Raw genomic sequence first — 144,179 nt, forward strand, 5'->3', positions numbered from 1 at the left:
AAGCATAAATAGCAGATGCCACACAATGCTTAGAGCTCTCATGGATTCAGATTATTTAGAATCGAAGTTCAGTTTCATATTTGCCTTATTCCCTTGTTAAACTCACTTTCATATGGTTGCAGTAGTCTGAGATCCCTACCTTTAATATTCTCACAATCAGAAAGGGCTCTCAGGGCTCATTTTCTCTAAAGGAAGGGACAAAAAAGAAAAAAAAAATCATTAAAAAACATAGGGAATTGCATCTCCAAAGAAGCATATTATATTATGTGATTAGTCTTAAATGAACCAGTTAAAACCTGGGTATAATCCTGAGGCATGCTCTTAAAAATATTTCCTTACCATCATTAAAATATGATAAAAAAATTCTTCATCTATAATTATTTTGTCATTTACAATTTGTGTATCATTCAACAGGATTGAAATATGGAAATATCAGAGTTTCAGGCCTAGAGGGACTGTATGACCTTTCACTTTCTGGAAAATTTTCAAGAATTTAAAATGTTTTCACAAGACCTTTCTCGTTTTCTTTCATCTCCTTTTTAAAAGATTCTTGTTTTTTTTTGACAAATGCTTGTAAGACATCCACATTAAAAAGAAAAAGTTTTTACTGTTCTAGAACATAAAGTACATTATGAAAAATATCATCTTTGGCCCAAAATTGCTTGATCCTCAAAATTATAATATTCAGAGACTTCTGTCATCTCATGTTTTCTGATACCTCACACATATGCTCTGTTTCCTTCTTTTACTCTATAGGTAGACTGTAGGTGCTTTGGAGGAATTATTTTATTTCTGAAATCATTTTTTATGGGACATAGCACAGAGTGCTTTGACGATGGCTCTTGGGAGAGCAATAATTTTTAAAATCATTATTTCTTTTAAACTACTAAATTTAAAATTAAGTCTCAGAATGATGTGCTCTAGAGAGGACTTAGAGACTGTGTAAAATATGAATGCAAATGCTTGGGGAGTGGTTCTAACATGGACACTTGTTCATGTGTCATGACATCACTGTCTAACCATCCATGTGTGCATAACGATATCTGATCTGCACAGCTGGCTGGAAGTCTGTTTTTGCGGATCCGAAATCCAAACATTCAGCTTACCCTCTTTACACTGGCAGGTCAATATCTCTATCGCAGTAAAAAATTACCCTGCCCCATATTCTTTATTATTATAGTAACTGTAAATTGATAATTAAGAAAGCTAACTCACACCATGCTAATGGGCTGATTGGGGTTTTTAGTGTACTCTGTGGGAATAGAGGTGGTACTATCATCAGTCTTGTGCAGCACTGAGATTTACTTTGGAATATTAACACTTTGACCCTCTATTGAGAAAGGTACCTGCACTGAGAAAGGCCCTCTATTGAGAGGGCATCTGTATTTCCAAAAGTTACTGTTATATGCCAATTTTTATCAGATACTTATTTATAAATAAAGATATCATATACTTACCAGTGGGAATAACATCAAAATTTACCAGCATGTCCAAAAGGGAAAATCAGATATCTTCCCTGTTGCTAAAATCCAGACTTTAGGGCACAATCACTTTACTTTTGGGATACTAGTTTCTTTATAAAATTGCAAGTCACACATGTGCTGCAATGTACATCCTTCCTGTACACGTGCAGACAGTAACTTACCATCTTCAATCACAGAAACAAACTGCATAGCACAAAGCCCAGACAACAAAAAAACTTTCACACCTGAGCTCAGCTGGAGTCTGCCCAGTGGAGAGTGCCAGGCTGGAGCTGTCAGGGATGGTGCTGCAGGGACTCTCAGCGGGCAGAGGCAGGAGCAGGGCTGACTGTGCAGCTGTGTCTATCGCTCTGCAGCTGATGCTGGATCATAGCTCTTCAATGCTCTAATGTATTTGCAGCCTGGTGCAGCAGATAGGCCTCTGAGAAACAGAGATAAAACTCCTAAGCATTAACAGCAACAAAGGTCACTTTTTCTAGTGGTTGAACTTCAACCCCCAGATTTGGTGAGCAATGTCATAGGAGCAGAAGAACTTGATTCAGAATTTAGTTTGCTTTAGACAGTTTATATCAGTATACTCATCTCTTATCAACATACAAGAATTTCTGTAGGGCTAATTCCTATTTATCTTCAGCAAATACCTGTGTTATGTAGGACATGACTGATGTATGTTTTACTAGAATCCTTTTTTGTATTTGCTGAAGAAGTCACAGATACTTTGTAGAGCCCCAAAGCTGGCTGAGTAATTCAATAACATGGCTAACATAAAATAACAGGGTATGAAGAGAATCTTGTGAAGTGAGAAGTGAAAGTAGGGCACTACTAGTAATGCACCTTCAAGAGAAAAAAAACTAGAAAAACTACATAAAAGGATAAATTGTGACTTCTGAAATATCAGAGCAAAAATCTATTTAATGAAATTCATTGAACTTCTCAATTCTGTTCTTACTAGATTCTTTTTATTTTTGCAGTGGTTGTCAGAGGAGCCATTATTACTACAGAGAAAACTGGTTTTACTCAAATCATCCTCTTTATCTAAGAATACCAAACCGATTTTCAAATTGAACAAAGTCTCCCAAATAAATATTCCATGTCAAGATCATTATTCAGATATTGTATGAGGAAAGAGGAACATGATGATATTGGGTATTTTGCCTAAGGTAGCACACAATGCTTGTAGTAAGACAATATTAGAAGTGATATTTTCTGGCTTGCCAGCACAATTATTACGCTCACACAATCCATTTTTACAGCAGCTAAATGTTGAACTCTGTGCTTTTAAATGTTCAGTCAGCATACAGATTAGGTGAGCTATGGAAAACAGCAATGTCATTTTAAACACGGGTTATGAATTTTAACAGTAGATATTCAGATAAATGTATAAACAGAAATAGTTTTAACTATGTACTTGTATCACATTATTCTCTTTTTCTGAAACATTCAGTGACTATCAGCTGTGCCTTATACTAGACGGACTACAAGATAGTTATTGTGTATTCTGCACTTACTCATCAAAAAAGGATTATTCACTTCCAACTATGAAAAAGTTAATGTCTTATAATTTTACAAACTACCTCTAATAATGAAAGACATAACTGTGTCTTTGTTGCTGTCTCAGCCATAAGATATTGCCTTTTAAAGTGATATAGAAAGTTTTTATGCTTGTTTAATAAAAAGACAGGAAAAGCCACTGCAAAGCGTTGTGCGCTTGAAGAGTTTTTGCTTCAGAAGGACATAATAAGATAGGTTTTTTTTAAACATAGGCTTGATTTTTGCTAATTTGTTGTTAAATATATATTGACTAAAGCAATTCAGATGTTTAACTGTAAATACAGTATTGTCTCATTGGTGAAAGAAAACACCCAGGTGGAAACAAATTTATTGACAAATTCCTGGAAATCAAGTTATTTTTATGGAATATGGTCTTAGATTAAGAGATACTGGACCTTGAGATTGTGGTGGGTTGATTACTGGCTGCCAGACACATTCACAGCTGCTCTCTTACACCCCATTGAGAAAATGACAGAAGAGGTGAAAATGCTCATTGATCAAAGACAAGACAGGGAGATCATGTACCAAGGTCCATCATAGGCAAAGCAGACTTGATTTGGTGAAAATTAATTTAATTTTTTGTCAAATAATATAGATTTTTAAAATAAAAAACAAAGACCAAATCAGATTCAAAGGCTAAATATTCATCTTTGAAGACAAGAGATCTGAACTGAAAAATACATCCTTAAATTTCTTTCTGTATCTAATCATAGCTGACTTATACATGAGATACATTGAGCAAGTGCACTGGAAGAGAAGATGAACTGATGGTCACTCTGCATGGGGTCCCAGACTGGCCCAAAGATTGGCCAAAAATTATTTATGATACAGAGTGATAGTTCATCGGGTGTACTATTTATATATTACCTTAGTGGAAGATTCTCATCATAAATATTTTGTCTTTCTTCAGTAACACAGTCTGTTACATTATTCACAAGATTAAAAGTGATTTTTTGTCCTTTATATGTTTTTGTGTCTGTGGTTTGTACATTTGACATCCTTTTTCTGTACTAATATAATTGGAATATAACATACACAAACAGAAATGCTGATGTCCTGCTAAAAGTTTTATTTTTTAAGTAAAACACAAGACTTTAAAATTTTTGGCTCCTATGAAACTGACAAAGCAAATCCTTTACGTAAAAAAATGCTATTTTTTGTGAAAAAAAAATCAATATTATTTTGAAGGCAGATACCATTTGTATATAAGTACATAACAAGTTTTTTTACTTGTAGAAGGCAAAAGTCCAGAGGCTCAGTTTTGGGTACAGGCAGTGTAATAGACTGGATGGAACAGAAGGAACACTGGTGCTCTTTGCTAATGCACTTGAACACAAACATATAGTCTTTAACTGTATGTGCATTCATTAATATAATCCAATAATGTCTTGAAATAAGCTGCAGAACACTTAATAGATGCATAAATAGAGCAGGAAATGAATTTTTGAAGTAATTTATTGTTGCTCTTAGCTTGGCAAATTAATATTATGCCAGTAAATACTTTTGACTGCTACTACAACCATTTAATCTTTTATAACTTCAAGCAGAACTGTGCTAGAGTAATTAGCCTTAAAACGTGCAGCAGAATCAGGATATTTTGTTATCTTAAGATAAATGTGTATAAAAATATCTACTTATTCTGGTAGAACAGATGAAAACTGAACTGAATGAACTTAAAAGGTCACTTCAACTCAGACAATTATATGATTCTCTAACACACCTATTATAATGGAAATAATTCTAATTGATGGAATCCAAAAGGTGATAGCCAGTCAGTCTTAAGTTCATGATTGCAAACTTAGAACAAAACAATTTTCCCTAAACTTTAATAGGGAGATAAGGAGTATTATGAAACACAATGTGTTCTTAAGTTCCCTGTATGTAATTGGAGGCAATTAAAAACATATTAAAAGAATTAAAATTATATTTAAAAAAGAGACACAAGACTTTGCTAACTGCAGAAGTTTCAATGGGCAATAGAAAAAGTAAGCTGGAATTAATAACTGATATATTTTAAAGTATCTAAAAAAGTTATTTAAGAGAGTTTAAAATTGTTCGTGATCAGTCAGAATACGTATTTTACAAAAAATAAAATTAATCAAGCCACATGAAAAGTTGAAATACAAATTTCTTCAGCAATATTTCATTAAGAAAATTCCAGATGTCTTGTTCTTTTCACACCACATCTACTAAATAAACATCAGTTGTTTGTAACCCAGAGGATTTAGGAGGCACTTGTGATTACCAGGAATGAAAACTTGTTTTTAGCTCTTCACTTGTTGTATTCTTCACCTTGCAAAAACAAGGATGTGGCATGAGAAGTTAAAAAAAAAAAAAAAAAAAAAAAAAAAAAAAAAAAAGCCAATTCTCTATTTCGCTCAGGCTATTCAGGTACTATGAAAAACATGAATTTCCAGGATAACAGCTAAATGTTTCCCAGTTCCCCTTAGGTAAGACAAAGTTTAACAACAGTTTGGTTGTAGAACTCTGAAGTACAACTCTGAGAGGACTGTTTACCACCAAATGCTAGATTGAATCAGAATAGCCTCCTGGCAGACAAGAAAACAGGATTAGTTGGTCTGCCTTAGGTACAAATAGAGATGCTCAGGTTGCTAGGATATCGCTTCTGTGATGCCTGAGAGGTCTGTATTGCATGGGATGCCACAGTGCTGGTGTGCAGCAGCTTCACACAGCTTCACTGGGCCCAGGTCCCCAGAGGCTTTTATGGGGCCCCAGGTAGCAAGGCTCTCTGAAAAGGGCACCTGCTGCTCCTGCTGCTGCTCACAGCCCATGCTGCATGGAAGACAGAGAAATTGATGTGGGACCAGAGACTGGAGGTGGAAGCTGCCCCTGTATTCAGGTGTCCTGCTCTCAAGTTTTCTCTCTGGTGCCAATACATTTTGCTGGCTATCCATGTATTTGCATGTGAAGGCTGATGGGGAAACTCTCCTTGGTCATGTAATGCAAAACAGAAGAGTTAGCAAAGATCAGCACCCACAGTGTGATCTTTTATGAGAGTACATTCTTGTCCATGCCTTTATCAAATAATAACTGGCAACCAAATCATTGCTGCATAGCAATGAGACAGATCCACATTCAAGGGGCTGTTCTTCAGAATTCTTTGTAACAACTTTTTTCCATGTAATTTTTCTGCTTGCTTCCAGATGTTCTTTCTTCACTGCTCCCTTAGTCTAGACTCCTTACATGGTGACTTTTTCTTCTCACTTCAAGTAGAAAATTGTTCCACATCACAGATAATTTTTCTGAAAAATTGATTGGTGCATTTTTTTAAGTTTTGCATGGAGGCATCCCTTATTTTTCCTTGAAGCTGAAATTCTCTACCTCACCAAGTGTGACCACTGGATATTTCTTTTTTACCCTATTCTTTCTTTTGTAATTATTTTGTATTATTATTCTATCAAATGCAAATTTTCTTTCATATGTATCAAAAAGCATCGTAAATACCAACAGCACAAAATTTCTTCTCAAAACCAGTTTTTCATGCTGCATATGTAGAATTTGTTTAAAGTTTTTGGTGATCTATAAAGCAATTTTTTCAGTATGCAGCATATTTATATGTCTTTACAGACCTCAGCATGCTGCTGCCTAAACAATTTATCCCCTGCTGCAGAATAATTTGAGCCTAAGCGCTTTCCATTTATTTTTTTGTGCATTGCTTTCTTGGATGTATCTGACCTTGATGTATTGTTAACATCCTGAGGTTCATGTAGCAGCTTCATTTGATGCAGCAAACTCCTTTATTAAATCAATCCTCATGAATTTGCAGTTCAAGTCACAGATGGGAGATATGTTTCTGGTTAACAGCTTATCTCCCAAAGTAGATCAGTTACATATCTAAGGATCTCCACTGTCCAGCTGCAACTTTTTGCCTTTGTTTCACATTCACTGCAGTTTGAAGAGCAACTCCTTAAGGCAGTCCTTGCATACCTCATGTGACAAGCAAGGCACCCATGGAAGTCCTGGGACACCAGGAGGTAACTTTCACTTCATTCTCTTCTCTCTGTGATTGAGAAATCATTTGTAAATATGGCCCAGATGAGATTGATGAGAATTTCATATCCCACTTTGCAACATTTCTGCTTTTAGTTAATGGATTTACAGTGTTTTATATGGAATTGTAGCCTTGTGGATGCCTATGACTCAAAGGGCATCTGTTTCGTGGTATACACACCTCAGACTCTTGGGCCAGCTTTGAAACTAAGTGGGGAAAAAAGTGACACAAAACTTGAACTCTGGAAGGACAAACAATGTATGCACTGGATCTAGGAGATCTAAGAAGTTGTGGAACAAATGCAGTATCAAGAAAGCTATACAATACTGCAGGGAATTAAACAAGGGTGAAGTCAGGGAAAGAATTTTCTTTTCTTTCCAGTTGCAAGATTTTTTTCTGATTATGAATTTATTAATCTTCAGAAGACCATGAACTCCCTTAAAGTTAGGGCTCATCAAGTATAAGCCTAAGTATAGAACTCGTTGCTACCTACCAGTGACTACTTCTCTTGTAGCCAAGAATTTAAGGGAAAACCTGAAGGAAACAAGACATAAGTCTTTAATTGCTTCTATTTTTCCAAAGGCTACTGAAAAATATTTGTATAGCTTCCATACAGAAATTGTAAATATTTCACTTTTCCTCTTACTCCTTGCTCTTCTTTTCACAAGCTTCACAGTGTCAGAAAAATGTAAAGGAATTTGTATCAGCTGCCACAAGATCCAGTAACAGAAGGTTCAAGGGGCCCAAGTATCTTGCAGCTTTAAGCCTTCTTGTGCTGCTCCTGCAGCCGCACCATGCTGTCCATCTGAAAAATCACACAGTGCATGTGATAAACTAGGAGTTTATCTCCCACATCCTCAAGCTGCTGATCTTTCCTCTTGCTTTAGAATATGCAGCACTGCAACATCATTTAAAACTGCACCAGTCTGACTCATAACACCATTCTTACCTTGACAATCAATAGCTGGTTTCCCACCCATTCTTGATCCTACAATGTTTTTAACACATTTGGTTGATTATTTCTTTTTGCAGAATAATTCTGCAGAGAAAAGTGTAAACAGGAAAAAGCTTTAGTGCCAGATTGAAACAGCCAAGGGAATAATGTTTACTAAGAAAAGCATAGTTTATATGCTCATAAACCTACACCAATAAGGAAAAAAACCATGAAAACAGATACTTATCAGTTTCCTCTGTCCTAATCATATCTACATGGAAGACATGGACTGTCACCTGGAGTGGAGAACATAAAAGACCTGATTGATGATGTGGACATAATCTAAAGTCTTGTGTAGTGGTTTGCAATGAGGGCTGAGAGAAATGCACCTCAATAATCCCACTCAGCAGCCTGGAAAGGTCCTCTGTGCAGACTCTGTTCCTTTCCATGGAAGAGAGAATAACATTCATTGCCTTTAAATTGTTGTGACCCCACCACCAGCATGAGGCTTGCCAGCCCCAAAATAGTGACCACACACTGTTGACTTCTGCCAATCATGAAATAACATCTTGGTCAGTTGTCCTATCCAAGTGTTCTCATTTCAAGATAGTGGAGTAAGATCTTCAAGTCATCATTATTTTATAAAAATATGGTATTCAAAAAATATTCAAATTATTATTTCATGTTCATATTTTGCCTATTCCATCCATTACTGGGACATTCTAGCTGAATTGCTATTCACTGTGTTGTTCAGTACAATGGGTTTCAGGAAGTCTGTGCAAGCATATCTCACCTAAAAAACTATGGAAAGGGAGAGGTCTCTTCCATTCCTGTTCATCTGCTGAGACACATTGCTACCCACTGGGGAACTGTTGTTTCCAGGTTTCCTGGCCTCAGTGCACCTTTTAAAGCCAAACACTGGCAACGTGTCCTGGCAGGAGCTGATGCAGAGTCATGAAACACAAATTTTGCTTCCCAAAATAGCAGTAACTTTTTGCCACATTCAAGGCAAAAATGTACATGAGCTGACCTACTGCCATGAAATTAGTTTTTTGAAGCCAGTGCCCACAACTTTTCCCCCAAGGCTGGCTGAAGGAAAGCATGGTGTGACAAGGGAGTTGTGGCACTCTGGAGGTCAGACACCTGACACAGTGTGACAGTGAAGAACCAGAGTCACTGAGGGTGGTCACAGACAATACGTATTGGCAGAGCAGAGCACCAGACAATTAATTCATTAATAGTATGACCTCTAGGCAAAGCCTAACACTAAAGAATTAAATGACACACTTAAGAGAAGTGTCACTCAGAGCTTTAGCTTGGAGGATAATCCTAAACTCACTATGTCTATAATAGTAGTTTTGGAAAATATATCCTGAGTCCATTTTTGCAACACTTCTGTACCTACAAAAGGCCCTTGATACATTCCTATTGAATGTAAAAGTGATGCATTCCAATATCACTATTACTAATATCTACATGGCTTAACCAGTCTTGGGTGTTGCTGAGAGTGAAAATTAATGCAGGGAAAAAAATTATCCTCACCAAGAGAAGCATTGGCACATATCAGCAATCTCTGGGCATCTCTCATGTGGTATAATATGAAGAAAGCCTCTGAAAAACTGGTAGCTTCAGCCCTCTTTGACTACACCTCAGATATCAGGCTTTGTGATATCGCCTAAGCTGAAAAATAAAATGCTCTTTATTTCATACAAAATCATTTAACCCAGCCTCTAGTAGAGAATAAGCAGGAAGGGATACATCCTGGCCTGATTCTGACCTGTTTTATAAGCTTGACATCCAACAGAAAACTAAGTGGAATTACATGGCCAGTGATGCATAATTTGCCTTGGTAGTTTTTGAATCAATTGACCTGTGGGTAAGGATTCAGTTTATGTAAGACTCAGGGTGAACTAAACAAGATACAGTGATAAAAAAATAATGTCACTACCAGCATCTTGGTCAACTTTTTTTCTTGAGATTTCTTGAGATTTACACCTGATTTATTCAGCATAAGGCTGTAGTGCTAATCTCATTTTAAAATACATGAGAAACACCAGCAGGGAAATATCAGCCTTCATTTTAAAATATGCCATTTTGATCTCAAGGACAACTAAGTAGAGGAGACTTAAATTCAAAGAAACAGTTAGATGTTTTGCTTGGTTTAACCGACCTTTAGAGATTCTGACTGTGGAAAATGTCCCTCCAGTTTGACTCATTTTTTCCCCCCAGATGCACTCTGTCATTAAGAGCTGTTACTAAAGCAGCTCTTGAGAAAGCCTGCTGCTTTTTCCCTCAGTTACAATGAGGAGCATAGTTACAGGATAATCTGTGATGAACTTATGTCGTGTTCAGCTCAAGTCACGTGCCAGAGAACAAATTAACTGAAATGAAAAGCTAAAAAAGCTAAACCTTAACCTGTAGTGCATTCTTGAAGTATGCATTTGAATTGGATACTTTTTTCTCTGTACAGAAAGATCTTTCATTTTCCCAAACGCAGAGCTGTTTCTTCCTCTAGGTTGCAGTCTCTTGAAAATAATGGTACTGTTAATCTCTCTTGCTATGAAGACTTTATGAAGAAAGCATGTGGTTAATGTAATCAGATTTGTTGTTCAAAACACTGGGTGGTTTTTTACTATTATGGTAATTTTTTTTTCAGAGGATACATCTATGCTTCTTGTTCTAAAGTAAATTAAACTGGAGTTTGCTTCACTAAATTCTGTCCAAAGTCTCCTGAAATGGAAAGGGCTCACACTTGAATACCATGGAATTGTTATCAGGTCTAGCAGTTAGTGGGATTTTTTTAGTGTTAGAAAATTATTCCATCATTTGGTATGAGAAGTAAATACTACTTCAGAGAAACCAAGTCTAAGTAACTGCTGGTAACTTGGAGGTCAAACTTGGGTTTGGGCAACAGAGAAGCAGGAACAATGCTTCTCCCAGCCGGTTCTGTTAGATATTTAATGATCTCTGAACATTTCCTCTCACAAATCTCTTGTAAGCAGTTTCTCATAATGATGGAAAAGCAAAAAATCATGTTCTGTAATATTCCTACAAAATCTGAAAGGGCTGAAATGCTCTACTGTCAGCTTCTCTGTGTCTACCTGCCTAAACACCTCATTAACAGTGATATAGAATAACAAATTACTGAAGAGTCAAAAGTTACAACATTTTTAAATACTGCCAGAGTAAAATTAATACAATGAAAAGGCTCAAATCAGTCTTCCCATTTCAATGTCTGCTTCTTGATTTTATATCATTGTGATGAACTTTAGTGATACAGTGAAATTTTGTAATCCTTTATATTATAAAGAACCCAAACTACCACCTTAAATATCTGCTGTACACAAAAGAACTATAGAATAAACTGATAAAGTTTCAGATAATTCCAGACTGAGCACAGAGAAAAGAGCAGGAGCAGCATACTACATGACTGAAGAAAAATCACATGGTACAACAGAGAAAAGGAAGGACTCACTAAAAAAACCCTGTCCTCTTCTTCCCCATAGAAATCCCATGACTACATGTAGAGGAGAAAGTTTCACTAAAATAGGACTCTAATACAAATTAACCAGATATTTCTGACAGGGACAACATGTTGTATACTCCCTTTTTGTTTATTGAAATGTTTCAATATCAGTGATGTTATGTTTGGTAAAAAATAGAAGTTGCATCATACCACGAGTATATTTGTGAAACAGGGATCAAACTTTCAAATATGAACCCACCTAAAAACATCTTTATCCCCAGAGGGAGAGACAGGGTGTCTGGGAAAACACATTCCCTGGTTTCAGGTCAGGGCCCTCACACCATCTTTGATCTTCTGAATTTTTTTCCTGCTGTTCTCTAAAAAATGATTTTCTATTTTAATGCTATGCCTAAGCAGAAAACATAAAAGATATTTTATAGGTTTTGATGTTGAAACAAACAATTTTTCTCTTCCACCAAAAATGCTTTCTTAAATTTAATGACTTTAAATAGAAAAAAATTAGACACAAAAATATCTACAAAGTCCTCAGAGATCTAATATTTACTTTAGATATTCTTTACTCTCATCCTTACAAAAAGAAAAACATCTTGATTAAAGCAGGATCAAGCTTAGTGACCTTGTTAAGGATATAATTGGTTCACAAATGCTTGCAAAGAGAAACTGCTACTGCATACAAACTGTTTAGTATTAATCTTAAGAAAACCATCATTTCCAGATTATCAAAGCAAAAGCAAAGAGGTGATTTGACCATTGTGTGCTACAATTGCTTGTGCAGAGAAGAGGTTTGTCAGTCAGGACATTCTAAATCTTGCTGAAAAGGTCATAAAAAATTAAAGGGCAAAAAATCAAATTGGACAAACTTAATTTTCAAATACAAGGAAAATTCCTGACACTTCTTTGAGGAACAATTAGATGTGAGGAACAGTTTATAGAGAGAGATAATGAACTCATTGTAAGTGGAAGTCTTTAAAACAGAGATGTCAAATGTCAGCTCTGAAAAATGTACTTAAATATAGCTTGTACTTCTGGAAGATATTGTCTGTCTGTGTATCACTTGAATGGGAGCTAAGGGAAGAAAGCGGGTGGGGAAGAGCTAATTCATGGTGGGTTTTTTTGGGCACAAGGTCTGCAAGGCACTGAATAGCCCAGGTGGCCTGTCTGGACTTCAGGGAACAGAATTGTCTACATGGCCTTCAGTGTCCTACAGGCACTTGATGCAGGAAATAACACAAATGTCTGTGATCCAGTCCAATCATCAACCCTATCCTCATTCTTAAGTCCATGCTCCTTTCTCATTGTCTCACTGTTCCCTTAAATTTTGTTTTCTTTGCTGAAAACCAACCCACTTTCAATAGAAGAACTTGAGCCAATACCCACTGATAAAAACAGAGAGAGGAAAAAAAAATTTATTTCAGTTCCACTTAATTATGTCTGGTGAAACTGCTTATTTCTGAGGACAAACTAATGCCATATAGTTTCGAATTCTGCAATGTACTGACTGGTCTGATTTAAAACACTTAAGTATCTCTGTGTTTTAGCCAATATCAGTGAGATTACTTGTTAATTATTGGTTTGTTATTGCAAGCAGTATGCAGCACAGTGAAGAAAGAAAACCTTTAAATGAAATTGAATTTTTACTGTGGTCTAGAGCTCCTTAACATACTTGTCCAATCTCTTTTCTTCAAAACCTTAAGTAATGCTCATGAAATAAATAATTGAGAATTCACAATAAATGAACTTTTTACTCACTAGAGGCTGAAAACAGCTTTTATAACAGAAAATATATTTTGTTAGGAAATTTGCCTTGGTCAAACTTTGAAAAAAACAAGGTCTTTGTATAAAGGGGAATATACAACATTACCAGGACCACTGGGATTATGCAGACATTTACTTTCCAACTGAGTAATTCATTTTACCTGACTATTACTAGAACCAGTATGCCACACATCTCAACACTAGTTAATGTTTGCTTTTGTAGTTCTCTTAACTGAAATAAAGGCTTTCTTCAGTAATGTTTGTATTGGAATGAGGGTATATCTTGCCAACAGGAAGGTTTGAAAGCACAGTCTATTATATGCTGGTCAGGAAACTAAATATTAGTACTCCTAGAATTTATTGTCACCTGACATAAACATATTTTTTGGCCTTGAATTGATCTCCTAGACTCACAATTAATTTTTTAGATAACCTTATTTTACTTACTTTGTTGCAAGACTAACAGCTAGGTTTATTTAATACTGATTGATGGTGATACCACCATTTGCATACTAAATATATAAACATTCACTGAATGGTTTTCCAGAACTTTTTTCATTACTATAAAATGCATTAATTTGGTTGGATCCAGTATAAATTCCCAAATGACATAATATATTTCTTCTGAAAGCTCCAAAACACACCAGATACTATATCCCATATCTTACATTTCCTAACCATAACATAAATGCTTGCATTTTCCAAACTGTGTTGTGAATTATGTTTCTCTTCTCTGTTCCATTTTTTTTTTTTTTTTTTTGTGAGGGTGGATGCGTGAGCTCTCACAACAGAAAGCTATTGGGATTATATTTTTCAGTATTTTATGCTAAACCTTCCAACTATGTATTATATCAAGGCTGGCTAGATCAAGGGGGAAGTATGTAAAGACTGCTTCAGAATATATTTCCTGTCATGAAATACAAATCACTCATGGTAGCTTCTCTGCTGACAAAACCCTGTAGTCCCAATAGAACCATGTTTGCTAGAAAAGAAAGAAATAAAGATTTCTGAATCAGTCGTTATTCTATTTCTACTGCTCTAACAGCAAATATTACAACTTTGGCTCCAGCTCTTACTTGTTTTACAGTTCCAAGGGTTAGCATTCTCTTATTAACTGATATCTATATTTTAATGACTTAGTGAGGCAGCCTTTTGTTTATAAATTTGGGTCTGCATAGTGCAATCCAGTGCTCTGTCTTGGAGGTCCTAAGTCATGCATTTTCATAGTGAGACCAGTCAGTCACTATTTTCAGAGTAAACAGAGAAAAACAGGCAACAAAATTAAGCCTCTTCTTCATCTTTGTACTTAGGACCAGTTTCTTGGAATTAGATGGCACTTGCCTTTTCAGCAGCTGACACTCCTTTGTTAAGACACCCATGCCTTCCTTTCCATCTCACACCATCCCAGTGAGAAGAGGGGACAGCTGGTAATTATATCCAGTCCTGGGCACTGCCTCTGCTGCAGGTAAGCCCATGCTGTAAGATGGATCAGGTGAAGAACTGTAAACTCCTGTTCTGAAAGTTTTGCTTGTGAATGTTACCGAGATCCTCCTGGAGCAGGAGCCACAGGAGCTGTGATACCAGATAATATAAAGTAATGGCTCTTTTGACTTCATTTTTATACCCCCAATGCTGCTTTATCATGCATGGCTGATCCAGCCTGCCAATGCATTTTTAAGAGTGCAGTAAGAAGTCACATTTTGCACATACAACTATTTTTTCAGCAGTTCCAATTTGTGTTCTGGAAATTTCACAGCTGCTTCCAGTATGTGTCTGTCAGATACCAGTTATTCCTAAGACAACTCCTTACTTCTTTCACAGGTTCAGTGCAAAAGGCAAGTATCGATACTAATATTGTCCAATTTTTCCATTGTGCTTCTATCCAGCCAGCGTCAACTTGAGCCACTGGTTCACAGAGGGAGGAAGAGGAAGGAAATATGTAATTGGAGTTTCTTGTACAAAGATATCTATTGCAAGAAACTGTGGAGGACCTGGTGAATTAATATAAATCTCTGAAATAATCAAAGAATTATCATCTCATATTCTGGGAGTTCCTGGGAAAGCAACTCCAAAACTAGGCATGGCAAAAATTTCAAATCTGGCTTATGTTTACCCCAGAGATATGTCCAAGAGAAGGGACAGAGACTGAAATAATCTCCTCCCATGCAATAGTACCTAGCATGTGAATTTATTAAATTAGAATACAGCGTTCTTTTTTCCTAAAATAAAAAAATCTGTTAGAAATACGTGTTTATGTGTGCATCTGCTTGTGATACTTCTGACACACTACAATAAGCCAAGAAAAATACAACATAGAGGTCTCCACTATCCTGAAAAATATCTTGCCTTGTGGCTTCTCAATAGGTTTAAGGACTGAGGAGAACTATTCTCAAAATTAATAGTTATTTGTAATATGACCTTCATGCCTCAATATTGCAGTATATAATAGGGTAGTGATGATTCCAAGCACTCCAGCAAAACCACATGTATAAACTGAAATAACAACTTGTGTGCTTACACTCAAGGTTGTTTTCTTCATTTGTGCTACTTTTGTTTGTTGTTATAAATATCCCTTAGTATAGTCCTGTACCTTCCTGACCTTTTCTTAATGGCCTCTTGAGAAGGCACCTTTCTTACCAAAGCACTGGCTATTTACAACACATCTGAAGGGCATGGAGTCCTGGACAATGAAGTAAATTAGCCTGAATGGTGTAATATCTTACATCTTAGGCAGAAATCTGCAGCCAGTACACCAGTCTATGGTGCTTTCCTCTATACATTTATTTTAAAAACATTCACTGAATATTTGTATCATTATCATGGTGAAATAACTGCCTTTTCCAGCCATCTGTCATGTCAACAAGATAACCCAAGGAATGACATTTTTGAAAGTATCTGGAGATGCACAAAGAGATATTGGTAGAATCAGATAGAGTAGTCTCTATCCACTTCTCTCTCTCTGTCTCCACCCTCTTGGGCTGTTTCCCAGGAGAGCTGCTCAGGAGAAAAGAGGAATGTCTATTTGGTAACAAGACAAAATTACCTTCACCACTGTTTACAGAAAACAAGCTGGCTACTATAAGCAGACTGAATGAGCACAGAATCTGCTCAAAACACAGGGTACAGCATGCAACTTGTTTAATGATTCAGGCCTCCAGGGAAGACAGAGCAAGGAGCAAACAATAAAGAAACATTAGCTAAAAAACATGTGTTAAGGTCATGGCTGGAAGAATAAAACATTTTTTCATACATCTCAGGAAAGTATAGAATTACAATATGCTCTCTGCAGAACATTCACTTTTTATATTCAAATTAATCTGTGACCATGAATAATTATGAATTATATTTAGTTAATGCTGATTCTGTGCTCTCCAGAGGCTTTTTCTTTTCGTTCCATTCAGGGTTGTCCTAGAAATTGGACAAAAGAAAAGATGTAGGCAGGAACAAAAGACTTCAGCCAGCTGCCAGATTTGTGCAGAACAGTAACGAGTGTGGTCCTAGAAAGGAAGAAATTGCTACTGCTCAGTTGGAGTCAGTTCTTTCATTCGTTGTCGGAACAAGGCTTTCTAACAGAGCTTCTACACCCAGAACAACTTAAAAAATACAAGAAAGTCTGTGTTCAACCACACCACAGTCCATCTAGCTAAGTACTCTGTAGATAGGAAATCCTTTGGAAAGGCTATAGGAAAGAGACCAGAAGCCACTGATGCTTCCCAGCATTATTCTGTCAAATGCCAATCTTTTGCACCATTAGGAGAGCTACTTTGCTTTGGGCTGGTGAGCAAGCTTAACTGTGAGTGTTGTGTACATATTGCTTAACTGCATGCATGCAAACATGCCCTGAGGTATAGTTTTGGCTGAGGTTAACTCCATCTCTGTGACACAAGAACTGTGCAAAGGAACTATATTGTGCCAAGGACTGTTCCCATTGGCAAAATTAAAAGGCTTGCAGCAGGCCCGACTTCAGTATTCTGCAGCTTTACTCAATGATTAGTCCAGCAAACACAGCTGCCCTCATAATGGACTGCAGGGAATGCATTAAACCCCTTATTTTCATGCAGTAAAATCATCCCTAGAAGGACTGCAACTCTACTTATATATTGTTTATTTACAGCAACTGTCCAATACTGAACTTATTAAAATGTCTTGGAACTACAGAAAATACTGAAGAAATCTGGGACCAAGTACTGTGTAGCTTGGGCAAAGTTCCCTGCATCTGACTCACCTCAGTACACTGGCCCTGTTTCTTTTCTTAGAGGAATGGGAATATATTTTCATGTAAAAGTTCTCAGTATTAAATGTTCCGTGATTTTGTCCACTCAGTTTTTGAATACATCTAAGCTTTCCCCACCTGTGACCCCTCTGGAGTAGGGACTTCAGAATTTCATCTGTGGAGAATCACTTTGCCTTCCATTTTTTAATACTTGTACTTTTGGATTCTGTGTCTGCTCAGGTGCCATTTGCAACCCCAGAAAGAAAAAGTTAAAAAAAAATCCACAGAAACAGGACACCTCCACTGACTTCTTTACTGGGCAGAATGATAAGGAGGACTGGAGAACACAGAACATCCATCTGCAGAGCTCTCTAGTCTCTAATAGTCAACTGCCTCTTGAGCCCTTGTATGTTCATACTGCTGAGGATACCACAGATTACGATCCTGAGGGCAGTGTTCTAATGATTTTCCAGTTCTGTCATGGTGACGTTTACAGACCATTGATAAAGGGTTTCTAAGTCGACTTCAGGGATTTAAAGAGCTATTGAGTATTCAATATTCAGGGAATCATAATTTGGTTTTGTCTAAAAAGGCATTGTGTAAATAAGCCCTATCTTTGGAAGTGTATGCTATTAAATATGCAAGTATCCTATTACCTATATATATACATATATACATGTGTGTGTGTGTGAGAATGTGTGTGTGTGTATGTGTGTACATACACACAAACTTTTGCTGAGAAATCTGAATAATTATTCATCAGAAAATGGAGAAGCATTTTTTTGCTGTGAGGGTAAGAGAGCATGAAAACAGGTTATCCAGAGATGTTATGGAATCTCAACCCTTGGACATATTTAAAAGCTCTTTGCTCATGGTACTGAGCAAAGTGTTCTAGGGCACCCTGCTTGAGCAGGTGTGCTGGGCAAGATGGTCTCTAAAGGTCTGTCATTCTGTGATTCTGTTAAAATGCTAAAGAAACTTCCATGAAATTAGGGAAAAAAGAGAAAAGGAATCACTGTACACCCAAATGACTTACTGAATCCCTCAGATTTGGGAGAAAGCAAATTATAATTTGTAACTCATTATAATGAATGAACACCTTTGTCTCTTAAAATGGTCTAAGTCCCCTAGTGAAAGGGAAGCTGATTGAGTGGTGCAGAAGTGGTTTAGGCAGTGAAGTAATCTGCCAAATTCAAAGTGAAACTTCACCCTAGCCCTATTGGTTGCAGTTGCAGGGAACACAGTGCAAAGTAATAGCTGGTTCTGCTGCACCAGACATTAGAAGGGTTTACTGGAGGGCTGTCATTGCTATGAAATATTCTCATTCATACAATAGCAAGGTACACAAGAAAGATCATATGTGCCAAAAAAATACAAACCAACCAAACAAACAAAAAACTCCAATCAACACCCCCCCCCCCCAAAAAAAAAAAAAAAAAAGCAATTTGATATTTCAGTCTACTTTCCCCTCCAAAACCAAATTAAGATGCTTGTTTTCAGGGAAATGCATGCTCTCTAAATGCATTCATGTATGGCAACTCTCTCTTCACATAACAAAGGACCTGATTTACAGTTTTGTTCATGACAACCACTATGCCTCCTAAGGTTTTATATTCTGAGATAAAGTTGTAACTGAACATAGCCCTCAAGCTTCCCTGTACATGATAATCTATATATACACACACATTACTCCAGAATGTACAACCCGCAGCCTGGGGTGTTACTCTCTATTAATGTCTGTGACGCTCCAGTCAGAATCTTGTTCAGAGGTTTGTCTTCTCTATCCTTGCAAACTCTCAATTATCAGATATATAAAAATATTATAAGATTAATGAAATTAGAACTGTGATGTTCTGCGTATAATTTGTAATTTTGATAGCCTAAATAAACTAATATAAATATGGTTGCTATAGCAAACTAAAGTCATGTCAAAGAGTTGGATGTGTTAGTTGGCATGCAGTGTGAGTTGAGGCTTATATTGCTATGGAAACATAACTGTCATTTTACACTGATGGCAAAGGGTTGAGTTATGGGTGGATTGGGGATTTTTTTTCCCTCCTGTCAGCATTTAGTGTTCATTTAATTACATTTAATAAATGTATGAAAATCTCAATCTCAGGGAGTTGAAGAATTTCTTACCACATTCTATATTTATATTCCAGCAGTGTAGGATATTCCACACATTCTTTCCATGTTCTCTGTGCTTTGAAATTTGAACATATATTTGACCTCTGTGTTAATGCACTGTGTAAGATGGACCCACAAAACTGCTCAACGAGATATGTTAGAAGAACAGTATGTGTTGCAGTTGTGTTTTCAGAATATTTGTCATGATAACAGTTTTCACATCCAGTCTGTCCCAGTCTCCTCCTTATCAGAGTAGAGTAAGACCATATGATTTGACTTAAGCACTATCAGTTTCATTTGACTTGTCCACCTCCCCTGGAAATCATTCATGACACTGTTTCACTAGATCATGTTTCACAAGTGCTTCAGATCCAGGACTTATCTCCTTCTTTGCATTCCCTGCTTAGTTTCAGCTTCTTCCTAGCTTTGTTTTTCCTCTTTTACAGCTTCAAGACAACTGGCACTTGCCCCTCCCTGTACAGTTTGCACTGTTCTCCCACACCTGCCTCTTGTATTTTCTTCCTGAGTCTGGGGCTTTGCTTCTCCTTCTCATTGCCTGCACAAAACAAAGAGGTCAGAGAAAACTAGCAATACAAGGTCCCTGTTTATGCTCTAGTTCCTGAATCAGTAGTGTCTACCACCCATGGTGTCATGCAGTTACAGTTTGCAGAATTGTCTCAGATATTTCTGAATGAGCTATATGCAGGTATAGTCTCTAGTATACTTTCCTACAACACAAGGCATGTTCTTAGTATAAATGCAACAGATTGCCAGATTTTAAATAGAAATCATAAGATGTTTTCAAAAATTTCAGTATTTTCTGGCATGGGGAAGACTATCTTTTCTCTGTATTTTTTGTCAGAACATTTTTGTGTGTGTTTCTCATGCACATTGAAAATTTCAGATCAGATTAACTAAATTTAATAAAGCTACAGCTTTTAAAGTAAAACATTCTGTTTAGGTAATTCTAAACACTGCTGAAACACATCAAACTTATAAAAATGGAGAGGTCTTGTTTGGAAGAAGTTAGTTGTTTAATGCTTTGTGCAGCCCTAATATCTGTCATTAAGGTTTAGTTTCTGATGTTGGTTATGTAGGGATAAGCTGTAGCAATATGAGTCACATTCCAGTGCTGCTCCTACATCTCTTACATGGACTAGGATTACAAAAGACCAGTACACTAAGAACCCACTTCTGCTTGCAACTTCTTGGACAGAGCTGTCAGCAGGCTGACCACAGTGTATTTCCATTAGTGACTGTCTGCTTGCCTGAATTCTCGCTTAATCACACTGTGTTAATAAGACTGGCTTCAATGTCTTTTATTCGGTGTAATATTTTATTTAATATAAAAATATATATTTCTCAAAGGCAAAAAGAGAGAATTTTCCTGTCAGTGGAATCATCCCACAGCATAATTTATATAATTGGTGTGTTTCTTTGTTGTTTTGATTTGGTTTTTTTCTTCCTATTTCAAAGAATTTTGGCATGTGAACTCTTAGTAAAGAAAGCTGTTAGATGAGGATCAGAAAGCTGAAGAAGACAAATTCCATCCTAGGTATTCAAAACAGAAATTATTTGTGTAAATCCAGTTTACACTTTGGTGCATTTAAAAAAAAATTGGGGTTCCTTCTAGAATCTAAACTTTATTCTGAGAATTTTTAAATAGTGAAGAAACACATGATTCTGATTGCTTGCGTTTTGCTGTAATGTCAAATATTAATGAGAAAAAACTATCTTCTTTGGATCATTTGTAACAGTGGTATCATTTAGTTAATATTTGTCTTTGTATTGTTAATTGTATATTGCAAAGAGATCTTCCATAGCTCAGTTAATATCATCATAGATTAGTATTACAGCCATAAAGATTTCTAAACCCATTTCTGTTTGGAGAATGAAAAAATACAATTCTATTCACAACAGATGTGTGAAAAACAGTAGAAGGGCTAAACTAGTTAAAGGAATGACACACAGATCTAAACTAAAATTTTTCATTTAATAAACTCTTCCCCATTTTTTCAGTGAAATCAAGACACAGCCATGAATTTATTAAAACAAATGTCTTCTCATTTAAGGGGTGGTGTTATTCACGTAGATTTTTAAAATTATTTTAGCATCTTCCAGTATAAATTCTACATCTATATAATCCTCCCTCTACCATTAAGTCTGATTGTAAGTTATCTTACCCCATTGCTTACTTATATTTCCCTATAAGCATTGAAAAAAACACTAAAGACAGTATTTCAAATGTCGTACAATTCTACAGTTTTTCCAAGCAAATAATTCACTTTAAAGCTGTATGAAAACTGACACACTTCCAGTGAGAACATATTTTCTGTATTTTGCATTGAGGCATTATTCACAAACAGATTCAGTGTCTGCTTTAATCACTTTATTCTTCAAACTCTTCCCTATGAACAATGCCCACATCAGAGAGATCACTCCACAGGCATTTTCTCCAGAAATCCTGCTTGGTTAAGCTTTCTCATTACCTTTTTTCCCAAATTATTTGTTTCCACTATCAGGATGCTATTGACTCCATTTATCAGAATGACAAGTGTAATCATGGAACCCTTTCAATCTATGAAATGATTATTTTCAAAAAATTAAATTAAAAAGAAAAATGTGGTTTGGATGGCTTAATTTAATCCATATTCTTTCACAGAGTGAGTTAATGTGGATGAATGTGAGGATGAATGTGAAAGTGGAGGAAGAGAAACATCATAAAACAGTTCTGCCAAAGGAGAAGCTGTAAGGTTGAATCAGAGCCACAGTGAGATTCTGTCAATCCCCAGGGGATGCTCCTCTTTTCATCAACCCTGTACATTGAAGTGATGGGTAGATATGTCCAAGGTAGCTCCACCAAAAATTCTCAGCAGGATATCTTCTTTTCCTACTATTTCAGGTAGGCTGCTATGGCCCTTCCACCTAGTTCAGCCGGAACCTTTGGAGCTAACTGTCATCTGTGCACTGGAGCACTATGTGGCAATCTATAGTCCAGCTAAAGTGTAATCATGCCATTTAAGACATTACCCTCATGATTATGTCATTGTAAGTAATGCTTGAAATTAATCTGGGTTGCAAAAAATTCTCAGAGTGAAATTCTAAGTGATGTCACCATCAAAGTTTTCTTTATCGTCTGAGTGGCAATAGTTTTATCTTTTGCATCTACTTATTGTGTGTTCTGTTTCTATTATTTGTATTATATAATTGTAATGTATTAAGTTTCCAAGGAAAATGACCTATCAGCCCTGTACAAACAGATACAATACAAACATTTTCAATTACAATTCAAACACTTTCAGTGTACATTCTCACAAACAATTTTTACTTGAGTAGTTCTTTTAAAAGCAGCATTACTCATTCTAAGGATCCTTCACCTCCTTTTCTTGGTATCAAATTCAAAGCTGAAAAGCATTGCATCAGAGAAAGAGACTACTGTTTTCATTCAGCTGATAATAAATATTGCTGAAACATGCATTTGGGTCACTCAGAACTTCAATCCTTCAAAGACTATTTTATCACTATATAGTCATATCTGATCCAGCAGGAAAAAAGTGCCTAAAGACCATTTAAAAACCTTCAGAGCAGATTCATTCAAAACACTCAATTTAGAATGCTCCAGTGAGACAAAAGTAGGTGAAATGAAAAGGATAGTAAATCCGTTGCAAGTTTAAAAATGGATTTTAGAGCAGTTCAGGATGCTGAATTAGAAAAAAGGATTTTATTGCAGAATGATACTTAAATGATGCCGTAGATTAGAGTTCCAACATCAGAGACTTATTTTATATTGAGAGGCTTGACAGGTGGTTTTAGTGATGTCCACTGGCTGGCTGATTCTCTGTACAAGAAGAAGAGAAGCTGAGGTGCAATTACAGCTTTATTATAAATGGAGACTGGAACAATTTGAGCAAGTGGGAAGTTTCCTGATCATTTAATGAGACCTGGTCTGCATCCTACACAGCTGCTTTCACCTAAGGTCAAAACCTTCATGCATGAAATGTACATCAAATATCTAATTCTATGTCACTGATGTGACACTGAGAAATCTTCCTCAAAAAGAATCTACCAACACAGTTGCACCTAAGGTGTTCACTGCAAGCAATTAGGTGGCACAGGACAAATGAAAATCTAAAGGACTCTTTCATCGCCAGGAGTTACTGAGTAGTACAATACTCTATTCAAATACTTTTAAAAACAACATGTTCTAAAAATTCAGGTACTTAATGTCATTTGACTAAACATTTTCATAATCAGGTTATGAAATTGGCTTTTTAGGTCAACTTCAAAATTATTTAGCCAATGTTCATTACATAACCTCAAAAAATGTAATGTTTACTGGGTGAGCACTACAAGTAAAAATATAGTAACAAACTTGCCTGACTTATATTGCCAGACTGTCAGGTAGAAATATCACAGTTAGATATGAGAAATCTCAGAGCCAGATTCACTAGGCTACTGCAAAGTACTACATTAGAAAACTTAGCCCAGATAACAAACTGCAGAGAAATATATTCTATGTAGAATAGCCCAATGCTGGGTTAGCATCCAAAATGGATGAGCAAAATGCAAGTATAGAGTAAGAGAGTTTATGCATTAAGCCATCATTCTAGTATCATTGTGCGAAGAATACAGACATGACTGCTGTGACTCTAAATAGGTGCTGTTAATTACTTCATTCACTTACTTATATTTTAATGGTGAAAGTATACTCTTCAAACTCAAGAAGGCAACTGTAATGGTTTGTCATCTCTGCTGTATTTTGTCTATGGTTTTCCTCAGGCTGTAAGTTTTGCAGGCCAAGAACTCTTTTTCTGTTAGTGAAAATAGAATGATAGCTACCAAAAATCAAGGCATGAAAAATTACAATGTTCAGCTCTTCAGGAAAGGTTATATTCATGCTGTTTTCTATGGAGTATGGCTTCTGTTACACATAGCTGGATAATAACTGCTGATTGTGGAGAAAAATAGACACTATTCTCAAACATTTTGTGTCACAAAACTTTCTTTTTCATTGTGCACAAAAATGGATCTAAGTTGTTATAGGAAAATGTGTCATGCTATTTTCACCTATTCATAAATGAAAAGGCATTCCAAAGTTTGAAAGTTTCTTGCTCTTTCATACAGTAAATGTTCAGTCTTTTCAGGCTGTGGCTACCAGTTGTTTATTTGAACTTCTGTAAGATTCTACAAAAGTAGTTTTTGATGGCAGCTTTACTTGCTGTAGCCATCACTGTGTGTCAGATGCCTTTCAGTTTTAGAGATATGTTGGGTCCACTAAAACAATTACTCACTCTGGTGATTGTTACTTAGGGTAGTACTGAAGTAATAGAAAAGTACTGAGATCACAGCAATCGTGACACAAAGAGTGCCTCATGTTAAAAATAAATACCTTGCTCCCCTTGCACAGCAGGAAGCAGAATTACACGCTTCATTTGGCAAATGCTGCTTTAAAAAAATCGGAGGGGACATCTGGGTGGCACTTAGTGCAGCCCACTGATCAGAGAAAGGTTAATTAATTGCAAAGTCAACTTGGGTTGTCCCGAGTCTTATCCTGTAAATTTGTAAGGATGCAGATCCACAGACTCTCTGAACATATAGTTCCATTCTCATTGTGAAAATTTTATTTTGCTTTATAGCAGCTTGAAGTGGGAAATTCCTCTGTTGATGAGAGCAGTAATATATCGTGTAAATGAATTAGCAGCAGCAGAATCAAACACATCTTAAGGCATTTCTAGGGACACCAGTAGTGCCAGAGAAAGACCTCTTCTCTTTCATTCTGCATTTGCAGGGCATGGGAAAAAGAGGCAGTAGAGAGGTGAGACCATCCATGAGACTTTTATGATGAGCTAATACACAGTGTTGTGTAGTAGATTTCTAGGACAGGAAAATTAAGCCAAAAGTCATCCTTAAGGCATTAATAAAAAACATTTACCCATATTCAATTCTGTACTGTGTCCAGAGCGAAGGCCCTAAAAATATGTGTTTACTCCTTCTGCTGAAGTTTCTATGATTGAGACCATGCAATGACTACATACACGCAGAATGTTTTAATGTACTGGCAGGTATTTAGGCCTCTGGTCACCTGATAAACTGAGGTGAGACTTTTGGCAGACAAAGAATAGACTGTATTACCAAGGGAACACAAGCTACACTTTCCTTTTATTTCAATGCAGTTCTTCATTGGGAGTGTGACAGTGAGTAATGGCTTTTGCAACTCATCTTTGATGTCAGATCAAACTGCAATACATAAACCATTCTAGTGAAGCACAGAAGTCAAGGCACTGGCATTACTTGATTTTCTTTCAGTTATAAGATTTCCCTAAGGGAATCTTAAATTAAGGGAATCTTAAAACAGGAAATGAAGGGAGCCTTTCATCCCTGTGATTGTATATCATCCCAAAAGTCTGTGCTCAGTGCTGCCCAGAAGCTATATGAAAAGTCAAATGAATCAAATATGCTGTACACACAAAATCACACATCTTTTTGAAGGTTTGTTTCTGAAGTGCAATCAAGTTTCTACACATGAGGTAAAAACGGTTTACAGGATTAAGACTCCACAAAATCTCATTGCCCGAAAGCCTTCAAAATTGATGACATGCATGAAGTTACAGGCTCAGTACAGAGTTAGGGAAGGTCCCTCCAGCACCCTTGTTATGATATTTTTCCAAATATTCAGCTTAATCCAGACAATTCCAAAGTCTCAAACTCCTATTGCTGATATACCCTGCATATTCTAATCATTATGTTGTGCTTGCACATGATAATGTGATAGGATCACTGCTGAGGTTGAACTTTTTTTCGGAGAACACTGAAGTTTCTCAGCAATTCCAAAATGGATAAACATACTCAGAGTCACTTTTCAGCTTGGTAGACAGTTTCATTTGTAAGAGAAAAGCTGTTATTCTTCCAAAAATAAGAGTCTTCAGTGCTCCTGTATGTCTCAATTTACCACATCCTGGGTGGAGCAGCTTAAAAGTAATATAAGAAATATTTGTGGCTTTAATATATGGAGACAAAGTAGAAGAAGAATGAATGAATGTACCCAGCACACCTCTATAGGGCTAAAAGCAACAGGAACATTGCAGTGGGCCATTAGCAATAAAGGGAATGGCCTAAATAGTTCAAGAATTTTACCCACTGATAATTGATAGAAGTATTCTTCTTGCTGGAATATCCATATACATCTGTTCTCATGTCCGATCTTATCAGAGAGCTGCTACTTCTCTTTGTTTTACACTTTCTGTCAAATATATATTTAGGGTTGGGATTTAAACAAAAAATAATTTAGAGACTCAGTTGGTATGACTCTTCTATTTTGAAAACAGGTAAAACACTTTTTGTGCAAGCTTTTCATTTATTTGATGTAATACCAAAGTTATTCTGTAATTTACCAAACTGTCTGAGTTCTTTATAGGCATGTCTGCAGTGAAAGAGCAGATACGGTTCATTACAATCTCTTCCTCTTCCACGATTTTGTATGTGAGGAAAACTCCTGATTTCATTCAGATTCATCTGTTTTTCTTTACTTTATGGTTAGGAATAAAAAAAAAAAAAACAACACTCTTAAACTGGAGGGTTAAGGTCTCATTTTTTTGCATTGGTTTGAGTTTTTTTTTGTTTTGTCTTGTTTTAAACAAAAGTTATATTGAAAAACTTTTTTCAGGTGCTCAGTGCGTATCTCTGATTCTGTGTTTTTCAGAAAGTTGGGGTTTTGTTTTGGTATATAAAAGAAATCAATGTGAGACATGATGATGTCCTTTGAAATTCCAGTGTTATTGTGTATATATATTCTTTTTCTTTAGTCTATTGTGCTATAGAAGGGCTAGGTCATATGAAAATACTTCCTTTTTGACATTTGATGCTTCTGTAGGGTTTGATATCACCATGCAGGGCTAAATGATCATCTTAACTTTTATTTAAACTCTCTCAGATAAGTTTTCTGTGATTCTCATCTGTGGTGTAATAAGCTTAGGTTTGTTTTTTTACTCAGGAAGATATTCTTGCTAAAATATTTAAGTGTTCATTTTATTATATCTTTCCTTCCACTTTTTAAGGTGTTGGTTATTTTTGTTTGGTAAGTACTGTTTGGATTGTTTGGTTAGGTTTTTCTCCTTATTTTCAAAATATTGAGTTTCATTTATTAATTATATACATTTTATTCACAGGTAGCAATGGCTGAAATTTCCCTCTCTAAGTGAAAAAGTGAATTTTTTTTTTTATGCTAATGACAGATATTTAACTATGTTTTGTAATTATATTTTCTAGGCTGTTTTCTTTCTTTCTCTATTAACAAAGTCCTAAGAGTGATGAGCTTTGCAATGAGTAAGTTCCTCCTGTCTGATAGCAGGAAGCAATCTAAATTCACATATGTCCTAATTACAACCTTCGTAGTGTTTTACTGTATCACTATGGTTTTGTAATGGCTCTTTTATGAGGAAATTATTGCAGACAAGAAGTGACATGGTTGTGAGAGGTAAAGATTTTAGGGAGCAACAAGGTAGCAGCCTTAGTGCAAAGTGTTGGACTATTTGGTTGGATAAGAAATTCAGGTGAAGCAAGATCTAAAATTATATTGTTGTTCAGCCATTTGATTTTGAGCCTGTAATTCAGAGATGTAGCTGGAGTAGGAGAAGGTCTGATGCTGCAGAATCAGTAAGTGTCTGTACAAGCAGAACTCCCTTCAACAAGATGTACATCATGCACCTGAAGGTCAAATCAGTGGTTGCTTGCTAAGAAGACAGTGGGGAGCTGTCCCATGCCTCTGTGTGCTACACACATACCCATGCCTATGCGTCCTATGTAGATACCTGTGCCTGAAAAGAAAAAATAATAAGCCACTGTGGCCATATTGTTCACATTTTATTTGTATGAATGTATGTTCACAGTAGTTTCTTCGAGTAAAATCCTTTGTGATGCCAGATTCCCTATTACATGTACTAAAAAATGTGGCAGGTATTAGACAGTGAGAGTTATTAGCTTTTTAAGTGTTTGTAAAATGAAAGGTCATGACAAAATCAAGATGTGATCTAGGCCTTTCAGTGTCTATCTTTTCTTTGTTCCATTTTTTTCCCTGTATTTTATAGAACATTTTCAGAACTACTGCCATTTGTAACTACACAAAAGAGTACACTCATGTCCAAGTCCTATTATTTATTCTTTATTATCTGTTTAATGTTAATGTGAATACTACTAATGACTCGTATGAAATTGTCTTCAATGGGAGAGTTGTGCACATGCAAAAGTGACAGCAGAATTCAAGTCTAAGATTATGAATAATCTGTTAATATAATAAGATTAACTCTTATTACAGTTAGGCCTTGACTGCTGACTAAAGCTTCTAAGCATAATCACAATAAAAAAGAGAGTATTAGACCTCGTTTCATACCCTCCAGTTTCTCTCACTCACCTAAGTGGTAGCTATTCTTGTACCCCATACAAAGCAGAATCACCTTCTTCATTTCTGCTGAATTGGCGGTAGAAGAAATAGGTTGTGTCCTATCAGACCTAAATGCTGTGAACAAAAATATTTCTTTTGGTGCTAATTATTGCTATTTAGTTTAAAAACAAACAAACAAACAAAAAACCAACCTCAAAACACATAAACCAAAAAAAACCCAAAAAACCCTAAATAAGCTCCCAAACCCTCTCAAACAAACAATAAAAAATGCCAAGCCCAACAACAAACCAAAAACCAACCAGAAAAACAAGCAAAAAATTCCCAGAGTGGAGAAGCTGCCATTTCTCTACCAGATTTATGCTAATGCATTAATTAATCTCTAGCAGATTAATGCTAATGCTGGGGCTTTGTGACATTTCACAGCACCTTCAAAGCAGCATGATTTAGCAGACTGTGTTATCTGCTGTTTTGGTTTAGGGAGAACATCTGTATATCTGGTATTCTTGAGGGATGCCCTTGTTTCTCTATCCATGTCTTTCTTGTTCCAGTGGCTTTCCCTCCTCTAGCACCTAGGCTTACAAACTTTGAATATGTATGTTGTATGTAAATGCTCATGGTATAATTTCATCTGGCCACAGACATTTCTCTTCAGTCAAGCAATTTCATCTTCATGGAACATACAGAAAGAATCTCTATATAACAGTGCTTGTTAGATCCCTTTGTTTTTGGACTTCATTAATTCATATAAATATTTCAATTTCACATAGTACATTTTAATATTATTGCAAAATAGCTTGTAGAAAAAGTCAACTCCCTTTATAGTTCCATTCTGATATTTATTTTATTAACCATGTTGAACCAATATTTCTCTGTTATCCTTTCCACTCATGAAAGAATAGTTCTCAAATATGATTTCTTCTTATCATCATGAAAGGCTATAAGAAGATTCTTTCATATTATATGATATTTTAAGGAAGGCCACCTGACCAAAAATTTATTTGCTTAGACATAATGAACTCTTAAGCTAAGAAGAGTAATTCATCTTAACTGTATTAGTTTGATCACCTACATTATGAGGCTGATTTTGCCAACCTTTTAAGAAGCATGAAGTTTTGGCCATAAATCAGGTCTGAGAGATGCATAGGTTTAATCCACAATTTGGGAAGATGACAATGTCAACCTCCTACAGCCATTTAAAAAAAATAAATGTAGAAAATAGTAGTCTTTACAAATTAACTAGCTTTATTGTGTTATGAGTCTTCAGCTTTAATTAAAGTAGAACTAACTGAAGAATACTGGAGGTGAAAAGGTAATTAGCAGTGCACTCGGAATCTACCTTCCAAATGGCATTCAGCAATGATCATCAAGTTAAAATGTGGCTTTGTCCCTGTTTTGAGGGATTTTTGTGTCAAATATTGAAATTCAAACGCAGTATCTCCATGTTAATGTGTCTACTGTTTGGCAAACACAGACACCTCATTCTTCTACCTTGTCTTTCCTTGAGATCACTGTCAGGGTTTGTCAGCTCTTTGGTTATATGTTTAGTAGAAAATGTTCTGACTGCTAGCTCCTGTTGTTAGTTCTCTGCAACAGAACACTAATGCTTTTTCTACACTAGAAAAGTGATAAAATCTTTGGCTTTTGAGAACTGCCTTTGTTCTGAAAACTGATGTTTATATGAGGTAATCACAACAGGTATCTTTAAAATTAATCTGTATTCCAGACCTTGGCAATGTAGCTTTCCTTGCAATTAAGAACTGGGTAAATAACCTTTTCCCAGCTCTACCTGATATCACCATCTCTTGTAATTTTTCCAGATATTTTCCCAGAAATTTTCTGTTGAAACCTGCCACACAGAGCTAAGGTGAATAAGCAGACAATGGCAAACCTTTTTAAGTAGTGCATGAATCCCTCAGTTAGAAGAATTTTTACAGCCACTGATCTTTTTATAGTTATGTAAGATCAGTAATATTATGTAATTGAGTTATGTAAGCCTATAATTTCCTTTATTCTCTTAGGTGTTTCAGAGGGGTTTTTTGCCATTTTCTTTATGTCCTCAGAATTGGATCCATAATTTAAGAAGATTAGAAAACAGTCTAATTTAATTGAAGAAGTTTAGTAAACAGGAGTTTCTATATTTATCATAGAATGTTTCAAATAACCTAGTAAAAATTACGTATGAATAATTCAAGTAAACAAGTAATAATGATGACCATAAACAGAAAAATAAGTCCTCACGAAAATAATTATAAAGGAAGAAATGTACTGGAAAGGCTACGGATGGCACTGGAACAGATTATAAAAAGGAGAATATATTTTTTTTTCTCTTAAGGGAATCTTCAATTAATTTTTGCAGCTTTTACCATGTTGATACTGAGTGCACTGCTGCACTCTATTTTGCCATATTGATACTGATTGCTTGCATAGACAGTGCAAGTAATGGCCCTGGACCAGTTGAATGCATCAAGTTTTGTCTTATCCTTGTAATCAGAACTCACTTGGAGCTAGTATTTAATTAAACGTGTGAATGGCATGATGATATGTAGTGGGAAGGGAGCCATGACAACAGTAAAAGCAGCACTTACTGCCAAGTTGTAATCAATATAGATATTTTACCAGGACTGGGTGGTGAGCAGGTCTTCAAAACTGCAGTTAAATTACAGAGGCGGGCACTTCTGTTAGGAGTTTGGCAAAACTATTTTGCACATATCTTTAATTTCAGGGTTACTGTCTTGGACCAGAATTTTCTGTTGCCTCTAGGGAATGTTTGGAATACTTTAAGGACTGATGGACTGATAGCAGGCTAGTAGTTCCATCTAGCTCACTTACTTTACTCATCCAGGCTTCCCATTCATTTCAGTTTCAAATCTACATTTTTTAAGGGACTACTCTGTGTAACATTATTATCACTATTATTGTTGTTATTATTTTTGTTATTATTATTGTAATTATTATTAATTAGCATCAGCTAATACTGACAGTTTGCAAAAACATATGCTGTTCCATGTTTTATATATTTTCTTTCCAGTTCCATCCTACAACTCCTTGGTTTTGTCACCTTGAGTAAGCACTATACCTAGTGCCTGACAGTCTTCATAAGACTAACAGCACAAGACAAAGCCTTTAGAGCAGTGTTCCTGTGCTTAGAGGGTGCTCCGAGACTTTAAAAAAGGCATCTATTCAGAGGTGAAACATCCCCCAAATCTTTTATGTGGCCTGCTTTGTAGCATCTGAATTTCTTCTGCCTGAGTCTATAACATGCAAATGTCTGTCTGGAGTCAGCTTGTAAACAGCATAAAGACAGGCAGTAGAGTTGCTATATATTGTTGATTTTTTTTTTTTTTTTTAATGTGTGTGTGTTTTGCTGAAATTTCTGGCATTTGTGAGAGGATAGCAAATACTATGAATGGTATTGTGTTTATGGTAGGAAGTATTTATCAAGTAGGAAGACTTTATATCATTTCCTAGCTATGGTCAGAATTTCATTCCAATCTCTTCAGGATTGTTTTGCGCACATTCAGATCCTCTCAAAACAAACCCTAAAGGCACTAGTCTCCACAGATCAGAGACATTTTCCAGGCATTCACAGTTCTGTTTTGTTTCAAATTCTAAACAACTCTAATCTTACGAGTGTATCTATTTTCAGTGCATAAAAAGATATAATTGAGGGGAGTTCTTGTAGTCAAAGGAGAGAAATGGGTGCCAGGGAAGGTCAGTTTAAAATGCCTAAATCCAAAGGCTAAAACTAGACTGTAGAAATATCTCAGTAAGTATTCTTTGCCTAATTTTTGAGTAATCTGGATGATCACAGGTGTTTGGGGGATACTGCACATTAAAAGCAGCATTTTTCCAGTAAAATAGCATTTTCACTGTTTTTAATTATCAAGTATTACCCTACATTTCTTACAGAAGTCCAGTAATTATTGTGGAAATTTATCTGACAAGTGAGAGATTTGGATGTAATTTATGGTTGTCAAATCTATTTTTTTAATGCAAAAAACAAAGGCGGGGTTGACTGTGTGTGAGTAAAAGGGTCAGGGGTGTATCACCCTCTGCCCATGCTGAGCCCTGATGAACTCAGAAGCTGCTAAAGAGCCTCTCAGCCCCAAACTGCAAGGGCAAATCCAGATTGCAGGCAATTTTGGTGATTTGAAGAGAACACCAACAATTTTAAAATTCTCTCTGGAAAACTTTCTGGGTATACTTAACATCATGGGAAAGGTGGAGGAAGTTTCTTGTTGATGCAGCCCTGTGTCTGGGGTCAGAGCCAGAGACATGCAAAACATCTCACTCTCTTTGGTAATCGGTGTGATTTTGACCAGAAAATACATTTTCCTGGAAATTTCGCCAATAAGCAAGGGAAAGTACAGTGGAAATTGCTTTAAGATTAAAGAATTAGGTTTTTGAAAAGAAAATCACTTAGAAAAAAAAGAAGCTTTTCTTTTTTTCTTTCTAAACAGAACTCTGAGCCTTTCAACAGATTCTCCTTCACAGCAATCTAGCTGTATCTTGTGTGATTATGGTAGAATATAAAAGACAAAAAATAAAATGAAACAAACAGGGAAAAAAAAAACACCAAAAAAAAACAACTGTGCAGGAAAGAAGGAAATTGAAGCCTAGCTCATATTTTTGAGGCATCCCTGATGGCAAAGATAATTATTTGAATCCTTTCACTGTTTGGTCAACCAAAACTGGCTTAGAAAATAGCATGGGAGGACTTATTCCTAGATGCATTCCTACTTCAAGGTAAATAGATTAAACATTGCTGATAAAATCTTTCCAATAAACTAACAGTAAAGAAACCACTACAAAAGGAATCAAGAGCCATGGACTATGTTGAGGAAGCAACACAGACTTTATGTACTCTTCCAGGAGAGTCTGCTTGCTTAGACACAAATCCTCACAGTTTGCATTCATGACATACTTCATGGACAATGGGGAGATAACAAAACCTGCTTGAGATATCAGAAGTTAATACAAAAGCACTAACATCATTGTTAAATTTGCAGTTCCACATATTTAAGTCATTAATTCTATATAGCTTAAGTCGTAAATTAGTCTACATAGCACTTAGATTGCATTATACATGTAAGGAAAACAAGAAAAACTATACAAAAACTTCCAATGCAGATTTAATTACATTGGCTGGGCTTTGTAAAAGCTTCTAATGCCAAACCTCTTTTTTCCTGGGGTAGCTACCATTAAAAAAAGCATAGCTTTGTCCCATTCCTCCCCTAAAACCAGCCCAAATTGGTTTTGCATCACTCATATTTGTGGCATTTTTCATAAAATGAATATAAAAACAATTTATATGATTGATAAGGGTAGACATTATTAGAATCCTCCATTTCTCATTAACTTGCTGTACTTCATGGCACAACAGTTATGTTTTCTATGAACTTTTACTTTAATCTAAACCTGCTGGGGTTTTTCTTAAGTTTGTGTCTTAATTCTTTGAAACCATTCTGAAGTTTCTTCAGAGACTAATTCTTACTTTGTAAATCACATATGACTCTGATCCTGTCTCGCACTTAAACAACCTTCATTTTCCTCAGTTCAGGAATGGATGGGTAGTCAAGAAAACACAAATAGCTATCTGTGACAACATTTCTCAAAAAAGGGAGAGCAGTAGCTGTACTTTTGAACTGACACAAAATTTCAAAGGAATAATTCTAAAATATTCTGCCCATCTGTATTATTCACAAAGAGCATCATATAAGTGTGCATCCACCAGTATTCTGTAAGCACTTAGGGTTTAAAAATTTTCTTGTTAATCAATGACACCTGAACATGGTAATTTGAACCTCTTGAAAATGTTTTCATTAAACACATGGAAATCTTAGGGTGTTCATAGATAGGGCAGAGAAACACATTGTTCCTTTTAAAGATAATGGGAGTTGAAAGCATTTAGATTCTCAAATGCCACGTCCAGTGGCATCCCACACCAAATCAGAACCTCATGCACTTTGAAAATATTATTAATTAATAAGCGTTAGGAATCTGACATAAAGATTCATCTTTATTTCAGGGTTCCAATGGTGAATTTTTAAAATGCCCTGACAGGTCATTTTTGATCTGTAATTCTCTAAAATTATACCTTGTTTTGTCTAGCAGCCTTTAGCAGAATACATTAGACTGATAGCCACCCTTGGACACAAAAATGGACCTGGAGATGACACTACAATGTAATTTTTCAATTTTCCTCCTATTTTCTCCTTTGATTTCTTTGTGCTAACACTACAGAAATTAGTCTATCTTGCTACATTCTATCATCTCATCTTCTGGTTCTGGCATGAAAAAGCAGTTTAGAAAAATGGGAGAGAATAATTCCATAAAAATGCACTGCACTGTTTCAGAACCTCTACAAGGTGCTATTTTGTTTAACCATGGACTATGGTTTTATATTGATTTTTTCCCCCATCAATACAGAAGTCTCTAAGGCCTCTCTAAATATCTCTAAATGTTTATTCATCTACTACTCGGTTGCAGAGAATACAGACAAGCAATGGAAGCAGAAAAGGTATAGCTTGATATACACTTTTTAAGTATTCCTTTAAATTTATGTTAATGTGTCAGAGTATTGCCCCCAAAGGAGAATCATTATGATAATCTTAGAGACAGCTGGATACTCCACTCAGATTCAGATCTTGTTATGAGTAATCTTCACTTAAATTAGTGCATTTATAGGTACATTACAGACAATTTATCATCTCAGAAATCAATGAAGGAAACTACAAAAGAAGCTAAAGCAATTTTTTCCTGCCCATTCCCATAATATATTTTTACTAAAATAAATCAATTAAAAATTGTCAGTTATGGTCAGCAGGAACTTGTTAAAGGCTTAAGCATTTTTGAAACTGAATTGGTCTTCATTCAATGAAACTGAATTTAAGAGATTAGTAAATGGTTTATATACAAATTTAGGGGGGAAAAAAGTGTTCTTTTCAAAATTATTAAAGGCTGGTTGCTTTCCTAGAACACTTCCTGGAACAACAAAAGGTCACTTAAGGTGATGGTTTATTCTCATCTCTTTGCAGCTGCATGAGATTGGTAACATTAGAATACCTCCTACTTCTTCATTCCCAAAATCTCAGAGGAAAGACCTATGCCCTTCAGATTTAACCGAACCGACTTTCCTAGAGAAGTCTGGAAGGATAAGGAGGATTAAGAAAGAAAATGGGATTAGGTTTAGTGGCTGGACATATGGGTAGTGGAAACTGCTCTAATGCAGCAGTCTGAGAGCTCCCTGACAGCCTGCTGCACTGTACCTCCTGGTCAGCCAGCTGGGCCAGCGTGCTGCTGTCTGCCTGATGGGGCTCAGAGTGCTGGGGATATCATTGCATTCAAACATGCCTCGAGATTAAATATATTGTTTAAAATATTCCTTAAATTTCTACACATGTGTGGGGGTTTTGGTTTGTTTTGTTTGCTTTTTTTTTTTTTTTTTTTTTTTGGTTATTCAAAATTCTTAAAACTATTTTGTTGGCAAGACTGATAACTCTAATTTCTCAGTGCACATACTGAATGGATACTGCATCTCCTTTCCTTCTCCTGTGTAATGGAGACATTGGAGAGAATACTGACCCCGTGATAAATTTAATCTCATAAATTCAATTTTTAATAGGTGTACTGTATCCAGCTGGTTGTCCAAGCCAATTCATGTAAGCAGTGTTTGAGTCAAATGCAGTTAGAACACACTGATAGTATTCAGAAAAGTCAGGTGAGGCTTCGTAGAATCAAACCCACTAGGCTGTAATACACTCTCATAACCAGCTCTTTGTGAGCTCTTAGTTCTGAATGCATGGTTATCAGCTTCCAGCTTGCAGCTCATCCTTCTATGTGCCCTTAACAAGTACTATAAAATACTCCAGCACAAAGGGAGAAAAGTTTTTCTTGACTTGTGGATAGCACAAGGTTAGAAACCACCTTTACCTAACACTGTGGAGAGCATTGCTTTCAATTATGCCTCACATGAGACTGCAATGGAGCTGTTGTGTACAGAGACCAGGTTATGCAAGAGCACCCCCTGGATAAAGCAAAAAGTTAAATAATTTCCTCCTCGTCATCTGTACAGATTATTTTGGCAAATTCATTGCATTACTTTGAATTGGCTTCTTTCACAGGATTGTTTTGTTTTTCCTGAGAAACAAGTTTCAGTGTGTGTACGTGTGTTGAGGGGCAGATGGGAAAAGAGGAAAGGTGCTTTGCTGTTCATGTTCACTGCACACAGAGACATGATAGCCATTGTACAGAGTTTAGCAGAAAATAGTCTGGGTGTGGTGCTACACACAGAGAACAAAGACGATAAACCTACCCCCACGTGGGGAAGTTTCCCAGCCTTATTTTTCTCAAATAATGATGTCTTTGAAGGCTTCTGGCTGCTGTAATTGGAAACATCCACAATAGCATATTAAATACAGACATGGAATAATCATTGTTTAGTTCTTTGCATGCACCACAACCCAGTTTTGACCCACACCAGCTTGTGTCCTCACAGACACCAGGCACAGTTCAAGGGTTGGCAAGGACCACAGATGATTCCCACTGAGTTGCAGGACACAGCTGCTCTTTTTAAGGAAAGAAAATTTAATTATCACAACCTGGGCCATACTTCTTACTCTCAGGCTGGAGAAAGACTTCCAAGATATTCTAGATAATCATCATTTTACAGAATAAAGTAACATACCCCATTGGTAAAGTACTAATCTATTCAGATAAGAGGTTTGAGTTCATAACTCTGCATTGCAAAGAACTGCTAAGTTCTCAAATAAGTAGCAAGAAAATTAAGGTATTTAGTTATATTTTCATCTCTCTATATATCCATCCATGGAAAGCAAAGTGGGGACAATAGTGATTTCATATGCCAATGAGCAGAAACATTAAACAGTGCAATGTACCAAAATCCTGTGGTCATGGAGACCATAATACTTCAAAAGGCAGAAGTAATGTTCAGGAAGAAGATTATTCTTTAACCTTGTTTCCCATCTCTTCATATCCTAATTACATTTATCTGCCTATTCCTTTGAGAATTAATTAAACATATATATCTGAGGATGCAGAACATGCATCCAATGCAGCATGAAAAGCATAGAACACTAATCTTGTTTAAATACATATCTTGTCAGGTATTCAAAAGTTTTACTGATTGCATTGATTGAAATATCAATTGCACTGATTGAAATATCACTGTGTGAAAAGTACAATTTTAGAGGAGAAAAGAAGAAAATTACTGTATATGTTTTTAACATTTTTAGTTATTACATGCCTTAATTTAAATGGGAAGGTGAGGACTTTCTTCCCTGGCATGTATATTAAACACTAGCAAGTAAAGAGTTTAAACTAAACTCATCTGGATTATTTACAAAGTTGCTTCAGTATCTTTATGTATCTCTGTCTTTGGCAGCTCAGCATTGCATAGACATTGAACTACACAGGACCAGCACTTCATTGTAGTCCACATAATTGGTTTGTTTGCTTCTGCTTTGTATGTTTCATCAACTTATATATATAAATAAATATAAAGGTATCAGTTACCTTTTGAACATGTTTATCTTGCAACTGTGAAGTATAACCTTAGAGGTAGTTTCTCATTTCTCAGATATGAGGGATATGACCACACTTGCAACTTTTAAATCCTTGCATAATGTATGTTCTTGACATCTCAATAAAGTCACCAAAAAATGTATTTGTCTTGTAAGGCATAGATGGAATCACCAGATACCAACACACATTTCTTAATTAGGGATGCTGTATGATTAAAACAGAATAATATAGAAATAGACTTAAAATAAAATAAAATTTGAAAGAACAGTTGAAAACAGTCTGTTGAAAACTGAGATTTGCATTTGAAAGTTATCTAGTATCATATCAAATAACCATATCTCTGTAGGCCCACAATGGAGATGCATATAGTGGAAGTATAAGACTTTACAACCACCATTTCTAAGTGAAAATAAGGCTGATTCTGAGCTAGGCATTATTGGAAATGTAGCAATTGTGGTTACCAGGTGCTACTCTGGTACTCAGATAAAGTTCATTGCCATTCTGTTCCCATGTTTTTATTTTCTAGGTCCTTAATTATCCTTTCTCTTTCTTGGCTTAGCTATGGTGCCTCAGAGAGGACTCCATGTGCACTAGCAGTAAAACTAGTGATTGCACACTTATTAATGACTTTCAAACAATACAGAGATCAGAATTCTCTCAAAATCTTGAAATGCATTCTAAGTACCTCCAATACTATTTTTAAGAATTGTCTATAATAAGCATAAGTTCAAGAGCTTTTTAACTCTTTTAGATGTCTTTGATTTAATAAATCACAACAGACCTGTTTTATATAATACATAAAATACTACATGAGATGTAACTTCAGAATTTAGTATTTGCCTTGTTTTACTTATACACAGTCCTCACATACAGGATCTACCTTTCTGTCTCAGTATGCTCTTCTTTAAAATGCATGGTTAATGTAGAGATTAAGGTCACATCCAGATTTTTCTTTCTCCGTACTGGCATTCCCAAGCATCTATTATTTCACTTTCCAACATCTCTGGCATTTGCTCCTGCATATAACAGTCCCACTACAGGTTTTTTTTCTGTCAGTGCATCTCTCTTTCCAGAGCAAAATTTCCTGCTGATTCCTGCTTACTGGTAGTCTGAATAAAAAAACTATTTTTTTGTTTGTTTGTTTAAAAGTTACAGAGGTGAAATAATTTTTAGGGTGGCGAGTATGTAAGAGGTTGTTTTTTATAGCATACCACAGAGGGGATAATATATTTGACTGCAGATGCTGTAAATCATAGACATAGAGTTACAAATGCTTACATTTTTATTTGACAGCAGTTGGCAAAAGTGTCTAACACAGACAGATCTTCTAGTCCAGCCCACAAATTTTCCTTTGAATACTGTCACACTGTAGAAATTTTTGCTATATTGCCACGCATGCATGCTGACAATCATAGACACATTAAGACCTGTTGTGTGGGCAATGGACAGATCACAGCTCACTTGCTGTGGATAATTTGGATGAAATTTCTTGCTTGACAGTAAGCCAATTACATAGCCAGGCTGCTTACCAAAAAGAAATAATATGTTCTTATTTTTCTTTGGATAAACAGACCTACTGGTTCCCAAATCAATGTGAACCAATTTAATCACAGTAATGCTAGGAGAAATCTCTGTAAGTTTAGATCTCCACTGCTGCAGGTGTATGGGGACATGTCACAGTAACCTGAATTTTCTCAAGGACATTCACACTGCCTGTCATGTTTGCTCTCACAAAATTCTGAAGAGGTATTATGCTCTCTCAGAATAACTCAAAGATGTAATGTCTGTGCTTGTCTTTGGCTTCACTATCACAGTACGTGTATTTATTCACTTAGCATTCTGCTAAAACTTCCTCATACAAAAATAATTCACAACTGAAATGCCTCTTTCTGGTCAAGGTTTCCTCATCCTGAATGCATGCTTAGTCTCTCCACTCCACATTCATAAATAGTTTGAGAAACTTCAAGCATCTGAGGTCATTGTGCTTCACACAATTGTTCTTTGTTGCACCCTGTGAAGGAGATTACATGAGGGCAAGCTGGAATTCCTGGATACCATATTTCTCACTATTGAAGGGCTATCTCCTTGAATAAAAAAAGCAATAAGGCTATCTGAAGTGACCTTGGCAATTGTTCATGTAATTTATGACATAGTACAACTAGATGTGAGTTCAAATCAAGCATAGGGATCACTTTCAAGTCTGATAATGTCTCTGAACTGAGAAAAAATTGCTAGAATACATTTTCTGAAATATAGCTCTATGCATCAAACAATGTATTTGATTAATATTTTCCTACAATTAACCCTGTCTGTTATAGCACTGCATTGTTATCAATTGCTGAGTTGTTAATCCCTGTGAGTATATTAAAATTAAACATATGTAATGGAAGAATGTTGCTGCTCATAAGGGTAATTCTTAGTAAGTAAAGCCAAAAAGTAAGTGCAAAAAATCTCATTATTGCTAAATGAATATTGCTAATGCTGCTACTTGCTAGTACATAATGGATAAAGTATTTAACAACATTAATATTATTATTATTATTAATAATAATAATAATAATAATAATAACAAAAGTAACAATAATAATAATAATTAATTTATTAAATTTCTTTTCATGTATTTTAGGATGATAAAAAGAGGACATGCAATGGGGTGCAAGGAAAAACCTCTGTCTCCCTCTTTTAAAAACCTTTTGATGCCATTCCTTAGTGAGAGAAGTAGGAGCTCTTCAAGCTTCTGGGCTGTTAGATTTTGGAAAATAAGGTGATGATTAGTAGAAGGAAACTATAAAAGCAGTGGAGAGGGCAAACTGTCACAGAGACTCTACTTCATCCTGCATTTCAAAGAATTCTATGGGAATAAGTGTGTGTTGTGGTTGCCACTGGAAGACTTTCAGTTCAGCCTTTGCTTTATTATTAACCCAAAATTCTAAAGACTCAAAGCCAGAGCACACCACATTCTGTGTGCAGAGTAGCCTGAGATTTGGACCTAAGCTAGTTTTAAATATGATTTTACTCTGTATTTTATATTATAGTGAAGAGTATGTCTGCTTTAAGACAAAAATATATTAATGTGGACCAACAAATGCATAAAAGATGAAAATCTTCATTCCCCAATATAATTTTTTAAGGAATTGAGCAGCTTCCTAGTGCCATGGTATCTTAGGTCTGGCAGGCACCACCTAGTCATTCTCAGCAGACAAGGTCCTCACTCAAGACCAAAACAATAAATCTTCACTGAATGTGGAAGTCATAGTTTGCATTATCTTATTTATGTTGGTACCCATAAGATATGATGGGATCTGTAGTGAAACTTGGTTTCTAGCACTTGGTGTTTTACTGACAATGGATGGTACTTTGGATAAAGCCTCAAGAGAATTCTGCATTTATATCAAAACTTAGAAAAATGAATGAGAAACAAAACTAGGCAAAAGGCTGCTTTTGTATATGTGAAGTATATTTTTGCAGAGCTGAAATTTGTAATAAAGACTTTTGGCAAATGTTTACAGGGAATTGGCCATAGTTTATACAGAAAGAGTACAGGATCTTTTTTCTGTGAATTATATCTTTGTTTCTGTTGTAAATAGTAATTATTTTAAATATACATTATATGTTTAGCACACAACTTAGGCTGCATGCTGTTCTAAGAAACAGGAGGCGCTTTCTTCTGGTCTGAACTGAACCTGGTCTATCCCACTGAGTTCATGACAATGGAGTCAGAAAAATGCTATAACTTGTTACCTCAGCTTACCATACCTTTTCTATGACCCTAAATTACAACTGAAAAATATTTTTTTCAGCAGCTTTCAAATAAAATATTAAAAGCCTATTCATTTCATATAAATGTTTTCAAAGTGACCTTTTTTTAATGCAAAAAACTACAATGTCAACAAATATAACTTAAAATTAGATTTTTTTTTAACTTTAATTGTATTTTGAAGCTATTACTTTTCTTTTATAACAAAATGTAAAACATGTAAAAAGGTTCATCTATCAAAATGCATTATTTAAACTGAATAGAAATTGTCATATTTCTTTATTTAGGTAGTTCACGGTGACGTTCAAATATTGGAAACTTTTGTAAAATATAATTCTTTAGCTAAAGAATTTGCCATGAGCACTGTGTTCCACAAGTGCTTGAAATTTTACTAGTTTCAGCTGCAGTTAAGAGGAAAGAGAGGTACAACTATTGTCTTTTTTAATGAAGGTATATTTCTTTATGATTAGCAATATATAAAAAACATTATGTGGATTTACTGTGTTTCACAAGGTAACAGCTAGCTGTAGTGCTTCAGTAATGCATCTGCAGAGACCACGAGACGTGCTGCCACTGGGTTAATGAGATCTCCCATGGATGCGTGGCCTGCAATCCAGCATCCACAGGAAGTGTAATGAAATCCGAATACATTGTAATTTACTGTATTTTCATCTCTTTCTATGCTTTAAACAAAGTATTTCCACAGTCACTATAATTTTGCATCCTTCTAAGCCAAATAAGAGGCAGAAGGAAGCAGCACCTCAAATCATCTGCTGTGAACCTAAGCACAATCAGCATATATGTGAAAGTGCACAAAATACAAAGCCCAAAAAGGTCTCAAGCCTTAAGCTTGAAGAGCTTTCAATAACCAGTGTAAACACAGACATCTAAAATACAATAAAGCATTCACTGGAGTCAGCATCAACAAGAATTTGGTACAAATTACCTGCAAACTGATGGAGAGATAAGTATCACCTGCTGGTGATGCAGAGGTACTTAAAGAGTTCAGAAAGGTAATGGATTTCAGTCTATTTTGATATTCACTTACAAGGAATTTACCTCCCTGTTGTTTTTGGATTTCTGCCCAAGGAAGTGGGGGAGGAGTTTAATGTGGCCAGAAAACTCAAAGACCTAAGAAGGTCTATTGTGTAAGACCTCCTTATTAGTTATGAAGTTCTATTGTCAAACATTTTTCTAGGTTTTCCAGTTTTCAACAACTATTCTCTTTTCCCTCTCCTTTGAAGAAAGATAACATCCTGTCCAGCCACAAGCAGGGAACTCTCCTCCATGTGTGCGTGCATTTGAGCATGAATGCAGTCCTATTCTCAACCTTTGGCAAATAATAATGTGGATTTTTAAGCAATTGTAATTGAATTTGAATTTAAGTCTTTGACTCAGGTGGTAGTATTACCCAGCAATCTATCATGCACCCTTTTAGCAGAGGAGAAAACAGAGTAAAACACAACACACCCTAGTTAGAAAGAGGATAGAAGTGAAGTTCTATGTACATATAAAGATCATATCTGCAATCACAGAGCACATCAGTTTTTCTGTTGAAGTAGGCTCAAGTATTAAGAGGAAAGAAGTCCTAAGAATAATAAATCTACCTTCTTTCCAAATGAGACACTGATTTCCTCTCTGTTTTTTTCCTCTGTTTATTTTTTTTTTTCTGATTTTTCTTCCCTCCTATCATAGGTGATGCATCTTCTAAGGAAAATACTAAAATTGGTTTCACTACAGATTCAGTGTCTTGATATTAGATGACTTGCTCATATTTTATCAGATGTCAGTGTTTCAAATGTCCAGAGGCTGGAAGAATTCTGACAAAGTGTTTTGACTGTCCTGAGTTTAATGAAAGTCTGTTGGGGATTTTCATGGTAGAGGATTCAAAACTATTCTGTTGCCATTCGGTTTTACAACTCTCTGCTGTATGGAAGTCATGGTGGTGATTAGAAAAGCCATATAAATTCATCTATAATATTTCTGAGTAATTAGGAATCCCTTAGAGGTTTAATCCCCACATTCTGAGTATTCATATGACAACTAGAATTTACCTCCTCTTAGTTTCTGAATAATAATCACACTATTATAGATTGTTAATCACAGGAGCAAGGGCTAAGTCACCATTACATTTACTTGACAATGTTGAAAATGAGGGCTCAGATTTAACCTATATAATATGAGGTACCTAGCTGAAATATATATCTTGTGATTGTATCAATCCTATGCTATTTACAGGCAGCAAAAGATGGGTTCCAAGCCCAGAACGGGTTTTGGTTAGATAGAATATTTACCCATGTAATCTCTAATTTTAGACTGGATAGGTCTCAGCCAATGTCCTTTTTCCTTGAAGATTAAAGTTCTACCATGTGATGAAGTGAAATTAATTTTATGATTTTATTTCTGACATGTCAGAATAAATTACAGCAGTCTTCACCTGCCTGCAGTGTAGGCAGTCTGAATACACATGGAAATAGTGTGCAGAAGATGATGTGAGCAGCCCTGAGAAGATTAGCTGGCTTTCTCCAGCAGTAGTGAGGCTTATGTCTCTCTGTATCATGTAAGGCAGCTTCCCTCAGGTAACAGTGCTTATCAATCATGTATAGCATTCTATCATGGTCTCAGGACTGGGAATTTTTTATTGGTTTTTAATGTGCACCAGGGAATTTAATTAGATGTGAAGACACTTAGCAATCTGGATTATTAATTTGAGGAGCTTGAGGGAGAGGAATGAAAGAACCAGACATACAAAAAAGCACAATGCACAAGTTATGAAATATAATTAAGTATAAATAGCAGTTTATGTCAGTAAATGAAAAACAGCTTTTCCTGACAGACCTGTTCAGCTCTTTAACCTCACAACACATAAAATAACCCATATTTTTCCTTCCTAATATTACTTTGAAAATAGAAAAAGTCAAATTAAATGCAAAAAATATATCATTGCAACCATACACAATTTACAGACCTTTCAACCAGTAAAACATATATTTATACATTGTGAAAATATTTTATTATCTTTAATTTGTTTTGGATAGCAGCTCCTAGTGATCAACAGCAACTGAACCCCAAAACTGAATAAGCAAAGGAAGACAAAATACAGCCATGAAATCTGAGATAGTAAAGCAAAGGTGAAATTTGTATAAACTCTGGAGAATAGGATCAGGATTTCAATGTGGTATTGAAAAAAATGGAAAGTAATTCCTAAATCTTACAGTATGGCATTTTCCAAGTCAATAACAAAATATTATCAATAGAAAGAAGTAGCCCATAAATGACTGCAAAAGGTAAAGACTTGGGTAGTCAAATATGCCACACAAAAGGATCTGAAAATGCAGTGATCACAAATGTTGGACAAATCAATTTTATTCTTCAGGTAAGGGTACTTGAAAGGCTTGAATTTAGTCTAGGGTGCATACAAGCCAAGAGAGGCAACTATGGCAATGCTGATGGAGTCTTTGCTTCAGGGGAGATTTCTGTGAGCAGTTCAGATTTCAAATGCACAAACTACCTTAGAGGAAAATATAGATGCAAGAGTATTGATGTAATCTCATTCTTTTCTTCCTGTACTAGAGAATGGGAGAAAGTACATGTCTGCCTTAGAACACTTCTGAGTCCAAATTAGTAAATTTTACTGTGTCTAATTTTAGATTCTGCTTTTCTGACATGCTCAAATGAACTTTTAAAGTGGTTCGTATTTTAGTATCTTTTTTAATTTTGGGGCAGAAGACAAGTAGAGGAAAGTTTATCTGTCTATAATGTGCCTATGCAACAAAAATCAGAAAGAAATGAAATATGAAATATGAAATATGACAGGCCACAGGTGGATCACTGCACAGGTTGAACAGGCAATGGCAAGACCCAGCAGACTGAGGTAAATAACATGCCAGTTAGCAGAGGGTAAGGCTGGTAAAAATCACTAGGAAAGGAGAGTAGAATACTAATAAAATGAGGGTAGTAGAGAAAATGGGTGCCTTTAAGTCTTTAGTCATGGCTGTCTTACTTGTCACTAAGAGAAGGAAGCAGTGAGGTGTAACAAATCAGCCACATGGACACTAACTCTGCAGAAAAGGGAAACGATGAAAAAATGCCAGCCTCTTCCAGATGAAGCTGTATATATTTCTGTACACATAATGAATATTCCCAAAGGAGACTTTGACTAGGATGCTAGCTGAATATATTTCCCTCGTAAACTCTCAGCTTTTTTAAATAACACCAGCATATTCTCTTTGTGTCATATCCCAAGGGCCGCTTGATTTTAAACAGCAGAAGCTCTCATAACCACCTCCATTTAGCACTCATTTAGGAATATCTCTGAGGGAGAACCTTGTTTTTGTTATTTAACTTTTCCCTCTCTGCACTTGTGGGCAGCCCAGGACAGCCCATTAATATTATATTTGGGTCACACACACGTGTCCTGGACTCTTCCCTGCTGCTAGATGCTTAATGTTAATGATTGTAGGATGAATGACTCCAGAGACTGTCAAAGTTAAGCAGATAGAAAGTAAATTAATCTGACAGGTGACAGGCTGTCCTTTCTGTAGTTTGCCAGCTCAGACAGAGAGAGAACTGCCAGTTCCAGCTAAAGGGAGTGTGTGGCTGCGGGTGATGGAGGGGGACTCATGCCTCAGCTGTCCCTCATCTCATTCCCAGCAGCATATCTGGGTGATTTCAGTGGGGAATACTTGCAAGTCAGAGGCTTGGTCCTCTCCTTGAAGTGTAACAGAATTGCTAAAACCAATATGTCTGGATGAGGAGCTTGTTACTTATTGTATGGGGTTTTTTTCCCTTTCCTGCTTTTCTCAGCAATTATACTGTATGTTCTATTCTTCCTTGGGGGAAGTGGATAGTGTTCATGTTATTTTGGGGTTTTGTAAGCAAAAAAACCCTTTGGTTCTCTCTTTTTTCAGGGGAGAAATGCTGCAATTAATGCTGTACTACTTCTTACAAATTATTTCATGATCCATAATTCTCTATGTGCTACATAATATTCTAATTTAATTTTGCATGTGGGTTTGGTTTTGGGTTTTTTTTACATGAAAGGCTGATATTCAAAGGAGCATGTAAAAAATTGCTGCAGAAGCTTCTTTTTACATACACAGCGACAAAGAGTAGTGCAAACTGCAGGTTCTAGCTAGATTCCTTTATGTTTTGCTGAATAATAAGGAAGAAAAGGAAGGAGCTCTTTATGTATAAAACCTGCTCAAAGCCAAGTACCTTAAAATGGAGTCTGTTGTAAGGTTTGAGTTTTCAACATGTAAGTTTCCTGCATCACTGAAACTTGTAGCAAACAAGCTAATTGTAATTGCAGCTCTGCCCCCAGTGGGAAGGATTTTACACTGAAAGAATTAGCCTTACGACAGAGGTACTGACTGCAATTACATTCTTGATGGGACTGCAGGCATGACAATTTAAACTAGAGAGAATACTTGACAGAATTACTTCAGGAAAATACACTTTTTATTGAAGCTAAAATATATTAAGGAGACCTACTGATTAGGCGGGAGGTTTCAGCTTTCTTTTTGTTCAATGAGGCATTCTTTTTCTTCCGAAGTCACAACCAGCCTTGAATGTAAGGATTCCTTTCCTTGCTGCACCAGATCAAGCAGTCTGCTCTGCTCTCAATTGCCCTCACTGCAAACAAATGCCATCACATCTCCAGACTCTTTGTGAGGATTTAACTGTTATATGGTTCTGACATAGGTTCTCTGGGTTAGAGATCTCGGTGGCCCTTTACTTCTTAGTTTCACCACTTGGTTCCAGTGAAAAATGCCACCTTTCCCACTGAATCTTTTCTCTCATACATGTACTGAAAAACTGATCAAAATCTGTACATCTCCATCTTCACATAACTGAAGAGGACAGCAATTCTTCTTACTGTGGAACAAAAAAAAAGAACACGGAAAGTGAGAAGCCTGCTGCAGAAGGGTGTGCTCCACATCAGACTTTCTTTCATGGTGTCCTGATGCAGCCCTGTTCTTTTAAAAGTTTTAAAGTTCTTTTAAAAGTTTTCTATACCTTCTGATGTTTGCATATTTCTACTAGAGTTCTCACAGACTGTTCATGCAAATAATAATTGTTTTGCATTCTTCTTTGTAAGAAGAGAGAATTAATAGACTGTTAATTTAACCAGGGTAGTTGAAGAGGTGGCAATTTCTTTCTCCAATCCACTGTCACTTTTAAAATTATATATATTGCCAAGTCAAAAACAAAACTTACTCTTTTCCTCTTTTAAATCTTAGAGTGTGTGTGTGAGTTCTTTCATGTCATAGTACAACATCCTGGTATGACTAGGATAGAGTTAATTTTCTTCCTAGTAGCTGTGTTTCAGATTTAGGATAAGAATAAGAATAATGTTAGAGATGCACAGATCTTTTCACTGTTGATGAACAGCACTTAGCCAAAGTCAAGGACTTCTCAGCCTCTCATGTTGCCATGTCAGAGAGGAGGCCAGAGGGTAAAAAAAGCTGGGATGGGATGCAGGCAGGACAGCTGACCCTAATGGGCCAAAAGCATATTCCATATCACAGGGTGTCATGTTCAACATATTAACTAGGAGGAAAGCTTACCAGGAGGGCCACTGCTCAGGAGATGGTGGGTACCAAGCACTAGGGGTTGAGCAATTGTTCTCATCACCATTCATTGTTTTTCCCATTTTAAATTTTTTCTTTCATTGCAATTTATTTGTATTATAACTATTATTATTGGGTTTGTTATTATTAAGGTTTTTTTCAATTTTTAAACTCTTCTTATCTCAGCCCATAAGTTTTCTTTCACTCTGTCAATTCTGTCCTCCATCCCAACAAAGTGGAAGGGAGCTGCTGTGTGGGGCTGGGATTAAACCATGAAACATGCAAAGCCAGCAAGCTACACCCCTCTAAACTCACTGCTGGGGCCAGGAAAAGCGGTCACTTTTATAATATATCCTGTATGTTTTCTTTTGCAAAATCAGAAGATTTCAGTGACTAGAATGTGAGGTTGAAAACTCTTACAAGTACTCAAACAAACAAACAAACAAACAAACAAACAAAAACATTATAAAGGAACTGACTATGATAAATACCAGGTGCCCATGAAGCTGCTCCATCACTCCTTCTCAACTGGATGGGAGAAAAAACTAAATTCTTGTAGGTTACAAATAAGTAAAGCATGGACAAATCAATCTGTTTGGGGAAATTATTTTCACCTAATATCATTCAAATCAGAGCAGAATCATGAGAAGAAGCACCTTTTCCCACACCTCTCCCTTCTTCCAGGGCTCAACTTCAGTCTCACATTCTGTCCTCGGGGTACAAGTGGACAGGAACTGGGCTCTGCAATCAGTTTATTACACAGTCAGGCCATCCCACATTGTCCCTGCTCAGCTCTCGTCCATGGGAACATTCCTCTTCCTCTTCCATTGCATAGGTGTGGGGTCCCTCCCACAGGAGACAATTCTTCACAATCTTCTCCAAAGTGAGTCCTTCTCATGGGCTCCAGTTCTTCATTAACTCTCCAGCACGGGTCCCCTGTGGTGTCACAGGTCCAGCCAGCAAACTCCTGCATGGGCTCCTCTCCCCTTTGACACATAATTCCTGCCAGGACCCTGCTTCAGCACAGGCTCTCCAGAGGGTTGCAGCCTTCTTCAGGCATCCACCTTCCCTGGTGTGGGGCTCTCCATGGGCTGTAGGTGGTTTCTGCTCCACCACCTTTCTGCTCCTGACCTTTACAGGCTCAGGAGCACAGCTGCCTCACCATAGTCTTCTCCATAGCCTGCAGGGGAACCTCAGCTTAGAGAACCTCCTGTCCCTCCTCCTTCATTGGCTTTGATTTCTGCATAATTGTTTCTTTTACTCTTCTCTCACAGCTGTGGTTGTACAACAGGGGTTTTTTTCTCCTTTTAAATACACTGCCCCAGAGGTGTCACCACCAGTGTTGATGGACTTGGTTTACTGACTTATTTGGCTTAAAAGTAATTTTGACCTGGGGTTTTTCTGAAATATTAATTGTGGCACAACAAGATAAAAATGTATGTGAGCTGGTCCAGTATATTTCTTTGGACTGCCAATTTTGTTTCCTGCAATAGAGGCAGATCAATAGCACTAAACCGCAAATGTGATGCAAGGGTTTTGATGGTACTGTTTTGTGCTAATAATTTAAAGCCAGTCATAAAAAAATAATATTAATAATAATAATTAAAAAAAAGCTGGATTCCATTCACACTTGCTGAATATGTGAAACTGAAAATGTCAGAAGAGATGGTGTTTCTCTGGATTCTGCAGGAATCCTTTTTAGGTTTCTGCTGTGTCATCTATCACTGAGCCCATCAAGGAGGTTATATGGGATCTGCACTGCCAGGAAGCTCCAGAATGGATCTGGAGCATCCCCAGTCAATTGCTACCCTGCAGTCAGCAGTTTCAGCACTTACATTTGCAGGTCTGTTGAATGGATCTCCTGAATCTCCTGGATGAGAACCACTGGAATTTCAACATGCCAGGCAGAGAAGCAGACAGTTTTGTATTCCACCATTGGGCTGGCTGCTTGGCAAGGTTTCTGAGGAATTTAGGCTGCCATGCATATTTGGTGAGTTTGGGCTGTTCAGTATTTGCACAGCAAACAGGTTTTGTTAATGCTCTTGAACAGGAGCAACAGTCTAAGGTTTGACCTTAACAAGAGTGAAAGGGAAAGAAACAATTTTTAGTGAAGCTGGTTTCAAAATCAGCTTCTGAAGTATCCATGCAATGGAATTTACTTGCCCAGACTAGTTCTTACAGCTATTCACCACGGTATTTCCAGGTGCAGAGAGCCTCACACTTCAGCCTCTTGCTGACATAAATGCCTTGCTGTTCCAAACAATGGCTCATTTGTATGAAGAGGAACTGGCAGACATAAATCCAGTGTGACTTAGAACAGGACTTTCTGTACATTAAAACAGGACTTTCTATACATGAGCTGATAAACCTAACCACTAGGTAATGGGAGAAAGGAGTTAATGTTTTTTTGTGAAACAGATTATCAACTTTTAATTAAGGCCTAGTGATACTTTATCACTTAATTGAGAAATTTTGGAACACTGTTATATATAGGATGAAACACTCAACTCTTAGAAGTCAGGAAGCTGATTAGAAAATTTATCTTTTAGCCGCCTTACTCTTTGGTTGTTAAACCAAACACTTGCAGCTATGCATACTAACAGGAGGAGGATTTCCCATCTGTGGTGTAGTTGCTTTTGTCAGTTTGTTTCAATGCAAAAAGGTGCTGCTGTTTCACAGTGAATTTGTTCAGGGAGGTTCCTGGCACACCAACTGCTAAGCACTGATGTCCTGCAAAAGGAACAGAAAACACTGCCTCTTTACTCTGCAATAAACTCACTGGGATTGTGCACCTGTAAAGGAAGGGAAGAGAGGAAGTAGGGGAAAACCTACAACAAATCATTTGCTACCAAAATTGTTTTGCTGTAAGGTAAAAAGTTGTGTTTTATTCTAGATTTTTGATAAGTGAAAAAAACTTCCACACACTTAAATTCAGTTAATTCATCCTCTTTGTGTTTTTAGCTCTACTTAAGTTTGTTTAATCTCATAATACTATTTTTAAACAGAACCATTAGAATGGTCTATGTCTGCTTTTCAATTCAGAATAATGAACTAGAACTTGAAACTAATAATGAAATTTGGTGGTACTTTCTTTTTTTCTCAGAAGTGATTTTTAGCAATCTAAATCCTTTCTTAAATACTTAGGTATATTAAGTAAGAGTCTGAGGATTGACCAAAGAGGACAGTAGGTTTGACTTCTCTGGATCCCAGATAAAAATATTACACTGCAAGAAACTGCAGTCTTGAGCCCTTAGTTCTTGCAAATACTCACCCCAAAGTCTCGACGAGCAATAGTCTCCTTACATATTTTTGAATAAAGGCTTAGATTTTCAGTTAACAGTGATATCACTGCTTTCACTCCTGCTACCTTCTTAGGACTGTCCTGTCCAACAACAGCTGTTCCATGAGAAATTAAGGAGAAAGGACTAAGACTAGACTTTGGAGGTACATGTTCTGCAGGGAGAGAAGAGTTCTCAACATAGTTATCAAAACTGTACTGTGGCGATGTTTATTTGAAAATAAGAAAATTTACTTAAGGGAACCTATAATTTTGGGTAGTTTATGCAGTGATATGTTGGCACTTTGTGTTCAGCTCCTGCTATCTCTATCCAGAACTGACTGTGATATTTTCTTGCAAGTGGTGAGAGTTTGATATTACTAAGATCTGCTGCAGAAATAGTATGAAAGACCTAACTAGATGGAAATTCTTACTTATGTAGTGGTATTAATAGCATGGTGTTCTGGCTATGATATTTGGAGGAAGTGAGAAATTGCAAACATTTGGTGAAATTTTTAAGCCATTGTGGTACTTCCAAGTTCAGTTTGATCCGCTGCTGGAGGAAGTTCAAACCAACATCTCTCGTGTTGCTCTGGGTATCAGGGTATGGGCTACTCCACGTGTTCCTGTAGCTTGTTCAAAGATCAGTGATAAAATGCCTAAAACATTCTTACAAGTAAGGACACTTCCCTCTGGAAAGTATGATCATTACCTGGCTATTGAAACAAACTGACACTCATTTTCTATTTTTTGCCAAATGAATCCTGAATTCTTTTGCTGTGCAGCAGAGCAGCTTAAACAGGGTGAGGCAGAATGACTTCCAAAGCAGAATATCCAGTAATAAAGAGAAGAATGGAGCTCACTCAGTGCTTTGAGGGGATGGAGAAAGGTTCTGGACTGAAAGTTCATGACCTGGCAGAAGTACTTACTGCCTTACAGACTCACAGATGTGAGAATTTTTTTACAAATTTTCCTGCTGACTAACCCTAGTAATGAAAAGTTTTTTATAAGGATTCTGACACCTTCTATTCAAGCAATGTGCCTAACTCACAGGCTTTCAAGACTGACCCAAAGTATTTCATACAACATGTTAGACCATAACCCCTCCTTTCCTGCCCCCTCCAGCCCCCAAAATCAAAAGGCTCTATGCACAGAGAATAAATTTTTTTCACCAAGTGCTGCTGATGATTTCATAAGCATATCTTTTGTTTGTTTGTAAAACTGATGTAGCCTCAAGGTACTTTGGATATTAAAGCAAGGGAAAAAAGTTGGAAAAATTCTCACTGAATTTAGAAGTTCTGCACTAATAGGTTCAGTTTGACAATCCTGAGGATTGCATTTGCTTGATCTAATATATTCTGACAAATATGACTAAACCTGATTTTTTGCAAATTTTTTGTTTTGTTTTCCTCTGGTGATTCATAGCTGAGAGTCTATTGTTAACATTGGATACATGCCACTTTCATTGCTGAACATATTGCAGAAATCTAAAAACATTTCTGAAATATCTAGATGACAAAATTACTAAAAGCTCTTGATGATATGCAGTACTTATGTAGCTCATGAGTGGGAGAATCCATTGCATGCTAACCATTATTCACAACTCATCATTTATAAGCCCACTTGCTTACTGAGAAAAAGCTTTTCACTTTTGCTGCATGGTTTTTTTTGGATATTTGAAGTTAACAAGGTAAGTCTCTTGCTTCACGTGGGAAACAGATGTGTACACTTCTCTTAATAAGCAAAGGATGTCAATAAGGCATTGTTGTTATAGTAAGTGTATCTGATGTTCAGAAATGCCTATTGTCCTAAGACAGTAGAATATTTCCCCCACTGGATTTCTCTGTCTGCCCCAGATTTAGTTCTTACCCTGATAACTGAGGTCAGTCAAGTTTCCCAGAGAATGCCCATGATGAAGGAGTGTCTGCTTCCTCCCTTTGCTTTTTTAATCCTTTACAAAGTAAGGAGGCTTCACTTTGTATAGAAAAACAATAGCAATCCCTCCTTCTCTGTGACTAAATCCTCCTACCAACCTATTTCCATCCAAATACTCTTAAATGTTAACTTGCACCAGTCATATTTTCTCCCACACAAGAGTGTGTGACATGACAAACTATTGTATTAATCTGATTTGAATGGTTTTGTATTCTGGACACTGTAGAATCTGAGTGGCTTCTACATCCTTCAGTGTCAAGAAATTAAAGTCACTCTGTATTTCATGGTTTAAAGATGGTCATTTTAGTTGGAACTGTAAGGGAATGATAATTTCATTATAATGTTGGCTTGGTTTAGAAGTAAAAATAAGGGGCTGAAAGGCCTGAGGTGCTCTTAAAATCCAGAAAGATTTTCCATGCTTCTGGTTTGTGTTCTGGTTAAAAATTACTCATCTTGAAAGTTAGGATCAGAGTCTCTTTGCAGAAGTGTGTGTGTATTCAGCAGCCTCTGGATGGATGAGAGGCACTGCTGTGCTGTGTGTGCACCTCTCACCCTATGGGTACTGGCTTTTTCTGTGCATGAGAAAAGTCTTTTGGCTGCACTTTTGCCAAGGTGTACAATGACCCTGAGACCAACTCAGTTGGTAAGAGCTTGGTGCTAATAACACTGAACCTTATGGGTTCAGTCCTTATGGGGACTATTCACTGGACTTGATCCTGGTGGGGCCCTTCCAAATTGAAATATTCTGTGGTGTTTCTGTAATTGCAGTCATCTAGACATGGCCTTGGTGTGTGAAGTCTGGAGAAGTCCCAGTACGTGCTTAATCCTATCTGAGAACCTGGTGTATATTTGATTGATGAAACCTATGTGTAACTGTTTTGTTTTATCATTTCCTTCGCTAGGCAAATCAAAGTTCTTAAGCAGGAATTTCTGGTGCAGAGGTGTCTTGTAAAAGGTCTCAATTTCCCTGTCTTGATTTAGTCTTTCATATCTAGTTTCTAAGGGTCTGACTATTTTCTTAAAAGTACCCCGGGATATGATGTCATTGTTCATTACTGAGAAAAGGCTCATGAGAAAAGATGGGTCTTGCATTATGCTCTAAAAATAGTAAAGGTCACTCCCATCAACAAAAGATAACATTTTCCAAGTTAAGGGAAACCCCATGTAATCTTACACAGACAGAGAACACAAAACCAAGGCAAGTGCAGGAAATACACTAACAAAGTCCAATTGTGGGAAAAGACATTCAAAGTACTTAACACTATGTTAATGAGAATATCTTTTCCATAAAACATTTACTAAAATACAAAGATTTCTGATAGAAACTATACAATAACGCTGAAAACTTTTGGCTCTGGGAAAGGTTGAATTCAACTAGAGCCAAGGACCATTTTTGAAAGTAAGATCAGAGTAGCATTTCAAAGTACTCCAAACAAAATTATTGGAGTTCCTTCTCTCCTATGAACAGGATGTATAAGTGTTTCAGTTTTATTTCTAAGGAAACAAAATATCTGTCAAGTTTTGCTATCAAAAATTTCCCAGTATGAAGCAGTATACAAAATTCATGTGATTAGGAAAAAAAATTAAATATTCTTATTCTGATACCAAAACACTCCTTGAGCAGCTCTGCAGTTTCTGGAGCAGTATAAATAAATTAATTTTAGATGAGGCAAGAGAGAGACATCAAGTATGTCAAAAAACCCCATCAAAGGTAGAACAATCATAATTTTAATTTTGAGCATTAAATTTGGGCTTAATAAACTCAGCAGGATGCAGTTGAACTACTCTTCATAGCAAGACATGTGGAGACAAGTAAGGACAAGACCATGCTCACTGGAACACTGTAATAGCGTGGCACAGAAGAAGGTAAAGTGTCTGCAACACTCTGTGTATGGAGGGTTCTCTGAAGAGCAGAGACAGTGGGAATGAAGAGGAGAGAACACAATGGGAACTTGTAAAACTGTCATCAGAATCCAGGTCTCTGTAGACTACAATTTAGCAAAGGTAGGATTCTGCAAAGCAGAGGTCCGTAACAAGGTCTTGAAAGCAGGTCACATGCCAGCACTAATATGGCCCATGTTAGTACCTGAAGACCTGAAGTGCTTGGATATTTGGAGGGATGGGAGGGAGGGAAAGTTGTCTGCTTATGTTAGTGCAGTGAACCATGTGCTACATGCCTTATGCAAAAACTCCTTTTCTAGGCTTGTTTGACCTTCACAGTATGCAAACTTATTTTGATTACAATAACCTTCTGATAAATATTTATTCTTATTCTATATCAGGTAAACAATTGTAGGGGGTAAAAAAGAAAATATTTTACACATATTTTAGTGTCTTTTAAAGTAAACATGCTTTTTGTTTAAGCAAAACAAAAGCAAGTTTCCTATAATTTTAGTATTTTGTATGACTGAGAAATCAGTAGAAGTAGAGAATATTTTTCTGAATTTCAAAAAGTGACTGAAATTTTTAATAGAATTATCTGGGTATAAAATTGAAGGCAATTTTCAAATCTAGCCCCTCTCTAATGATACTTAAAGATATTAAGTGCTGCTACTGATTTCTGTGGATACTGCTCTTCTAGAATTCGCAAGATATTTCAATATGAAAGATGATGAAATTTTTCTTTTCCTTCTAGAAATCTGGTTATAAATTTGAGATCAGTTAGGTATTATGCTTTCTTCTTTCTTTCTTATTCATTTTGGCTTTAGTATCTCTTCACAAGCTAAATACACTATGCTGTTTTATGAGATCATAGGAACTGTTTATAAAAATGAAGAAAAGCAATGAAGTTACTGAAATGTGAATGGATCTTTTCCTGATGGCAGTGCTCTGGACTAACTGCTATAATTTTAAGTAGGTATTTCAATGATCATTTAAAAAATTAGTGAGCCAATGCACATCTATACGAGCTTTTTCAAAATATATTAGCAGCTGAAAAGTGAAATAATTTTCCTGGGATTTTAAGCAAGCTAAAACAAAAGGGGAAGTTCAAGAATATCTTTCCATGGGTCACAGGAAGTTTATCTATAAATAGAGCATGCATTTGTTCCACAGCTAGCAGACTGCAGAAAACAACTCTTGGTGCAGAACTGCTGTAGAGAAAAGGCAGAGGGAACTGCACTGGTGCAAGCTGTACATCTACACCAAACTGCAGTTCCTAGGGCTGGAAAAGTCAAATAAGAAAAGACATTATGTCTTGAGATTTTTCTTAGCAACTATTGAGAATTTTACAAATAAAATCTCAATCTGCAAGCAGCCTGAAAAAATTAGTCAGAAGTCTGAAGTTTCAATAAGTTGCTTGAAAACAATGTCAAGATCTTGTATGAACTAAATATCTTCACGCTTACTTCCAAGATAATGACAGTGGCAGTTCAACCCAGATGTAAAAATTCTTATTTTATTCCCATTCTATGTATGAAAATAATTAGAAGACAAATAGCTAATCTACTGAACATTAAAAAGGAATAATAAATAAGTACCATAACAAGTATGAAATGTTTTCATATTATTCATGAGCATAATTCATTTAAGAAATGAAATTGTAGCTACAGAAATTCAAAATGTGTGGACTTTAGTCACTTTCTGGTAACTAAACTTAATTTCGTGTATTGAAACTTGCTTATTAATCTGCTGGGGTTTTTTTGTCAATTACTCTACAGCTTTTATACAGAACAAAGGGGCTGCTGCTAAAGATACATAATGGCCCTTGCACCATTTGTTGTTTATGATTCTTCCAGTCATACTACTTACAACATTGTAGGGAAGAATATGCACATGATGATTTGCTTCCTTTAATGGGGTAGTAGACTAACTTTTTCCTATTGACTCAATTTTTCAAAATTGAGCTAAAATTTTGTCAAAATTTGGGCTAAAAAATACATAAATCTGTCCATGCACATTCACATTTCTCAAACTGATTCCACAGAAGTAGTAATTTCAAATTTCCATGTTTCTAACCCCTAGACTTGATGGGACTTGCCAAGCAAGTGTCCATCACCCTACTCCCAGAATGCCACACCGTGATCTCTCCAGAACTGTGTAAAGGAATCTGTTTGCTGTTGCGCTGGGTTATGTGGCACCCAGAGAGTGTACTGTGCAAGAGTGTATTTTCAACTGTTTTACTGTTTTTCATGGAATTTTCCATACCTAAGTTACCTTGAAATTATCACTTCTTTTTTTTTTTTTTTTTTTTTTTTGTGGTTTAAACAGCATCACTTAATACAGGCAATTAGGTCTCTCAGCTTACCTTGATTGACCTTTGTGAGGAAGAATTTGCTTCATAAAGACACACCCCATTTTAGATTCATCTGAGAATAAAAATATCTTCCAGTCTCCCCTGTAGCCTATGAGCAAAGAACGTAATAACTTAAAATGACCTTACTTGCACTGCTACATTCACAGGCACCTCAAGAAAATGTTCTTCTTGCATGGCAAGTTTTTGCAAATAGCAATCACACTGTAGGTGCTTTATAATTAGTAATGACTAACAAACATAACCCTTTGGCTCTGATTTCAGTTCATTCTATCATTTTTATTCACCAAGAAACACATGGATGGTCATATCTCAAATCTTGGCTCTTAATAAAATACAAGGAGGGAAGATCAGAGATTAAGCTGGGAGGAATGCAAATGTTTTCTCTGTCCAGCTCTGTACTCCAAAGACTGCATCTGGGAAGATCAGTCAGAAATATATTAGCAGCAATGCTGACTGCTGTACTGGGTATCTGGTAGTCACCAAATTATTTATCGTTACCATTCAGAACCCCTATTTGGGAACTGTGCAAGATACAGAAAAGCCTGGAAGCTGGTAACATGCAACTGTATCATGATTACATGCATCCCGATAGCTTGTTTGTCCAGGTGGAAACTGCCTTTATGTGTTAAGTGGCCTCTCATCATGCTTCAAATTAGTAATATTTATGGCAGCCTGTCTTGCTGCAAAAAGACATCACAATTTTGGCTTAAAACAATATTATACAGATGTATCCTGGGACTCCTAACTCTTTTGCAAAATAAATAATTACGTAAATTGTATCAAGGTTTCAACTGCTTTGAGGCTTTTGTTACCTTGTTACATCTTATTGTCTTGATTTCTGTGTCGGCTGAAGTGATTAAAATCTTACTCTGTTGCTAAGACAGGCAAGAATCAGTCAATTGAAGCAATGTACAATTCGTGTCTGACAGATGTCTTAAGTGTCATTAGCATATAAATCAATACAAATCATAGAAAAAATTTCTTTGTTGGACGGGTAGAAAAATCTTCAGCTGGAAATCTAAAGGCAAACAGGGAAATAAAGCATGTCTTCAGATTGCTGATATTGTCCAGATTTTATGTGAGAGACAGGTATTGCTATTCTGTCCTCTCTTTGTTCTTTCGGGACTATTTGTAGCTTTTACAGTTGGAAGTCCTTCATCATATGAAGCAGGTTCTCAATTTGTCTGGCATGTGCTTGGTGTATCTTGGGCACATATCTTAAGTTTTCTTTGTTACGCTCCATCTCTCTTGGGGGAAGTACTACCTTTACCTCCCAGGACCAGAGAAGTAGTCTGCTATTGGGACCCTCCATCCATGGGCTGATAGAGGATACCATTTGGCTGACCTTGTTCTACTTAGTTTAATTTTTCAGAGAAGCCTCATTTTTAACACTGAGGTCCAACATGTTATACAAAACTTATACAAACTTTATGCCAGCTGCCACTTATTTTCATGAGCTTTCTGTTGCCTGCCTACAGATGCACAGATGCACAGATTCCTTGAGGACAGAGTTTTCTGGAATTATATCTCATCTGATGTGCTAGGCTTCCCTACCTCTTTGATCTACTCTGGTGCAACACAGAAGTAAATAGCCATGGTTAATCATGGCAGACAGATGAACCACAGAGCCTGGAAATGAAAATCAGAACTTAAGGCATTTTTATTCAGTGACTTAATACTGAATGAATAACTAGTGTTTTGATAGAAAATGTTGTCAAACTTTCATTTTCTTCTTTTTTTTTCTTTAATGATTACTGCAAAAAGCTCCATGTACTGCATTTACTTTCACCACCAAGGAAGGGAAGGAGTGTCAGTATCAGTGGTTCCTTGCTTATTTTGTTCTCTTGGATTTCTTTCATCATCTTTTGGAAGAATTTCTAGCTCAGTGTGTCTATTAGTACATATTTCTTCCCAGCTTTTTAATTTATGCCTCTCCTAATGAAGCTCTTGAGAGTCTTCAGCTGCATGTGACAAGTTTCCTGAATGCTAACCTGGGGCTGTGTCCTTTTGTGGATCATAGTAATTGTGAGATTACTTAAAAGAATGTTAAGTAGCTGCATTTTTCTTTAGGAAGCATACCAGACTGTCATTTCAAATCTGTGAGGAAACACAGGTATGTTACCATTCATCTGTGCTTTATTTCAGTATTTCCTACCAAGAGGAATTAATCTGGATTCTTTACCGAATGAGATTATCCCTCTTCTATGGTAAGAAATGGAACAAGAACACTTCTGGTGCTTCCCTGATTTTAAAAGAAAATGTATGGCCACAAAACCTGCATATTGAAAAGGGTCACATTTTGACAACAATATCCAACCTCATATTTTGATGCTCTTTCCAGTGATGAGTTTGTGGCAGTAGATCTGATCTTAATTTATGTTATTACGTTAGTTTACTATACAAGCTGAGGGATGAAGAGGGAAAAATCAGTATGGTCATCATAGTACAAAGGCAAAATCTTCCATATCAAACTGCTTATCCAAGCAAACATCTCTAAGCACTTTTGTCTATTTTTGTGGTATTAAACTGCATATGACTCATAATCTAGCTCTTCTAAATCACTATTTCGTATTCTGAATGCAATAAAAAAATCTGTAAAACGTAAGTAATTGTATTAGCTCCTTAAATATACTGGGGAAAAAAAGTCTATTTATATTGTAGTGTCCTTTCAATGGTTGTTTGAAGAAGTCATAAAAGCACATGAAAGACACACTGTTAGCAGTATAAAGGAGTCCTCCCTTCTTGAGATCAATTGAAATGTAAAGAAAATGTGACTGGCAATAACTATTCCAGAGACAATAAAAAGAAACAGGCTCACTAGCCTTGATTGCTCAAGGAACTTCAGAGGACAGAAATAGCAGAAGTTATGGCACATGCCTTTCCACAAAATGCCCAAAATGCCTGTAAAAAAACTCTGTGACACATCAGTGGATAGAAAACATGGTCAAGGTTGCCTTGCCACTCAGGGCCCCATGAAGGTCTGCTAGTTCAGTAACGAGTCCAGATATTTACCAGTATCAGACTATCCTGATTTTTAAATCATATCTTACAAGCTGTCTTTACATGTAATGACATTGCTTTACAGGCTCATGACCCTCTGAGTGTCTGCTGTAATTTAATTGATCAGGTCAGCAGGGAAGCACTGAGGCAAGCCATGCTTTGGCCACCAGATTCTTTAAGTGTAGATCACTCTGCAATATCTTTTCATCTTCTCCAAGGAAAGTTGTATCAGCTGTTTGAATCCATACAATTGTCTCCTTTTAAATCAAGATCCAGTTGAATTCATACAGATGAGATATCTGTATATATTTATAATATTTTATCGAGTCTCATTCCCAACACCCAAACAAGTGAGTTTGGTAAAGAGGCTCTATTCCCATGTGCAGAAAACAGGGAAATGTATTAGTCACAGCATCACAAGACTGGTGAGATCAGATCCAACTCTTATGCAGTCCCACTCCACTGCTCCAAGCAGGACCAGCTATGTCACATTGCTCAGGACCACTTCCAGTCAGCTTTTGAGCATCTCCAAGGAAGATTAAAGACCCATGGGACATTGTTCCAAAGTTTGGTCACCTCTTCATGGATGCATCTTCATGGATTTTATTTTGTGCCCACTGCCTCCTGTCCTGTTTCCACTCCCCTGAGAACAGATTCCCTTCCCCTTCAGTCTGTCTCTTCCATCCTACTAGAATTCTATATACACTGATAAGGTATCTTGAGCCTTATCTTCTGCTGGCTGAACAGTCTCAGAGGTCTCTGTCCCTGTATGGCAGATACTCCAAGCTTCAAGCTCTGAATCTCTTTCCTGGCCCTCCACTGGACTCACCTCAGCAGACCAATGTGTCTTTTGTATTGGTAAGCACAGAACTGGACACAGTATTCCAGGTGTGCCTTGCCAATGCTGAGTATAGGGATGCTGATCACATCCCTCAATTTGCAACAGCCTTCCCAAAGCAGCCCATGGTGCTGTTGGCTGTATTTGCCCAAAGGGCTCATGCTCACCTTCAGATCTACCAAGAACAGCAAGTCCTTCTCTGCAGAGCTGATTTTCAGCTTGTTGAGATCAAATTACTACATTAAAGTAGAAGTGGTTCTTCCCACCTCTATAAGACACATATAACCCTACATAAAATTGATCATTGCTGCAAATACTGAAATAAATGTGTATAAACAATATAAAATTGCTATTTAGCAAACTGTAAACTGAAGTGTTTATGCTCAGTGTTACACTTTCAGGTTTAACAAGTGCCAAAATAACCATTTCCAGGTGTATAAGGTACACAATAGTTTTAACTAGGGCACTGGGATGCAGAATAATCTAAATTGTTTAACATGTTTTTCCACAAACACTGTACTTTATCTTATGAGTTTACCTACAGCTATGCCAAAACACTTTTTCAGTGGAATCTTCCTTTATTCTCTTAATGTTATGTATTTCCTACATGTCTATTGGTGGTGACTTTCCAGACTGATTTTTACTGAGACATCATGTAGGCATTTAATATAAAAATAAGGATAGCAAATGTGGGAAAAAATATCTTCAGGACATATCAACATTATGTGTTATGCTATTTAAAGCAAATTTTAAAAGTGGAAACCAAAAGCCATTTGCAACCACCCCGGATACACTTTAAAAAAGGATAGAAAGACTACTAAAATGCATTTACTTTTTAAAGAAAAAAACTATATGAGTCTACTGCTTTGGTGTGATAGGGCAGAGATAGGAGGTCCTGAGCTTTTCCTCCCCTCCAGAGATGGCACCAGCAACCAGGTGAGGACCCCCAGCCCCCAACACAAGTGAACCTTAGCATATACTCATGCTGCTGATGAGAGTTTCAGGTGTCAAGAAACCTCCACCTACTTCTTGTTCTCAGTTGTCTTGGTATCTTTCAAACAAAAAATAGAAAGGGCAAACCCACATGATTTGTGTAGGGAACATAGGCAGAAGGATAAGGGTTGAACTGCACCCTCCTAAGCTTGGTAGCTTGAGCTTGTGGTGCAATCTGTTCTGTGAAACATCCTTTCTCATGTTATTTCTGGCTGTTTCTGCAATGCGTCATCAAATGCTATTCATACTATGAAACACAATGATTGCATTGCTCTTTAATTCCCCTCAAGCTCACCCTGACTGTTGATTAAACAGTATGTGGGCTATGATTAGATTCAATGTAGCTACAAAATTGACTCCTACCTGCTCAGGAGGATCACCATAGCAGACAATGCTTTGTTTTTTGTTCTCTTGAACCATGCTATCAGTTCTAGAACCACTAATGTCATATTCATGCAAATGTAAACCTTAACCACTGAGAACATAGAATTTGTCTTTTCTTTGGTCAGAAAAATGAAAGTGTTTTGGACTTTACCTCCAATTTCAAAGTCATTTAGTCTTTACAACTGTTGCTATTACAGTGAGAGTTGTGTTCTCCTTTCAGCATTTCCCCATTTTCCTCCTTTCTCCCCAGAGAAGTACCAGATTGATACAGCTCAACAAGCTCTGTTGTGACTTTCTGGCTTCCAATAGCTTTGACCTATGAATATCCTTGGTATCTACTGGAAGTTCAGTTTATTCTGGCTGCTTTTCTCTTAGTGTCTATCTCATGCTTGGTATCTAGTTCTCATGATATCTGTAAGAGCTTTCAACAAGATTTTATTTATAAAGTCTCACCAAAATTTACATTTTGTTAAGATTGAGTAGTCTGTTCGATGGTTAAGAAAGTGATTGGGTAGTCATATCCAGAGTGCAGTGTGGGGGCAACTAACTCAGTGTTTTGATAGATATTGCCAACAAGTGATATCCCTCAGGGGTTCACATTGGAACTGATGTCATTTAGTGTCATCATCAATGGTATAGACAAAGAGATTGAGGGCAGCCTCAGCAAGTTTGCCAATGACACTGGGCTGAGTGGTGCTGTTAACACTCCTAAGAAGATGCTCTCCAGAGGGACCTGGACCAGCTCAAGAATTGAGCCCATGAGGTTTAATAAGACCAATAGCAAGGTGGTGCAAGTGGGTGAGGACAAAAAAAGGTGTTATCAATATAGCCTGGGTAATGAAGGGATAGGGAATAGCCAAGAAGAACCTGGTGGTTCTGGTGGGTAAAAATCTCAACATGACCTAGTCATGAGCACTCACAGCCCAGAGAGCCAAACGTGTCCTGGGCTGCATCCAGAGCAGTGTGGGCAGCAGGGCCAGGGAGGGGATTCTACCCCTCTGCTCTGCTCTGCTGAGAACCCACCTGCAGGGCTGCATCAGCTCTGAGTCACAGCACAGGAAGGACAGGCACCTGTTGGAATGAGTCCAGAAGAGGGCCATCACAATGATTATTATCTCCTATGATGACAGACTGAGAAATTTGGGATTGCTTAATCTGGAGAACAGAAGTCTTCAGGGACATCTTAAGGCAGCTTTCCAGTACCTAAAGGGAGCCTACAAGAAGATTGCAGAGGAACTTTTTTTGAAGTTATCTAGAAATAAGAAAAGGCAAAATGGCCTTAAACTGAAAGAAAGCAGTTTAAATTTAGATTTAGATTAGACAGTAGGAAGAAATTCTTTACTGTAAGGCTGCTGAGGCACTGTAACATATTCCCTAGAGAAGCTGTGGATGTCCCACCCCTGAAAGTGTTCAAAGCCAGGTTGGATGGGGCCTTGAGCTATCTGGTCTAGTGGAAATTGCCCCTGTCCCCTGCATCAATCACCAACAGGAGAACAACATAAAAGAAAACAGTGGCTGGAAGTGAACCTGCATAAACTGAAGACAAACACATTTTTAAACATTAAACTCATGTTTTAAACAGTGAGAATGCTTAATCATTGGAGCGAAATTTCAAGTGAAGGGATAAATGCTTCAATTTGTGTTATCTTCAAACACAGACTGCTTTTCTGGCATGTATTTTAACAAGTACAAACTATATGTCAGAGAAGGGCAAGTTATCCTTTTGCTCTGAGCAGGGACAAGGGAGAGAAATTTAATATTTGTGATATAGGGACATTATGGAAAATTATGCTCATTCTTCTTTAATCCCATCTGTGGATTAATATGAGTGTGATTGCATAAAAATGAGCACAAAATGTCTGACTTGGTCATTTTTATGTTGCCAGTATAATTTGTGGGTACATATTCTGAATATCTGTATTCTTTCATTGTTTTACTGGGGTGACAAAGTCATCTTACAGTGATACCCCTCCTCCCCAACCTTAGACCAAATAGAAGAACTTCAGAACAAAGCACCTGTCTTCAAGAGATCACTAAGAATTTCTGTCTCTTTTTAGAAAATATCTTTTTCATCATAAGCTCATCCCAGTTGTGGAAATTCATTAGTGATTATTTATTTAGTATAATATCTTAACTCCTTTCTCATTATTGAAAAGTTCCTTCTAAAGTCATATCATTTTTCTGTTTGCACAATGTGGGATCTCTCATGTTTCTGTTATGTTTGATGTGCCAATTTTTAAACATAACAGAAACATGAGCTACTGCGCATGTGCCACCATATAAAAATCAGCACAGTGATGATTATTGGCAACTTTCACTGGTATTGTAAAGTGCAGTAGTGATTCTTATTATTTTCTGTAACACTTCCCACACTAGAATCCTAAATTTTCTCGACAGAATAATAACAGGCATAGAATGGAAAGATTTCTTTAAGGATCTACTTTCCATTAACAGCCAGTCTTGCTATTATCTTGCTTTTCATATCTCCTTTTAGGGTGAAACAAAACAAGACCCAAGAAACAGCAATTTTATTTTTTAGGACAGGGCCTTGTTTTCTGAAAAATGAAGTCAAATAACTAAACAAAATTTTAAAAGACATGCACTGAGACCAAAGTCACAGCTGTTGTTACATTGTAACACTAATGAAATCAGAGAGTAAAGCTCTGAAAAATCTTAAACTTAATGAGAAATTGACTTTTTGAAGTTCTTTTATGAAGATATTAGCCAGGTTTGCATCGTTCTCTTATGGCAATTTTGCTAAAAATCAACTAGTTTCCTTCAGGTAAAATTACTTTTGTTCTGACAAAATAGAAAAACTATCAATAAACTAGATTGTAAACCAGTGCAAATGGATTTAATTGTTTTAAAGTCAATAGCTTTATCGCAATTTCTATTAGCTAAGGATGGAGTGAAATTGCCCACTACTAAAAGATGCCTACTTTACCTCTTTTAAGTTACTGGATCTACTCAGAAAACATTATATTCTGTTACTTTTCAGGACTGTGTTTATTACTGCGTTTTTCCTCATTAGGATGTTCTAACAATATCTGTATGTACAGTGATATTGGCTGTGTGTCCAGCATCCAATTGTGCTGCCTGCTTTTGATTATTTTTAACATTCACTCTTTACTATCCCCCCTCTTAGCCTTTCAAGGAGATGTTTGGACAAAAAAAATACTAGTTATCTTCAAAAACTCCCTGTGAGCAATGAAAGCAGTCCTTAAGTCTTGGTAGCGGAGGGAATCTACAAAGGAGGTAGAGTATTTCTCTGAATCCTGAGCAATGTTTTATCTCATGATGTGTGTATGCAGTGGTTACAATACGAGGGCTGAGCATTCTGTGTGGTTTCTCATGATTTAATGTTTTCTTAGCTTTCACTTCTTTTAATGTTTCTGTGAACTTCATGAAGTTCCCATTTCCAAAGTTTTTTATGTCCTAGAGCCATATTAGCCATTCAGTAGCAACAGCTTGGAGAGCCACAGGGAGAATTACATTTCATCAGGAATTGAACTAGACTCTCCATTGACAGGAGCTAATAGCAGGGAGCAGTTGAGTTGAAGGGATTAATTCTCCATGTATTCTAGTTATCAAAAATATACAGTGGTTTCTTGGATAAAGTCTTGTCAAATAGGTGTGAGTTTTCAATGCAGACAAAAGTGGACAAAGCAACAAAAAAAGTAGATTGGGAATTTCTTTATGATGAGTTTAGTGCAACTTCTTAGTGATGAGTTCTTTCACCATGTGTGTCAAATCCTGTGTTCATTTTTGGGTCTTTCAATCCAAGAAAGACACTGAGGTGCTGGAGCAATTCTGGAGAAAGCCAACCAAGCTGGTGAAGAGTCTTGAGCACAAATCCTGTGAGGAACAGTTGAGGGAGCTGGAGGTGTTTATCCTGAAGAAAAGAAGGCTCAGTCTCTACATCTGTCTGAAAGGTGACTGTAGGCATGTGAGACTCAGTCTCTTCTCCCAAGTAACAGCTGAAAAAAAAAAAAAAAAAAAGAAAATTGCCTTATGATGCAAAAGGGAAGCATTAAATTAGATATCAGGGGGAAAAAATTCACAGTAAGTTTTGCAAAGCATTAGAAAAGACTTCTCAAGGAAAAGGTGGATTCATCATCCCTGGAAGTGTTCGTAAACCTTGTGGATATGATACTTGAGCACATGGTGTAATGGTGAACATGGTAGTGGTACTAGGTTGACATTTGTATTTGATGACTTTAAAGGTCTTTACCAACCTTTATGATTCTGTGATTCTTCTGTTTATGAAGCAGACAACAGCTCTGCCATCTTAGGAGACCAGTTCATGACAAACTTTTCCCATGGCATGAGCAAAAAAAAGATACAGACAACAAAATTCTGTTTTGACATGGATAACAAATCTCATCCTGCCAGTTATTTCAGTCAGTAGGTATTGTCTATGTGTAACATACACAGTGTGCAAGGGTTCTCATAAATAAATTAGATATTCATGTTCCAATACTACTCATCCATGTATTGACTTGTATTCATACTTCTTCTGTAATCAACCTGCATAAAAATTAAACTCACTGTTTCTTTGCTTCTTCTGCAAAGAACACTTTAAATATACGAAGGAAGAAAAGCAGAAGGAATTTGAACATGCTCTTCAGATCAAATTTGGTAGTTAGCTAAATTCAAAACACATCTTTATATTTAGGTGCTTTAGGAGAGGATGATATAACTGTAGACTTAGGACACAATAAATACTCATTACTATCTTGATGATAGTCATAAGTGCCATCCGTATACTTCCTATATTTCTACTGATGCAGTGTGAGCTCTCAGCCTCCCCACCTGCCAAATGCTGCAGGATGTCACATGCAGAGAGTCTGCTTCCTGCCAGGCAATGCCCTGTGACCCTTGGCAGCAGGAGCCTCTTTCCCTTCAGTTTTACTGTGTTGCTTTGTGTCCTCTCTGGGTGAGAGTTGAGAATGTTTCTCCTTTCGAAGGTCTTGGACTAAAGCCCCAGGTAGGAAGGATGTGATGTGCAGCATCTTTTGTCAGAGATAAAATGCAATTAGCCTGGAGGATGTGTGAGTAAAGGAAGCTTACAGGAAAATACAATCACGTGGCTCTGATGAAGCATTTAAAAGCACTTGTCTCAAAAATAGAATAAAGTGAATTAGAGTGCAGGAAAGCTGGAATTCTTGGGCATAGCCTTTCTGTATAGCCCAGGTCTCATTACCTATCAAAATGTACCTTTAGCCTCTGTGAATTCTCACAGATAGGGTACTTGTGATGTCTTTTCTGTCTTTTCATGTGAAGTCGTAGCAACTTCAGATCTAAACAGCACTAATTTTGAAGATGTAGAATCAAAAATTATGTTTATAATAACACATGCCTATATAGTGCACCATGTCTCTATAAAATTTTCAATAAGAGTAAAGGAAGGTTTCAATCTGTCTGCAATTTGTATTTGGTTTTGGCATCAGTGATTTTCAGTATCACATCTGGATTTTTCATTTTCAAATGCAGTATAATTTTTTTAATGATTTAATGAAGTCAAATTTCTCTTACTTATATGGTCCTTCCATAACTGAAGAATATATTGATAAGAATTAATTAGAGAAGTTTTGTCTTACCAGATTTACATGTCTTTGGTGGCTTTATGCATTTGGTCAAGACATTTTATGACTGAAACTCACATTATAGGTAGACAAGACACAGTACGTTTGAATAAAAACATAATCAAAAGTCAGTCAAGAAAATTAATGGAATAAATTCAAAATTATTTCGAGCAGAATTATTTTCCCAGAAGGTTAGCTCACAAAAATTCATTTCACAAGGGTTATTTTTAGCAATTTTGAAATTTTTGAACAGCCAGCTTAGATGTAATGCTAAAATTGAAAGTAATGGCCACAGTTTTGTAAACAGGAAGAGTCTGGTGTAGCATCACATTATAACACTATTTGAATTAATTATGCCACAAGCAGAACAGAATTTTGGCCATACAAATTGATAGCAATTAAAGATACAAAAGTGTTTTCAAAACGTGTTATTTTTATCCACTAATATTTATGTTTGTTTACACCAGTGCATAATCATTTTATTTCTGCTTTCCCTCTTCTGGACTTTTGTTGTGACATTAAAGAGAAATTAAATTGATAAAAATACCTCTCAGCAATGGGTTCAATTGACATTTCAGGGATTTTCTTATACCACTATTCAGATAGCTGTGTGTCACATTTCCTTGAGCAGAAGAGAGAAATGAAATTTCTGCAGGATTATTTACAAGTAGAGTTGTTCCCTGTGGACCCCCACTTCCTCTGCGTGTTCAAGCTATGATTAGTGCAAGGTTGGAAGGGAGCCATCCTCACTTGAGGAAGCCGAGGTGAGTAGGCACTGACCGCGGTGTGCTCTCTCCCTCACAGCAGATCAAGAGCCATTCTGGTTTGCTCCTAGCTTCCTCGTCAGGATGTAATGATACATCCAAGCCATGAGCCATTTCCTTTGATTGCACCTCCTCTGCTAGTGGTCAGCTAGATAAGGGATATTATATAGCTTCACAATCTCTTTGATGGACACAATTTATCAAAGGGACATCCTACCCTTCCTTGTGCAAGTAGGACTACATGGGGCTGTGTACGTGCTCCCAGTCAGGGGACATTGAACTGTCCAGGCAGTTCTGTTTCTGCTCAAGACATGCCTGGTGGTGGTACAGCACTGGCACAGGTCCCAGGCTTGGCACCAGCAAGAATTTTTTTAGAATCACATAGTACTTGATCCCTTAGAATTTTGTCATATGTCACCTAGATAGCTTAGGCATGTGGTTGCTTATTTTCAGCAGTTACAAAATTATCCTCATTAGTGATAATAGTCACTCATTTTAAAAAATGGCACTGAAATTAAGATGGCAAATAGGCACAGATACCACACTGTATGATAATGTACATAGAACATAAATTGTCCACAAAATTTACAATTTAAAATCCTTGCCTCCCAAGTTTATTTTTGCAGCCTGCTTCTTTCTGTTCCCATTGATAGTATAGGGATTACAGCCTCTGTTCAGGTCATGCAACAGGTATGTATGATACCCATTTGAGAAGTGTATGAGACAGCATGTAGGTCCAGGCAAGGGAGGAGATGCTGACAAAATGCTGGTTAGCAGAAAAGGCAGTCTTCAGGACATCAGAACATTTTTGAGATCCTAACTGTATATTTTGGCAAAGGAGTATTTAAGGAGGAAGCATAAAACAAATGTTGTTTTGTGTGCATTTTTTTGTAGCTGTTTTTTTCAATAAGATTATTTTGTGTATTGGGGGCAGTATTAAAAAACAAGGAAATGCTGACTGAAAAATGAGAAAGCAGGGAGTGGCTGGTACCACAGTTGCGTTGGAAGTAGAAGGAAATGAGAAGAGGAAATCTCACCTCAAGATTCACCATTTAAAAAAAAAAAAAGCCTTTTAGAGTAAAGTGACAAAGTTCTCATCTTCACATTTCTCTTCCTTTTCATATGGGAGGGAAATGATGTTTCATAAAGGCAGTCAGTACTGTATGCAGATGTGGATCAGTGAAATCAAAAGAGAAAACAGCCTTTCTGTTGCAGCCAAATGATACAAAGAAGGAAAAGGGTGGAGAAACTGAGGAGCAAATAATAATTAATAGTTAAACAACTAAGTTAATTAATTTATAATCCAGGGTATAGCAAATGGATGTACTCAACAACCAGACTAAATCAAATAGCTATATTCCATTTAAATATTCTTACCAGTTTGCCCTTGTTATGAAGGAAAAGAAAGAAGTAGGAGCTGTCAAGGTTTTGCCAGTACCATCTAGAAAACTAAAACCATCAAACCCTGTATGTGTTACTGTTGAAGAACACCATGCATTTACTTTACATTTAACTATTCAATACATTCTGGATGTATCAAGCAAATAACAGCATTAAAGCAGAGAATAAAAATTAGTGTATTCCAGCACTTAAAAAACTGTTAATGATAGACATTTAATACTCAAAATAAAAGTAGGAAGGATATCAGCCATGTAATTAATAAAACATTTTTGATACTTTAAGAAAAATATATATGATGCAAATTCTATTCCATGAAAAAGAAAGAGATGTGTTCTTTTTCTAAATTAAATGCAAACTTCATCAGATAATAAGACACACTGTGTTTACTAGCATATTACAAGACTTCTATCACAATCATATGCTCATCTCTTTTTACTAAGTAGATGTATTATTGAATTTCATTATTCTCAATACTCAAAAGTAGTTTCTGGCATTTTGTGCTCACATTTTATTCTTTTTCTTTTCTCTTTGTTTCTGAAGTTTATAGTATTCACAAAAAGAGCACATCTTACCACATTGTGTCAATATTAAAATGGAACAGGGCAAGTTAGATTACTTTAGATTGAATGACAGCTTAGCTTACTTTGATTTTAGTAATCTGAATTTTTCTCTATATCTGAAAATTCTCCAAATATTGTTATAAAAGTTTTAATGGTAAAATGTATGCGAAGATCTACATGTGTAAGGAAGATCACACAAGTTACAGCTGAGATTTGTTTCCTCTTCCTTTTCAAATAGAAGATGTTCAGAAGGAGTTTCATTTGACGTGGTAAAAACAGCGAGATTCTGAATATTTGTGTCCTAACGCCATGAAGCCCCAGGAGATGTACCTAATGTTAAGTTCTGGGATCACATCAGAGCCATTTGAACCATTAAATTAGCAAATATAAGTCTGCTCAAGTGATCTGCTGGACTAGAGTCAATATTTTCTGCAGAGAAGTTGCAGATGCTCATCCCTGGAAGTGCTCAAGGCCAGGCTGAATGAGGTTTTGAGTAACCTGGTCAGGTGGAAGCTGTCCCTGTCCATGGCAGGGGATTTGAAAATACAGGATCTTAAAGATCTCTTCCAATACAAATGATTCTATGATTCTGTGATACTATGGTTTTTGCATCTTACACAATGGAGATCCTTAGGTCAGAATTTAAAAGTAAATTCAAATAAAACAGGAAATTTCTATCCTAATGCAACTACACCTTTCACACAATTTAATTTTAATTTTCAGTACCAGAGATTAAAAAAACATTTTTATTGGTATTCAACGTTTTTAACTGCATATGGCTGCACAAAATCGTGAAAAATTGCTGTCTTAAAACCTAAGGAACACACAAACTGGGTCCAGAAATCTCATACTGTCAAATCCCAGCCTTCAGGAAGATGCAGATATGTGCTCTATAAGTGCAGCAGGTTTTGGCACTGCATTAATCATACAGAAAGAGTGATTTGAATTGCTTTGTAGACTTCAAGGTGCTAAGCTAGGGCTCTTCAAGGATATGGCAGAGCTGAAACTGAGGTATACGAGATTACCCTTCAGTCCCCATTTTGTGGGGACTGAAATGGTCCCCATTTCTGTGTGTACTCTGAGAAGATATCCTGTGGGCTGGATAAAGATTAATACTAATCAGACATAATGATTAGGGTGGCAAATATCTAATTATTTTATCCTCCACTAAAAAGTTTGAGCAGGCTGATGTTGAACTGCTATGAACTCAAGATTGCTGTGATTATTACTTAGTACGTGCATTTCCTCATATTCCAGTTTGTTACAGTAACAATGGAAAGAGACATGAAAAGATACTTCCTGTGCCCTAAATTTAACTTACATATGTTTCCTTTTTTCCTATATTTCAAGATCCCTCTTTTTTTGCTTATATTGTTCCTGAGGTGAAGTTTGATTTTTTTACATTGTTGACAACATCCAAATTTGAAAGAAACACAGTCTGACTTTTTCTCCCAATTCCAAACCTGATTTTTATTTTGAGAAAAGTATTGAATTAATTTTGGCTTGTATATAATTTTCATTCAGTTCCAGTACCATTATTACATGTATTTTGGTTATGTCAACTCATCTTCTTAGTGTCTTCTTTTCTATAAAGATACAGAGAATGTGGGTGTCTTCTCTGGTTATGCAAGGATAAGAAATATATTGAGAATACTAAAGGGTTTGGGCATTATCCATTCTGTGTTGGACAGCTGGAGGTTTATGTTTAATAATAGATAAAGGTTTTTCACTCAGGAGGTGGTTGAGCACAGGATCAGGTTCCCCAGGGAAGTGGCCATGGTGCCAAGCCTGACAGAGCTCAAGAAGCATTTGGGCAATGCTCTCAGGTACATGGTGAGATTCTTGGGGTGTCCTGCACAAGACCAGCTGTTGGACTTAATGATCCTTATGGGTTTCTTCCAGTTTATTCTAGGATTCTGTGACTAATCCTTGGTTCATCCTGGCAAAGTAATGCTTCTTTCCCTGGCAAAGCAATTGCATGGTACATGCTGAATAAATACTGACTTGCTTGTTCATGGGGTTTGATTGATGTCTAGGAGTCTGAAAGGTGCTAACACACTACTATCAGTAGTCTGTTGTGATAAATTGTCAGTCTGCATGAGCTGTTGTTTAACATCCCACCTGACTAAATTCTTATGCACATAAAGATGTTCCACTTCAAGCAGATTGAAGGGCAGTAAGCTTGTTTAGGAGTAAAGACTCAGGTTCACATTCCTGTGGCACATGTCTGTTCACCTGTTGGCTATTCAGCAGTGAGCCACTCTTAGATTCTCCTTGGACACAAACCATTGCACAAAGCCATCTATCCCAGTAGTTTGTTTAACCTCCACCAGGCAAACCCAAAACTATCATCTTTCTAGCCAAATAATGTCTGCATATTTCCATGTAGCATAACAATTCCAGAGAAGACCCATAAAAGAACTTATTTATCTCTGTAGGAAATATGTTTGAATATTCCATGTGTCACATGGATGTACTAATCTGTGGGCTGTTGATTATTTGCAGAGGGAGTTTCTTTCCATTTTCCAATCAGTAAAAAGAGTGCCTCTCTTGGGAAAAGAAACTCAAACATTAGCAACCTGGATATGGCTTTTTTTGTTGAATTTTTGCAGTGTCTATCTATTTCCCTGCAAAGAGGTAGGATATACAGCATTACATATCTCCAATTCCAGCTGGAAAACACAGGCCTATGGACAAATATTTTTAATATTCATTGAAATCTTCCTGTGAGCTGACTAATTTTATGTGTTCAGTAAGATTTTCTGAAAAGTTCAAGGAAGAAATTCCAAGCATCCCAAGGGAAACCAATAGAAAGTACAAGGGTAAAATTACCTCACATCCCACACCAGGTTTGAAGTTCAGTCTCTGGCTTATTTGGCCTTGGCAGCAATACAGATACATTTTGGCAATGTAAATTTTAGCTTTACTGTGCAGGCAGGAACTCAAAACTGGCTGTTTTGATTTGCAACAGTGGGACTGTACCTGTCTTGTTTTGAACCATCACCGGCACTGGTGGGGGTTTTTTTCGCTATCCAAAAACAAATAAACCTAGGAAAATACTCTTTACAGCTTCTTCAGTTCTCCACTACAGCTGACAACCATGACCTGTGCACTTTTCCTGAATTCTGGCTCAGGGTGGGTGTAAAGACAAGAGTGTGTGCAGTGGATGTTTAGCTCAAAATTTGTGTAATTTGTATTTGTTCTACTATGTCACAAATGCCACCTGTTTTCCCCCTTGGAATCAAGACCAGATGGACAGTGGCTTCTACTGAACAGAGTTAATCCTTTATGTAGTTAATCAATTCCTGAACTTTGGCTGCCTGAGGAAAAAAAAAAAAAAATAGAGAAAAGGAAATGTCTAGTTAGGCCTCATCAAACAGTTGCTGTCAAGCACTGTAAGATCAAGGATAATGAGGACTTTACTATTTAAGGAGTTGAGTGTTTAATTCTTTCTGCCTTTCTGGTCCAAGGATTGGTGCGAATATAAGAATATAACTCATCTGGAGTTTTTCTACTGGCTACAACAAAAGTGTGTATCTGATTTTACCTTCAGACTGGTTTATGACCCTTTTCCTAATGATATTCTTGTCAATAGAATCATCTTTCTTGGCTGTTTTTTGTCCAAACTGCTGGCCTGTGCTTTTTCTTTCTAGCATATATCTCACATTGATGTGAAAAGATCTGGAAACTGCTACAATACACTGCTTTTGCTTACCCAAGGTTGGATTTATCTCTTTAATTATTATTTTCAACCTCTATCAGCTCATCTTTCTGAATCACTTGAAAAGTAGAGGTAATTCTTCTCTGCTTTTTTTCTCCTTTATTTAGCAAGACTTTTCAGTCTTTAAAAATATGTGTGTTTCTCTCCTTTTGCTCCTTGAATGAAAAAGAGCTACAAAGAAGTGCTGAGATAGGCATTCAAGGAAAAGATTAAATAAATATTTCTAAAGCAAATAGAAGAACATGTTGACATGAACTCTTCAAAATCTAGAAGTATTTATCATCAGAAGAATGAACTCTTTAGAAGAAAATACTTATTGGCATCAGGTGGTGGTAGATGCATTAAGTTTTAATGCCTATTTTTAAATGTGGGTTTATCAATAAACAAAATATCACCTGTCAATCTACCATCCTCAAAATTAACACTGGATGCCTTTTCAAATCTTATGGCTTGGAGAAGGAACCAGAAGTGTTTTTTCTTTACATTATCAATTACTTATTGAATTGATCAATAGTTATTATCTTCACATTAGTGTCATTGGTCTTGTTTCCTTTGGATAATTCAGAATTTGAACAATGTGTTTCTCTGTTTTCAGTCTTTCTAGATGACCAAAATGTGATAATCTCTGTACTACCACTTATAGGCTTTTAAATACACTCTTGTGTTTCAGAGTTTTTTCAGAGTTGTTGAAGTTTTTGAACTATGTTAGTCAAAAAAGAGTTACCTACTATCTACTGCTGGAAGGACAGTACGGTGGTGGGTTGACCCTGCTTGGAATTCTCTCTCCCATCTTCCTTCCTTTGAGCTTTTTCCTCTGACCAGACACAGAATGTTATATTCCTTTGGTCAGCCTGGATCAGCTGTCCCAGGTGTGTCCCTTCCCAAGACCTTGCCCACCCCCAGCCTACTGGTGGTGGGGGAAATGATGGAGAGGCAGCTCTGATGCTGTGTCAGTGCTGCTCAGCACCTGCCAAAACATGGGTGTGTTGCCAACACCCTTCTGCCCACCAAAACAAAGCACAGAACTTGAAGGGGTGTTGTGAAGAAAATGAACTCTGTCTTACCCAGACCCAACACAAGTTTTTGAGGTATGCCATTTCTGTTCTCACTGTGTACATTCTGGATTTCTTAATGTTGACTTGTAATCCTGAAAATAAGCACTTTCTCTTGAGAAGTCCAGATACTTGATTATTTGACAGACAGATGGAAAGAATTTGATGGGAAAATGTCTCGAAGGAATAATTCATCAGGAAAGACTGAAGTACTAAATGACAGTTTAAAGGGAAGAAGATGAGCCCTTTTTCTACTTGAAAATCTGTGAGCAGGAAGCTACTGCAATAGGTACAGACTTAAATAAAAATGAAAGGTTCTCTTAGTCACCATGTCTATTTCCTTATTTTAATTAACTATGATACATGAGATAAGTAGCTTAAATGGTTTGGGAAGGATCATGCTGAAGATCAGAGAAACAGTGCCTATACCAAATGCTAGCATGTGTCTCTGTGGGTTTAGCACGTCTATTTCTGTTAGGTTCTGTTGCTTCATATTTTGGTCATATTCCCATTTAAGACCACAGCTAAATACACTGCATTGAAGCAATCCACAGTAATGTTAATTATAGACTCTGGTACTGCAATGTTTATTTCTAAAATCAACAGAGATGTCAGCATGATAATTTTATATTATTTCAATTGCAAGTCTAATCAGAATTAGCCTGTTTTCTTTCAAATTCTCTCATTTTTCCTCCCTGTCCTCCTCCCCAGTCACCGATATTCACTTCTGATCATCATGCAACAGAAAGAAAACTGCAGAATTTCCTTCAAGAGAGCTTTTGTTTTCTTGATGTGTCTCTGTTTTACTAAAATACAGTGTTCTCAGGATCCACTAATAGGTGGTCACAATTAAGCAAAAGCTAAATCCACTCACAGAACATTTCAAGATTATGCAATCCCAATAGTCTTTTTGAAAAACTCTTGAAAATATTAATTTAGGATTATCATAGGCATGCATACTATGTTATGGTTCAAGAAGCATGCAGCAAAAAACTGGTTTTTCAAAGACTAATTTCAGGGAAAACATGCTGGAAAATCAAAGTGAACGAGAGACAAAGACAGACAGAAGAACTCATACTCATTTTAGAAAACTATTATGCAAATCTAGAAACAAAGACTAAATCAAGACTAGGACTAGTGTAGAGAAGGCAGAACCAGGTTCTTTTGAGTCGCATTCAGGGATGCGACAACAGACAATGGGCATGAACTGAAGCACAAGACATTTCCTCTGAACATCAGGAAACACTTTTTACTTTGAGGGTGACCAAGAACAGACACAAGTTGTCCAGGGAGGATATGGAGTCTCTGTCCTTAGGGACATCCAAGAGCCATCTGAATATGGCCCTAGGCAATCTTCTTTAGGCAGTCTTCTTAGCAAGAGGCTCTACAAGGTGACCTCCAAAGGTCCCTTCCAGCCTCTGCCTCCCTGTGATTCTTAGATGCTACAATAGATTGAACAGGATGAAATTAATGCAAGATTTCTGATGTACAATTTTTTAGTTTTTGTTTACTCTTCCAGGTTTGTGAGTAAAGTTTTCACTTAGAAAATGTTATTTAGTTTAAGATAATTTTTATACTGTGTATTGGCATGAAGAACAGTGTTTAGCTGTCTAGATTTGAAAGTAGCACCGTAAGTTTATAATACAAAATAGGCTATTTATTATGGTAATGTTAATATTTGCTAGTTTTGTGTTTGTTTTGTCCCGCTACAACATTGTAATTGTGTTCATTCAGTCTGTTTGTCAACAATTTTTATTTTGAATTGGTCCTATATGCTCAGCTCTTCACAGGTCATTTTGGGAAGGTGAACCATATTATTCTAAGTGTTGTACCTATTTATATGCAACATGATCCTGCAAAGATCTGAATTTCCAATATTCCCTTTTTATTCATTTTAGTCTAATTCTTTCTTCTCATATGTTTGGGTTTTTTTATCCCCAAAAGCTTTCTGTCCAATACACAGAATATTAATGCAAAATATCTTCTGTGTAAAGAAGTTTCTTTGGGCTCCAGCACTCCTGGAATGTCAGCAAGCAATTGGGCATACAGGCAAACTATTTTGCCACTAGAGAAGTAATTTCTTTACATGTTGTCTCTTTCTTTCAGTTTTTTATCCATTTTATTTTCAAAGATCTCTAAGCCTGCACACTTTCCTGCATTTATTTTCAAAATAAATCACTGGTAAATTTTCCTTCTGTCATTTCAGCAGTAAGAGAAGGAAACACATGAAACCAATTTCCATTTCTTCCTGATATCATCTTCTAACCAGTATTTCTTAGTGATTAACTGTTTTTTTCTTCAAATTCATTATGACTTTCCTCAGCTTCCTTGTGTTGTGAAGGTCTTTTCTCTCCTCAATTTATTTTTGTCTTCTCCTTAGGCTAAGGATTCCTACAACATGAGTCCTACTGAAAACTGATTTTCCAAAGGAAAAAGATAATAAGAGTATTGGACTGCCTTTTTCTGTTGGCCTGACTTTGGCCCTACTGTCCCTTGAGTTCACACGTGACAGCACAAGAATCAGATGTTCAGCAATTTCTGCATTGAAAGTTTTAGGGAGCCATAGCCACAATAACGCAGATATTACGGTAATGTTTTTTGCTGATTGTTTTATGTTTAGAGCAATGATTATATTTTATTTTAAGGGAAACATTTCAGCAAAACAAGTTTTTGAGCTGGCTTTGCTATAAATGGAATCTCTGTTTAGCTTAAAAGAAATTAAGGAAACGAGCAAATGGTACCAAAGTTCAGGTGTAACCAGCTTACAGGTTTCACATAATATATTAATTTAATTAAACGAATTTCTAGTTGTAGTGGACTATTTTCATAGACATACTGTGAAGACCTACTCAGAAAATTTTCACCTAAATGTTTTTGTTGAAAGGTGTTATTTCACTCAAGCCTTTTTTTTTTTTTCTTACTCATATTGATTTACAAGGTTTTGTCTGAAAATGACATTCTGGATGTTTCAGGAAAGGGAGTATATTTTCAGATTTCAAAATGTATGGAAAAGGGTAATGTTTTCAACAGTCTTTGATCTGAAGCATAAGTTTCAAAGACAGTCCTGCTTAAAGAACAGAAAAAGTATTGGTTTTACTTGGAAACTCTGCATGTAATATTTCGAATGTGCTGTTTTCTTCAGCTACTAGGGTCATTACGACAGCCTAATGTGACTGTAGAGAAGTGTATGCCCTCTTCTCTGAGAGGAGAATCAAGATTTTTATATACCCTAAATTTGACTAAAAGTTCTTCAAATCCTTTTAAGGTTACTGAAAGTTGACAAGTAAAGAAACCAGTTTACTTTCTACCTTAATTTTTACATAAAAGTTTTTAAAATTTAGATTAGATTAATAACAAAGAAAATGTATTTCTTTGCATTGTTTCTCTTACTCCTGAACATCAGTTTTGTAGGGCTTAAATGACCTGTTAAATAGTGAAGGATTGCAGTTTCATAAAACATCAGCAATTAATCCAATCACATACATTACTCAATCATTGCAGCAGATTCTTCTAAAACATGCTTTGTGATCAAGGGGTAATAATTTCTTCAAAAAAAACCTGGACAGGAAATCAGACCATTCAATGGAGTATCCTCGCTATAAAATCTGACCTATATTTTAAAGGAAAATCTAAACAGAGTGTTAATAAGATATACAGATAGGGATTTAAAGATTTCTTTCTGAACATAAGGCTTTGGAATGCTGTCAAACACTTGAAAGCACAGGAATAAATATAGTCCTTCTTTATTATTTTTAGACACTTCTCAGATTCTTAAGTAATAAAAAGTACATGCCACAGTATGTGCTCAAATTGTGCCAAGTACCATACCAAGCAATGTCAGAGTAAGTTCCTGCATAGTAGTTGGGCCAGTCATTTCAAATAATTTCAACATTAACTGACAGAATGTAGATTAACTACAAAAAACTCTCAAACACATTATTAATTCCTTGAATCGCTGGAATGTGAGAAATTCTTCACATAGCTTTCACACCCAGTCACTGTAAGAAAAGTTGCAGTGCAATCAGCAGTAGGTGCCTGATTCAAAATGTTTATGGATATTCATCCAAATAAAGTAATTCAGTAATATCTGCTTTCGATAAATACACTATTGAGTTAGTTAACTGGCAGAAGCATTTGCAAAAGCTAGCAGTTTAAGTCAATTAAGTCTATTTTCAATATAATGTTGATTTTAGAATGACTTAGAATTGGGGTTTTAGAATATATTCTCTTCTAATCCATTCAGTGAACAGAAAACAAAGTCCTTATTTCCAAGAAAGATTCAAGTTTTCAAAATTAATTATTTGTATGAAAATTGTTTATTAATTTTTACATAAATTATTCAATAAAAAAATTTTAAGTCTTGAAATAATTACAAAATTCTCCAAGCCAGCTAATACATTCAGTGACTGGCAGCAGGTGCTATCCTAAATTCCCAAAACAATGTCATAAATTCCCAATAATCTCTTCTGGTTATTAAATCAAGTTACATTTCATGGGATTAAAATTAAAGTCTATTTTATTAACTGCCAGGTTTACCTGTCTCCTGATCTGTCATTGAAAGAAGCAAAGGGCAGCTGCTGTTGTGTGGGAACAGAGGATATGGTTTGGAAAACCAAACAGAAATGGGGTGAAATAGAGGTTTATCATCTTCTCCACAGACACAGGAGTATAACAATACATTCATTCTGGTTTTTTGCACTTACTCCTCCTTTGTTCAATATTTCCTCATACCCTGAGAGGAGAGTGGGCTGTGGCACTGAAACACTGTGAGGATGCTTCTGTGTGTCGGAAAAGCATTCCAGCAGCTGTCCTGTAACCCTGCAGCAGAGTTTCTTCTCCCCCATGGTGCCCACAAGTCAGGAGCATTTTTGATGCTGGTTCCATGCAGGGATAGGTAACATTTTAAAGCTTTTTTTATACCCTCAGAGTCACAGAAATGAAGATAAACAGGTCAATCTTTAGTCCAGTCTCCTCTGCCTAACAAGCACACAACCTCTCCAAAGAGTGGTGTTACTGCTGAACATGCATGCAAAATTACTCAGCCACAGCTGAGTAAAGCTGAGAACAGGACGGGTTAGTACAGTAAAAATTCTACCTATGTTCATCATTTATAAATTTATTTTGGAACAGTAGTGTACAAGGAAGGTGACATACAATTTTGATTATTTATCAAAGGCAGATTTGTGGTTTCTCTTTGTCCCTGAGTTATCACAGTATTGAGGTATCCTGTACAAACAAATTCCAAATCAGATATTTGATTTTATAAAGGCTGAAAATTAAAGGCAGCTGTTCTCTACATCATAAAGGACAGGCTGATGGAAAATCATTAAGTCACCATGAAATGCTGATAAAAGTAGTCACTGATGATTGAACTATGAAATCAAGAACACTACTGGATAATTGTTACATAATTTATGTAGTTAAAATCACAAAATGTTGCTGATACTCCCAAAAAAATCAAGCAAATTCTATTATTGTTAATCACTCAGTTTATTAATGATAAGCATATAATTAACAAGCTAACATGAGTTTCAACAGCCTCAATGAAAGGTTGTGCTGTGTTTGAAGTTTCATTAAATTTGTCATTATTTATTTAGCATAGGTGAAATTCTGGCCACCAATATTTGCACTTCACAGTGAACTTCTAATTCAGATTTTTTGTTTGAACTCACTTTCATTTTTTTTAGCACCTGTCAAAATGCTGGAGGCTGACTTCAAGCTATGTTACTTTTCTGTGTTTGTTTCTGGCCCCTTAACAGAGTATTTTTGCTGCTTGCCTAACTCACCTGCAGGCAATGTACTCTACTGTCCCTTCTCCTTCTCCTTTTCTTGCTAATCAGTATACTTACAGAATTTAGCTGCTTCAGTTCCCATTGCAACTTCATTTCTCCTCTTTGCCATGACAAATAAAACTGAAATCTGATTTTACCTATTAAAAAATTATAACTACAAATCTACATTTTTTTCTGCAATTTAAACCCGTCCATTAAACAAATTGGAAGGGAAAAAAATCTAGTATTCTTGAGATCTTACATCTATTATTGAGATCTTATGTCTCTTGTACAATGTCTGAAGAATCATATCCTTTTGGTAGCAATTGTTTTTGCACAGAGAAGTGAGTGAAGAGAAAATGTCCAAGTACCAATGTTGAATTGCATTTATCTGTATATTCTTCACTATTTTTTTTCTCTCACCTAATTTTCATGCTGATTATAGGGATCTCTACTCCAACTGTTTTGATTACGGGCAGTTGAGTTATATAGAACTGTGAAGTCAAAGTCTACAGCTCCTCCAAATCCCTGAGAAAAATAAATGGCCTAAAAGAGGAGTAGCAGGGAACTCATGTTATGGATTAGAAAAACCAAATTCCTTCATCCTTGCATTCACTCATATTAATTCATGGCCTGTAATTACATCCTGCTCCTACCTAGTTTCCATTACTCATTTATATCTAGTCTGCTCAGAATCAATTTCTAATGATGATGCTCATCATCTAATGATGCTCTTTGGATGGTAGCATATTAAGAGACAAAGCAAAGAGACATTTCCTATTGTAATCAGTTAATACAAAAACCCAGAAAAAAAAATTAAATCTCAGAAAATCTATTACGTAGCCCAAAAATTATTTGTCTGTTGTTTCACCGTGATAAAAATCACAACTGTTAGGTCTAGTCTGGGAAGCAACAGTCATAAGGAACTCAAAAAAATAAATTGCAAAGCTAAAATTCTTTTGTGATTTTCTTATTCTCCCTAGAAATCAAATGCTGTCTCTGAAGCCTCTTTTGACTTTTTAAGAGAATAATTACAATTAGCAGGTTTATTAATTGTTATCCATATGGTTGTAGGTACTAAAGCAAGGAAAAAGGTCAATAAATGTAATTTTCATGAATAATGTTAATTTAATTTTCTGTAAGAACTGTAAGAAAGAGATACCAAAAGGATGAACACCTGAAAAAATTATCCTTGAAGGAGCTAGTTAACTCTGCTGCTTTAGGGTGCTTTTGTTTAAGCCTTTATCTTACTTGGACATTGTCATACCCTGTGAATGCACCATGCTGCTCTTTTTAGCTTTTCCTGGAGCAGCCTCTTGTACAGTTTCATTTCCATCTAACATACTTCACAGAAAAAGGCAATGTTACAAGAAATACCCGACTTTGTTCTGCTTCAGATAGAATTAGGTAAAATGAAGCAATGAAGATAATGCAACTAGGTTGAATTTATATCAGTCACACAAAATAGAGGTGAGTGCCTTACCAGCCGGATCAGTCCTCTAGTCTAATATGATCTATTGAGTTGATTCAATGATGATCAAATTCATTTTACTTCCAACAGAATATACATGTCCAGGAAAAAAAAAATTTAAAAAATAAAATAAAATATAAAATAAAATAGAAATTATGTTAACAAGGACAGAAAGTTAACTTGTTATACTTATCCAGCTACTTTGGGTCTGTTTTGAAATTCAGTCAAATACAGATAAGAGAAGTTGTTGAAACAGAGATGTCCTACATGCCAGAATCCTGACTGCGAATATATACATATGGGGCCTGCATTCAGGTTTCCAAGTCAGACACATTTCTGATATAGTGCACACACTTTCCAAATATCAAGTACTGACTAAAATAGGAAAATAATATTTTTAAATATTTCATTGCTCAGACTACTTGAGGAGAGTATAGAGAGCAAGTAATCATGGAGGAAAAAACGCATATATACCAAAGGTGTTGGAAGAATTGCAGTGATGAAGGGAATATAAATTCAGATGAATATGAAATACTTAAAATGGAAGAACCTCTTGTTTTTTGTTTTCTTTTTTCTTTAAGAAAGAGGCTGAATTTCATTGTCCTATTTTAAAATATGTCATCCAAACTCTCGTTCAGCTTCCTGTCATTGAATAATTTTTGATTTATACATGCACACACCAGATTCATATTCCATGGTCCACAACAGCCATTAGAGTAAAGTGCTTATAGGACAAATTTATAGGGAATTATTAAAAAGTCTTTTCATAGAAGTGGAGAGAAGGTGAAGTACAGCAGTGACTGATGGCAAGTTGAAAACTCTGTAGACCTGTGTATTCCTTCCATGAATGTTGCACAGCAGTTTAGTGTATTGCATGGTTTCAAGTCTTCAAGAGGCATGGAAGGATGAAGGGATATGACATTAAAGTGAAACTGTCCTTGTTGACCTACTGTCTTTAAGTTTGAAGCTACTCCCCCTTGTTCAATATCTAAATCATCTCATAAAAAAAGTACCTCTCCATCTTTCTTTTAGACTACTTTCAGGTACTCAAAGGCCTCAATTAGGTCTCTCTGAAGACTTCTCTTTTCCACGCTGAACAACCCCAAATTTCTTAGTCTTTCCTCATAGTTCCACCCCTCTACTAATTTTGGTGGCCTCCTCTGGACTTCCTTGAGCAGTTCCATGTCCTTCCTGTGCTGGGACCCCAGAGCTGATGCAGCCCTGCAGGTGGGGTCTCACCAGAGCAGAGCAGAGGGGCAGAATCCCCTCTCTGGCCCTGCTGCCCACGATGCTTTGGATGCAGCTCAGGACATAGCTGTTTTTCTGGGCTGTGATTGTTCATGGTGAGTTTTTCATCCCCCATAACTCACAGTCCTTCCAAGTAGGGCCTCTCTTGATCTGTTCATCGCCCACCCTGGGTTAATAGCACCCTGGCCCAGGTGCAGCACTTTGTACTTGGTCTCATAAAACCTCATAAAATTCCCTGGGCCCACTTCTCCAGCTTGTCCAGGTCCCTCTGGATGACATCCCATCCTTCAGGTGTGTCAACAGTGCCATTCAGCTTGGGGTCATCTGCAAATCTGCTGAGTGCACTCAATCCCTTTGTTTTATGTCACTGATGAAGATATTAAATAACTCTGGTCCTAGTATAGACCCCTTAAGGGCACCACTTGTCACTGATGTGCATTGAGACTCTCAGTCCTTGACCACCACCCTGTGGATGAGACCATCCAACCAATTTCTTATCCATACAGCATCAAACCCCCTTTTCCCAATTTAGAAAGTAGGATGTTGTGGAGGACAATATCAAAGGTTTTACAGAAATCCAGGATATCCACAGCCTTCTTTTATTCACTGATGGTGTCACTTCATTAAAAAAGGCCACTGAGTTGGTCAGGCAAGATTTACCCTTAGTGAAGTTGTGCTGGCTGTTCCAAATCATCTTCCTGTCTCCCACACGCCTTAGCACAGCTTCTAGGAGGATTTTCCCAGGCACAGACATAAGGCTGACTGGTTGATTGTTCCCAGTTCTTCTTTGTACCTTTTAAAATATGGGTACAATATTTTTCCTTTTCCAGTCTCCTGGACCTTCACTGGACTGCCATGACTTTTCAAACATCATAGAGAGCAGCTTGGCACACACAGCTGCCCTTTCCCTCAGGACTCTGGGATGCATCTCACCAGGTCCATTGACTTATGTACATTCAGGTTCTTCAGGTGGTCACCAATCTGATCTTTACTTACAGTGGGAAAGACTTTGCCCCCACAGTCCCCATCCTATTCCATCCACTTGAGAAGTGTGGGAAGAGAAGCTATCACTGAAGCCCGAGGCAAAAATATTGTTGAGTAGCTCAGCGTTTTCCTCATCCTTGTTACCAGTTTTACAGCCTTGTTCAACAGGGGCCATTACTCCTTCTTTGACCTTCCTTTTCTGTTTAACATACCCATAGGAGCTCTTCTTGGTGTTCTTTGTGTTCCTTGCCAAGTTCAGCTCCAGTTTTACCTTGGTCTTTCTGACCCCATCCCTACACAACTATTTCACATCTATACTTTTCCCAGGACATTTGTCCTATGTTCAATGCCTGTGCATTTGCTTCTTTCCTTTCCGTTTCTCCAGCAGGTCCCTACTCAGCCATGCTCTCTTTCTTTCCTTGCTCAGTTTGTTCTTGGGGATTGTTAACTCTTGTATTCTGTGGAAGATTTCCTTAAGGACTTGTCAGCTCTGTTCCACTCCCTTGTATCTGAGGGCAATGTCCCAAGAGATCCCACTGACTATCTCCCTGGAAAGCTGGAAACCTGCTTTCCTAAGGTTCAAGGACCTAATTTTACACCTCACCTGACCCATATCCCTCAGGACTGCAGACTCCACCAGTGCATGATCGCTGCAGCCCAGGCTGCCTCCAGTCTTGATGTCCCCAGCTCACTCACTGGCACTGGTGACCCTCAGGTCCAGTAATGCAACCCCTCCAGCAGAGCTGTCTATTACCTGGGTTAGGAAGTTGTGCTCCAAGCATTCCAGCCATCCCCTGGGCTGTCTGCAGCTCACAATGCTTCATTTTTAGCAGATGTTGGGGTAGTTGAAGTCCCCCAGCAGGACAAGGGCCTGTGAACAGGATCCCCCTGTCACTGGAGCAGGAATGATCCATCCATAGGCTCTCCTTGGGCAGGCAGGCCATAGGGGGTGCTGACCACAAGGTTCCCTTTTTTACCTTGGTCTCTGATTCTTTCAATCTGCTCATGGCTGTTCTTCAGACACAATTTTCCACACTCAATCCTACTCTTGATGTAGAGGGCAACCCTTCTGCCTCTCCTTCATCTGTCCCTTCTGAACAGCCTGTACTCATTGATAGTCACACTCCAGCCATGGCACTCATCCCACCAAGTTTCAGTCATGGCAAAAAAGGTCACAGCTTTCTAGCAACACAGTGGCTTCCAAGTGATTGTTTTTTACCCATGTGCATTGGTATAGAGACACCTCAGCTGGGCTGTCAATCATGTCACCTTCCTATAAGAACACACCTTAATTCCTCTGAAATAATTCTCTGGTGTTTCCCTGTAGGTGTCTATTACTTCATGAGTCCCTGGGTCATGTCCATAAGATTGCAAGTGTGTTCCAGCATGGCCTGCACAGTTCAGAGTAAGCAGGGTGTAGCTGCATTTTGCTGGATGGCAGTTTCACTCCCAACACTGGTATGCCACCCATAAATTTATCTCTGCCAAGGCTGATGTTATCTGCTTCCCCTTCAAACCTACTTTAAAGCCCTCTCAATCAACCCAGCAACTCACAAGCTAGAATTCTTTCCCCTCTTTTAGACAGGTGAACTTCATCTCTCTCCAGTGTCCCTGGTAATGTATGAACCACTACATGATCAAAAAAACCAATATTCAACTATGGCACCAGTTTTTAGGCCATGTGTTTATCAGATAGACTCTCCTATTTCTTTTGGCATTCTTGCCTGATATGAAAGGAGTTAAGAAAAACACCACCCGTGCTCCTGTCCCTTCAACCAGCTGCTCCAGTGCTTGAAGTCCTTTTTGGTTATCCTAGACCTCCTCTCATCTAGTTTATCACAGCTGACCTGGAGAACCAGCAGTGTGTAAAATTCAGAGGCTGAATTAATCCAAGTCTCCTGGTGATGTTTCTAGCATATTTCTGCCTTAGTCAAATCATGTGATCCTCCACAAGTCTATTCAGCCAGTATAACCAACTCATCTTGTCAACATATCGGTGAAGTTGCCCCGGGTTTAAAGACTGGGGTCTTCTTTAATATTCTAAGTAAGTGTTAAGCAGAAAGTAGTTTCTCTGTATATACATATAGTTTGATCAGAAAGTCATCTGCTATGATGCAGAAAAGTTTTTATAATGGCTCAATAAATCATGTCTACCATTTTTGCAAAGGAAAAAAAAATAGACAATTATTATAATTTGAATTATGTTATAAGAATGAAATTTCAATCAACCTCCTCTCTTTTATTTTCTATTCCTATCTCATATGAGCCTCATAATATTTTCAGGGTCATAAGCATGAAATTCAACACTAAATCTTACCATTTGCTCAGACTTTCTCTTCTATTGCTTCTCCCATTTTTGTCTCTTTCTTTTACTTTCACCCTTCCAGATCCATGTTTCTGTTTTATTTTTTTTCTCCCCAACGCTCCCTTTAAATGTCAGGAGCAGACTGTAAGCACTGCTGAGATGAACATTCCCACTGCTGTTTGAAATACTTAATGTGACTTCCCATTAGTGGTAGCTGTTTTCACAATCTGGCCAGTGTGGTTTACCTTCGTTTCTTTCATAAGAAAAGCTACTGATTTTATCTCTAGAGCCCACATCAGTTCTCATATTTCTTCAGTGAGGAGGAGGGCAAGAGAAAGACCCTGAGTGTCTCTTCCATTCCCTCTTAAATAAAACCTTTAGGCTTCTGACATAATAGTGGGATTCAGTTGATAAAATACAGAGGCTTACATATGAAATAGTTGTACTTTTTTGCCCAGTATAAAAAGATAAACATTTACAGGGCACAACTCATCTCATCAAAGTAGACTTCTAAAATGGGTCAGATGAATCTTATTTTAGCATCAGCAGTTATCCACTATTTTGAATAAGTGGCCTCAATCATTAACATTTTTTCCCTGATATTTCTTACTTTAAACATTCTCACTAATAAGTAAACAAGAAGTGCTAAACAAGTTACTCCATATCAGAGAAAGTCTCCTTATTTCTATACAGGAACTTTATATCCTCTTTAACACTCAAATTTTCACAGGGAGTCACAATAGAAAGTAAAAGTTGCATATGCTGTGTAATCAGATCAGCCTCATATCCTTTTAAAGGCTGAAGAGCAGAGTAGTAAAAAAAGTATACACACCAGCTATGGAAATTGCCTTTTTCACTGATCTACCAGCCTGGATCACAGCAAGCTGCTGTGATATAAAAGGAAAATAAGAGATTGCATTTGAGTGACCAGTATTCCTTTATTTGTCTTGACATCCTACACTTTTACATAATGTCTCAAAAGCTGAAACACTTCAGCTAAAATACAAATATTTTTGTTTGGAAAAATTCTTGGGTGCTTCATATGAGTTATATTACATAAGCTTCATATGACATCTCATATTCCATATCCTATGACAACTGACAAGATTTCCTGTGATTAATATTTAGAAATATGTAGAAATCTTTCAGCTTTGGAAGTTAAAGTCCCACTGGAGAATCCAGAATCCATGAGAGAAGAAGGACATGATATAAGTGAACAGTAGCTCTGGTGAGTCACCACTGAAGCATATCCAGCTATATTATTTCACTGGGGAGAGATTATCCTTTTTTAACTTAAAAAAGTATTGAAATTTTAAAAGAAAAACACTTCATTAAAAAATATACATTAAAACATGGAGCCTGGTGCTCCATTATAAACAATTCTGATTGATTGCTATAAATGCACAAGATTATCTTCTGCTAACACTTTAGAAAAGTCTGAACATACATTAGAGAGTGAAGTTAAGCATTAAAATGTTATATGAAGTTGGCTTTAAATTCAATTTTGTCATCATATATTTGCTACCTGTTCATCAGGAAGTTTTTACTGGCTTTTTCCTTTTTTGTTTTGGTATTTTGGTGGGTACTGTTGTTGGAGGAGATGTCACAGAGTAGAAAATGTAGTAGTATTACAAAAAAGAACATTAAGGACAAGGCGTACACTAAACACAACTGACTTTTGATCCCCAGGCTGTCAACATAACATACCCTCACAGAACTTCCATTATAGATCTAGTAATACCACCAAAATATTTAAGCTCCCTATGTACTCCTCAATCCACAATTCAAATTGAAAACTAACCATAAACCATCATGTTCAAGAAAAAGAGCGACTGAAAAATGTTATCCAAAGTTTGTTGCAATGATTTTTTACCAACAGGACCTTATTTTATTGAAACACTTCTATAAACACATTTTGCTGAGAAGCTGTTAGAACTGACAGGTAGTATCATCCAATGTTGCTTGACCACAGTCCAGTACGTTCCCATTGATCTGGCTGTAAACATCAGTGTCTGCTCAGTGGGAAACCAGAATAAAAACTCTCTGGACATAATAGGAAGCCTTTCTACTTTTCCTAGCTTCAGAACCACATCCACAATCAATGAATATTTAGAAATTGCTGAAGAAAAAAATCCATTTCGTTGAAGTTCTGGTTTTTTGAAAGACAGTAAGGCAAACGGTATGAACTATGCATCCTCCCTTTGCTCCCATATGTAAGGCTGACCACAAAGCCTATCTTCATAAAGATTTTTATGTTTCACAAGAAAGATTTTCTGAAATGAAGAAACAAGAACAGGAAGCAAACAGTATTAGAAATATTTTCAGAAATAAGACTTACAAGGAAAGGGTGAACAACAACCAAGTCATTATATATAACTAGAACAGAAATTATAATTCCGTTGTTCCACAGATGCCACTTTCATCTCTTGCTGTGTTGTCAGACTTTTCAGTTCAAGTGAGTAATCAAAAGCCAGGTAAACAGCTAGCATAAGCAGTATTCCTATGAAAGAGACAGATGTGTTTTATAGTGCTTGACATATCATGAATTGTCAGCAGCTCAGTAAGGACACCTCACCTGTAAAGGGTCAAAGGAGCTGTCTCTTCTGTGAGATCAGTTTCAAAGTGCAAATTCATATATAATTGTCTCTCTCCCAGTGGAGAGAGACAATGAGAACTGAAAATGAATGTTTAACCTATATTCAATCAAGGTACCCAAGGGAATTTTTCATATTTTTTTAATTAGGTCAGCATCCCATTAAGAATTATTTCTACCTTCTCATTAATGTACATTAAAAGACTTTCAGCCTGCACTTTGGGTAAACAAACAGGCTGCCTATTTTGGACAATCTAGTTTGGAGGGAAGATGAAATATTTTGTTTGTTTTGGATTCAGGAAGGATAAAGACTGGGACTTTGCTGTACTGAAGACAAGTGCTTCCATGATCTTCTCTGTCTCCAAAATAGGCTGTTGCCATAAATAAAATTCTATATAAATAGATTTGCATCATCTCTTGAGTTGAATTAACTGGCTAACTATCTTGGTTTAGGTTCTGTTTTGTCAGCAAATAAGCACTGAAATCCTGGGGACTGCATAGGGGTTTTTTGTATCTGTTTAACGGCCTTAAGCTAGGCATCAAATTTTGCCCTCCCAGAAATCTAACACTGGTGATAAATAGGGAGAAGAAAAGAAACAGGAAGCATACATCTAAATTAATGTTCAAAGACAGGAGAAGTTTCCACAATTCAAACCTGTACAGATAAGCCTAGAAATACTTTACAGACAGTCAGACCAACCCTCTACATTGCCCATTGCCTGCTATAATTTTTGATTTCTCTTATTGCCAAGATTGTTAAAATATAAAATCTTCACAAAGGATGGGAATAGGATTGCAAAGTCATTTCACAGAGGTTAATAGAACTGCTTAATATTAAAGTTTGTATCCATTTACATCACTAAAAAACTGAGGCTTTTATTTCCAAGAAAAATGAAGACAAGAAAAACAAAGAAATTTGTGTTTATTCTCTCTGTGACAGGAATGTGCATTAAGATACAGTCTGAAGTTGCATTCATCACTCTGCATTCATAGCACACTGTCATGCCAATCCTCCCCTCTAGCACTAAGAATAAAAATGATAATGCTTAAGAATTAATCACTCAAATTACTTACTCAGAAGAAGTACTGTCAACCAAAACCATCTCTCTTCCATCAGGTTTGCCTATGTTTTGAGTGACCTAACAGGGACTCTCATATGAACTTGATTCCAGAACAGTCCAAAAGTCTAATACGAAAAATGACACTTTGTGCTTCAAAGGGAAATGGCTGCAGAGAGAAACCAAGACAAATAGCCCAGGGAGTGTTACAACATTTCAAACAGTTCCAATTCACTCCGTGAATATTTACCCTTCTTTTTTTTTTTTTCCTAATAAATATTCCTTCCCACGCTTGTCATTATGCCACGTGAGATCTCACAGTTTTGGTTTTTTTAAGAACATATGGTCTTTTTGCTACCTACTCTTTCTCTAGAACTGCATTTGGAAATTATGCATAAATACATCCTGTTTTTCTCAGCTAGAACAGTCACCAAGCTCAATACTCTCCCTTATTAACACTTTTTCATTTGTTGTTGCAGTTGAATGCATGAGAGGAGATATAAAATTTCATTTCATATCAGCAAGTGAGAGGTTGAGGTTTTTTTTAATTTCCTCACCAAATGCCAAAATGTCATGATGCTCTTAAAATCAGCATCCTAAGATTTCAGCTCTAGATCTCATTAATACATCTCAGTCCCATCTCTATTTAAATACTTTCTTAACATTTTAGAAACTAGCACAATTACAATTTAAAATGAGACCAAGCAAATCAAAGCTTTATTACCACAATGTATGGTTGCACAATAACAGAGTAGTTTTAAAAAAAATGCTGGAATAATAAAAACAAAGAAAGGGGAAAGGAGTCTTTGCACCATCAGGATTTAGACATTTTAACTATTCCAGTTCTTATTAACAACTATGATAAATAATGATTCACCATATTTTTAAAAATAAATAGCTTCTTTGATGAAATGCAAATGAACAAGCTTTTGACAAAACTATTTGACAAAATCTTGTTTAGGATCTGGCTTTAAAAGTGTGCCCCTCAAAAAAACCAAGAATAGCTCAACATTAAAAATACATATTAAAAATATGTAACATTCAACAGAGGAAGATCACTTCTTTAATGAACAAGCACTAGTACCTTCCCAAGCTAAGGAGTTTCTTCATGGTTAAATTTTGTGTCACCACATACCAAGTTCTGAATCTAACTAGTGGTTTGAGCTCTATGATCAATAAGAGCTCTTTTGTCATCATTGTCTTTGTTTAATCTTAGGGGTCAACTGGAGAAGTTCCTGGTCAGCAGCTAAGATACATTCATTTCAGATTATTTCAGATTTATGTCTCAGCATTTTCATGAGATGATGTTTTTAAACTGCTGTTGTAAACACAAGACCTTCCACTGACTGATCATATTTCTGTAGAAGGACAAGTCAGAAGCTCTATGAGACTTCATTGTTGCAGTCCTGCCCTTGTAGCATGGGGATAACACAGACCTTTCCTCTCCACCCAAAACTACACCAGAATATGCTCGCTTCAGAAAAGCATTTAAGCTTGCACTTGTTAGGGCTTGTAAGAGCCATGCATTTCTCTGGAAATGTTCTGAGCAGATGTGTCTCACAAAATGTTGATATTTTATTTTTAATTTGCAGAAACTTTAAAAAATGTGTCATAACCTCTCCACTATAAACTTAGAGATAGAAAGACTTTTTATTATTTTGTGTATTATCAGGCACTTTCACATCTCCATTTAAATACAAAGGCTACTATGCATGATTCTTCTATATCCACATGCCTTTGTGTTACTGTACAAAAACTACTTATCTGAACCTTCTGTAAAATAGTTAATCCTCTGTGTGGGGCTTTTTCCTCTCAAAGTCAATGCAAAATTTATGGTCAGTGTCAGCCCCCAAGCCCTCAATATCTTTTTCCAGAGTAAGACATCAGCCCAGACATCACCATTGTTTTAAGAACTGATGCCTCAGAGCCTGCAGATTTGGTAAGTAATAGATAGGAGGCACTAAGAGAGGCTCTTACCAGAGGACTGATATATTTCTGGAACCATAAAAGCCACTATTGCCCTGATAGTGGAACTGTTCAGCAAGCTAGCAGATCATATGCTTTTTTAGTTATTTAATATTTCTCTTACACTTTTACATCTAGAGTTTCACATGTATTTTTCTGTTAGCATGTAGGAGATGTAGAATAGTGAATCCTTCTGAAGAAAATATTGTCTGATTTATGTACCTGGTCCAACAGCTGAAATTACAAAATATTTGCTGACAACTCTGTATTCTTTAAGGCATTAATGTATCCTTGTCTTGTACTTGTGGTTTGTGTACATATGTCTCTCAAGAGCCAGTGAGGGACAGCCACCTTTTTCAAGTCTGAATAAATAATTGATGTATATCTAAAAGAAAACCAGTTGCACTTCACATTTATATGTATGAGCTCTACATTCTTAAAAATGTCTTTACGTTCATAAAGTTCAAGACTCCTAAGAATTATATCAAGGACATTTTGATAAGTTATTTTCCAGAGCTGCTAACCATTATTTACAGTTTCAGTTGCTCCACTTTGTCAAGAAAATAAAGGATTTATTTTAGAATGTACTGGGAAAAATATATAATTTAAAATATATTATGGTCCTGGCATGATTAACAAAATGTCATACTGAAAACTGAATGGCCATCTAGCAACCTGTGCTAATGAGGCAGAGTTAGTATTTTTCCACAGTATACTGCATTAGCAGGGTGCTGAAGGGTCATGTAGAGTTCACATGGTCTACACAAATTGTGGAAAATTAATACATTTTTGGAAAAATACAAGCAATTTTATAAGTGATATTTAGCCTTTGGCATTTATTTTCTATTTCTGCATTATATTTTTGAAGAAAGAAGCAAGTGTAAATGATGTTTGCTAGATTCTCTCTTATAGTCTCACTGAAAGCCATTGTATTATACACAACTATAAATAAATAAAGATGACTTTTCACAATACTAATATAAAACAGACTGGAAACTGCTGTGGACATGTTCAGTGTATTGAGAAAAATGATAGCTCATTTCATGCAAATAATCTAGTTGAAACAAATACAGATATAACAGCATCACTGCAGGAGAAAGCAGAGGTAACACACTGCCTTATTTCTTCAGGGATTATGGCTAAATATCATTAGCAGGCAAACTTGTTCACACAGAATAATTGCCCACAGTTTTTTTTCTACTGTAGTACCTGAAGCTGAAGTTGGCAACGCCTATCTATAAAAGCAAATGTCTCCTCTTGTTGCAAGATACATCAAAGAAAACATTGGTACTTTTTTTTTTTTTTTTTTGTTAAGTAACCACCATTCTTTCAGGTATTTCTAAGAAAAAGCAAATTAAATATATGTTTTGTTTTCCAGTAATAGAAGTTGGATAGAAGGTTAAAAACCTTGTCCCAAATTATCATCAAATTGTTCCTTTTTTTAATGCATTGCTGCTACACATCCAAACTGCCTGTTCAGACTCTGTCCTTCTTGCACTGGGAACACACAGTGTCCACATTCACTCACTTTCCAATCAAGTGCACATATCCTTGCTGTCTCTGTGCTACCTATACCACCTCACAATCAAGAGGTCTTCATCTGGTTTAAGCAGGAGAGTCTAGGACTTTCCTGAAGGACTCTGCTGGGATTCTTGGTTGAGATCCTGTCATACCCATTACCTGCTCCTGCTTTGGAGGGTCTGTTGAACTGCTGCATTACAAAAGCCTACATCTCACAAACTATTCTACAGGGAGCTCCTGATGTTAGGGTTATTTCCCTGGCATACACCACTGTTGCAGTTACAAGTGCAGATGTTCTGATTCGATACAGATAACGCTTTTCTCAATAGATTGTGAAAACATCAGGTCTTGAAGTCCGGCCATCAGAGAAGTGGGAGATGCTCACAGAGATGACTGCAGCCTTTTAATTTAGAACTGAAATATGGTGTTTTTGAGAGTCACCCAAGGAAATAGAAGACTTTGCTCAAACATCATACAAGGTGAAAAAAATGAAAGGCCAATCAATGTTGGAACACAAAATATGAGTTTTCTATGTGTGAACGAACAGACGGACTAAGACAAATTAACCCTTTTCTTTCTCAGCTTCTGCTCCTCAGTCTTTCACACCAGTGTGTTCCAGCATGAATGCAAAAGATACTGCTGGGAAGAGTTTCTTGAGAGAGATGCTGTGAATAAGTCAGTGCTTAAGGAGTCCCTTCCTGCACACAACTCCCTACATGCAATCAGCTACAGAGTCCAGTTTACTTCAGGTACCATGAATGGAAAAAAAGCACATCAAATGAAAGAAATGAAAGAAACTGGACCTCATGGTCAGACTCACAGCAGGCAGAAATTAATGTGCAAAATTTTTATCTGTGCATCAACATGCATAAGGGCAAGCTGACTCAGACCAGTGTCACACAATTCGTAAGTGTCTTTGCTACATTGCAAACACCAAATGCCTTATGGGAAGTGTTACTCTGAACCACTGTATGCTGAGATTAACTAGTGGTGGACTAACCCAAAACAAATCTCTTACACCCAGATAGCAGAGATAGAACTCCTCCTGTCATTTTTCTCCCTCCTATTTGCTACTAGCTGCTATTTTCTCTGCTTACCTTTGACTTCTAGTGTGCATTTCTGAGTGCTGAAACACAAGCCAAATTCTCTCTTCTTTCTTTCTTTCTTTCTTGGCAAGCTACTTTTCCTTTCATTACTACATGGTATGTTCTCATAACTATCTGAATAGTCTGTAACTGATAAAACATTTGTCAGATGGAAATTAATTCTCCTTCATTTAATCTTGTTTTCTTCTTTGGTGCATTTTATTTTTAAGAGAGAAAAAAAAGATAATGATAAATGAAAACCCACCATTGATAAAGGCACACATAGAGAACTATTTATTCTGTCACTATCCTTTTTTATGTGCTACAAAATTCTAGGAAAATAATCTCATGTTCCACTTTTTGTTGATGAATGAAAGGCTTAATTTGCAACAACCCCCTACTTGCATTCCATTCTGAACCCCGGTTTTATTTCCAGAAGCAAGATAGGCATAGTGACAAGTAAATTATACTGAATCAGAAGTAAATAGTTTTCATCCCACTCAGACGTGGGGATGTGAAAATGTACTTTTAAGGTTTTCACAGAACAGCAGGAATATTTGTTGAGCTATTTTGAACAGCTGAATTGCTGCAATTATCTAAAACAGCACAGAAAAGTTCTGCTCCTGCTCCATAGGTTTAATAGGCTGCTGTGCTCACGGCATGTAAATAAGCATCTGTTTAAATAGCCACGCTGCAGCACTGTCACCAGGGGCTGCCAGCAGCTATGCCTCGTGTAGAGTAAGAGAAAACACAGATGACATTGAGCACCAAGGAGCAAAGACCTCACAACAAACACGAAGCTGGGAGCAATGAGCTGTGCCAAGAGCTGCCACACTTCTGTTAGGCAGCAGGCAGGTGTGCACCAGCATCCCCAAAGCCGCACAGGGGTGGGAACGCTGTTCTGTGCTGGACACTGAGAAAGGGATTGTCTCTCCACCCAGGCATGGCATCTTAGGCCACTGTCAGCACCAACATGCAGCATTCCTGCTGAAAGATGAATTATGCCAAAAGACCACAGAAACAGTTCTGTTCCAAATGTTATTCAAAAGAATATTGTTCCCAAATTAGATTGATGTAACCCACTACCTCACCTCTGCACTCAAGCTCCAGAGCTGCCAGGAGGAACCAAGGAGCCTGGGGCTGTTGTCTGTAATTGAAGACCCTTGAATGTTTGGCTGTAAAATACTCAAAGGAACAGTTATTATATCAGCATAGTACAAAGCAGGTTTATTAATTGTGGTGGAATTTCTAAACTCATAAACAATTCCTTCTTAAAACAATGTATCCATATAAGCACTTTAACATTTGGCTTTGCACCACTAAAAACCTAAAAAATGTGACAAAAGAGAAATTCTGCAAAACTTGGTTTTCAAAGTGTAAGAACTTCAACCATCTTTAATCCAATAATCCAGTTATGTAATTTTTCATTCTTGATTTTCAGTTTACTGAACTGTTCAAGTTAATTCAACATAATTTTCTTGTACCAGTAGCTCAAATTTTCCTCTAGTTTTCTTCATTCACTGTATAACTACACAGTTCAGAAAGGTTTGCAATATGGAAAAGAGAGGAGGAGAGGCCATTGAACCATGTATGATGATAAAAAGCTATGCAAACAGTTTTCTAAAGTGGATAGCAGAAATCCCTTGTCTTTGAAAATTGAATTAGTTGATTTGAATATTATTTTCCTGGAGAAATCTTTAATTTTACAAGAAAAGCATTTTGTCCTCTCTCAAACACTGCTAAAAATTTCTCCTCTGTTCTATTTTCAGCATGAGTTGTATCAGCTCATGCCCAGACAGAATATGCCCCTGATCCAGCACCCCACCCTGTGGTGACAATGGCATGGGGAGGAGCACAAATGTCCAGCCAGACAGTTTCTGTGGTCTGGCAGGACTGAGGCTCTCCCATACTAGCCTCAGACCATGGCAGCCCATTCAGCCCATCTCTGTCAAGCCCAGAGCATCTGTCACTTGATCTTTGAGAATAATACAAAGATTCATCTCAATCATCCAGTCCTATTATTACTTCAGCAAAACTTCTGACAGCTCCAGAAGCACTAAATTCCTCACTATAAAAAGACAATATCTTAGGGTCACACAAGTGCTTAATAGTTTTTAATTAACATTCTCAGTCCTTTTGCAGGTTAGATTGGGATATGAGTCATTCAGATAGACTTCTTCCCAAAAGATTACTTCACTGACTAAGAAAAACAATAAACTATTATAGATTATATAAGTGAGACAAGAAACCAATTAGATTTTTGACAACCAAGAATCTAATTTTCATTGGCATGACAAGGCAATTGGCTTCCCACTAGGCATAAGCTTTTAAATCTAGAGTCCTATTTCTCAGTTGTGTGCTTGGGGAACAGTTCCTCCTTCAGGATAAAGATTACAGAAGATGTTGTTATATCTTCTGAAACCGTAATTATTTTAGCGCCAAAATCTGAAGTTTATTCTAGTGAAAATTTTGTAATAGTGAATGTGGTAATCAGGCCTTGGAACTTTGAACACATCAGCAAATCATTCACAAATTACCTCCCAAAATACATAAGATAGGTTAAAGAAAATTGTGGTAGGGGACTTGGGGAAAGCCCCCCCGAATATGCCTTGGGAGGAGGCTGTTGTGTAGATCCCCGCCTCCGAGCTGCCCATCAAACCTACCACTCCCCTCTTGTTATGTAACCTTCAGTTATGCCCACCCTTATGTCAATCACTTTTGTACTTGCCCTCAGTTCTGGAATGTTCTTAAGTTCTTTGTCTACAATTGGTTCTTCCCCTGTTACCGCCCCCTTCCCTTATTCCCATTTGTTGTATCCCTATTATCTCATCCCAACTCCTCCTCCTAGCCCTATTCCTATTGGACCCTTTGTACCATGTCCCTCCTACTTGCTCCCTAATATAATCTCTACCCCGCCCCCTGTTCGGGGCTCTTGAAGCCAGCTCCCTTTCTGTGAGGCTGTCTACCTGTACCCCGTCGCTCAGTCCCTGACACTTAGCCCTCAGAGATTAAAGCTGCTTCGAAGCCAACCCGCCTTCGGCTGGAGAATTCTTTATTCCATCGTCCCTGCTCCCCGGGATCTCCACCACTGGAGAGCTGCCCGACAGGGGACCCCAGGGACACTTGGCGCCCGAACTGGCTGACACCTCTGGAGTGCCAGCCCTGAGCGACTCCTCCAAGCAGACAGGATCTGTGATCCACTCCTTGAGGATTTAAAGCGCCGCTCGGGTCCAACATCACCGGCGACCACTCTTCGTTGAAGGAGAACGGCTGCCCGGTGACCTGCAGACACCCCGTCGTGTCGAAATTGCAGCTTCGGGAGAAGCCTTCGCCCCGACGGGACCTGCAGTGCTCCTGCCGCCCCACGGAGGCTCCTTTCTTTTCGGCTGGCGTCCTTTCGGTGAGTTTCGTGCCCTTCTTTCCTGGCGCTGACCCAGCCCCTTCTATTTTATTTTCTCATTTGCTTCCTGGGGATTTCTTTCACTTTTGGAGAATGGGCAACCGCCTTTCTCCACCCAGGCGGGATTTTTATTCCCAAGTTAAAGCCTCCCTTGTTTTGGGGAACATTTCTTTTCGGAAAAGGGATCTGAAATCTTTTATTAACTTCATTTTTGATCATTACCCTGATACTACCAGGGATGATTTCTGTTCTGTTATTTTTTGGGGAAGAGTTGGGAGACTGTTGTATGACCAGCAGGTCAAGGGGAATTTTAGGGTGGGTCGTTATTTTCCTTTATTTCATTCTATTTTTACGTTATTTAAACAAAAAGGGGAGAATTCGGGTCCTGGTTCACCTACCCCTCTTTCCAGCCCCCCCAATCCTTTTCCCACTTCCCCCAAGGATGGATCGGGCAGCAGACCCTGCCAAACCCCGGCACAGGGTTGCCACCGTCTCCCTGCTGCTCCCCGTTCCACCCTGTCCCTCTCTTGTGCTGGGACCGGCCATCCCAGTTCAAGCCACTCCGACCCCCATGTCCCACACCCCGAATCTCCTGGTTTTAGACCCTGCTGTTCAATCCCCGACTTATGTAAGCATGACAATCAAAATGGCGCCGGCCACATGGCCGAGCAGCCTTCTCTGGACTCACAAAATGGCTCCTTTCCCGCCATTCCCCTACCTGCTCCACCACCTCTATCTGCCCCTTCTCCGTCGGGCGCCACCCCTGCGTCGGGTTCCACCCCTCCACCTGCGTCGACTATGATGGCGTCGGGACCCGCCCCCTCACTCCCCAAGGCCACACCCCCGGTGGGAGGGAGCAGCCCTCAAGGAAACCACGCCCCGGTGGGTGGATGCGGCCACGCCTCCCCTTCTCCAGCCACTTCCGTTTCCCACGCCACCGGAACCGGAAGTAGGCCTGACCGGAAGCAGGCCATCTTGGGCTGCCGGGCCTCTCGCCATCGAGGCCCCTCGGTCAGGGAGAAGATCCGGGCCCTGACCTGTCCTGCCTCATCCTCTTCTGAGGATGAGGACAGCGACAGCCCCCGGCCTACACCTCGGTCGGGAGGCGGATGGGCACGGATAAGGGAAAAGGCCATTGAGGAGGGGGACTTAGAGTTTGCGAAAGATCTTGGATCATTTGTGGCACCCGTGGTAAAGGGTAGAGGGAACACGGTCAAATGGGAACAGCTGCCTTATGCCGAGGTAAAAGAACTCCGTAAAGCAGCAAAAGACTATGGCAGAGACTCACCATTTTTTAAAAACATACTAGACCTCACCTTTTCTGGCCACACCCTCGTGCAGCATGACCTGAGATATATAGCTAGGTCTTTATTCACTCCCACCGAACTCCTCTTATGGGAGATTCATTGGAAAAAGCTGCTCAAGCCTCTCCTAAAGAAATATGATCTGAGACAAACTCTGGGAGAGGGCGAGGAGGCATTGGAAGCACTGGCGGGGGAGGGTGATTTTAGTCGGCCAGAGGATCAGATACTGCTACCCACGAACATTCTCAATGATGTCCGTGAGGCCGGCCGAGTCGCCCTCCTCAAAATCCCGGATGGTAAAACCCCCCTCCAGAGCTTCTCTACCATCATGCAAGGGCCAGAAGAGACTTTCATAAAATTTGTGGATCGCCTGAAGGAAGCCATCGACAGGCAGATTGATAATCCAGAGGCGAGGGAAGAGTTGCTGAGAAAAATGGCTTTCACAAACGCCACCGCAGAGACCAAAAAGGTACTACGCACACTACCCCAAGACCCTGAACCCACAATAGCCAAGATGGTGGAAGCCTGCACAAAGGCAACATCTACTGAAGCCACAGTCGCATTAGCCGTGAGTAAGGGAATTGGGGAGGCCATGTTGAATTTAAACACCGTGCGGTGCTTCGGGTGTGGCCAGATTGGACATATCCAAGTTAATTGTCCTTACTGGCCCCCCGAACGCGCTCACCAACCTTATGCTTCCTCCCCAAGGCCAGGTTACAGGAACCCTCAGCTGCAGCATAATCAGCCGGCGGGAAACGGGCCGCGGAGCGCGAGGAGGGGCCGCGCGAGGACAACAAGTGGCCCCTCTCAGCGCCCTGCCCTCCCTACCATCCGGGAGGACCAGTGGCCCAGCGGCCAATTTCGGAGGTTTGGCGGAGCCCCGAGGACGGACTCCGCCTCTTCCGAAGAACACGCAATTTAGACATTGGCCGCCGCCGGGTCCTCGTCAGTTCCATCACGGTTACCTTCCGAGACGAGGACCTAGTGCGTGTTCCCGCAGGGTTCCTGGAGCCCCCTTACTCCGGCCTTGAAACTGCCGTCTTGATTCTTAGCGACAGCAGGCACACCCCTCACGAACTGGACATTGTCCCAGAGGTCGTAAGCTTTCCACCAGGGTCAGAAATCACCGTGTCGGTAGTGTGCCATCATCCACCATTTACCCTTGATAAGGGATCCCCCCTTGCCCTGATGTATCTTCTAGACTCTACAGACTCAAATGAGGAAAACAAACACGTTTTCCTCACACAGAATGTGTCAAAAGACAGGCCGATCATCAACACCACTTTTTCTCAACAGGGAAAATCGATCCACCTCAAGCTTATGGCGGACACTGGAGCAGATGTGACCATCCTTCCCCGAGCAAAGTGGCCCCGCGACTGGGAGTTGGTGCCCCCTTGCGGCACAATCTCTGGAGTGGGAGGAGCTGTCAACTCCCTCAAGAGTCGTCATCTGGTAAGCGTGGAGGGTCCTGAGGGACAGATTGCCACAATTAGGCCATTTGTTGTTTCATCTGACATTATGTTATTGGGCAGGGACGTTTTGTCCCAGTGGGGTGCCCGTTTAGATATTCCTTGCCCTGCGTGGGATTTTTAGTGTGGGCCACTGCGGAGCGCACCTCCCCACCGTTGAATTGGAAAACAGATAATCCGGTGTGGGTGGACCAGTGGCCCCTTCCGGAGGAAAAATTGATTGCGCTCAACCACCTAGTGGAAGAGCAGGTGCGCCAGGGACATTTAATACCCTCCACCAGTCCCTGGAACACGCCTGTCTTTGTGATTAAAAAACCCGGCAAAGACAGGTGGCGCCTGCTCCAAGACCTACGCAGGGTCAATGAAGTCATTGAAGACATGGGCCCCCTTCAGCCTGGCCTTCCCTCCCCCTCCATGCTTCCCCGGGATTGGCAGCTCGCAGTCATCGACATAAAGGACTGTTTTTTCAACATCCCGCTTTTTCCCGGAGATGCTCCCAGGTTCGCCTTTTCAGTACCATCTATCAATCGGGCAGAACCTTACAAGAGGTATCAATGGACCACTTTGCCCCAGGGAATGAAAAATTCTCCGGTGCTCTGCCAAACTTTCGTAGCACAGGTGTTGTCCCCTGTTCGAAAGATTTTCCCTGAGGCAATCATCCTTCATTATATGGATGATGTTCTGATTTGTGCTAAAACTGAAACGTATCTGAAAACCACACTTGCTAAGACTATTGCTGCCATTGAGGCTGCGGGATTCGAGATTGCAAAGGACAAAATACAGCTAGCAGCCCCATGGAAATATTTGGGATTTGTCATCGCCGGGAGGACCATCGTGCCCCAGTCGTTAACCATCAACGACAAGCCGCGGACACTGCGGGACCTGCAACAAATTTGTGGAACCATCACCTGGATCCGGCCTCTCCTGGGACTCACCACGGAGGAGCTGGCGCCGCTCTTCAATCTCCTGCGAGGAGATGGCGACCTGGCTTCTCCACGCGAGCTGACACCTGCCGCGAAAGGAGCCCTGGAGAGCGTCGCGGATGCCGTCAAGTCCCGCCAGGCACACCGGGTCGATCGGTCCCTCCCTTTAGAGCTTGCCATCCTTGGTAAGTGTCCCAATTTCCATGGATTGCTGTTTCAGTGGGATGCTGGGCAGAGGGACCCACTCCTTGTCATCGAGTGGCTGTTCCTCCCACACCAGCCTGTAAAAACGATCTCGACCCCCGTAGAATTGATGGCAAAGATAATCATTAAGGCTAGGCAACGCCTCCGAACTCTCGCGGGCTGTGATCCGGCGTGCATTTACATGCCTTTAAATTTGGAACAATTGGAGTCACTATTGCAAACAAATGAAAACCTACAAATTGCTATTGACAGCTATCCCGGCCAGATTTCTATTCATTACCCAAAACACAAATTGTTCAAGGATACACTCTACTTGGCCCCAAAGTCTTTCAAAAGTAAAATACCTATTAAAGGAGCTCTCACGGTGTTCACCGATGGGTCAGGAAAGTCCCACAAGTCGGTGATCACTTGGAAGGACCCGGATAGTCAGAAGTGGGAGTCTGACATCCAGATAGTTGAAGGTTCCCCCCAGATTGCTGAACTTGCAGCAGTCGTGAGAGCGTTCAAAAAATTTCAACAACCACTTAACTTGGTAACAGATTCAGCATATGTAGCTGGGATAGTAGAAAGGGCGGAACATGCCCTACTCAAAGATATCTCAAATAAGAAATTATTCCACTTGCTCTTGGATTTAATTTGGCTAATCTCCCACCGAGAGCAACTGTATCATGTAATGCACGTCAGAGCCCACACAGACCTGCCAGGGCCTGTCGCTGAGGGTAACCGGAGAGCAGACCAACTTGCCATGCCTCTTACTTTGACTGCACCGGCACTTTCCACAAACTTACCTGACACTTTTGCTCAAGCGAGGCTCAGCCACGCGTTTTTCCATCAGAACGCGCCGGCCCTCGCTCGCCAATTTAAAATATCACATGCACAGGCAAGATCAATTGTCACCACATGCTCCAGTTGCCAGACATTTGCCCTGCCGTCTATGGCAACAGGCGTCAATCCCCGAGGACTCGGGGCTCTGGAACTGTGGCAAACGGATATCACTCATTACAGCCCTTTTGGTAGGCTGAAATATATGCACGTGTCAGTAGACACCTTCTCAGGTGCTGTTTTTGCTTCTCTCCATACGGGAGAGAAGACAAAAGATTCAATCAAACATCTATATATGGCATTCGCGACTCTAGGGGTTCCAAAAGCTATTAAGACAGATAATGGGCCTGGGTTCACATCTGCCCGTTTTGAACAATTCCTACAACAATGGGGGATTGCCCATACTACCGGCATTCCTCACAATCCCACGGGCCAAGCTATTATCGAGAGGACTCACAAAAATATAAAACAGTTGCTAGAACAGCAACAAGACTCAGCACTCGCAATGACCCCAATAGAGAGGGTCTGTAAAGCACTTTATGTTTTAAACTTTCTAAATTGCTCAGAAAAAGAACCAAATCCACCAGTCCTCCGACATTTCTACAATAACACGAGAGCCCAGCTGAAAGAACGCCCACCGGTACTCATAAGAGATCCGGAGTCCAAGCAGGTGAGCGGCCCATACCCGCTCATCACTTGGGGGCGAGGGTATGCTTGTATTTCCACAGGACAGGGCCCGAAATGGATTCCAGCGAGATATGTAAAACCATTCCTAGAAAGCTCCAACGATCTGGACCCCACACCAATGCACACTTCAACAGCACCCACTCCGGTGCCGCCAGACACCGCGGCCGCTTGGAAGAGGAGGAAACGAAAGACGACAAAACAGTACCCTAACATCGTTCGCAGAACACTCATCACCCGGCTTTATGCACCACCTTCAGCTGACGACCTCCCTAACACCCCGTCTCCCTCTATCCCTTTTCCTCTTCCCTCTTACCTCACCCGTCGCTCCTACCCCACTTAAATATCTAATTTTTTACTTAAAAATGAAAAGGGGGAGTTAGGGGAGTTGGGGAAGAATACCATATTTTTCCTGAATATCTTCTCTTTGCACTTTAGTTCGCTAGAGATGGCTGCCCAAAAAACATCCACCAACGACCTACGAGAGTGGACGCCCCAACGCATCTGGCTGGCCGCAAGCCTCACACTTCTGACCATCATGTGGCTGCAGGCGGCGGACAGCTGGATTGTACCACAGCCGAAGGAGAACGTCTGGGTAACGCTGGCAAAGTCCCTCCAGCAAGAGAACTTTTGTTTGGCCATGGGCAATGTGGACAACCCGTTGTCCACATGCCTGGTGGGGGTCCCTCTGGTAGCCGACGATTGGCCGGTTTCCAACTCTGACCTGCTCCGAACCACGGGCAGGAGACCTAACCCGGTCGACACTTGGGACGCGTGGACGAAAATATTGCCAAATTCGAAAGAGGAGCCCCAAGAATTGGATCTGTTGGGGTCCTCTCCTGCTACATACTGTGTAAAGTTTTATTTTAAGAGGCCAAGTCAAAATTGGCATGGGATTGACTTGGCCAAAAACACCTACAGAAAAGATGTTACACCATTGAACAAAAAATATAATTCGGCTACTTGGTGTAACTACACAAGTCCAATTATTTCTGTTTCCTCCATTCGTCCCAAGTCGTTGCCCCGGGGGATGTTTCTTGTCTGTGGGGACAGAGTGTGGTCAGGCATCCCATCTCGGCTCCAGGGAGGACCGTGTAGCCTTGGCAGGCTTACTACCCTCACTCCAAATAAAACCCAAATTATGGATTGGAAGAAAGAGAGACAATTGGCCAGACAAAAAAGATCATACGACCAATTCGACCAAAATTGCGATGACAAAATTTATAATTGGGGAAAAACAAAGAGGGTTGCCGCTTCCATCTTTCTCCCATGGTATGCGGTCGCTAAAGCCCTCGGTGAGCTTTCTCACCTGGAGTGCTGGATAGCAAAGCATGCCAACGCATCGTCCGCCGCCCTCTCCGATCTTTTGGCGGACGAACAGACCACCAGGCAAGCCACCCTCCAAAATCGGGCGGCGATAGACTTTCTGCTACTAGCCCATGGCCACAGCTGCGAGGACTTTGAAGGACTGTGCTGCTTCAACCTAACATCGAGAAGCAAATCCATCCAAGCCAGCATCCAGCGTATCCAGACACAAGTCCAACATCTACAAACTGAAACCTCGGCTGTGGACCCTGCCACCAAGTTGCTTTCTCAATGGGGCGTCCCGGGATGGGCAGCCTCTATCCTCAGAGGACTTTTATGGATTTTAGTTATTATTCTTATCATTTTCGTTGCCCTAGCAATTTTTAAGAGGATGTTAATTAAGACCTTAGGGAATGTTTATTTAATTAATAAAGAAGGGGGAGATGTGGTAGGGGACTTGGGGAAAGCCCCCCCGAATATGCCTTGGGAGGAGGCTGTTGTGTAGATCCCCGCCTCCGAGCTGCCCATCAAACCTACCACTCCCCTCTTGTTATGTAACCTTCAGTTATGCCCACCCTTATGTCAATCACTTTTGTACTTGCCCTCAGTTCTGGAATGTTCTTAAGTTCTTTGTCTACAATTGGTTCTTCCCCTGTTACCGCCCCCTTCCCTTATTCCCATTTGTTGTATCCCTATTATCTCATCCCAACTCCTCCTCCTAGCCCTATTCCTATTGGACCCTTTGTACCATGTCCCTCCTACTTGCTCCCTAATATAATCTCTACCCCGCCCCCTGTTCGGGGCTCTTGAAGCCAGCTCCCTTTCTGTGAGGCTGTCTACCTGTACCCCGTCGCTCAGTCCCTGACACTTAGCCCTCAGAGATTAAAGCTGCTTCGAAGCCAACCCGCCTTCGGCTGGAGAATTCTTTATTCCATCGTCCCTGCTCCCCGGGATCTCCACCACTGGAGAGCTGCCCGACAGGGGACCCCAGGGACAGAAAATAGTTATTTTACCCTCTGAAAGTTCCCTTTTCTAATATGTCCTCTTTTTTGTTTTGATGTAATTTATGGCTTTCCAATTCTATTACACTGATAGAGACATGAAGTGACAAAAACTCCTGACAGTGATCTTTCAAAGAACAGCATTAAATCTTCATGGAAATTTATGCTTCTCTGCTTCTTTTTCTGCAGCATTTACAGTTCATAGGAATAATTGGGTATTGAAGCCCAAAGGAGTAGTCTACCTGGAAGACTCATTCTCTGATTAATAATTCTGTTTTGGAAGATGAATGGGATTTTATCTTAAAACAAGTTTAGACAAAACTGGCTTCTTTTCTAGGAAAAGCTGTGGCAAACAAATGCAAAACCTGCTCTCAGCTCTGAATTACTTTTTGTATTTCCAGATAAACTATATATTTAATAAAATGTTCCTGATTTGTTTTAAATATCAAATCTGCTAAAATGTTAGTGATAATCAATCCAAGCCAGTCTATGATTCTAAGATAAAAAAGGACAGGGAAAAAAATAACCAACTTCCTTGTCCTTGAGTCAATGGAAAAGCGAGAAATAGAACTGAGCAGGGCCCAGCCTATGAGTGGCATCTCAAATACCAGAATGAAAAATGGTTGGAATGACTGGTATCGAAAGCCAGCCCTCATGGGTAGTTCCCACACAATGGCATCCCCTGGCAAGCAGGAAATATCTCCATTATCTAAGATCCTGTTGCATGGCAACAGCCGGTGAGTGTTGACTTGTTAGCAGTACCCACTGTACACCAGAGTGACATCACCAACACAATAAGTGTTCATGAGGCAGCAGAAGTACAAAATTACTTTTAGTCTACAAATTAGATTTTGACAGTTTAGCAAACAGATCTAAAATAATAGGGGGCAAGGCTCAATTATTAATCACAGAAGCACTTTAATCCATGAGAAAACATGCAATAAAAATGGAAAATGTTTCAGGGTAGATAAACCATGAGATATTTTATCATTATAAAGATTCAGGTTGATGTGAGACATGCTATAAAGACATTATTTGAGCTTGTATAAACAAGAAAAAATTTTTTTTTGGTAATGCTAAGATCTAGATTTTGATCTGATAGGCTGAGAATAGGCAGATATAGGCACCCCACATGATGCAGCAGAGGTCAGTTACACATGTGTCTATTCACTGCATTGACAATAGAAACTTTTGAGTTGACTCAAAGTTTTAAAATTCTACGTAGATGTGAGAGAATGAGCTGAAAACATATTTCAAGCTAAATTCTCAAGTCACCTAAGTCCTTAATATCTTAAGCAGGCAAAAATTTATAAGATTTAAGTGCCTGTTGTAAATGTGTTTGTCTTTCAGACCTTTACATGTATCTATGCACTCTCAGAAAGCTGAAAATTTTATTCAGTGGAAGTGGTTATGTAAAAATAGCAGTTCTGGCAACATACTTCCCACCTGTATATCATCCCTGTGCGTTACAGAAACAAGAAATATATTCTCAAAAAAAGCTAAAATTCTTCCAGAAGTTTGGACTATTATCCTCTGTTTCACATATTGTATTACATGAATAAGAGAGAATTGTACATGCAAGTACTGACTGCAAAGTACTGACTTCATTACTAAGGTAGAAAAGACATCCATTGGGATTTCAGATCCTTGTTTTTCAGCACTAACAGGTAATAAAATTCTTTCTACTCACAAGTTAGGCCAATTTACTATGAAATTAATAAAATAATCAGCAAATCATCTTTCAGTTTCACATAGCATTATAAACCTACATTTAAAAACAGTTATACTTCAAAGACCACACCTCATCTCTAAAGCAGGGTTTGGTATCCTGATACAGAGATGAATGAATGCATATTAAAGAGATGTTTATAATTCAATTCAAAAATCCTCTTTGTGGTTCAGTATAGAAGACTGTAAGCAAAAGGACAGAAAATATAAGGAGTTTATTTAAATGGTGTCTGAACCACCTCTTTGCTTCCCTATGTGTTGCTGCAAGTTTCTGAGTGAAAGGAAGAACACAAGAGAGCAGGAATCTGTCAAGTTGTGTGTGATGTTTGGCTGAAGGATATCTACAGAGACCAGTAGTAAAGCTGAGTGGAGAAGGCCTCTGTCTGGGACCCAGTTCACCACAGCTGCTCCAGGCTTCACCATGGTCAACCCTGCCATCAGATCAACCCAAGGACAGGTCCAGGAATGTTCCCAAGGGTGCTGACTGGCATTGCTGAATGTATGCATTCACATCAAAACCAGAGAGTGTGAGGGGCAGAGGGTGCCTGCAGAGATCTCTGGGGATGGGCTCAAATTACCCCCACAGAGAGTACAAGCACATAACCCCTTTGTTTTGGGCCTTGTCTTGGTAAAACAGCTCAGATGGATGTATCTGCAGTCCACCTACCTTCACTGTTTAATTTGAAGTGAATTTTCTCATCTGAGTGGAGGAGACCTTAGGCCCAAATGGCTTAGATAGCTGCAGGGAATTAACAGCTCTGCAAAACAAATGAACAGTCTAAATTAGGGTTTTCCACAGTTGGAATTGTTCTCTTTTGCCATAAAATATATAAATATTAATTGGACTTGAGGTTTCAACTCTGTTTTTTAATTTTCTTTGTGAATCTCCTAGTCAATGGGCCCCACAATGCTTCCCTCTCTCCAATGAATCTTTAATTATTCTACAGGAAATAGAAGAGCTTCATTACCTTTCTTATTCTTAATATTAAAATACATTCATTAACAGGAAGAATTGGAGAGGAATTATTATTTCTCAAAGGGAAAATGTGAAAAGAGTGTAATATGAAACATATCAGATATTAAACATGAGCATTTATAGCAATTTTCAAGTAAAAAAGTGTCTATTGATTTCATCAGAGTACATCTGTGTTCAGACTTTTAGGAATGAGACTAAAATTCATATTTAAGGAGATGGTACCAGAATTTGGATTGAACCATGAAGTCAAGTGAGAAGCTCTTGCCTTAGGCATGGTGGAAATCTGTCTCCACCAGAATTTTACTTCTTCAAGGGTTTTCTTTTTCTTCTGTCCTAAGTGATATGAATTGTCTGCACAAGAGATGTTTAAGAGACCAAAACAAGGATAGTATAGGTAATTCACTATCAAAATTCTGCTAATAAGATAAGGCTACTGGTTTCATCTTGAGGGAAAATCACCATGGCCTGGCAAAGACTTTGTAACTTTTTCCTGTCTTTGCCTCTCTCATGCTAAGCCACCTTGCTACACACCCACCACTGCAAAGCCACGGATGGTCAGTGAAAACTCCAAATGAAACCTGTTCCCACAGATCCTGATTGAAACTGGTAATTAAAAATGCTTTGTTTGTGTGCTCAAGAAGAAACCCACAACACAGAGTTTGTGATTATTACTCAGCTCACAGAGACAGGCATGTAAAGGTGCCTTTTCTCCATTTTTCAAATATTTTTTTCAAATATTACGAAATATTACTAGTGGGTGTTCTCATATTGCTAACATTTTCTTCTTGATGACTAATTAATAAAGATAATAGATCATTATAATGGTAATCAATTATGATTCTGTTTTGTATTACATTTTCACTTTAAACCCCCTTTGTATGCATATACTCATATTAATGTCATCTTCAAAATTTTGTGCAAGGATTCCATCCTTGTGCAACGATTCCTCAAAAGCTTTGAGTCACCTGGTTCATGTTCCATTATTCTACAGAGCTTAGCTTTCACAAGCCCAAATCTCAAATTGCTCAGATCTCACTTGACTTTTTAATATCAAGTCATTCTTCTTCCTTTGCTTGATCAGGCATTTTTCATTAATGAGAATTCTTGAGAACACAGTAGAATAAAGTTGAAAAAAATAACTTTGAAGAAAAGGAACACTACAAGAATATATGAATCTGATGATTCAACTAGCTCATGCTATTGTTCAAGTCCCCCACCTATAAAAGCTTGTCAATGCATCCTTTCTCTAGTAAAACTCAGTGCAACCAAGAGTGTCACGAGTCAACATGAGAACCTGAGGAGGCTGGGAGCCTGATTTTCTTGAAGCATGAATTGGAAAATAGATCTATATATACTCACTGTTACAACAGATGGTATGTTTTCTAATTTGGGTTAATCCACTACATGTTTATCTTTCTTATAAAAACCAGATTCCACAATCTTAATAAATATCTTAATGAATGTGTGTTATTTTTATATTGCAAATGGAAGAATTCATCTGCTTTAAACTTCCCTGAATGCAGAATTTAGTACAGAATGTGCCATTCTTTCACATAGGCAAAAAGAAATACTCGGTGACAATGTTTATTGTCTATTGTACATCATGAAAGACAGCAGGAAAACTCTTGTCACTGGAGCACTTGTTGCACAGACACATAAAATGTATGTATTAATTTCACTATTGCTCCGCTTAAATCTACACAGCAATTCTTTTATCTTTACAGGGGATCACCTCATACCAAAATCATCAAGGTTTCTGCTAAGTTTGAGGAAAGGTAGGTGGAAGGAAGGCAGGGAGGGAGGGAGGGAAGTAGATATGGAGGGAGGGATGGAGGAAGGGAGGAAGGAAGGAATAAAAATATTCATATGTGAAGGAGATCAGGGACCACACTGAGACTGATTAGCTGAAAGATAAAGAAAGATGTTTTACCTGAAAAGCTGAAAGAAATCTTGTCAATATTTGTTAACTTTGATGGTACCTAAATTTAGTTTTCCCCACTTGAGAAAACAGCAGCAAGGTTAGAAGCAAAGCTCAGTATTCTCAGAAAGATCCACAAACTTTGATGATTGTCCACGGAAGGTGAACCAGGAGATGAGGGCAAGGACAAGGTGATAAGGAAACAAAGCAAATCTGCTACCAGTCCTGGAGATTCCAACATTAGTTTGAGAACAGCTGGGATCAAGGCTGTGAGCACTCACATCTACGTTATAACTTAGGGCTGGGCTGGAGACCCTAGGCTATGGATGCCTCAGCAGCACTGAGCTGCCTGTCCAGAGCCACTGTTGTCAGCTATAGTAATACTACCAAAAGGCAAAGAATACCAGAAAATATTAGCAAACCAAACCCTACTTAGAATCCATAAAATTTTCATTTTTCCTCTTAGATGTCTTCATCTTGAAAAGAGAAGGTCTTAAAAAAAAATACAAAGGCAGCTGTGCAGCATATTAGGGTCAGATACACAGATTCAAATGACCACTTGAAAGCCAATACCTTTTCTGAGATTTAATAGAGTCAAATTCAGTATTTTGACATTCTTTTTTTTTTTTTTTTTTTTTTTTTTTTTTTTTTTTTTTAACAAATATTTCAGCACTTTCTGTTCCCTGAGAAGCTGAGAAGAGAGTATGTATAAAATCTCAGGAGGAAAATAAAGCCTACTTTCTTTTCCCATTCAACTTCGGGCCAGCTCAGAGAAGATCTAATTAAACCTTTGTATTTTCAACACTTGTCTGAACTGAACTCAAATTTTGAAGTTTGCTCCTTATTTTTTCAAACTGAAATCTAATTTATGTTTTATACTCATATACTGTATAAAAACTTCAGGGGACTCAAAAAAGTTATGAAAGTCTGTTTCCTTCAAACATACTCCTAATGGATCTTGCTGAGTTCATCAAGGGGCTACACAACAAACTGTTAGTCTGAATATGGCAAGCTCGTTCTCCACCAAAGTGGTGAAGGTAGAAATACACATCTATTTTGAAATTTCCTTCTAAATAATCAGTAATAATCATCAGCAAAGACCCAACATTCATTGTATCACACTGAGTGCATTTAATGCACTTAAATTTGCTCAGTTTCTCCACTATTTATGCAATTGCACTTAGCAAATTCAAATTGAGAGGGTTTCCGAATTTCTTACTTTCCTAGATGGCTTTATGAAAATGCTCAATTGCTGCTGCACAATAAAAATCACTCTGAGCACATATTACAGGACAAAATCTAGGGAAACTGCACTATGAAGCAACAAGAAAACTGTTTAAAATTATACTATTTTGAAAATCTTCTCCAGATGATAAAAAAATAATGGTATAGACTGGTTTTCATTTTAGTTTTATATAACCTTGTATGATGTTATAAGCTGTAGGCCAAGAAGCACATCCCCATGTGCAGACTCCTTGCTTCAAGAACTGCTGTGGGTCACCTTTCAGACAGATAAATTTCTCTGAACCTGAAAGCTCCTTTTCTTCCTAAAATGTCCCATTCACTCTTCTACTGCGAAATCACATCTAATCATCTGACAAACTGAGAGCTGGAGGAGAAATGAGAGATTTTCAGCAATTCCTCAGGCAGCAGATCACTCCAGGTCCCTTCCTCCAGAGAAAGGCTGCACAGCACCTCATCCACAGACCTGGACACTTCTGCATAAACCAGACACTGCTGGGAAGCACTAAAATGGGTGAGGGTACTGGGTGCTGCTGGTACAGGCAGGGTCTCCCACTGGCCCATCTGTTGGCACCATCCTTTTTTTCTGCTATTCAAGACCAGAAGGGAGAGAAACCTCTTCAAGAATGGTGGTCAAATTTTGTTGTCCTCTCCTCTATGGCTATTAATCCAAGGAAAAAAGAGATTATTTTCACTGCAGCATTGCCAGGCACTTCATGTACTATTTCTCCTAAAAGCCTGTTTTTCACTAGTCCTATAAAGAAGCTTATGACATCTTCTTAGATTTTCCTTCCCGTCTCTTCCTTCTGCTGCCTGCTGCCTTTTGTTCTTATTCTATTTTCTGTCTTCATACCAGCTTAAACCCACTTTATGCTACTTCCCAACATCAACACATGATTAAGTATTTCTAATGTTCTTTGTGACTGTAAAGAAACATCTAAATATAGCCACACTGAAATCCGATTCTCAAGGAGATTGTTGGTTAAATATTGTCCCAGGGCATGTTATATTCCAATACCTATTCACACTTACTGAAATCAATACCATATGTCATATTTCTAGTACTGCACCAGAATTCTGGGTAGAAAGAAATACCTGTGGTCACCCATGGTTTGATGAAATCAAGAGTTTAATTTTTTTATATTAATTTCCATTACAACATCTTTACAAACACTGAAAGGATAGGCATGTGTGGACCTCCATGTGGGTTTGTACACAACAGAGTCCGTCTGACAATGAACAAGGATGGGGATTGCAGGGGTGGAGGAGACTGGGTGAAATAGTTCATCTACGTCTTTTCCCAATGCCAAAACAAATCTCTATGGCTTTCTGCCAGAGCAGTGCTTTCACATTCAATAAGAAATGCAAAGGGAGGAGGCTTTAAGCACTCTTCTAACAATGAAGTATGCGCATTCAGGCACTGGAGCAGAAAGCATCCTGAAAAAGGCCAATGTGATATGACGGGGTCTGTAAAACTTTTTTGTACAAATATTTAAGCTGATGGGGAGAAAAAAAATAATTGGAGCAAAATAAAACCTGTGTGTATTCTTTTCCAAGACTCAAATTTCCCTTGCATGAAAGGAAACTTGTCTCTTGCTTCAAATATATTGCTATAAAACTAAGACCATATAATTTTTTTTCTGAAAAGACAGGAAAAATTCTAATTTTTATTGTTAAGAATGTGACAATGTGAAAAGGATATTCCACAGGTAGGTAGAAATTTACAAAAAGCTTTGTTAGAGTAAAAGCAAAGAAATATATGGAACTTTTCAAATGTTAAAATATTTCAACTCAGTTTCTTCAAAAACACATTAGCAAACAATGCTGAGCAATTTGACAACAAAACTAGCAACTCACTTCTGTGAGTTCTATGACTTCCCTTGTTTATATTCTGAGGCTCTCCAACACCACTCAGGCATCCCACTTGGTTCTGGGAAGGCCTGTCTGCTCATATCAATGCTACAGAACTATTACTGGTAAGCCACACCTGCAGAAGGATGTAATCTGAGACCGTGCTGTTTCTCCTGCACTATTCTGCTGTTCACATGCTTGTAGTAACATATATACACCATCTGAATATACCAAAATTCTTTAATTTTCATTTTTCATGAATATTGTAGAGTTGAAGGATATTCCAGAGTCTCTGTGGATATAATTGCCAGGGTTATGCAGTCCTGAGCCACTCCTATTTTCTGGCTGTGAGGGATACACAGAGGTGAGCAGTGTGCTGACACACCTGCAGCCTCAGACATGTGAGTGCCATCAGGCCTGCTCTTGGAGTAGGAAGCTCTGCTTCTGCTGTGCATTGTGGTCAGCAGGTTGGGATGAGTTCCCAGTCCCAAAGCCAGAATTTCTGCATACTCAAGGTAACCATTTCATGACGACATGGGAGTTGAAAAAGAGACACTTTCATGGCTGAACTCACATGTTGCTCTTAGATTGGCAAGAGCCAGTCTGAATTTGTCTGAATTTTTCTGTCTGAATTAATCTCTGGAGATTTATAAATGATTGGAAATACCTAAATGAAATGAATGCACAAACTCCCATCCAACTCAATAAGTCTTGGATTTTAATTCTTAAACATTTATCAAAGAAATTTCTTGAGCCATAGATAGCTCAAGTGTCACCCATGATGGAGGCAGAGAGATAAAGTAAAATTGATCAGTATCTTTTATGGTTGCTTCAAAATTTCTAAAAGTGTACTTTTTTGATCCATGGTAGATCTTTTATGAAAGAAAAGGAACCTTTTAAGAGAATGAAGAAAGAATCCTTTATGAAAGAAAAGGATTAAAGCCAAGAATCCTTGATTTTATAATGTACTTTGTTTTCCAAAATCCTTCTCACACTAAGTTCTGCAGACAGTTCACTTCAAAACAAGATGCTCCTCACTCTAGAGAAGAGCAAGGAGTTTCTCCCAGGGAGTAATCTGTTACACTCTGAAAACTCAGAGGCATGCAGAGGTAGCACTGGAGTAAGACAAATGCACAAAGCCCATACCAGGTTATCCTCAGATAAATTGTCAGTAGATACCACTCAGATACAAACCTCAATTAAGACATGACTGGTACAACTGACCTTAAGGGTGCTCTTGTTCATAAAATGGTCATTTTCAGACATGTATTTTGGAAAAACTTCAGCAAATTTCCTCATGAGAAAAGAAAATGTCTTAATTAATCAAAAATTAGTATCTGAGTTGTCATAAAATCTTCAGGTGTCGTTATAGGGCAAAATGGAGAAAAAAATACCCCATAATACTCAGTTTAGACTTAGAGCAAAAAAAAAAATCACAATATTTTTGAGTATTTATTTCACAGTAATAAAGGAAATAACTCAATATTTCTGAGTAGATCTAGACTACTTATTTTAACTTTTACAATTAAAAATGCTAAATAAATGAGTTAGAAAGTAATTTTCCTCATTTCATTCTACCTATTCATTTATTCTGATGAAAATAAGTATTCAAATGGAGCAGTTAAGCAAAATATATTTACTTTCTGATTTTCCACTTGTCCAGCTCTCCAGAGTGACAATTTTGGGAGATCTTCCAGCAGCAAATGAATAAATAGGTAGTGTGTTTCTATCAGAAATTCCTGCATATGAAAGGGGTAATTTTTAGTAATAGAATTTCTACAAAATTATTTCTTAGAGTTTTAGTCTGAAAGGAAAAATATCATGGCACAGGAAAAAGCTAGTATCAGAAACCAAATTTTGTCACAATGGTAGATTGTGACAGAAAGTGCTTAAAATCTGCCATTTCACAGCACATAAAAAATCTGCTGAAAATAAAGATGCACTTTTTCTTTTGACGAATAAACTATTTAGACATGACCTGTCCATCTTTTAAAGTTTTTCTTGCTTGTGCTACTGAAACACTTAAAGGACTTAACCCTTCCAAAACTATGTAATTTCTTCTGCAAATAGTACATTTTTCTTCTGGATAGAAACATACCCTTTTTGAATTCACATTTTAAAAAATTAGTCAAAATATAAAGTCAAACATATGGACAAGAATAAATCTGACAGGTTCAATCAACAGTCACATCATTTTTTTAAAATAATGCATGGCCACATTACATAAACTATCTTTCTTCAAAGCTTAGAAAAAGCCCCTATTACTAAAATCTATCCTTTAAATGCATGTTGAAAAATACAGAAAGATTAATGGAATGTAATAATTTTTAATAACATAGCCTTAAGCTGTGATAAAAGAACCCATATTTCTTGTTCTGATCATTTGCATTTTCATTTAAAGTATTAAATTGTGTTCCACTAACACCTGTGCAAAGAAGCAATCTAATTTTCATGTTAGAAAACATTAATTACTGAATAAAATTCAGGGCTCAGTGTAGAAACTTTAGCATTGTAAAGAAATTTAGTTGTCATATCTGCAACAAATGTAGGATTTATTAGAAGGAGTGGGATATTGTGATAGCTTGGGATAACCTAAGAACATGATTTTCAGAAAATATTTCTGTAGCTAACACAGATTAGCATACCACATGCCTTTTATGGGCCATCAAGTTACAATATTACCATAAACATGTAATGACTGAAAAACAAAATCATATTCAAGTAAATATAAAAAGATATTTAGAGGGAAAGCAAAAAGTTTAAGAACTTTCCATAGGGAGGGCTATAAAGACCTGATTTTAAAAATTCAAGGCCATTGAAATTATTCTTTTCACAGAGCAGAATACCAGCAGGCATTCAAAAGAAAACTAAAGAAAATGAGTTGGGTTTTTGACTCTTAATGTCACTGAGCAGAAGAGAGTCAGGAATGCATATCTGCAGTACAACAAAAATGTCTACCCCACATGAGGTCTTTGGAGAAGTCAAATCAATAATTTAATTGTTTTCTTGTCTGAAAAGACTGAGATACTAGAGGTGGTTAAACCACCTGCTAATAGTATAGGTTAGGAAAGTAACTTCCACAGAAGTACAATTAATCAGTGCCCAGAATGCATCTCAGGTGACATGCTTAATTCATTTCCCCCAAGCTGGCCTTCCAGAAGAGGCTTGCTCTTGCTGCTCATTGCCTGCAGCCTTTAGGCACCTGCACCCAGCTGAAGGCCCAAGGGGTAGGTGGTGTGACTCTTCTCACCTGCTTAGTAACTCATCTGAGAAACTTAATGCTTAGTTTAGACTGTCAGCTAGGAGAAAGGTAGGTGCTTACTAATGTTCTGCAATGTCCAGTTCTGTACAAAATAATTTTAACCTTTAGCCCTAACACTGTGCTCATACTTGCTGTCAGACCAGGGATCATGCTAGAGAGGGTGTTGTACCCAAAACTCTCCCAAGAGCTCATAATGCACTGGTACATTCACTCAGTCAGGAGCTCCAGAAGCAGCCCAGGGCCTCAGCTGTGGTAAACACCAGACCCAAAGAAAAAGTTTGAAAAGGACATTTGCATAGCTGTCAATTGATATCTCAGATGTTAAAATGGTGCTGCTGTGCCAGACATCATGTGGACTAACAAAAACCACTGTACTGCCTCAGAATTTATTTCATTTGCATGCCCATCAGGAGTGGGTCTGCCAGAAAATATAGCCACATTTTATAGGATTAGATCTCATGCAATACATACTCTTCTAGCACTTCCACTGCTTCTTCAAGCTCTGCATATGCTTTTGAAATTGCTTGGTTACCTAAGTGCATTCGCCAGTTCTAAAAAAAACAACGTCTATTTTACATGCAGCCTGCTGAAGTAATTTTTCCAGCTCAACCTCTCTCCCTAAGACAAAGGCCACTTTCCTGGCTGCCTGCCCACCTGCCTTGGTGGGCAGGGCTTCCTGCAGTGCTGTGTGAACTGGTGGCAATGCTGGCACCCTCTGCAGCTTCTGGGCCAAGATGAATGGGGGTGATAGTCTACAGTAAACATCCTTTTTCCTATTATTATCACAGGCTGTATCACTGAGCACAAGCTTAGCTGCAGATTTCAAAATAACTTGAAGTAAATGTCTTCTGTCACTACTATGAGCATATAAGAGAGCAACATTTCAAGCAATATGAAGTGTGCTGCTTAAACTAGCAAACCTAAAAGGACATGATATTGGTACCTGCCTTATGTAATTGCACTACAGTAATTAGGCAATTTCTGAGACTTCCACACAAAATAGCATAAAAGAAAGGAGAAGAAAGGTGAGAGTCTCCTTTGCCTTCTTTTTAGTGGTTATCTCAGTCAGGTCTACACACGTTATATTCATGCATACTTAGTTCAGTAAGTACTCAAAGTATTTACTAAAGCTTTTGAGCAAGAGCTGATACTTTCAAGGGCTTTTGTCACCCATGCTCTTGGCCATCACTCCTGTATCACTGTTAGTGAGACTTCCTGAGATTTTCTTTCTTTCTACAGAACTTCTGCCATGATTCATGGGGTTAATATTCATCTCTCCCAAGGACTAGATGTAGATGTTCAGAATAATTTGATTTGCAATTTAAAGTTTATACCAATGGTATACCTTTGTTGTATTTCTGCTGCTGTGTGAATCTCTCCTAAAGTCAGCATCCATTCCCAAAGCAAAGGAATGTTGGACTCTGCAATCAACAGCCTCACAGAGGTGATAAAGCTCTCCTTGGCACACAATGATTACCTCCATCTCCCACAAAAATCAGTGCTAAGCAAACTGATGCATTTTCTGTCGATTTCAGGCATTCTTGAAAGATAATGTGAACATCAGGGCCTTTATATAGCACTCAAGGACTGAAGGAGAAGTGATGGCAGGACAGTGCTAGACCATGCATCTCAGTTCTCAACATTGGAGGTACATGCTTATTAATTAAAATGTGCAGACTTTCTGGATTCCCTATATTTAAATATCCTGTTTAAAACAGCCTCAATAAAAGTTTTAGTTCCTGTCAAGAGAAGGCAAGATATCCTTGACAAGGAGCCCACCAAATTATTTCCTCAGGCTACTATTTGTCTTTTAAGTGAGACTTCTTTTGCAATCCAGTTTGAGAGCAACCAACGTTAACAAGTTGTATGGAAACCTGCATACTCATTCCCTCAGAAGACATTGCAGAGATTAAGAGACCACCCTCCTTTAAAGCAAAACATGGCAAAAAATTTGGGCTTCAACCAAAACATCCTGATTTCTCACATTTGCTATCACTCAAAATCTAGATTATGGACACATCTGAGAATAAATCATGTAACATTCTAGTAGTTTTTGAAACAAGAAATGTACTTTACAGGATTTTTACCAGTTGCTTTCTCACTTAGGTACAAGCCTAGCACATCTGGCTAACGGATGTCATCATCCTCCACATGTTTAAAATTGCTTGAAAGAGCCTCCCCTGAAAATCAGTGCTGTGCTTTCAAACATTATTTTGCTTGTTGCCATAGGCAAAAAAATATTTTTTCAATTCACCTAAGAGTGATCTTTACCTGATAAGTTCACTAGCACACTAAAAAAATAATTACTGATTAATAAGGCATGAAAAAATTTTAAAGAATATAGACAATATAGACAGCTGCCTAATAGAAGGCAGTATTATAACCTATGAATTTGAAGAAGTTTCTGTTCCAACATCTCACTGAAATCATGTTTTTTCTGTGCTGAAGCACATTTGACTGTCATCAGGGAGACAGTACCAAAGAGCACAGTTAAACAAATGACATGCATAAAATATAAATACAAACACTCCCTTCAACTCCCTTCACCCTTATATAATATTCAGTATAATGCAGGTAGTTAACACTGTACTACAGCAGTCAAAAATAGACAAATAGAATTTTGAGGATTTGTTTCTCAGAACAGCGCTGCACATTATCAGAAAAAGCTGTATGAAACAGAAGTCCCTGTAAAGTAGCCCAAATATTCATTTTGCAGCAAGGTCTACCTGGAACAAGAAGAGTATATATTTTCCAGAAACACAGAGAACAAAATCAATGAGTTTAGCTATAGTTTGCCAACTTAACTACATTTTAACCTCCTAGGAGAATAAATATATAATGGTTTCAAGCTAGCAGAAACCCAGTTGCAAGGATAGAAGCTGAGAATCCAACTGATGTAGCAGTGAATCTTTAACAACTTTATAGGGTTATCTTAATACATTTTAGGTACTTTTGTCTTCCTAGCTACTTTCACTCCAGAAAATTAAGGATCATAAAAGATAACTGCTGTTTTGTTTCACTACAACACATTTAAAGGTAGTGGTAACACTGTTGAGAATGTCACAAAACTAATTTCAATCACAGGAAGTGTTGGTGTTGATAATAGGGCGGATGAAATTCATGCCAAAATAAAGGCACAAAGCTATTCTAACTGTTCAAGTGTGTGCCCAAGAAACTAAGAGCTTAAACTCAAGGGATAAATCACTTGCAAAAACCTGAACTAAAAATCTTACTGAGCCATAACAGCTCTTGCAGGTTTGGCTGGTTTAATTCATTAGAGGAAGCAGTGACTTTGGCCCTGAAGTCAAACAAGAAGGCCAGCAAAACAAACCAAGAAGTCCAGGCTTCTCCTGCTCTGACCTCAGCTGCTGGAAGCCACCCTCCCCCTGTTATTGCTGTGATTCTTATAAACTGGGAGCCTTATTTCCAGATTCTTCAGTTTACAGGAATTGAACATGTTTGCACTTAATCTCATCAGTGTAAGATGGCTGGATGCACACAGGCTGGATTTTTTTCAGAAGGAAGCTTTCTTTCAAGTTCTCCAAGAGCACATTATGAAAATGTAGGTATACTTTAGGTTATATCTTTCTTGCCATCTCTGTGCAATTGCTTCAAGGCATAAAAATTCCTTCCTCTTCAGATTCTCACAACACACCTGCTTGGATAAACCTCAATTTCTCTGAGGAAAAAAAATGTTCACAGAAACATTTTTCCTTTGACCTGGGACTCCACCTTTTCCCTGAGGCCAACTGGCAAGGCCATGTCCTCCTCAGCTGTTCAAGCAACGCCCAGTAATCATAGCTACAAAACAACTGGTTATTTGGGCTGATGGAGGTCTCTAGTGGAAAATCAGCAGAAACACAAGTTCATCTCCAAAATTCAAGATATGATCAGTTTAATAGAAAAAAGAAAGGCACTTCCGCCTCACCTATTAGGGCAGACAGCAGAAATTTTTGCTAAACAATTTTCTTCTCAAAAAAAAAAAAAAAAAAAAAAAAAAAACAAAAACAGAACTTGGAGAATCATCTTCCTGGGCAGGGTGAAGCTTTGTGGACATCAGAGCAGAGGCATGATTGGGAAGAAGAAACACCCATTGTTATCTTAATCTTAGCTAGAAGTGGTCAAAGAAATATTTCTTTGAAAAAAAGCCAAGAATTTCTGGATCTTTTTTAAATGCTGTAACTTGTGACCAGTAGCTCTCCATTGCCAACTTCAGCTGATGTAAAATAATTTCCCTCACTGGAAAAGGTAATATTATATTTTTAAAAAAGGTGAATTACATTATGTTGATGAGAAATATTATGCAACTATATAAATTATTGAGAGCTTGCTAGTAATTTTCTTAATGACCAAATTGCTTAGAAGCAACATATATACATAAGCATAATCATGATTGACAAACTCACCAACAGAGTGTGGCTAAGCATAGCAGACCTGCTTGGGAATTGCTCTGTCAGCAGGTGCAGGTGGATGTTCTACCTTGAGGTCCGGGTAGACATCCCAGCAACACAGAAAGTCAGTCAGCTGCCACATGCTGAACAAGCCTCCAGGAGGAAAAGAAACCCCAAGCCACACAAGTTTCTGGCCTTGACTTCTTTTTTGGAAAGTAATCTTATTTGCAAAAACTTGCTGATTGATAAGAAAGAATTACACTGCAATTTAGAACGATAAACCATATACATTCACCTGGGAAATAACTGCTCACTGAAGATAATTCTACTAGCCCAGCATACTTCACCCTAACCTAGGCAGAAACTTAAATCTCACAAAGAGTGATGTTCAGAGTATTCAGCAGGTCCGAGAACTCTTCAACCAAAATTTGTGCAACCCACCAGCCTAGGGAACACACAGAAGAATGTGACACTTTCTATAGGGACCATGGCATGATTATCTTCTATCAGATACAGCATCACATTCCAAACATCTTGACACTGAAAATCAAATCACTTTTTAGTTAACCAAATATTCACTCTGGGCCAGTATTACTGTTTTAGAATAGTATTGTTTAGCACCAAAATCCACATTAATCTGTTTTGTATTAAAAAGGATATACATGCACATGATTGCATCAATATAATGCAAGTGTTTCATTAAAATAGCCTGAAGAAGGTGAGAAACATTTCTGTGTTACACCTATAGTAAATTATGCACAGACAAATGGAGGTTGAGAAGTTGGATACTTCTTCATTCTCTAGTGCACAGTATGGTTCTTAAGCAAACCAAAGTAATCCAGCACTGGGCATTTCATTCATGCTCTGTAGCAGGAGCTAGTGGAATTGTATAGAGCAACAATGATGAGAGAGTTCATCACTCTGATATAGCAAATTTTTCTTAAAGTGCTCTCCTTTTGCCAACTTCCTTTCAGTCATATAGGCTTTTGCCAGTAACAGAAATTGATTGCAGATGAAAGTATTAGTTTCCTCACTTCCTATGATCCCAAATTCCACACTGGCATAAAATCTTATAAAGAATCAAAAAATAATTCACAATTAACAATTTCTCTCCCTAAATATCTTCCAAGAGGATATGCTTTCCTCCTTGTTATTCAAGCACAGAGCTAAAATATTTCTAATTGTATTAGGTCATCTTTTAATCAGTAACTGGAACTTGAGAGTTGCGTACTGTTGGTACATGGCCACTGGTCTCTTTTAGGTTACATTTCCCAACCAGAAAGGTAAGCAAAAAAATACACCAGGTAGGAGGTGTGTTTATTTGTTTAATAAACACAGAAAGCACAACAATATAAAAAACTATTCCCCTCTCTATTCAGTAACCCCTGCACAGCCCAGCTCTCCAGCTTCCCCCAGCTCTTCCCAGCTGGCTATCACCCCCAAATGTGCTCCATGGGCAATGCCTCCTATTGCCCCAGTCACCTGCACCCCAGGGAGGAGGCTCAGCTGCATCTGCCCTGGCAGAAACTGCCAACAACCAGTCATGAGTTCCCTCCAGGATTTGGAGTTACTTCCTACTGCTTCAGTGAAGGCTTATGCAATACACTCAGGGGTCCTCACATTCCTTGAAAATTAATGTGAAGGAGGTGTGAATGCAGTTCAGAAAAATGTATTATTATTCTGTCTAGACTTTGTAGCAGTACTTTTCCAATTTTCCCATTACTTCAAATGAAAGATTATTGGAAAATTATTGACTTCATAAAAAAAAATAGCATCTTTAGCTACATATGCATTTATAATAAAACTCACAAAAAATGTTTTACTCCAGAATTCCCTTCAGGATAGAAACTTGGTTTTAATTTTCTCTACTCTTCAGGAGCTTCAGTAGTATAGAAGTTCTGAGGGCCCTCTATGCAGAGATGAAGTGTTACTTTATCTGTCCTCATATCACCCTACAGACTTCATTCAAAACACAATGAAGTGTTACTGTACCAACAAAATCACTGTTTTGCAAAATGCAATACTTAGCTATTACAAGAGCTGCTAAAATCTGATTTGCACTGTTCTGTTTTGCTGCAAGTACAGATTAGTAGAATGCCCCACTTTCAGTCTGCTGGACCAAATCCTCTTATTTAGGAACAGAAATCTGTCAATACCCTTCAAAAGGGAAAATAAAATAGCTAAAGTATTGTTTGCTATTTGCAGGTACCTGGAGTAAGAAGCAATTACTTTTCCAGATATTAAGGAAAAAAAAAAAAAAAAGACATAAAAAATTATTTCATTGCTTTTCTCAAAGGATTGTTTTCTTCTAAATTTCTTCTAAATTGAAATAGCTAGTGGTCACTTCTAGAGCAGAACAAACCATATCTCTTGGTAATCTCTGGTTCTCAAAGATAAAATATGAGAAAACATGAAAATTCAGTGTTCATCTAAGGTTTGCAAAATAAAAAAGTGCTGAAATGTGATTGCCCTCAGTCACAAGACACATTAGAAGCAACCCATTGACCCTAACTCAACTACAGGCCCACACCGATTTTCTTCTCTCGGTGTTGGAATTTATGCAGAGAACTGGTTTTTAAGGAGCACCAATTAAGAAGATTTTTTGGGCCATCACTCATGCTGCCAGAATCTGGTGTACCCGTGAGACATGACTGCCTCCTGAGGCTCATAACCACCCTGCCAGTGTTCCTCCCTCCAGTCTTCTGCTGGTTGAGGGATTTGCATACAGGTAGATAGGTCTGGCAGTAAAGTCTGCTGCTCCTAATATCCCATCCAGTTTTCCTGGACACTGTGGGAGGCAGCAGGCCACTGTGCTGTGTGGCCACACAGGACAGAAGAGCAGTGGTGAGCCACTGGCAGCAGTGACTCTTCTGTGGCCAGAGCATCCATCTGTGATCCCAGACTATGTGTGCAACTGCCTCCAATATCTCGCTGCCTGATGCTCAGATACTTTCAGTGCAAAAAATCCACTTCACTTTGTTGTTAGGCAGATTTTGCCCCAGCTGCTAAATCCCTGACTCTGAAGACATGAGCACTGCTTTGCATACTTGTGGAGATGAAGGAAGGGTGGTAAGGAAATTTATCCTGTTGCAAGAGCTTCAGGAGCAATCAACCTGGCAGACCCAGGTGCATGGCAATGTATCTTCAGAAGAGCTGAATATCTGCCCTAGACTGATTTTAGCTGTGCTGATAAATATCAGGCGAAAATGTGGGTGCAGGAGTTAAGAAACAAAGGTATGTGTTTTGCAGCATATGTTGCAATTTTGAGCTTCATGCAGCAGGAAGAGGGTTGAAACATCTGATAGTAGCAAATACCCTGAGGACAAAGACACTATACATTAATATTATGGGAACTGTTCAAGACAATGTTCAGTGTGTGCTAAAAACTGGCCAACTGGCATACTGTTTCCTTTAATTAGTCTGACTTAATTAAGTGCTCTGCTGAAAAAAATAGTTAAACAGAGTATGACAAACAACTGTGGGACATGTATTTCAGCACCAGAGGCTGCAAGGTGGTGAGCAGGAATGGTGACAGGGACACAGGCTCAGGGGCCAGGGGTCAGCATGACGAGGGCCTGTCTGCTCCCAAGGGATGGTTTGAACAGCACAAACTGGTTTGTGCACTCTGCAGAGGAACCCAGCTCCAGGCCAAATTGGCTTGGGAAACAGGTCAGTGCATTTCCACTCAAGTCAGATGACTTCCATCCCGACAGCAGTGCCAGCATTTTGTCACTGTCACTGAGGTTACTGTGGGACTGCACAACACCACAGCTCACAAACTCTGTATACCTGCACTAATTGGGTCTCTAACTTCTGCACATTAACATGAGATTATACATATGCATATCTGAATCAAGTCCATAAGATCTTCAGAAACTGGGGATTTGCTATGCTCCATGTCCTGTGGAGATCATTATTATAAAAGAAAATTTATTAAACCTCTCCTATCTTCTCGCCCTTTTTCTGCTCTTTAATATCTTACCTGGAGATAAGTGCAAAAGACTTCTTTGTACAATGTCTCTGTATGTTTTAATGAGTGAAGATTCACTTTGTGCACAGTCAGGTTCTTTTGCCAGGTTCCCAGGGAGGCAAGCATGGTGGTGTCATCATTTCTGTGAAACTGGAGGAGCAGATGTCAGGCAGAGCTTGTCAGGACATCTTCTGAGGTTTTACTGGGAAGCCTTCAGGGTGAAGAAAATTGGAAGTGACCTTTATACAGAATTACTACAAACACAAGTAGGCTTAGATGGAGAAAAAAAGGTTCAGGGAAAGGTTTCTGTTAGGTTTTGCTCGTATTTCAAGCCAAGTAAAGCAACTTCATTTCCCTAAGAAAGTGCTGCCATATGGATCAAGATGAAAATCTAATCTAGTCAGCAAGAATTATTGGATGTTATAGTAGAAAACATTAGTAGGAGTTTGCAATGTTAATATAGGGTTTTGATTCGTTGCAAATAAGACTAGTTCCCATTTTATTCTACTGTTACAAATTAATAGCTCACTATAAGAAAATAAAGGAAGGGTGGACCTAAAGAGCAGGAAAGACCCAATGAGCACTAATTAGGTTCAGGACTGTCTCATCAGGAAAGCTGTAGAAACTTTTTCCCTTGAACTTTTAAATAGTTTCTAGCCATATCCCAGAGGAAATCTCTTTATCCTTGCCTTGCAAGGGTTTAAAGAATGTTTCTTTTTCTGAAGAGAAAAATCGGGCATAAAAGAAAAGTTGTCTATGTTGCTAGTAAAAATTAGGCTTATATTTGAATTTTATTTACATTTTTTGACCTTATTTTATTCATTTCATAACTAGTGTAAAAAAAATTGAAAAGGTGTATAGATAAATTCTAATATCACACTCCATTTTTTCTTTGTCTCCCTTCTTTATATACAAGCACCAAATAAAATGAAAGCAATAAAATAAGTGCAATAAATTAAAATCTGAAGCCTGACTGTGGTTTCTTATATTTTGAAAAGCAGTCTGTGGATCACCTTTTCGTATTTTTTGTATCACAGGTGCAGAAACAGTGAAACAGAGGATGACATTCTCTGGAGGTTTGCTCTGGCCTTTTCATAATAAAGTAAGTGCCACTGCAGAATTCCTTAGATTGATTACATTCAAGGGAAAAGGCCAGGCAGATACTACTGTGCTGTGCAGGGCCAGTGTAAATCACAACACCTTGCCTAGAAGTGTTTTTTTGCAGGAGCGCTGTTCTATATCTTTGCATGTAGGTTTTCTGCATGGCTGCTCTTGCCATCAAGCGCCTCTGCAGGAAAGGAACACTGTCATCTGCTCAGTATAGCTGACTCTGGGGCCTCTTGCATGTGTCCCATTCCCCCAGTGCAGCCAAGGGCACTGCTCCTCTGCCTGCTCTAGCTGCCTGTCCTCCCAAAAACCAATACTGCTGACAACCCAGTCCAAGATGCCCTCTGCTACACAATCCTTAGCTGGTCCTTCTTTTAAATGGCAGCATAGGCCCAGGTCCTGCTGTCAGGGAAAATGGGAAAGCTGTTTAGGACCCGGAAGGGCATGCTTCCTCTGGACAGCAGCAAGGGCAGAGAAGGACCAAAGAGATGCATTCCATAGGGCCAAGAGAGAGGAGGCACAGGTGCCATTAGGGGAGGACAAAGTTTCCCCTCATTATGCACAGCACAGACTGCTCATCACAAAGTGAGAGGGTGAACCTTGATTATGGCTAGCAAATTATTCCAGTGTCACTGGATTAAGTACAAAAATCCAAAATTTATGCAATTCCTTACATATGCCATGTTTTGTCTGGGTTCAAAAAGCTTCCAGATGACTCTTGTTCTTCAAGCTGCAGTCAGATACCCATCTCTGATTTTTCAGGTTCAAGAGGATTTTTGCTTTTCCAATCAGATTTTTGAAAATATTCATTCTCCTACATGGGATCCAGATCCAACAGCATGAAAAAACCACCTCACCTGCCAGTCTGAAGAGAACATCACACACCAACTGGCCACAAACAAATCCTGACACTCAGACTTCAACAAGAGGCTGAATGGCATGTTCACAGTTAATACATTTTTAATGTACTCTTCCTTCCTTCTCTTTGTAAACTGTTTTTAAATACAAGGATGTTAAGTATTTGAATTATGAACCTCCCTGCTGGCAGTTGCAGTTGACCCAATGTAGTTTCTCTGTCACATTTGGTCTGACTATGGCATAAAGCAAGCTCTACAATGCTGAAAAAAGGCAGCTGAGAGCTGAACAGGAGGTCTCAGTACCACCTAAACTGAAGTTCCACAGTACTGGAATGCGGGAGTGAGTTAAATTTGATGAGAGAACATAGTACTGATATTTGTTTTTTGTGTAATACTTACAATCATTCTGTATTAATTCAATGGCCTTTTTTTCTTTTCCTTTCTACACTAGTTCACATAACAAAACTCTGTATGTCTTCGATTAATGGCATTAATTTCTCTTCTGTTTAGATAAACAGGATTCTTTTGACCAGAATTAAGAGGATTATGTGTCTGGGGATGTGAATCCAAACCTAGACACATTTAACCAAAAATATTTATTAATACTCTGTACTCACACACTACTGTTCTTCTGCATGGTCATTTCCCTCCTTACTTCCATCAATTATATACCAAAAGTTCTAATCATAAAATAATGTTCAATAACCAATAAAATAATTACTTTTTTCTTTTTTTTTAATGTGGAAAAGGCCAGGTTTAACAAAGTCTAAAGCAATTTGACTTACTAACAGTTCCTCAATAGACTGGATGTTTCTTTCTTAGCTCAAACATTGAAACAAATTCTGACAAACAAATTACAGTTTTCCAATCTGGCAATTTCATCCAGACAAACTAAAAGAAAATCCACTCTTAAATTCCTTGTGCAACATTACCAGGTCAATAAATGCCCCAAAAATCCTATTGCTATAGGGAACACTGCAGAACATCCTTTTTACTTGGCCTTAAATTTGGATACGATAAGTAAAATGGTCAAACTACTGGAGGTTGCCTTCCAGGTATTTGGAAATGAAAGGTGATGCATCTGAGAACTTTCTTACAATCAAGGACGAACACCCACTCAGTGGATTAAAGGCAGGTGAGATGGAGGTAGAAAGATATCTGCAACAGGTTTTGCTATGCTGTTCCCTGATGACAGGTTCAAAATGCAAAATAGAGACAGGTGATTAATTCTACAATCCAAGTGGAAGAGCAGAGTTTTAGAAAAGTGTAGACAAATGTGCTCTACACCAAAACAATTCTCATCATATCACAGAGTAATCTATATCAAGGTTTTTATGAATAAATAAAGTACATGTCTGTATGGTATCATTGTTATTCAGGTTTATGACAAAGGTCATGGAAGTTCTACCATGAAATAAATTGTTGTTCTATTGTACTGTGGTGCTACAGGAAAGGGAAGGTGAGGGTTCAAGAAGATCAGTAACAAACTGATGTGAATTCAAATTTCCATTTTGTTCCCCTGCCTCAAACAAGACCAGAATAGAAGAGGTCTCAGAGGAGAGTGGTTCCCTTTACACCCAGCAAAGTGAAAGGCAGTTAAATGGAAATGGAAGAAGATCTAACTGATACACACAGAATAGTTGCACATTTATATGTTTTTGTTATTATATTAAGGACATCTTTCTGATAAGGAAAAAAAGAATTATTCTTGCAATAAAACATTTTCATATATATACACAACTTCTACTAAACCAGTAACAAATATGTCACCTCTACCAGTGCTGCTAATAGTTGTCAACAGACCAAATTTGACTTTGTCCGCTTACTGTCAACTAGTAACTAATTTTCATAGCTTATTCCTTTAAGTTTCTTCCAGAAATGTGCAGATACAGAAATTTATCCCTACAGGTTTACCATTCTTGCAAGCATAACTGCTGGGCAAAACCAAAAAGCCTTGGTATGATCAGAGCGCTAGTCAAAGGCAACAGGCACAAAACAAATCATACTTATCTCTGTTCAAATTACCTTTTCATTGTGTCTATGCTGTTCAGCCTTCATGCTGACTCATGCCATTACCTCATGGGAAACTCTTCTAAAAAGTGATGAGCAGTATTTCTGTAATGTAAATACATGGTGTCATTAGCTACATCTGACTTTGCCACTGCTATTGTCCTAATGAGATAGCTAGAACTAAATTTTCTGAGATATACTGAAATAGCTACCATTACAGAGAAAGCATCAAAGAAATTTTGGAGGGAAAGAATAAAAATACAACTGTGGCCTTATTTTTATATTGTGTGATTATGAGAAAGAGGAACTGGCAAATTATTTTACATTGTCTTTCTTTGCAACTCTTCTGTTGACATGCTGTGTGTTTATTTTCAGTATCTAAAACCCAGCATTTCTCTGGTTTCCATTATTTAAGGACAGCTAAACAAAATGTGTGCAGAAATCCCTTGTGATCTTCCTGAGGTTAGAGATTTTCTTTGCTTGGTTTTCGTCTAAATTCCTGTTCTTTCTCTTTCCCCCACAGAGTAATCTTTTCTCTCCTGGAACAAACCTTGTGAGATCCTTCTATCTTTACTTCCAGCACAGGTCAGCAGGAGCCACCTTTTCCCCACCCCTGATAACTTCATTTTCAGCCTTCCTTGTGATAGTGACACAGCCAAAGGAGACTCTGAGGCTGCAGCTTTGCACCACCGTGAACACTTCGTTTCAGCACTCAGTTTTCCCTTCCACAGAAGTATGCTACTTGCAGCATGAGATCAGTTAGCTGTTCATGACAGAGCATGTTACAGTAAACAGGCTCTGCTTTCATCATGCAGGCTTCCCAGCATTTTTTCAGCTGGGAAACAACTGTGAGAACAATGGAGGATATGCTGCTGACAATAGGTGCAATATCATTTACATTTCTGACAAGCTCTCAGCATTGCTTTATTTCAGTTGAGTTCCTGCCTCCATTATGTGACTGCAATGTGCCTGCTGAGAGATGAAATGCTGGCTCCTTGACAATAGCCAAAGAGGGATACACCCAGTATTGGTTGAACGCAAGGTGACTTTCCCAGCTTATAGAGGCCTGGGAAAAGACATGAATAATGCTGGTGTAAACCACAATATCCAGAAGGTATTGAGCTTTTCCTCACACATATGAAACAAAAATAAATAATGGCCAGGTGGCTACTGCTGGTGCACATAATTACACATAAGCTTTTAGACCAAGTCTTTGAATCTTGCTGGAGAAGCTTCCTCAGGATGCTTGGGACTTTTCTGCTTTTCTGAGCAATCTCTTCACACTTCTCAGGCAATGGTTTACAGAATGCAGTCTGCTTTACTACTGTCCAGATTATTTTTGCCCTGTTCTGGGAACTCATGTGTTTGCAAGACAAAACAATGCCATATAAACTGTCAAGGAAGTTAGAACAGGTGCAGAGAACATACAGAGCAAGTGTGGTTGTGGGCAATAACTGTGGGAGTAGTGTGTTGAAGACCCATTCACCAAACACTTCTGTCAGGACAATGGTATTGCTCATCTCTCTTTTCACAGTGCCACTATGCACACTCCTAATAAATTTCAGTCAAGGATTGTGAGTAACCAATCACAGGAAAAAGTCTAAGCAGATGTCACAACTCCAGTGCCTCAGCATAACTTCTCTCTCACTTATATTTATGAATTTACATTGTCTTTTCAAGGTCTGAATGGCTATTTTTTAGGGTTGGATATATCTATTCCTTACCACCTACATAAGAACATATTACCTTGTCAAACTCAGTTCACAGCAGCCCATCCTACCAACCTCAGGTAAAAACTGGTATCTCTGTATAGCATACCCATGTTAGGGCTAGTTATTGTACTGGGCATAAACTGTCTCTTGACCTGGGCTGATCTCTGAGCTCAAAACAGGTCCTATACCACTGCAAATAATCTGTAAACTGTGCTCAAGCAGCTAAATTTCAGCTCCTGTCAGACTTGGCAGCACTACTTTCCAGTGTGTTGAATCATTAATTTAATTTTTTTTTTCCTGGAAAAAAGAATTACAGTTTACCAGGCTGATATCGCAAAACCCTTCAAAACAGAAAAAAATAAACAGCATGCTCTTCATGAGAACAAATACACCAAATATTTCAGGTGCCCAGAGAGCCCTTCATAAGGCTCAAGAAGATGGTCTACAACCCATTAAGAAAAAGTTGCAATAATATTTCTAACCCCAAAATAGGGACAAGATTTACAAGAAGGCAAAAGCAGTTATTTTGCTGACTGATGCATTCTGCTGTCCAAGGTATAAGGCTATTTTTTCCCCTCTCTAGACCATGTTGGTTTATGCTGTCATATCCATTACCACTACCTTTCAGTAACACAGTGAGGCTTCTGTACCTCTTACTTCTTCCCCATCAGAATTTAGATCACTCTTTAGTGCCCCCTGCACTGATTCTGCCTCAAAGGTCACACCATTTCCTAAAGCACTGTGGCAGCTTGGGCCAGAATTTGAGAACTGATGGCTCATTGTAAACGCAGAAAGACACTGTGTTCAAAGATAGATTCAGGGATGTATTTCTTCTATGTAATTCTGCCAAGTGCAGTGCTCAACAGCAAAAAGTCATGGAGTTCCATGCAACTGAAGATTTAGAAGCTGGAAGATAGAAGTCAGCAGTCCAGACTCCTCTCTGAAGAAGAAAAAGAGCCCTGTGTTTGTACAGTATTTTGGTGAGAAAATTTTATGATCATGGGAAAGTGTGGAAATCTGGTCTACACATTCCAGTCATAAGCTTAAAAAAAAAAAAAATCTAACAACACTGCTGCCTTGGAAGTCCTTCAAAATCACTCCTCTGTGAAATATAAAGTGTGACACTAGATTTTATTTTTGGGACCTAAACCATATTTTTGCTGCAAGTGTTTGAGAAATTTCCTACCTCCAAAATGGAGACACCAGTTAGGTCTGCCTGTGCATTTTAGACTCCTTTGTAGACTCCTTAAGGTTGAAGAGACCCTTAAGATCATCAAGGCCAACCATTAACATAGCACCATCATATTATTCTTGAAATCATGTTCTCAAGGGCCACGTCCACAACCTTTCTGAACACTTCCAAGCATGGTGACTCCACCATTTCATCAGACAGTCTGTTCCAATGCTTAACAACCCTTCCTGCGGTGGTGTGTTTTTCTTTCATTTGATATTTGTTTAATATCTGTTTCCCCCCCCCCCCCCATCTCCAAGTGGTCAATCCTCCCTTTCCCTGCCCCTTTCCCTAGAACCTTCCCTGTCATTCATTCTAGCCCCCTCCTCAACTTCCAGATGTTAGTTCTGCCCTAAACTCCTCCCCTGCTATTCCCTCATTGGTTGCTGTTCCTACACCCGTCCTCCTGAGTTCTGTATAAAACCTCTGCTCCCGCCCCCGAGGGGGTCTTGGGGCTCATGGAATAAAACCATCCCGTTCACCCCCAAGTCCCGTGTCGCCTTCGTCTGTCCCCGCACGCCACGAACTGAACTGCAGAGCTTGCAGGGGGAAGCGGCCGCCCGTTCTCTTCCCTCACCACCCAGCCTGGCACGGCTCGGAGTGCCGCGGCGAGGAGCGCGTACCGTGCTACAACACCTTCCCATGAAGAAATCCTTCCTAATGTCCAATCTGAACCTCCCTTGGCACATCTTGGCGCTATTTCCTCTTGTTCTGCTGGGAGAAGAGACTGACCCTCACTTGGCCACAACCTCCTTCCAGGGAGTTGTAGATAGTGATAAGGTCTCCCCTGAGCCTCCTTTGCTCCAGGATAAACACCCCCAGCTCCCTCAGCTGCTCCTCACAGAACTTGTGCTCCAGACCCTTTCCCAGCTCCATTGCCCTTCTCTGGGCTCACTCCAGCTCCTCAGTGTCTTTCCTGCAGTGAGGGGCCCAGAACTGGACACAGCACTCGAGGTGTGGCCTCACCAGTGCCCAGCACAGGGGGACAATCTGCAAGTTATCGGATACCCAATGGAAAGAGAAGGGACAGTACAGTTCTCTGTCTGCAGACCCCATGGCAAAGGCTGGCTGGTGGAGGGTGAGCAAGATGCTGGTTCAGCCACAGCCTCTTTGAAGCTGAGGATTGTGAAATGGATAGATATGAGGAATTTGTTTTGCATGTCGTCCTGAATTATGTTGTCCTTTTCATCTGTTTAATATTATCCATGAAGACAACTAATTTGTTTGTAAGGAAAATTAGGCCACAAGGCAAAAAAAGATTTTATTTTTCTGAATTGTTCAAAAATAGCCTAAAACAATCATTTATTAGAAATCACTAAAAATTTTAATCCTTTGCTTGTGATTGTCTAAAATGCACATGTAGCACAGGTAGAAGCACTTTAGATCCAGCAGACAGATAGTTCCTTTTCTTTCAGTTTTACTCATAATTTTGAGAACTTTGTAAACTCTGAGCAATATATTTGCAAATCTGAATTTCTTTTATGACAATCTCTCTAGCTTATCCCAACTAAAATTGTTGTTAAAGGACAAAAAGTCCCCAATTTTTATATTAAGGCTCTCAGTGCATTACCATATGTTCATGGCTTCTGCAACTTGGATGCTCACTAAAAGGGCAGTCTTTTAAAATGTTCCAGGGGACCTTCAAAAATTCCCCAAAACCTTCTAGAGTTGAATGCTGAGTGGCTTTGCTCTGACCTAATGCTTTCTTTTCTTGTCCACCTAGTATTGCCTAAGAAACAGAATTACAAAACACAGCATCAGGTTGCAGCCAAATTACTCAGCTTTAAAAACAGTCCTGACATTACCACAACACATGGGAGACATCTCCAGCCATCTGGTTTCATTTCTACTTCTTTCTCAGTGATGACTTTGCTTAGTCTCTTACTATCAGAGAAAAGGTGAAGCAAAGCCTCCAAGTGGAAATTTATTGCTCTGCCTTTAATTTAGGAGATCTCCTGTTCAGATAAAAAGCTTGCTCTTCAAGAAAAGGTTTATTTAGTAAGAGGTTTCTGACATAGCTCAAAGCAAGAAATGGCAATGTGTAGGAGATCACCAAGAAAAGGTTGATTCCAAATGCTGTTCTTATTGCTGCATAATTGCATGTTATTTCTGTCTCAAATAATAAAATTTGTTAATTGTACCTCTGAGTCACTGTGCTTTGCAACTCCTACATGTTAAAAATGTAATACTTTCATTTATAGTTATTTATTTATATAAATACTAGGAGTATGCTGCACAGAAGCCCTTGCACATTTTCAGGGGTTTTGCTTGCAAGGCCACGTTCTTTTGATTACCTGCATTCCCCACACTTGGTATTGCTCATCAGAGCAGGGCTGTTTATAGTTTCTGATTAGTAGAACTTGACTCAGGAGAATTACATTCTTAGAGCATGAAGATAAATTCTTTCATCATAGCAGAGGGATTCATCTGCATGAATGCCATTGATGTAATGCTGCTTTTTCATTAATAAGCAAATTAAAATCACAACCCACATACATTCCAAGTGCTGGTAATCTGAACACGATAAACTCTGAAGAGAAGAACTCAGCGCATGCTATAGTGAAAATATATGATTCAGAAAATCCTTTCTCTTGTCTGAAAAGAATCTAGTTATAACTAACAACTTTTGTTCATGGCACATATCTTTTACCTTCAATACAGGCGATATTGAGTAATAAGAAACAATTGCTGAGCACATAATTGCAATGAAGAATGAAAAAAAAAAACAAAGTAAGGAGTTTTTTTATCTCATTGCAGGAAGCAGGAATAAACAAGTACATAACATCTTCTGAACAAGAGCTTGCTGTGCTAGAGAGAGAAGATGCAAAGTTTACAGAGGCCCCAGGCAAAGACTGAAGACAATCTCTTTGCACTTGTATGTTGTTGACTTGCAGTGAGACCCACCAGCCTGGGGAAACTCTTGCACTGCAGACTTACAACCCATAAATGGGTTTTCTGCAGAGTAACTGGGCCTGGTGCTAGCGATGCTGGTGTGGTTGGTGAAAGAGTAGCAGCTCTTGAGAGAGAGGAGGAAACACCACCAGCAGGTCTGGAAAAGCTACAGAGGGCACATGTTCCTGGAAGGCTCAGAGGAACCCAGTTCTGCTCATCTCACCATCTCACTCAACCCATCTCACTCTCTAGAGTTGTAAAAGGGCATCAGTGAAACCACAAAAGAAACTGCACACCTGGGCAGAGGGTGATGTGTATTTTGGGACAGGCTGAGAGATGTGAAATCCTTGCCACAGGTTTCTTTTGTCACTGATGCAAATACTGTCATCTACCTTCCTGAATATTTTTTTCATTTCTCAAAAGTCCCTGTGAAAACTACAGCCATAAACTCAGTCCTATTTCCCATTTGCTGTCCTACTGATATTTACAGCCCAAGTTTAGGGTGTTCTACCTGCCCACCTATGGTGCTGGATGCACCATGAACTGTCTGAACATGGACCGTGTAGTCCACCCCTGTTGCCGCACTACTTGCTCTGATGGACTAAAATTGGCAAAGCAGGGTTTGTCATAGCAACTCTACCACAACCAAATCAGCTGGGAGAGGAGAGAAGTAGATCATGAGAAATTAAAACCAGGGGCAGATGGAACATATGATAAATTAAACAAAGAAGTATGGTAAGGGAGGTAAAAAATGTCATAGAATAAGTGAGAGCTGCACTGTAACAGCTCTGGGGAAATGAACAGGTGAGAAACTTGTTAGAGATAAAGAAACAGCTAGAAGAATTAATAGATATGCCTTGGGAGATGAAAAAAATTGTCAGATCTTCTAAGAGAAGAGCCTGGGAAGGTAGTAATGCCAACTCTGTTAAGGGAGTATGAGAAACAGACAGGCCAAGATAAGCAGAAAGAAGATGAATACCAGGAATAACCAAAAGACAATGCTAGGCTTGAGTAACAAGCCAAGTAAGCCAACAGAAGTACCAAGAGCCTGAGACATAACCTTCAGGAGACAATTAACTTGAAAGCCATCTCATGAGAGCCAGGAGCTGTGGTTTGGAGATCAAGACATAATATTCTTTCTTCAGGTCACAGTAAAACTGGTATTTTCTGGTACTGAAGGTCTTTGACTAGGTTTCTCATAGCAAATGCCAGTTTTATCTGGTTCTACATCATGTATGTTGCACATGCTAGAATTACAAACAGTAGTGGCTTTCTGTGTAGTTGGTGGAAACTATTCAAATGTGCTTAGAAGTATGAAATCATAGCCCTTAACCCAATGTGGTCTCTAAAATTATAAAAATCATACTAATTGTTAAATAAATGAATATAAAATACAAAGAATATTTGTGGAATTCATAATGATCTAGGGGTATGTGAGGTTCTGTTTACACCTTCTCACTCCTCCAGAGGTGCTGGTAGCAATCCTAGCACAAGTTTTCTATCAGGTGGTTTCTTTTCTTTGACATTGCACACTATGGCAGGGATCTGGAAAGAAGACAAAATATCCACAAGTCCCTCCTGCATTACTGTCCTTATCTGCCACCCTGCACTCAGTGACCCATCATAGGCAGAAAGATGTAAACTTGGAAAGAGAGGGAATCTGAAAGGCACAAACTCACTTCTGCTCAAGCAAGTATGCACAAGATTGATATCTCCCTGTACCACAGAGTCTTCATCTTGGGAATCACCATCTGACCTCTCTCAGAAGGACTGTATTTTTCAGACTTCCTTGTGATTTTTCTATTTCCTAAGAATAGACAATTTCCTAATTGACTCAGCAAAAGAAACTCCGCGGTTATTTTGTAGAATGGAAGCCATCAGGGTGCCCTGTCATTCTGAAGACAATTTAATGGCATGAACCATTCCTTCTGACCAAGAGGGCATATAAGTATGCACATGTGTAGCATTGCTCCTTTATACACTTGGGGTGTCATTCTGCACAACCTGTGAACCTTGCGAAGTTTTTCAGCCCAGTGCAAACTCTGAAGGTCCCCAATTTAGAAGGAGAAACTTTATCGTACTGATGGTTAGAGTACACAGAAATCAGAAATCCAATGAAGTTTCCCCCTTAGTGAGACAAAGCGTGGCTTATTCTGAACATGTTTGGTCCTTTACTTGGTCCTTGATGTCATAGAGCATCATTAGATGCTTTGATCTCAAGATGTCATCCTAGACAACACTGAGTGTGTATGCAAGGAAGCACAAGGGAGTTTCTTCCATTAAAACATAGGCTATGAAACAACAGGCTTTTCTAGGTTTGTGACTTTCCCAGGAGACATCTTGTACACTTCCTCTCCAAAGGTAGTGGGCAGGGCTTTACCACAGCTTTTGGTTTCATGACATCTATATCTATTAGGACTAGATTTACCAGAAAAATGCAAAATAATACTGGTTTATGTATTCATACTCTTAAACCTATTGTATATGGTTTATGAAAGCTGCAATCCCTTCCCAACTCCAAAACTTTCAGTCATTTCAAAGACAAATATTTAAAATGTATCGACATAATCTTTGCTATTAGCTGAATACCCTACACTTAAAATATATGCCATGAAAGCAACGCTTTCTTGTCCCTATGCCTACGTGGGTTTAGATAGAGGAACAGAAGAGTTTCACCACCTCTTCTCTGTTATTTGTAATTTTCTGTATTTTTCACTCACAGCAGTGAAATGAGGAACATTAGTATGTAAATTAATGAAGTGGCAATGTGAGTAATTTTACACCCTTATATTTTGAACATATTAGTACAAACTGGATATTAGCATCAGCTGATGAGTCAGCTCCTCTGAGTACAGGAAGACTCAAGAACATGTTCAATATAAAAATTTGTCATTCCTATTAAAATGCAAATATTTGCTCAGATACCTTTATGATCAATTTGCATTAAGATTGCATTAGATACACAATTATTCATATTGCTAGAATACCAGTGGAATAAGGTTTCTTTTTTTGTTTTTTTTCATTACCAGGGATGTATTATAATATCTTCCACTTACTTAAGACACCATTGTCATATATTGCTATTTGTCCTGACTTTCTAGAGAATTTCAGCACACCTGTGGACAGGTATAAATCTTCATGCTCTACATATCTGCATTATGGAGTGCAAGCTCTTTTGCTGTGGCAAAAATCAGTATGTCTTAAAGGATGAGATCATTATATATCAAGGCTAAGTAAATTGAATCAGGTACATTAAGAATGTTAACCAAACCACACACCAAAGAAATAATGATTACATATTATAGGGTAATTCCTTCTCAGAAAAATTATCACAAGATATCTCACAGCAGGATCACTGAGCTATAAGCAAAAGTGTCCATAAGTAAAGCATCAAACTCTCATTATCACTGACTTTGCTATCAAAGTTTGTCATACAAAAATATGCAGAATTTTAAATGGAGATCAAATGATATTCAAATTCTAGTAACCCAAAGCAATCATCTTAATATTGCTAGGTTTATATATCTTCTCAAGATTAGAAGGGAAATTTTAATGTACTTTTCATCTTTATATTTTTTTTAATTCCTTGCCAAATCATTTTCTTTCATCGTTCATACACACTGCATCATCATTACAGTCAGGTTGTGCAAGAGTGCAGAGCTAATTTTCTTCTTCAAAAAAACTATGGAGGAGTCATACAATGCATAGCTACTGTTGTGATATTTGTGTAACTGTGAAAAACAATTCCTGGTTTTCTGAGATTTGGTATACAGGATCCTAAAATATTAATTTGGAAACAGAGAAAAAAATTGTAAAAACTGCACTGAAGAATATGGAGAAGGTAGCAAACATAAATTGGCACTTGGTGCTATCAGGTGTGTGTGGTTGTGGGGTAGTTAGCAGCTCATTGTTTGCACTGCATGACTCGCTCATCATTTAAAGCAACTGGTCTCAGTCTAGTCTGAGGAGTTAGTTAATGGACATTTTACAGCTTCTTGATGTCTTTATTTTCTTCACAATTTATATCTCCCCTGCCATTGCACAGACAGGCTAAACTTCACCTGTGAGATGCTTAAGCTAAAGTGTTTTTACAGACATGGATTTGGGGTCTGCCTGTGACTGCCACAATAATCCTTTAAAGACAGGCCATGTCACAAGGACAGTTATTTAAACAAGCCTGGCTCAGTGGTTACCACCACTACATGCAGTCGGTCTGCAAGTGGACAGAGCTGCACAAGTAGCACCATTTTGCCACAAAGTACACAGATGCTCATTTAGGCGATGCCCACACAATGCACTTGAGCCTCAGCCTAATACCCTCGATGTTCTTGATGCAAAAGCAAATTGAAGGCAGTCAGACGTGCTTAACATGAAGTGCAGTCAGAAAGCAACAAAACTATGCAGAGGCAGACCTGCCTGCAGTGTTATCTCTCCCTCCAAATCCCTACCTCCATGAATGCTTTAGAAGTGCTGTTTGACTAATCACTCCTTTCCAGGAAGGTGGTGTCAAAAAGTTTTATCTGTTGGGTAGCTGTAAGTGTTTCACACATAAATGAATGCAGTATCAGATATGAGAAATGTTGAGAGAGTTGCAGAGGGGGATGGTTAATAAAACATGTAAACCTCTCACCTTCCATGTTCTCCCTCAAAGACAGTACCAGCAGGAATTGGGACGTTCTCATTACTGAAATCAGAATAAAGCCTGTCGGGAGACTGTTATTCATGCTGAACAGGTTTACCCAGCTTTATAAAGAGGAGTTGCAGTCTGCACTTCTCAATGCATACTTGGTGTAGAAGTCTCCTTACCTTTTGAACTTACAAAGTGACAGCACAGCTTACCCAGAAAAAAAAAAAAAAAAGACAAACATGCAGCATATCAATAAACTCAGTTCTTAATTAGCTCTCCTTCTATCTCCACTTCTAATACTGACAGATCTTGAATGGGCTTTTTGTTATGACTATTGACTTTAGCCTTTTGAAATATTGCTGAGTGGTGACCCAGAGGGGTGGAGGTGGAATTAGATTCAGCGGCACTTATACCATCATCTGTTTGGTATGTTACTTCCTTTCACTCTGATGTTGGGAAGATCACACCCAGCCTTCACATTCCTCTTCAACAAGTTGTGTCAAGGAAAAGGGAGAAAGGAAGTTGCCCCACATACCACGGGATGTCAGAAAGGAAGGTCTTAATGAGGATGTCAGGATGTAATTTCTACAGAAATCAGCCCTTCCTTTTGTCAGTCCCAGGTCCAGCTGCTATAAACATTCCAACATCACCTTATGAAGTGAGGGCTCACAACATAGTACTGTATTCCATGGGGTTATTTAATGTTCTTGGATGATATATAAAAAGAATGCTGAATTCTTAAACTCAACCACAGTTATAAATCCATAAAACTGAAATGAAATAGTGGAGTTTGTTTTGGCTGGAATATTCAAAGTCAGGTGAGGTGATTAAAACAGACAACAAAAACATGTAAAGTATCTTCCTCACCATCATACAATAGCAACCTATTCCTAGCTATCTGAAATTAAGAACTCTGCTATATTCTTATCTGTACATTTTTATTCATAAATATTTTATATATATTAGAATATTGTTATCTGCACTTTTTCTATTTTTCAGCAATAGCCATAATAGCTAGTAAATAGTAAATAACCAGAATACAGAATGCTTTGAAATGCACTATCATGGAAATATATTTACAATGTTCCTACTTAAGAAATATAAAAATAATGTTTGATCATATTTTGTAGTGACTCGTGTAAAATATTGCATGTATTTCTGTGACTCATTAAAAGCCTCTTAAAACCAACTCATTCACCTTAGAGAGGAATGTGCTGAAAATCCTATATAGCATACCTATAAACCTTTGTGAGGGTATAGTAATTCAACATAAATAAAGCACTTATAATATTTCAGTCATAAGGGGAAAAAAATCTGCTAAACCAGAATCAAACAAAAATCTGTCTCAACATATCTTTTGTTGTTGTTGTTGTTGTTCATTAATAGCTGGATTAAAAATCATATTTTATGGTCCAATAGGGTCATTTTGATACTGAAAAGTAAATTATGTTAAGGAACAGTATGAAGTTCAACAAGGCCAAGTGCTGGGTCCCAACAACCCCAGGCAGTGCTACAGGCTGGGGTGGAGTGGCTGGAAACTTCCTGGCAGAAAAGAGTGCTGCTTGACAGCAGCTGAACATGAGCCAGGGTGTGCCCAGGTGGCCAGGAAGGCTAATGGTATCCTGGCCTGGATCAGCAATGGTGTGGCAGCAGGACCAGGGCAGGGATTGTCCCCCTGTGCTGGGCACTGGTGAGGCCACACCTCGAGTGCTGTGTCCAGCTCTGGCCCTCACTGCAGGAAAGACACTGAGGAGCTGGAGTGAGCCCAGAGAACAGCAATGGAGCTGGGGAAGGGTCTGGAGCACAAGTCCTGTGAGGAGCAGCTGAGAGACCTGGGAGTGTTTATCCTGGAGAAAAGGAGGCTCAGGGGAGACTTTATCATTCTCTACAATTGCCTGAAAGAAGCCTGTGGCCAGGTGGGAGTTCGCCTCTTTTCCTGGGTAGGAAGCGACAGGACAAGCAAAAATGGCCTCAAGCTGCATCAGTGGAAGTTCAGCTTGGGCATTAGGAAGAAATCCTCCACAGAAAGGGTGATCAGATATTGGAAAAGATTGTCCAGGGAAGTGGTAGAGTCACTATCCCTGGAGGTGTTCAAGAACTCAACTTGACATTTTGTGATGACAATCTGGTGTTCAAAGGTTGGACTTGATGATCTCAGTCTTTTTCAGCATTAAGGGTTCTGTCATTCTGTCCTTGGATAAATAAGGTGCTTAAACTTTTATGCAATGTTTGAACATTTCCTATAGTGTATGAGGTTGGTCTTTTTTCATTGCTCGATGTTCACGATACAAGAAGAAAATGAATAGTGATAGCCAGCTTGAGTTAGAATGTTAGAATGAATTCTACAGCTATAGCCAAAAAAGCTGTGCAATTATTAAATCAGAAATGTCCCTTTGCTTGCCTGCAGCCATTTCTCTGTCCCAATGACAGGACTGTGTCCTTGAATTTGGAAACCTGAATACACACTTCAACAGCATAACAAAATGCCCCATCAAGAAAGTGCCAGTTCAGACACCACATCACAACTATTCATGAATTTCAGAAACAAATACATGGTAAAATACATGTTTTAAAAATAATTTAATCACTGAGATATGTACCCATTATACTCCATCAGATCATCTTCTGTCAACCTGAAGATCATTTTATTTTACCACACCTTTGCAGTTGAGTGTGGGACAAACCATCAGGACAGCTC

The sequence above is a fragment of the Lonchura striata genome, chromosome Z, assembly GCF_046129695.1.
Source record: "Lonchura striata isolate bLonStr1 chromosome Z, bLonStr1.mat, whole genome shotgun sequence".
NCBI classification, from domain to species: domain Eukaryota; kingdom Metazoa; phylum Chordata; class Aves; order Passeriformes; family Estrildidae; genus Lonchura; species Lonchura striata.